The sequence below is a fragment of the Callorhinus ursinus genome, unplaced genomic scaffold (assembly GCF_003265705.2).
Source record: "Callorhinus ursinus isolate GAN/ISIS: 27379988/994484 unplaced genomic scaffold, GSC_fseal_2.0 scaffold23, whole genome shotgun sequence".
NCBI classification, from domain to species: domain Eukaryota; kingdom Metazoa; phylum Chordata; class Mammalia; order Carnivora; family Otariidae; genus Callorhinus; species Callorhinus ursinus.
In genome coordinates, this window is record NW_027397085.1 from 8,609,372 (window position 1) to 8,751,261 (window position 141,890).

At 39.2% G+C, this 141,890-nt stretch overlaps 1 long non-coding RNA gene across 2 annotated transcripts; it reads left to right on the forward strand.

The window, feature by feature from the left end:
• The first annotated feature begins 24,738 nt into the window (after positions 1–24,738).
• On the forward strand, positions 24,739–118,991 carry LOC141374921 (uncharacterized). Of its 2 annotated transcripts, XR_012382125.1 has the most exons (6): positions 24,739–24,901; positions 25,236–25,368; positions 86,847–86,894; positions 107,707–107,843; positions 116,000–116,399; positions 117,994–118,991. It is a non-coding gene; the product is annotated as an uncharacterized lncRNA (long non-coding RNA). The 2 variants fall into 2 exon arrangements; XR_012382126.1 differs by lacking the exon at positions 86,847–86,894.
• Positions 118,992–141,890: the final 22,899 nt, after the last annotated feature.

Here is a 141,890-nt window from a genome sequence, read left to right on the forward strand (position 1 = left end):
CGGACTTCTCCAGGGCACAGCGTGGGCCCTGTACCTTCCTGGAGGAGGGTGGGGCCTCTCAGTCCCCATGGACACCCTTCCTGCCACCTGCCCTAGTTGAGCTCCTCAGAAAGGAGAGTAGGACAGATTGCGGGGGAGGGGGAGAAAAGAAAGTAGGGTTCCTAGGCAACAAGGCACCTGGGAGAAGCCCTATGGCAGCTCCATGTAACTCCAGGGGAGGCGACTTTAGTAGGGGAAGATTTCCTCTCTGTAGTTCCACGTATGGTTCATGGTCATTCTTCCTAAGTCATCAAAGCCCTTCTGAGGCAGATCCTGCCTGAAATGTTATGTTCCTTCTCCCAAATATTGTTTGAAATTAAGAGCCTGAAACTATAAGCAATTTTCCTTCTAGCTTTCTCTTCCCAGAGTGGAAGGCTTTATACAGCTCCTTTGGTAGACATGTTCATGGAAATGTTGGGGCTCTTTCCAAACCAAGATGATAATAAAGACTTTAAAAATTTTTTTTTCTGGGGGTGCTGACTAGTGGCCAGAAACCTGGAAAGCAGTAATGCCAAAGGGGAGTGGGGCTGTTAGTGGACAGCCACCGAGCAGCCAGAATGCAGTGAGAGGAGGCAGCATGAAAGGCCAGGCCTATTCTGGGACATATACCTTGAGTCACAGTGTAACAGAGACCAGAGGTGACAGCTGGTCTCTCGGCTCCTTAGTGAGCAAGCATCTGGAATATCACTCTGATTTTGTAAAGCTCAGTTTAGGAACATAAAACCTTAGGGAATTTGGAAAAGGGCAAGGAGAAGGAGTAGCTGTAGGTGAGGAGGGCTCAGGGAATCTGATCAGAGGAAAGATTAAAGAAACTAAATGTGGGCAGCTAGTAGGGGCATGGTAATAGTCTACTAATTCCCGACACCCTAGAAAGCAATAATTATTTGTAAAAGGAGAGGGTATAATCAGAAGATAAGAGATGAGCATTGAAAGGCTGAATAGCACAAGAAAATGCTCTGGGCAATTGTATTAGCTTGCACAACAGGACCACCACTTCCCAAGGAAATCAAATTGTGTGTGTGTGTGTGTGTGTGTGTGTGCGCGTGTGCACGCGCACGCGCGCGCGCGCGCACCATTACTTGAGATATATGATAGTAGATTTTCAGTACAATGATACTGTAAGCTTCTCTGCCAGAGACCATGGTATCACAAAGTGACCTAATGGTCACCTGACCTCCAGACTTGGCAACAAGTGTCCTCATGCAACTTCTAGAACCTAGACACTTAGCAAATTAAACTCAAAATGCTCCTGTGAAATGCAGGCTGCTCGCAATAGATTTTGATTTGATTTTTACAGTCCATTCTGCAATAGGAAAAGGATTCTACCAAGATTGAGATATAGAGGGCTTAGATCTTACATGGAGGAGACATGGTCCTTCCATGGTGGATGCAGGGAGGCCCAGAGTGTAGTAAAGGGCAAGGGCCATGCCCTGGCAAAGAACCCATCAATAACTTTGATATGTGAATCCCAGAGGACACTGTGACATATCTGGTTCCTATTACAGGATTGGGGATCTGGTTCTGTTTAGAAATTCATGCAAAAAGTACAGTGTCTGTACAAGCAGAGGTTTTGATTCAGATGGAAATAAGCCTACGTTTTCTTAATTCCAGTTTCAGAAACAAAAGTGTGCTGCTAGGTTTGGAGGACAGCTGGGAAAAGCCTCTGGACTTGGATCCATGTAAGCCTTCTCAGACATGAGGGGCCTATGAGGGTCCAGATATTTTTGCTCTCTATTTTTATTTATAAATAAGTCCTACCTCCCAGGTGCTGGAAAGCTAATCCAGGCTGACAGATTTCCTTACTTGACTGCCTTGGCTTTCAATGGCCAGTGTCACTCCTATTAATAGTAAACTCTATATTCTTAAAGAGCTTTTCTGTCTGCTCTGTCAGTCCTGGAGCAGACATTGGTAAGAAAGATCAAGCTGGGGTTAGGCTGGAGGAAGACAGAAGCAATTAAGCAGAGGGGACAGAGAGGCACCAAAAGAAGGAAAGCCAGGAATTTCTTGAGCAAAATTAACCTTAAGCTGACTTTGAAACTTTCTTTGATACATTCTTCTAGCAATTGGTTTTAAGGTCGACATAATACAAGATTAAGGAGTTGAAGAGGACCCATGCGTAGATGGAAAGTGATTCTAATGAGCAGATTAGTTGGCTTCTTGGAGAAAGGGACTCAAAGGATGATCTTGTTGAATGAGCTTCTTTTCTGGCTCCCTTTTCCTTAAGCAAATATAAAAATAGTGTTTTTAAAACAGCAATATGTATCTTTTAGCTAGTCTCTTCCTTTGGTTTTCAAAGTGCATTGCATATTTTGAGACAAATTCCAGTCGATTTTGGTGCTTTTGTGTCCTGCTTATTTATCCTCCTGTGGTCCAAGGTCTCAAGCAAAGACAGCATAGTGCCCCCAAACACTTTAGAAGTAAAACCTTTATTAATGGAATTATGGGGAAATAGAATTTATGCTTAACTCTTAGTTAAACATAAAACCCCTTTTGCTTTAATCCTTGATGTTGAAATCCTTTTTAAGATGTTTACATTTGCTTTTATGTCTGTGCACAGTACATGGAAATGATCTAATCTTGCTCTCATGATTCAGCATCTTGTAGCCCCTCCATTCTAAATATGTTTTATTGTAGGGATAAGGGGTACAGAAGATCAGAATGAGTCTAAGCCTTGGCCCCAAAGACTCCTTTATCTAATTGTGTTTGAATCCTGGGACAGACTCGCATTCCTGGTTCAGTTCTAAGTACCTGCAGACTCCAGCCCCAAACACTGCCACTTCTTTAGCAGGTCCAGAATGAATTTTTGCTTCCATGTGATCTCCTCCGAGGAGGATTATGAAGCCCCAGGAATGAAGACTGGGGGAAGAGCTGTGTCTCCAAGTAAGACAGAATCATCACAGAACTGCTCTCCTCAGGCATGGCTCAGTGCCACATCACTTTTGGGCCTGAGGCCATGTGCTCCTGAGTTTCTGTCTTTTTTTTTTTTAAAGATTTTATTTATTTTTAATTGACAGAGAGAGAGACAGAGAGAGAGGGAACAGAAGCAGGGGGAGTGGGAGAGGGAGAAGCAGGCTTCCCGCCGAGCAGGGAGCCCGATGCAGGGCTCCATCCCAGGACCCTGGGATCATGACCTGAGCCGAAGGCAGTCGCTTAACCAACTGAGCCACCCAGGCGCCCCCTGAGTTTCTGTCTTGACATGCAGGAGACCTGGATGGGCCCTTGAAGCCCATGGAGACTCCTAGCTCCTTCCCTACACGAACAGCTGAGGAAGGTGTAAATGTATTCGTTTACGTGGGGTAGAGGAGTCACGCTGCTGGCTCTCCTGGTGCCCCCTTTGAGTTCAAGGAAAAATGCCAGGTGGGAAGACATAAATATCTCGCCCAAAGACAATTTTTGAAAATCTCCTCTTTCTCACCCTTTCCATCCTGGTTGCCAGAGTAGTGGGCGATGTGGATCACATGGGAAGGACGAGCAAATGGTAGTAGGTCAGGGCTGCTAATTGTCTTGGCCTCTTTTGCTTGTTGTGACAACGAGGGAAGAGCCAACTGATCAAAACTTCTGCGCATCCTCTTTTAGCTGCAGGATTTACCACATTTTTGAAGTAAATGGCCAAAGGAAGTAGAGCTGTGTCAAGGACAAGAGGATTTAGCCAAGGGAGCCCCGTGGTTTCTTGCTTGTCATGAATGATGTATAAAATGAGGTAATGCAACCAAAATTAAGTGAGAGCTGCAGAGTCACTTTCCACACAGCTGGGAGTGAAGCTTTTTGATGACTGTATGATTTTTTAAAATGTCCTGGAACATCAGAAGGCTTGAATTCCAAAATCACATTACTTTGCAACTTTATTTCACAGGTATATCTGGGCTTCAGGGAGGTGGTGCTGTCTCCAAGGGGGGAATGCCACCGATATTTTGACATTGGGAAGTTTGGAAAAGCCTTTCCTCCAGTTGTTCCTCCCTTCCCACTTGTGGTCTTAGTCTTCTGGCCTAGAGAATCAGCATAATTGCTATTGGAAACTTCGGGGAAGGGAAGAGAGCCTTAAGAAATGAAAATCTGAAATGGAGCAGTATGTCCAGGGGGAACTAATAGGCTAAAGCAGAGTTTACAGAAAGAGCCCCATCCATGATACTCTCAGGAACAGGACTGTTTCCTGCTTTGAGCTTTCCTTTACTTGAGGCTCTATTTCTGATGTTTACTATGGGCTCCACTTTTCTGACTCACGGACTTTCCTTCTGAGGAAAGGAGTCAGGGAGATATGGGTTAGCCACCTCTTCGGGCTATATAGCCTTGGCCCTGGTCTGCAAACTGAGAAGGAACATCTGCCACAAAAAGTGGTTTTGAGGGTTATTGTAATGTCGGTGGCCAACAAATATAAATTCTCTCCTTGCCTCTGTTTTCCCATTCTGTTTTTTCTTTTCCTGTTGACTTTCTTCATTAAACATGCTAGTAGATGTTTACCTTGAGGCAGATAAAGCTTTTGCTTGTAAAGTGGGCCGTGGGCCTGCTCTTTTTGGAAACTCTGCTTTAGTCAATTAGTTGTTTTGTGAGGAAAGTATTCTGAGGGTTAAGAGAGAGATGGAGAGAGAGAGAGAAACACTACTTAGGGAATCATTTTGGGTGCATGCAAGGATTAAGAAAGGGGTAAGAAAGAGGACATTTTATCCACCATGGGTAAAAATGGAACAAGGCTCGGATAGTACACTTTTTTCTAAAGGTGTCTTGAGCATTAGCAAGATGCTGCTTGAAAGAGAGGAAAAAAAATCTTCCATGGACCTGTGCCTGTTTGACCTTGAATTTTATTTTGCCTACATTATTTGGAAAACCCCAAGCTAAGAAATTTTTATAAAAAGAGCTATTGTCTGAGGTTCCTGGCAGAAACAAACATAAAACTGATATGGTAGGATGACCCCTTAATCTGGATCTCTCAGGATTCCCACATATAAATACCTGCTGAAGATGAGCTCCTGATACATAGTTGCAAAATACACAAGAAAGCAAACTACCGTGAGTGTGCATTACTAGACATAAAAAAAAAACATTAGAATTACACCGTTTCCAATAATTTAAAATAGTAGAGCCTTGAGTAGAAACTATGACAATGATGTTTTAAATGATTAAAGACATAAAGTAGGGAATGTAAAATAAAAGAAAATAACAAGTGGTTATAAAAAGTAATTGTAAAAAAAGGAAAGCAGATTTTGAAAGAACTTACTAAAAACTTCTGGAAGGGAATGTTACTGAATGCAACTGTAGTGAGAACTAGTAAATTGGAAAGTAGATCTCATAAAATTATCCAGAAACTAGCACTGAGAGATAAATTGACAGGAAATATATAAGACAGTTGAAAATACATGTAGAAATAGAATTAAAGGTTTCTATATGTCAATCATAGTTAATCGTAGAAAAAATAAAGGGAATACTTGAAGAGATAATGATTAAGAGTTTTCCAGAGTTAAAAGTAAACTCAAATCCTCATATTTGGGAAGCACAATAAATCTCAAGCAGATTAAGTACAAAAGACACTAGACTTACTGAAATAAAATCTCAGAACTCATAAGACAAAGAAAGAAGAAATCTTAGGAACAATAAAGAAGAAACAGTATATTATTTATAAGAACTACAACAGACTATTCAATAGCAAAAAGAAAAATAATATTTTCAAAGTGCCAAGATAAAATTTGTATTACACCCTCACCCTTGAATGATAATTTGGCTTACCATAGAATTTTTCATTGACATATTAAATGCAGAAATCAGGACTGAGTTGCAAGAAGGAATGATGAACACATGGGACAAATTTAACTTAGTATTTACTATAAAATAACAATGTCAGCAATGGCATGATTTAGAGGTAGAAAGACAAGGGAAAATAAAACCTGTACAAAATTAATATATAAGACAGAAAGACACTGATTAGATTTAAATTGTTATAAATACTTGTTTTGGAGGAAGATAGAGCTATTGATTAAATTTAGACTTCATTAAAATAAGTATGTATATTGAAACTTTAAGGGCAACCACTAAAAAAACAAATTAAATATATAACTTGTAAACCAGGAGAGAATGGCAAGCAATAAAGAAAATTCATTTAAGTCCAGTAAAAGCCAAAATAAGAGATAAATATACCTTAGGGTAAATAGGAAACACAACATAAGTGGTAGTAATAAACTCAAATATGTCAGTAATTAAAACAAATATAAATGGACTAAACTCTCCTGTTTAAAAAATCAAGAGTATCATGCTGGATTGAAAATAAAAACAAAACAAAAACCAGAGACATAGCTAAACCATAAAGACCCCCAGAGTTAAAGATAAAAAAGCGTGGCAACAGACATAACAGACAAATTTTAACCATGGGAAAGCTGATATAGCTAAAATAATATACAAAGTGGTATTTAACTAATAGAGATAAAGATGAGTCTTAAATAAGGATAAAAGAAACAGTATGCCAGAAAGATTCAAATTCCTTTCAAGGACTCATGGGCCATTTAAAAAAGAAAACAAATAATGTATCACTACATGGAAAGGCTTAGTAGAAATAGTAAATACCAAAAAAAGCGTATACACACTAAGTTCTCCAACTATAGTGGGGTTAAATGTGAGAAAACAGTAAGTAAAAATTCTTTTTAAAACATAATATTTCTGGAAATTAAAAGTAACTATTTCTAAGTAAATCATGGGTCAAATAATGAATAATAATGGAAATATATTTATAATTAAACAGTTAGGAAAATGTCATAAATAAGAGTAGTGTGATAAAGCTAGAATGTTATTTAGTGTGTAATTTGCAGCCTTAGCTGCTTTCATTAGAAGTGAAGAAAACCAGGGGGCCCCTGGGTGGCATAGTCTGTTAAGTGTCTGATTCTTGGTTTCGCCTCAGGTTGTGATCTCAGGGTCATGAGATGGAGCCACATGTTGGGCTTCCTGCTCAGCAGGGAGTATGCTTGAAACTCTCTCCCCCTTTCCCTCTGCCCCCCCACTCTGCGCCCTCTCTTTCTCTCTCTAAAATAAATAAATAATAAATCTTAAAAGAAAAAAGAAGAAGTGAAGAAAGTCAGGACTTAATTAAGAATCTAGTAAAAGAACAGAGTAATTCAAAAGAATTAAAAGAAAGGAAGATATGAGGTTGGGAGTATAAAGTAATAAAATAAAAAGCTAAAAATTAGGAAGTTTCAACAAAATTCGAAAACTGACTTGTGCTTCTTTATGCATTCTGCTCCTAGGAGGGTAGAATGGTTTACCTAATCAGTAAATTTGAGAGGAATACTGAGCTTACTCATATCAGCTCTGCTCTTCTTTCAGAGCAAACCTGTCTGGAGTCAGGGTAAGTTTTCCTCTGCTCCTTCATGCTCCTCCATGCCATAGATCTCAACCAGGCAGCCCTTTGGGGGGAATTCTGCTTCCTGAGTCAGGAAATCAGTCTAATTCTGGCTCTCATATTAAGCTACAATCTCCAGACCAGGCATTATAAGTAACAAAGGTACTTACTTCTTTGATTTCTCAATTTGTTCATAACCTGGGCAGGAAAGAGGGAAAATACAAAATCTTTTTAGGAATGAATAAAGAAACATTGGTAAGATATAGTAGATATTAAAAAATAAAGAGGATACTATGCTTATCCAAATGCCAACAAACTTAAACAGAAACTGTGTGTTTGTTTCATCCCACTAGTGAGTTTGTATATCCAGTTGCAGCAAGTACAGAAAAATGCAAGTTTACCAAAAACTGACTCAAGAAGAAACAGGTCAGTAGTTATAATCATTTAAAAAATTCAGTATTTCGTAAAAATCTACACATATGCATGTGCATGTATACACACACGCTCATTTCAAACTCTTAATTTACAGGCAAGTTCTAGCAAACATTCAGTCTTAAACAAATGTTTCAGATAATAAAAAGAGTGCTCTCCAACTCATTTTATGAGACTGGTGTAACTTTGATAGAAAAACAGATAAACTTGATATTAAAAACAGAAAAAGTCAATATGAAAAAAATTTGCAGACAAATATTCACAAATAAATGTAGGGTCAAAAATCATAAATAAAATATAAGCAAGTCAGAATCCAGCTATATCTTTATGGGTTTTATATATGTATACTTGTGTGCATGTGCACACATGTATGTGTGTATGTGTAAACCCAGTAGGGCTTCTTAAGTAACCTAAAGATGGTTTAACAACAGAACCGTTTGTAATGTAATTTAGCGTATTGACTGAAGAGGAAATATACAATCACTTAAATCAAAGCAGGAAAAACACTTAAAAAATTCAATATATTTTCATGATAAATTCTTAGTAAAATGGAAAGGTGGGGAATATTTGATAAAAGATGATCTACCAACATTTTAGAGCAAATATCCTCTTTGGTATTCTCTTCAAAGAGGATTAAGACAAGAATGCCTGTCATCACGGCATCTGTTTATCAATGTACTGCAGGTTCCAGTCAGTGATGCTAGACAAGAAAAAGAAATGAAGTGATATAAGCATTGGAAAAGAAGAAAACACTTTTACTTGTGTGTGTGTGTGTGTGTGTGTGTGTGTGTGTGTGTGTTTAGACAATGTATATATTTAAGAGAAACTGTCAAATAATTCAAATAATAAAGTTTTTGGAGAGAAGATTCTTGTAGGTTGGGCTCCAGGGAAGCTGACTCTGACCTGGCAGTCAGCACATAGTTCATTGGATTGTGTTCTTAATATCTGCACCCGTGGAAGGGATGAGTGAGAAGCAGGATTGTACAAAGGGAGAAGTTGAACTGTGATGCAGTCCTAAAGAAGGCCCCAGACAACCCCCTGGGAAGATCTGAAGCTGCTGACTCCCTTTAGAATTATTCCAGGTTAGGGTGGAGAGGCCAGGGCTTTATATTTCCAAGTTGACCAGTTACCCGGTGTACAATGCCCTGGGAAGTGATGTGGCTCTGGGTTTGGCAGCTCTTTTGGCCAATACCCTTCTTTAAGAGGGCTTGTGGTTGAGGTCTAACTGCTAGCATTACTTCCTGCACCAAAGGGGATAAGTTCTTTAGTCCTAAAGGGGGACCCAGGAGGCACGGGGATCTACCTCATTTATTTAAGTTTTGGAAGCCATTCCTTCAGGATCTCAGTGGGAGTCTTTACCTTGGGGGAGGGGGAAACTTACAGGAAGAAGATGAATACGACAGAGTATGGCTCCCATTGGAGCAGCTGGTCTTGGGGCCACCACTGATACTCATTGATTACAGCTTTACTATGCATTCTAGATGTCCGCTCCTCTTACATAGCACCTCTGCTAGTCTCAGTGGCAGACCTGCTGGGTGACCCAGATCCTCATTTCTGACAGGTCTGATACTCTGGCCATGTGTCCTTTTTTTAGGCCAGGGTTGCTGCAACTGTCCAATTACCATCACAATTGGGCAAGATATTACCAAGACGCACATCACTTAGAAGCCAAATATAGTCTTCCCTGCTGACATTATGTAATAGCAACTTACCTTCTCCTGATAATTAGCATTAACACCCCCCCCCCACCATTTCGGAACCTGCTATTCATTATGATAATTCCATCTCCTTGGCTTCTAACTGTTAAGTGCTGCCATCTGGCCTCTGTAATTTCGGAGTCCGGTTTCCCCACTGCTATCAGTGAGGCCAGTTCTGTAACGGCTTTCTGCTACTGTCATCCTGGCCTGCAGAGGGGAGCTACCACTAAACTTCAGGAGGCTAGTGGTCTTCTCACCAGTGCATTTTTTATTGCTCTGGGCCCTCGTATGGAGAATTTTCATCCTGTGGATTTTTCAGTCTTACATGGTAAGTCCACTCTTCTATGCCTACTTATCTAGGCCTTTTTACTATTTCTTTGACTTTCTGCCTTGGTAATTCAGGCATTTCTGCGTTCACTTAGTGTGGGCTAGAGTCAAACAAACGTTTTCTATAAAGGGCCAGAGAGTAAATATTTTAGGGTTTGTGAGCCACAAACAGCCTTGCTTGCCTATCTTTGTTTATTTTTTATAGCGCTTTAAAAACAGAAAAAACATTCTTAGCTTTCAGGCTGTACAAAAATAAGGCACTGGGATTGTAGTTTGCGAAGCCCTGGACCATAGCTTTTTCACGCATCTGGGAGCCTTCCTAGGAGGGTGTTTGCGTAATCTCTCAACATCTATAATGAGGACCCATGTTAAATTCCGTGTCCTGCCACAGTGCCCCTAAATTAATAAACTCTCCCTTCTTCCACTTTATATTCTGTCTCCACTGAACCAGCATCCTCAGAATCCAGTCTAGTGCGTCGTCCCCTGGCCCTTGTTGGGACAGGTTTTCTGGGTCCTGCACCTCCCTTTTGGCAATTTCTCCTTCTTTCTTTATCAGGCTCAACCCATCCGGGTTGGGTTAACCTTCATTATTGTCCTAATGACCAGGAGGGGTGGTGGAGGCTGATCCCAAGAGGGAGGAGTGTTGTCTTGCAGCAGAGAGGCTTCTTTGAGAAGAAAAGACTTCTTTCTGAGACACTTCTTCTCTGCATCTCTGTAGATGCAAGTAAGAGGGAAAGAATAGGTGTTAGGAGTGAGGGGTGGGCCACTTGTGCAAGCTCTGATGGTTCTGGGGGATGTAAGAAATTAAAGAGTTTCAGGTGCATCACCCCAGGTATCCTCATTCATTCTCTCCCAGTCAGGGCTCTGAACTTACATGGCTGCCCAACCGGTAGGCACTGAGAGATTCATCTTCTTTGGAATTCTGCTCCTCGTAAGGTTAAGTCCTTCTTTACATTTTCCTTAGGCTGCAAGATACGAGACTCACTTCACAAGATCCTTGGACTTTTACATTTAGTTTTTAATTAATAATTAATTTCCATTAGTCTTCCTATGTATTTTTCAAATGATTAATAAATCTTAGGTATAGTCACCCAGTTCCACTGTCCCTGTAGTTATTATTTGCCCCATGTTTTTCTTTTAAAGATTTGTTTATTTATTTTAGAGAGAAAGAGAGTGAGAGAACGTATGAGCAGGAGGGGCAGAGGCAGAGGGAGAGAGAACCTCAAGCAGACTCCACCCTGAGCACAGAGCCTGATGCAGGACTCCATCTTGCAGCTCTGAGATCACGACCTGAGCCAAAACCAAGAGTTGGATGCTTAACTGACTGCACCACCTAGGCCCCCCCCAGCCCCCTGTTTGTCAAATGCCTGATCAGTCACATTCTCCTGTGCATCCTCTTTGACCAGAATACCCTCTCAGTTTACCACAGATAAGTTTTAACAATTTCATCTCTACCTCGTGCCGGTGATGGGTCCTCATCACCAGTCAGGCCGAAGATGACCCAACTGCAAAATCTCATCTTAGCATCTGCTTTCATGGACGGTCTCAGGTTCTGTTCTCCAGGAAGCAGACTCTGAGGTAGAGGTGAATATGCAGAAAGCATGCTTTTGAGGTTGATACCTATAGACAGGCCAGGAAGGAAGCAGGACTGAATAGAGGAGGAGACGGGGTGGGATGTGGTCTCAATGAAGACCTTGGCAGGGAAACTCCAGAACTGGGATGGCCCTTCCGAGTTGTCCCAAGCTGGCGTGAGGAAGGTGAGTCTTTATTCTCTGTTAATCGGTCTTTGCTGATTAACGAGTTCCCTAGGAAAGGGGTGTGAGGTAAGGTAGACACTCCTAAAGAGGGCCAACTGCTGGAGAGAGTAGCATATCCCACTGCTTGGCAAAGAAGCCCTCTGACTTAGAGGGACAGCTGGGTGGTACGTCACAGCGTCTACTTCTAAGATCTTTACATATTGGCCCCAAAGGTAGAAAATGTCAAAGTTAGAAAACATAATTTAAGTAACAATACCTTTTCAAAAAGTAACAAAAACTTTTAAGGTGTCTGGGAATAAAGTTAACAAATATTCAAGCCACTTTAAGAAAAAATTGTAAGAATTTATTAAATTTTATCAGGGATGCCTGGGTGGCTCAGTCGGTTAAGTGGCTGACTCTTGGTTTCAGCTCGGGTCATGATCTCGGGGTCCTGGGACTGAGCCTTGCGTGGGACTCTGCACTCAGTGGGGAGTCTGCTTGAGGATTCTCTCTCTCTGTCCCTCTCTGTCTCCTCTCCCTCTGCTCATTCCCTCTCTCTCTCTCGCTCTCTCTTTAAAATAGATAAAATCTAAAAAAAGTAGACTTAAGTAAATAGTTATATTATGTATATGGATGGCAAGATTCAATATTTTAAAGACGTTAGTGCTCTGTAAGTTAACATAAAATTCAAAATCCCAACAGCTTTTGTTAATATTTGATCTTGTCCTAAGATTTATATGGAAAAACAAATGGCCAACAATAGTGTAAACAATTTTATTTAATTAATTAATTTATTTATTAAGATTTTATTTGCGAGAGAGAGAACGAGAGACAGAGAGCATGAGAGGGAGGAGGGTCAGAGGGAGAAGCAGACTCCCTGCTGAGCAGGGAGCCCGATGTGGGACTCAATCCCGGGACTCCAGGATCATGCCCTGAGCCAAAGGCAGTCGCTTAACCAACTGAGCCACCCAGGAGCCCAGTGCAAACAATTTTAAAAGTAGAACAAGGACAGGAAGACTTGCCCTACTGGCTAAAGTAATTAAGATAGATGGCAGTGCCATAGGAATATATAGATAGACCAGTGCAATCTAATAGAGATTTGACACTTGTTTGAATAATTACTGAATATATGATAGTTGTAGCACTGTAAATTAGTGGGAAAACAACAGACTTTTAAATAAATGGTACAATTGATTATTTCTATGGGAAAAGAAAACTGTGTATCTGTCTCATTCTATGTATACAAGTTTGATTCCAAGTAGATTGGGTATGTATAAATTATAAAGCTTTAAAACTTTTACAACAAAATACACAGGAATACTTTTATGACCTTGAGGTAGGGAAAGATTTCTTAAACAAAGCATGAAAACTACATGTTACAAGGGAAAATACTGATAACTTCGACTCCTTGAAAGGTTTTATAAATAGAGACAACATAACTAAATGTCAGATCATAATATTAGACGAGATATTTGCAATTATGTAACTGATAGAGGAATAATATCTGGAATATTTAAAGAGCTTCCAGAAAACAATAAGAAAAATATAAGTGAACATGTAAGTAGGCAAAAGATAAGAACAGGCAATTATGAGAAGCTAAACATGAATGGCTAATATATGTTTGAAAAATTTCTCACCCTTCCCAGAGATCCTGGAGAAGTTAATTAAAACCACAATGAAATAGTTTTTCATGCCCATTAGGTTTGTAAAAACTGTTAAGTCTGCAAATTCCAGTGTTGGGAAGGATTTGGGACAAGGCAATACGCATACTCTGCTAGTGGGTTTGTGAAGTGGGAGTGTACATTGGGATAGCCACTTTGGAAAGCAATTTGGTAACATCAAATAAAATTTCAAATGAACTTAATTTTCACCCAAGGAATTCTCTACCACCCTAGAGAAGTTTTTTCACATGTGGATATGAATGTTCAATTTAGTATCATTTGTAATGGATGGAAATTGGAAACAGCCTTAATTTCCATTCACTAGAGAATGGGTGAGTTGAAGTAGATTCATAGAAGGACATATTATACTGAAGTTAAAGTGATCTAGAGCCACATGTTTCAGTGTGGATGAACTTAAAAAGTAAAATATTAAACCAAAAATTAAAAACAAAAACAGCTGCAGAATATTTATGGTACACTGCAACATATTGTTTATGAATATATACATTTTGCATTTATGTATTTCATATATGTAATCTGATTACATATTGCATATATATTTAAATATACAAATTATATGTACTATATAATATATTATAAAATATCATGAAAATGTGAGTGAAAGTGAGAAACACCAAATTAAAGATAATAATCTTTCTGCAGAGAGGCGTGTAGGAAGAATAAAGGTATTGAGGAGGGGTCTGTCATCATATCTGTATTAATTTTTTTCCCTTTAGAGACCCTGAAGCTCTAAAGATAGAAAGCAAAATTTAAGCTTTGACAAAGCTGAGCAGTGCATACATGAATTTTTGTTGTGTTTTAAAATTTTCTATACTTTTTGGTATGTTTGAATTACATCAAGATTGAATTAGAAAATTAAGGAGTTTAAATGGACTGTCTAAGGAAAAAATCTATTATTGTCATTTGATGAAAATGAATGCTGCAAATCCTTGTTTCTGACCAGTGAAACCCCACTTTCACAGACCACGGTATCTAACTCGATAAGCTCCATCTCGGACTCAGCAGGGGCTCTGAAAGAGAATAGCTAGGTGAACATGAGTAAATCAAATGTGCAAAGAGTAATCAGATGGGATATCTTTGGTCTTTCTTTGCTGGGGACGCTGAGTTTGGGATTGGGGAAAGAATGTTGGTTCAGGAAGAAGCTCTGCTTAGGAACTTCTGAAGAGATCCAGCCTCTTGCACTATACCTCGTCTGAGACCTCTTAAGTTTCTGCCTTCAGGATCGGGCTTCCAGAGTTTCCTGTGATGCCCCCTGCTTCCTACGTCTCTTTGGGCTCATTAACTCACTGCTCTAGGCATCCTCGTCAAGAGCGGTGAAGCTGTGGTGTCTCAAGCTTTCCTGGTTAGGCAAAGCCTATGGAAGCAGCAAAACGGATCATATCCCCTGGTGGGTTCAGTGGAAACAGAAAGATTGGGCTGTGCTGGGAACATTGGTGATCAGAGCCATGTGTAGGGAGAACTTGGAGGGTTAGAGTTGGAAGAGACCTTAGAGACCATCTGGCTAAGCTTTTGTGTGTGTGTGTTCAGACTTTTTATTGTAATAGAGTAGATGAAACAAGTGGTCATGACACTGCTCTGGTTAAAGCTAATGGGAGGACCCCAATGACAAGTCATTGGTGCTCCTGCTTCTTGCTTTCTCCCCTGACAGCCCCTGCTAAGGCTCTAGGAAGCACATGGTGTAAAACCCTGTTCATGTCCAAAACCCTTCACTAGACAGATGAAGATGTTGATCTCCAGTTGGGATGCTATGATTGCTCAAGCTCATACTCATTTGGTGGAGGTAGAGACCCTCCACTCCTGACAGTATACTTCCTACTGCACCCTTCAAGCACTTTCTTGATTTTCTTAGAATGGAGTCAGTATAAGCAGACTATAGTGATTTTTTTCTCCCTTCATTTATTTATTTATTTTTTATATTCCAGATTTTTAAAAAAGATAGTTTTGAGTGTTGCATACCAAGACATGATACTATCATCCTGCTATGTTACAACTTACTTCATCATTTCACTGAGCTCCATGTGAAGAAATCAGAGTTAGTCCTTAAGTGTTATGGTGATGGAGGAGGGGAGAGGGATCCAGCCTAATTCCACGTGAGGGAGCTAGGAAATAAATATTAAGAGGGAGAATATCTCACTATGCCTGTTGTCCCCAAACAGCTGTCTCCTAAACTCCACTTGTTAAGGTAATAATTTGGTTTATCGAGCTGTACTTTTAAAATGCTAATAACATCTTCCCTCTAGGTCAAACCCATTGATCACTCGCACCATAAAGTGAATATTAATAAGATTTCTACACGCTACGCACTATGCTTAGTGTTTCACTTGCATTATCTTATATAACCCACATAATAATAGTGTGAGGTAAACACAACTGTTATCTTCACTTACCTAAGGATAAATGGAGGTTTATAGAGGTTAAATATTTCACCCCAAAGCACACAGCTAATGAATGTCAGAGTCAAGATCTGAGTCCCTGCTCTTAGTGGCTGTGCTATCCTGCAATGGACAGTCAGGTTTCATACCCAACTACCCAGTTAGAGAATGGGTGTTTCATTGGATGTATGGAAGAAGGGTTAATTAATTATAGAGTAGGTGGGCATGGTTGGTGGTGCTTTCCTCTCCATTTTACAACCCGGCTTAAGTTACTTCTGTATGGATTTAGATTAGAGATTCCCAATAATAAATAAAGTAAAAAAGAAATATAACCAAACTACAAGAACCAAAAACTGCACTTAAAGAGTTGCTGTAAAACATTTATATAAATGAGAGCATCATTTTTGGGGGAGCTATATGCTATCAGCCCAGATTTCCTATTGCATTTTCAGATTTTAAGTTCTTAAAATCAGCTTTTAGTGAGAAGGGACTGTGAAGGACATTTAAGTAATATAAAGTTAATTAATGATAACTATTTCAAAAAGAGGTAAACTGGATATTTGAAATAATTAGATACTTACAAAACCTCTTTTTGCAAATGGTGTCAGTCTTCACATCATTCAAATTCATTTGCAAGAAATAGAATACTAAATTCAAACTGGCTTAAACAATAGGGATATTAAGCCTTACAGTACTCAGTTCTGAAGTCGAGTGGGCTTTGTTTGATTCAGTGAGTCACAAAATATCATCGAAGGGCCAGATTCTCTCTGTCTCTTCATTCTGCTGTTTTAAGCTTTGGCTTCATTCTCAGGTTGGTTTTTCTTGTGCCACAAAATGGCTGCCATTTGGGGCAAGCCTCCTTATTCCCTTACAGTGAGGAAGAGAAAACTGGCTTCTTGTTGCTCTCTCTTCAGAACCAAGAAAAGCATTCCCAGAAACCTCTTCTCTTTTTCACCGGCCAGGATCAAAGGTCACATGACCGTTTCTTAGACAATCTCAGCAAAATAGGTTGAGATTACACATAATCAGCCAGGTCCAGCTCTTTAAATGAGGACATTCCCTCAGACACCAGTGCTTTTTCTGACACTCAGAAAAGTGCAATGTATGTTACAGAGGCAACCACAATCCCCAGTGTAGAATTTGCCTGTACCAGATGGGTGCCATGATTCATTTACATATTCAAGAGACATGTATTAAATATCTGCCATCTGCTCAGAACCAAGAGATTCTAAAGAAAAGTTATACATGAATCCATTTTTCTATTAGGTGACAAAAATGACAAACCGTGGCTCATGCCCCTGCTGCTTTTTCCTCCCTACCCTTTGGTGTAAGCACTCAGTAAAAACCTCAACCCAGCCAAAGATTGAACTAAAGATGAAGACTGAGGCTGAGCCCAAATTGATGGCTCCAAAACAAGGAAACTGACCAAATTCAGTCAACCATTTAGTTACTAACCAATTATTTTATTATATACAATCCTTTAAAATAATTAATCTTTTTTTTTACACAGACCAATTTCCCTTTATCAGGTGATAGATTACACTGACATACCCTTTAATTCTTGAGAGCACTGGGTATATATCTCCATCCCCCACAACTCATCAGTTTGATAGCTAGCAACTTTACTCTTCGGCTTACTATATTACATATTTAAATCTTTTGAAGGGGTAGGTTAAGGGCTCAAAAATTCTTATATGCAAAGCTCAGAGTGCTCTAGATTGGCCAAACAATTGCATTTGTAAATGTGAAATACCTTCAGGAGCACTTCCCTTGAAAGTGAATGAGATATGGGTGCTTGGAACAAGTTATGAGTTGTCTTATCTTGTGGTGTAGCAAATTTTGAAGTTGGTCAAATATGCAGTTTTTACTCTCCCCCCACTTTTTTTCTAACAGCCCAGTTAACTGTACCTGCCTCTTTATTAACCACAGAAAAGCAAAAACCTAGCAACATGAAATTACATTTTTCTGTGCTTTGGCACCAGTATGCCCACGGAGAATGCTAAAGACATGTGGAAGATTTAATGCTTAGGGAGAGCAAAAGATTACTTGCTTCTGCCCCAGCAACAGAGCTATTCTAAGAGCTCTGATTGCTTAAGAGAGGCAGGGCACAGGCATGGCCTCTTTTTCTGTCTCTTGCTTAGACTTTTAAATTCTTACTTGTTTATTTATTTGTTGAAGAGATTATAGCATAGTCTAGAGCAGTGGTTTTTCTGAGTTTGTTCTTCTGAGTAACTCCTAGACCGACCCCTAATAGTATTTGTATTTTTAAAGACAGAATAATCTATACTTTTGCTTTTGACATTATTTAATCATTTAACTGTTAGTTCATAAAACCCAAGAAGCATCCTGTTCTCATTTTGGAAAGCGTTTTGATGGTGGAAGTGAACAGAGAGAGCTGAGGAGTGGAGGGACAAGGGAGTAGGTGGCCTGAAGATTATTTTCCAACATGGGACTTGGACTTGCTGCAGTCCTACAGTCATATGTTTTTTAGAGCTCAGCCTTTCACCTTCAAATGACTCTACATCTTATGACTTTTCTTTCTCACAGGGATTAGACAGCAACTCTCCAAACTTTTCTACACTGCCCCACGTGGTTTTTAGCATGGAAACCTTTATCCCAGTCTAAGTGTGATCCCACCTATGTCAGAATGTTTCATCTACAGAGCTGGACACCTGCTACTCTGGAACCTTAAAAATACTCTGAATACTCTGAAAAATGAAATTAATGGCCAGTTGGGACAGGAAAATATGAGGCCTTCTGGTTCTGTCTACTTCCAACTTGTCTGCATGACTGATTTTTTTTTTTTAAACATCAAGGACTTGGTGAGTTGTTTTGGTAAGTTGTAGACATTTTCTCTCCATTGTTGTTCAGTTCAGGAAAAGGAGTATCATCCACCCTTTATTTAGATTAGATACATAGGAGCAATCCTTATTGTTTCCCTTTTTGTTATTCCTCGCATCTAATTCATTCTGAAATCCTGTGGATTTCCTTACAGAGCACACATAGAGTGTATCAACTTCATCTCTGAAGTAAGCATCCTAGCCCAGGCCATCACCATGTCAAATCCTCAAGAATTTTCAGTCTTGTCTCCTTGGCTCAACCTTGGCTCAACCTTTGCTTGTCTATGATGTATTCTTCACCTTGAGGCCAGAATTTTCTTTTAAAAATGCAAATTAGAGTATGCCAGTCCCCTTCATAAAACTGTCTCTGGTTTCTCAGTACTCTGAATAAAATCCACCTCCTAACTACCATCTCCTAAACCCCTTGTTGATCTAGCTTCTGTAAGCTCCTCCAACTTCTCTATTGCCTTCCAATGCTGTGCCTGCAATTGTTACCTTCATTTCTTTTCTATGCTTGGAGAGTTTCTCCTTCACTTCTTGCATGATCTTAGCTTAAATGTCACCTCCCCCAGAGGCATTCCCTGATTACCCTCCCAACCTGGTGTGAAAGTTACTACGGAATGGGTAGCTTAACATCCATTCAAACTCTCTTTCCCTATGCTGAGAATACAAAACTAAAATTTACATTTCCTAGGCCTTCTAGGAGCTTGGATCCTAGAAATGATATAGTTTCTGTGAACAAAATGCAGGACATCCATTTTGTGGCTCACAGGGTCTCCATTTGATGGCACCAAGCATCATTTTGCTGGCATGGATGGTGGCTGGAGTGTTGTGATTCTGGAGAAAGCAGTTCTAGCTATGACTGCAACATGAAGTAGCAAAAGGCAGCTTCCTGATTCAGGAACAACACTACTTTAATTGCATTGGGGGCTGGAATGTTTCTACAGTCAGCAGGGGCATAACACCTTCCTAATATACCAGCTTCTTCTAACGGGTTGTGCAGAGGTTGGGGATTGTTCTTGAGAGGTTAGTCTAGAGCCTGCTCCTCGAGCCCTTTTAACAATTTTATAAGTCACTGAGTTCCCTATATAGAATCCTTTTCTGCTTAAAGTAGCTAGAGTGGATTCTGTTGTTTGCAATAAAGTCTAGACCAATACAAGTGCCTAGGATAGGTTACTCTGTAGCTCATCTTTGATTTTTTTTTTATTCATCCCAATTCTAATTTAAATTATACTGTTCATGTAGTGTCTCTCTCCATTACAATATAAACTTTATGAGGATAGGACTTTGATTCACTGCTCTGTCCCCAGCACCTAGGACAGTTCTTGATGCATGGGAGGTGTTCCATAAATGTTTGTTGCATGAATGAATGAGCCCTAACTTTTGCAGAGGTTACTCCACACCATGCCCAGGCTATCTTAACAGCAGGGGGTTTGCTCCGCAGTTACAGCCTTTCATTTGACTCACCGTTTGTTTCTGGTCCAGCTCCAATTTAGATCTTTTGACTCAGCAATGGAAACATGCATTCCTGATGATGATGACAGAGTGAGTCCTTGAATTCTCTAAAAGCTCTGCATCAGGAAGCTTCTGCTAAATGGTGCCTCGCACTGCTATCGACGGAGCATGGCTCAGCCAGAGTTCACTATCAGTGTGTCAGGCAGTAGGGCAGAGAATGAACAAGGAGGGCTGGCCATTGCAGGCCCTTTTTGCTTGAAAGACTATTTCACAAACAGTGGCAAGTCTGGGCACTCTCCTTCTGAAAGACTGCCCAAGATCAGCCTACCCATTCTGGCTGTGGATCCTCTCTTTCCCATAACCCAACATGCTTTTCCTCTTTTGAAAAATGTTCACAAGTCTGCAGCATGCCCGTGCTAATTTAATACTCTATTTGTATTTGCTCTAAGAGCCCTTCCTTTCTCTTTGTCTGTTTCCAAATGAAGCCAATGTCCAGAAATGCTTGTAGTCTCTTTGCTTTGTTTTTAACACACTGAGAAGTTAGGTTCTCAGCATAAAATGTTAAATAATGAGAGTATTTGCCTAAAATAATCTATGCCTCATTCATTTTTTTATCATAGCGCTAGGTGCAGGGTCTGGTACATAATGGGTACTCAGTAAATGCTTGAAGAATGATTGAACACAGCATGTCCAATTTATCAAACAAACAAAACAAAGAATGATTGAATGAATGAATCATCTTAGTTTTGTGCTTTTTCAAAGCTGGCGAAAGGTTAACATATGCAGAGAAGACTTAGTATATGAGAAAAGAATCCCACATATGACTTCGATTCTATTCAAATGTGTTCCTGCTGTTAGGCAGGATTTCATTAACATGTTCTCCACATCATGCCTGCTGAATATCATTGCAGTATTTAGTTGACCAGTGCCATTCACAAGCCACATCCCTGAACCTGAGAGGGTACCCTGCCATGTGGGGCTTTCTCTTCTCGGTCCTGACACACGTCCGATGGCAAATGTCAAACGTTCTTTTTTTAGGAATCCTGTACAGAACGATGTGCTTCTTCAAGGTCAGGGCAGGCACCCACTCGACTTTGCATTCATGAGCAAGAATGCTGGTGACAGGTAACCTTCAGAGAGGGAGGCTGTCATGGGCAGAAGGGTGAAGGCTGGGGATTGAATCCTGAAAAAGTCACATCTGCTGGCTAGCAAGAGCCGGAGCTCACGTCAGAGCAGGTGGCGACTAGCTGGCACCGGAGGGCTCGTGGTTACTGATTAAGCTGGGCAAGGCATTTTAAAAGCGAAGAGCACTCCCTGAGTTGAGATTAGGCAGACTCTTGCAGGCTTTCACAGCGGGGAGAGGAGTGGTGGGGGGGTGGGGGGGGGAGGAAAAGGGTGAGGTCAGGAAAAGGACAGGGAGTGAGTGTGCCCTTGGCTTGGCAGGGGGGAGAAGTCTCGCCGGGGTGGGCAGGCCCTGCGTTCTGTCTCTGGAGCTGCCAGAGACAGGTACTATCTATCTCTGGGGCAGAAATTCCTGTCCTTGAGATTGAGACACTTCGCGGGTTTGCCAGTTGTCTCGAAGGGCATTGTGAAATTTTCAAACCCAAATGGTTTCTACAGCTCTTGACTCATAGGTATATTACACAGCTATCTTCGAGTCCCTTTTGAAGGCTATTTCCACTCTCAAAATGCCTGGCCATAGCTGCTGAAGTTGCTATTATTTTCACTTGCTTACTATAAAATAAGCCTTAAGTTATATGGTTTGCAGATACCATATAACTATTAAATTGCATCTTCACAAGCTGGTGAGATGGGTGTATTTATCCTCATTTTGTACATCGAGTGCCTGAGGCTCAGAGAGGCTGAACAACTTGTCCCATGTCACAGAGCTGCAAGGTGACAGAGGCGACTCCCCAAAATGAAATCACTTCTGCCCGTCTAGGGGAATGAGTCCCTAAATAATGGTGCTTTGCCAACTGCAGAAGATTTTAATAGATATTTGGCCCTAGGCATGCTATTTTTCTGTCCTTGGGAACTAACTTTACATTATTGCTCTTGTGTCCCTCAAACAGTTTATTAACTACAGAACAAACTACGTTTTTTTCCAGACGCAAATGAATGAAGCAAAACATGGATTGGGCATAGGATGGGTAGCAAACACAGGAGTGGGCAACTGGCTTGTGAAATATGAATGGAGGAGAGCCAAAAGCTGCTGTCTCCCTCTCTTCCCCTCTCCGATGCCAACCTACCCTGTGGCCTGAAGTTCCCCCAAACAGAACCACTCATTCAGAGGAATGTTCTGACAGTCTCTACAAAAAATGTTGGTTTGTTCCCTGTGAGGACTAATGCATTGATGATGGAGATATATATATATATATATATATATATATATTTTTTTTTTGATCATAGTATTCAAGCTTCACTTGTATATATTGGTTTCTCTTGTTGGATTATCTCAACCCACTGCAAGGCAAACATTTCCTCTCAGCATGGATTAGTTTATCAGAATAGACAGCCCCGAGCAAACCCCTCAGGGCATGGAGCACAGGATAGTTAAGTTTTGATGCTAAGAAAGATGATGAGGAGAAGTTGTCAGAAAAGGTCAGGAGCTTTAGACCATTTCCCTTGAGGGTGGATCCTGAAAGAAGCTAAAGCAGCCAGCCACAGCATGGTTTCATACCCCAGGACAGAAAGCTGAAACCATGGCCAGTTGTGAAGCTAAAATGTAAGGAGTATTTATATATAGAGTGTATCCCTCAGACAGCTTGGAATATTTAGATTTTTTTTTTAAGGTAAGATTTATCAATGTACCACCTGATAGTTATATTTTATCAGAGAAGTAAACCATATCTTTTAACTGTGTCACCTTAGCAGTCCTAGAAGGAGTTTAGAGGAGGTGTGGGGAGAGAGAATGAGACATGGGAAGAGGTGATATGACAGTGATGAACACATTTCTCCGACAGAGAACAGGATAGGGCCATCTCCCATCACCAGCTGTTCCTCCCATGATCTTTCCCTGGGAGATCAGAGATCCCAGGTGGGCTTGGAGAGGCACGCAGAGAGACTTGGCCACAGCGTGAGCTGCGCAGGCTCACCCACTACCCTGGGCGACGGGCCCGCGCATGGTCACCCAATGGGAAATCTGACCCATTCCCTTCCTCCCAACCTGGAAAACTTCTGGCCCTTTCCTACATGTTTCCCCTGATCTTTTCTGCTGCTAACATTCAAACCAATCTTTACAACTCTTTCAGAGCCTATTGTTCCCTTAGGAGTAGTGCCAGTGAGGGCAGGGTAGCAAAGCCGTTACCCTCCAACCAGTCACAGGACCCTTCCACTGATGTTTCCTCCTTATGTGCTGGTAAAGGCAATGCTGGCCCCTGGCAGATTTGTCAATTCGGCCAAGTCTTGTTTTCATATGCTCTGCTCCTCCTGCTCCATTTCAAGCCAGCCAAGCATCTAGTGCCCTCATTCCCTTCCTCCCATCCCGTCACTCCCACCTTTCATGTTTTCTGGTCCTAGACAACCCCTTCTCCTTTCCTTTTTAGCTTATTTCTCCAAAGTTACCTGACCTGGGTCTCGTTCTCTTTGTGGGTGATACTGGGTTGTCCAGATACGTGCATATTTATCAACATATTAGCCAACATCTAACGTCTAGAATGTCACTTCTTCCTGATCAGGACACCCTAAAACACTGCGGTATTATTGGTCTTTATCTATATAAGAAAGTCTTCTAAGGAGTAACTCTAAGGGGAAACTCAAGAACTAACACCAACCAAAAGGGGAGACATCTCAGTCCCTGGTCCCCTCCTCAGGGGTGTCAGCTGCTCCTTCTGTGTCTGTGTGGGATGCGCCCTGGGGTGGAGGTCTGGAAGTCTAGCTTGTGCTTGATTTAGGACTCTAAAACAGTCTTGGCAACTGGCTGTCAACCTCCCTAGAGTCTCGAGCGTCTCCCTCGACAAAGTCAGGGTTGATAGAGCGCGATCTCCTCTCTCTAGGTGGTGTCCTGAGAGAAGAGTGCGAAGTTGTTGCCAAGTTGCAACACAGAGCATGTGGGGGAAGGCTTACTGAAAGATTTGGATGAAATTCTTCGAGAAGTGGGTCGGAAGGTTGAGATGGGGTCCTTGGCTGAGTCCAGTGCTGAAGAGTGAACTTCTTGCGATGCGTTAGAAAAAAAAGGCCTAAGTGAAGTATTCATGGGCACTAGATGTTTTCCACCCTAACAAAATACCCACGTCTGGCAAGTTTGGGAGGTGATTGCTGCCAGCCATTGTCCATTTCTGTGATGCTGTCTTAAGGCATCTTATTGTGCTGTGCAGGTTTTCAGGCTGGGAGAGCATGGGGGCGAGACAGAGTTACAACTGTGTGGAGCATGCCTGTTTCCAGATGTTGGCCTGAATAAATCCTGACCACTAGCCTTGTTCCAGAAGCCACCTAGAATTGGATTTGGTAATATTTACAGGCAGGACAGAGTGTCCCAGGAGAAATTCAATGACACTAAATTGCTCATGAGGGCATCTTAACTTTTCTGTTTTCTCAGAGCCTGGGGGTATGAGTGCCTCACATTCTGGCTGCTACTTTGGTTTATTTGGAAATGTACCTTTTTGAAGACCTGAGATTTCATCTCTGCAGAGTCTTCACGTGGACCCCATAGCCCATTCCCTAAAGCCCAGAGTAAAATCAGGCCTCATTCTCAGCAACTAGGCTCGAAATCTTGACCAGGGCAGGTTTTGGATTGAGACATAAACTGTCAAGTGTGAAAAAAACCTGAAGTGTTTTGCTTGGTAAAAGATGAGCGTAATTCACTTCTTCTTCTTTTTTTTTTCAGGCTTCTATTGAGCTCTCCTGTCTGTATGCCATGACAAGACAGAGCGAGAAAGCATTGATAAATTGATGAAACCATTGTGTGTCCTCTCATTCGCTTGACTGTGTTACTCCGTGGGACCCCACTGTGGGTTCTGTGTCTGTACATCATGCACCACGAGCAGCAGAGGCAGGGCCAGCTGGTGAGGCTTCTACTGTCCAACTGCTTGTGGTCATGTTTTCTTAAGCAGCTGTTTGGGGGAAACTATTAATGCTAAGTTCCTTGCATGGAGATGGAAACGGAGAGGAATCAGCCCCATGCATCATCCCTGGGGTAGACTTTCTGTGCCAGGGAGGCAATCCCATACTGGGAAAATCTGCTTCCCTTTGTTCTCAACATTGATGATTCTGACAGTTACCTATTTTTATTTCCTTTACCATTTTTAGGGGGGTGCTCTTTTGGACCTACCGGTTTCCTTAGGGAGGGAATCTCTTTAGGATATTTACACATCTTTATTATCTGGTCTTTTTAATCAGGAGGAGGTAGCTTGCTGAAGGCAGTCTTGCTGTGAGAACAGGAGGAGCAGCTGTTGAAAGAAGAAGAGAGAGATTGAAACTGGAAGTTTTGGTGATAAAATTGGATTGAGAGAGAGGCCAGTGATGGATTAAGGTATGAGTGAATATTCAAAACCAGAATGTCTGGATCTGCAAATTAGGATTGTGCTCGTGAGTCTTTTTTTAGGTACGTACCACCCCAGTGCTGGTTACAACATGGGCCCTTGATAGTGGCTGATTCACTGGTAACATATGCGTTCTGCACCGAGCCAAGCCCCAAATTTCTGCTCCTGTTTTTTGTTTCTTTTCATTTTATTCATGTTCATGCTCAAAAAAGCTTAGAAGAATGGGAGATGAGACATCATCACTTTTGGAAGTCATGATTTTTCTAGCAGAGTCAAGGGTGTTAACCCCCATCTCTCTACTTCCAGAGCTTAATTGTATAATAATTAATGAAGACCTCTTGTTCTGGGCAGGGAAGAAGCTATGCAGGTTAAAGGAGTAGACATTCTAGTTTCTTTCATGGAGGGTGAATGGCACAGACATGCAGAGGGAGGTCTTTTTCCCATGGAGACCCATATTTACCAGCCTGATGAGAGCCAGGCACACTGGTCTGGGATGGATGGAAGAATAGTAGAGAGGCTTTAGCCAAAAAGTCACAGACTTACCTGCTTCCTTGGCAACACTTGGTCCCTCAGCTTCCCCTCTGCCCGTAGAGCAAAACAAGCTTACAATAAAAGCTTTGGCAGAAATAAGTGTTCAGCTTGGGGGGTGTCTATCTTAATGTGCAGGGTCTTGATCTTTCTCTTCTTTCTTTCTTTCTTTCTTTCTTTCTTTCTTTCTTTCTTTCTTTCTTTCTTTTTCTTTCTTTCTTTCTTTCTTTCTTTTTTTTTTCTTTCTTTCTTTTAATTGCAAAGGTATTTCAACACTGGCATTAATGAATATTTTGAAAGACTCGAAATATTATAGATAGTGCCTTCCTTTAGTGTTCTTTTTAGTGCTGTTGTATGTTTTCCAAAGTCTTTGTAACTGGTATGTATGCTTTAAAAAGATTGCAAAAATGAATCCTTATAAACCCTCAGGCTACTGCATCCATTTCCATTTTGAGGTATTTTCTCTTTCGGTGTTTGTTAATTTTGTGCCATTTTGGCATGCTTTCAGAAGTAATTTATTGAGATGAATTTGTATAACATAACATCAAGTGTTTTAAAGTGAACAGTCAGTAGCGTTTGGTACACTTACAGTGTTGGACATCTATCTAATTCTAAAACATTTCCATCTTAATTTAAATGAGATGGTAATCTGTATTAATGGGTAAAACTTCTTACCCATTCAACAGTTTTTCTACATTTCTCTGCATGTTGCCTTTCCCACAGTCCCTGTCAACAACTTGCCCACATTTTGTCTCTATGGATCTATCTATTCTGAATATTTCATATAAATGGAATTATGTTATGTGACTTTCTTTCACTTAGCGTGCTGTTTTTTTAGAGGTCCATTCATGCTTTAGTGCTTGTCAATACTTTTTCCTCTTTATGGCTGAATAATATTCCATTTTATGGATATACCAAACTACTTAATCTATTCATCTGTTGATGAGCATTTGGGTTATTTCGACATTTTGGCTTTTGTGAATATGTATGTGCATGTTCTTATTTGTCTGGTTTTAATTCTTCTGGGTGTATATCTAGTTTATACTGGTGTTAACATAATTGCTGGGTTATATGGTGAGTTTATGTTTTGCTTTTTGAGGAGCTGCCAGATGGTTCTGTACAGTGGCTAAAACATTGTGCCTTCCAGCCAACAGCATGCAAGGGGTTCAATTTCTCCATATCCTCTCCAGCCCAGCACTTTTCATTTCTCTTTGACATACTTTTAACCACTGTGAGCATGTCATTTTATGCAATTGGCTATTAAGTTTTAAAATTTATATTAACCTCTAGCACTTGTGTGTACTGGTGCATTTGACATTATCTGGGTCGCCAGTTCAGAAAAACTTTGTTTCGTTATCTCAGTTTTGTTCTCGGGTCATCTAATTCATCCCCGTGATTTTACCTCTGATAATATTTGAGCACAGTGTTTATTGTTGGAACAGATTTTCTTGCATCTTAGAGCAAACTCTGTCTTAGACATGTTGGCCCCTGGCCTATTTTTTGGTTACATGAGTTTTTGAAGCCTAATATTCAAAGCAGAGCTCTTTCCTGAAAGCCAAGTAGGGATGCTCGCATTTGGCTTCTGTGAAAGTTCTGTGGAACATAGGAATAATGTATGACACAGGAGACTGAACAAGACGGGAGATGCCTTGCATTGTGTACTTTTCTTCAGCTTCACCCACATTCCCACACTTCAGCCTCGCCCCTGGCATGAGGATGAGGAGCAGTGAGACTGTCCAGCTAGGCCAGCAGGGTTTGGGGAACAGAAAGAAGGGCAAGGATGGCCTTGTACCTATAGGACTGGACAGGACAAAAGGTAAGAATGATTTCCTTAAGCTGGATTTGCCTGCTCTAACTCAGCTGGTGAATTCAACAATCAGGGAAAAATGACAGAAGGTGAAGTGCAGGGTTTCTCAACCTTGGTACTGTTGACATTTTGTGCTGGGTAATTCTGGGTTATGGGAAGCAGTCTTGTGCAGTGTAGGATGTTCAGCAGCCTCCCTGGCCTCTACCCACCAGATGCCAGCAGGGCTCTCCACCACCCCCTGTCCTGTCTAGACATTGCCAACCGTCCCTGTGGGGCACAAAAACTCCCAGTTGAGAACTACTGGGCAAAGTGAATATTAAATTTTTCACTTATCAGTTAGCATTATTATTTAAAAGTTAGTATTTATTGAGGCCTAACACTGGGCCAGGTGCTATACTCAGCATTTCCTTCATTTATTCCTCAGCAAATATGTGAATGTTTATTCTGCTGGGAACTGAATCCATTATGTGGACTAAGCTCTGGTGAAGTCCCGCCCCCATGGAGCTTCCATTCCAGTGCAGAGATGAACATCACACAAACCTGGGATTGCAACCGTGACAAGTAATATGGAAGGACAGGCCTTCAGGGACTGTGATGAGAGCAGTTTTCGAGGGGCCCCTGTACACCAGGCTTTGTGCTGAGACCGTCCCATGTATGAAGTCATGTGGCCCTTACAACAGTGTAGGTTAGAGTCACTGGCACTCACACCCGTCTTGCAGGAGGAAACTGAGCCTTAGGTGGGCAAAGTCGGACAGACGGTAAGGGGTGGAGTTTGGGTTTTGAGCCTGCTGCGTTGTCTTCAGAGCCTGAGCTTCTAACCACCATTCGAGATAAGGTGAAGTGAGAGCTGTGGAATGGATAGACTGACGGAAGAGGGAAAGGCAGAGTGCTTCAAGGCAGAGGCACAGCCAAGGACAGAGAGCAGAGGACAGCAAAAAAGGCCCCGGGGGGGAGGGGCAAGCCGGAGTGGGGAGGAGGCTGTGGTGGTGTCAGTGGTGGGGGACAAGAGATTCATCGTCACCTAGAAAGCCATGGCGGGGTGGGTGGTGGGCTGAAGGGGCTCTCTAGGGGGAGGGGACACTCAGGTGTGCCCTCACTGCCGTGTTTAATATTTACAGCCACCCAATGAGGAAAGAGTGAAAGCCTTTCACTGACAAAATGGAACTCAGGGAGCCAAATGCTTGGTGAAGGTCATAAAATGAAAATGTGGCCGAGCTGGCCTTATACTCAGCTTGTCCCATTTGAAACCCATTCTCTTCACCAGCACACTGTGCAGCACTGTGCTGTCCTGGGGCAGTGGGGCACAGCCGGGTCACTGTGCACGCCTCCCTCATGATAGCCAGTGAGATGGCTCTGAGGTCTGGAAATGCTGTCCCCGTGCCTTTGGATCACTGTGTGTTAATGCAGACTCGGTTCCCTGCGTCTCCACAGTCGTTTTCTAACTTTGGAATTTTCTAGTTGCGGTTGATTGTCTTTCACGACAATTCACCCTTTCGCCCCGGCCACCCCTCGGTCCTGCCATTCTGCCCTGGGACACTGTACATGTGGCCTGTGATAAGAATCGCTCCATTCAGAGTAGCTGGCAGGTAGATGTCCTACTTGCTCAAACATGCGTGAAGGTCTCCACTCCCCGCGGCTCATGGCCATGGCGCCTGGAACTCTTTGGCTGGCCTTCTTCTGTTCTTTTGGAGATAGTATGGTACACTTCAAGCTAGTGTTCATTTAAATATTAATACGCAGTTGCCCAGTCTCTCCTGTGGTATTACCCCATTCTGTGGGGGGTTAGGCTGAGCTAGCCTCCCTGCTCCCTTGCATCACACATATTGGCAGCACCGACCCTTGCAGCTGAGCCGGATCCTTGCCTTTTCACCAACCCAAATGCTCTGCCGTGTGAACCCAAACGAAATGAGCCCCTTCATCTTGCACACGGATAATTAAACTTCAAACACTGTTTATCTCAGTCCCCAAATCCTCAGAATGCAGAAGCAAATTAATTTTAAATCTATATCTGCTTTAAATAGTAATTGTTTAATCAACAGGCTTGATGTTTAATTATATTCTTTGTTCATACTCCCTGCAGGCTTGAATAGACCACATAATTCCTGGGTTGCTTTCATTTCTGTAATTAGATCATGTGACAGATCCGTACTATATTACGGGTACTGTAGTCACTTCTCTCCCACCACCCTGTAAATGCTAAAATGGTTTCTCATGAATACTTAGATTAGAACAGCTCAGCTTAACATGGAGCTGTGAGCGTTTTGCTTAAATCCTTTACTCTTCTTTCACCTAATAGTTGGCTCGGGAGCAAGCGATTTTTACTGGTGCCTGCGATATTGTGCTGACTGTTTTCCGAGTTGAGCTCCTGTTTTCCTGAAAGAAAACCTTTCCTGACCACATAGAAACACACTGTATGGACACCTTGAAGTCGGTTTTATCCTTAGAGAAATGATATTTTAAGGTTCAAATGGAATAAAAAAATAGTCCACTGGGCTTTTCTTTTCTGACCATCTGGGGCTTCATGGAGAAAGTGGAAGTAATTTTCCACATTAGAAAGAGTCGTTTTGTCTCCAAGAATTTATTTTGCTTGTCTGGATTCATCCGCTAAAAATGAGAGCTGGACCTTAGATAATTAGGTCAACGTTGAAATCTATTCTCTAATTGGAATTTGTTTGTCCCACACAATATGCCTGATTTTCTATGGGTCTGTGCTAGAAATATGATTGTTCAGCCAATCTGGCTCTTTTTACTTCCTTTATCATTCATATCCTCCATCTCGTTATCATTTGGCTTTTATTTCTCAGAGTTCTTGCAGTTCTTAATTTTTTCTCGTTTTTGTTCATGAGGTACACAGAATTTGGTAAGGCATAGCGAGTGTGGCCTAATCGATGCCGTGTAAGTTGGGGGAAGTGCTTGCAAGTTGGAGAGAACATCATTTTTTGGTTGATTTAAAAAAACTATAGGGTGTCTATAGCTAAAGCTCAAAATAACTAGGCTCTTTTCCTCCATCCTATTTCAAAGTTACATCCAAGTTTGTACTGTCACATCCCTCAGTCTTCAGCTTTATTCATTTCTTATTTACTTTCCTACCCATGGAATAGCTGTGTTTTTGATTACTTTCCCTTACCTATATTTGTACATTTTTCAGGCAGTATCTCATTTTGTTATTTTGATCCAGCTATGCATTTTTATGAGTTTCACCACCATATCCTACCCGTATTTCTGTAACTGCCAGTATTTTTTTTTTTTTTTTTTTGGATGGTTTCACCATCCTTTTGGGTATTTGCAACACTTCCCAATTATATCTGTGGAATTAATTTCTGCATTTGTTATTCACCTTTCCAGATCATCCATGCAAATGCTAAATTAAATGTGACATGCTCATAGATACCACTACATTCACAGATTAGTAATTATCCTGTGTTAATGGATCTGGGATAGTTTTTGGTTGGAGAATTCTGACCCTGATTTCTCTCCTACTCTCACTTGGGAGATCAATCCTTATGTAGATTTTATTTGTATATTTTCCAAGATGTAGAAATCCATGTAATCATGTGGGATAATCTGAGATACATTTCGATTCAGATGTAATGTCAGTTAAGTTCTAGTTGGGAAATAGAAACACTTTTGGTCTTTCTGATAGAGAGAATATAGTACAGGGAACTGGTCTTGTCACTCAAAACAGAGAAGCCAAAGAGGATGGGGTATAGCAGCCCAGAGGCTGGCCGTGGCAGGAAGCTGCTCTCACCCTGAGCTGGGTGGACTGCAGAGGGAAGAGGTGTTACCAGAGCCCAGAGTTCGAGCTGCTGGTTGGAGCTGGGAGCTCAGAGGGTAGGATGGCCTGTTGGAGCTGGTGGCTCCCAGGAGAAATAGCATCGCCTAAGATGCCACCCTGGGTGGGGAGAGGAAAGGATAAACCTCTCAGTTTCCTTCTTCCTTTTAGCCTCCCATTGGCTGATCCTATCTGGAAGCCAGTCCCCAAATACACAGGTTAGAGCAAGGGGAAGTGCAGAAATGGATCTGAGAGCAGAGTCAAACGACCAACGCAGATGTGGTCAGATGTGCTGTGAAATCTGGTATGTGTATTACAGTGAGCTTGCCACTTCATCACTCACCATCACCTGCCTCTCTCATCCATTCTGGACACACCCTCAGCCTGGTCTTCCTAAAATACCATTTCTGCCTTTGCACGAGGATTCTTACTTCCTGCCACACCAAGCCTGAACTTGTCAGGACTTTCTGAATCTTCTGGTTCTGCTAACTCAGACCCAGATTTAGCTCACCTTCAGCCTGGCCCAATTCTTTGCTGGAGGGAAGGAAGGTGAAAAGGTAAAGCAATATTGGTTCATCGCCTATTAGGTGACAGACACTAACCTGGGAAGTTGGTATACCTTCTCTTATGACATAATTCTCAGAGCTGTCTCTCCATTTCAGGTGGTTTAGTGAGGCTCAGCAAGGGAAGGTAATTGCTCCAAGGTGATGTAGTCTGGCTGAAATTGGAGCTGGGTCCATCTGACAGCAAGTTTTGTTTCCACTAGGCCACATCATCTTCCTGGTTTGATTAATGTTCAGAGAACATAAGTGATTTACTGAAGTTCCCATGGTTGCTAAGTGCTACCTGGCAACTCAATACATCTGTTTTGCATTTAGAGTTCCCTCTCAGTCATGTTTTAGCAAGATCTTACCACTCATCCTTAGTTCAAGTCCTACTTTCTCCATGTTATTTCCCCCTGTCTGGGAAGCAAGCTCTCCTTTCTTTGGACTTTTACCACATTTACACCACTTAAATAATATAAAGTCTTGAGTCTCTAAGTGCTTCATATAAGGAACATAAATTCTGGAGTCAAGATATAAATAGTAGCTACAATAATTTCTTATTTATTTCCTCTATCTATAGAATACCATTCTAGTGACATAGTTAACAATGATCACTACCAAACTGCGTTCGGAAATTTAGACAGAATTTAGACAATTTAGAGAATTCTGTATTTATTAGTGGGGATTTTAAAGCTTACATGTGCATAAGAATCACATGGGGATAGTGTTAAAATGCACATTTTGACTCAGTAGGCCGGATGGGAGGCTTGGGGTTCTGATGATGTTGCTAGTCCAAGAACCACACTTTGGGTATTGAGTCTAGAACACAGATTTACACATCAGAGTCAGGGACAACCTACTGAGGGCCTTCATCGCAATGGACATGATGAACTGACAGCTACATATGCTCATATCTAGGGAAATGGGACAAATGGCTGGTCAAATTTAAGGGTCATAATGTTGGAAGATGAGAAGCCAAGAATAAATATATATTAGTGAGCATAAATTCAGTGGGGACAGGGCTGGCACAATGTGTCATATGGGTAAAGATTTGCTTTCCTTGAAAACATTATGGTCTATTGCTGTTTTAACATTTTATTTGAGGGAGGGTGGCTGCAAGAAATGCAAGGAATGATGGCCTCTGGTGTGTTCCTGAAAGGGATGAAGAGAAGGCTGTTCTCAGGCTCAGCTCTGATTTTGTGATCTCCAAAGAGGAGTGGGAAGGTGTTCTTCTGGATCTTGGTTTAGGGATGTAGTGGGAGAGGACTTTGATTTGCTATGATGGCCTGAGTTTTTGATTTCTTTTGCCAAGTTCTAGCTAGATGGTAGAGCAGACGATATCACTCCTAAGAGAGGAAGGAGGGTAACTGGTGATGTATATGTACATACGGTATACACATACACCCCTGCCATGTGCTTTTCTGGTGCAGGAAACTGATGGATGGGATTTAGAAGAGGCTCCCCACTCAGCTGCCTCTCCTGACTTTGTGTTTGAGTCTTGAGTCAGTTGGAAATTTCACTGGGGGCAGATGTGCTGGTCCTCCAGGGTCATGGGGTGAAACTGCCCTGAGGACATTGTTGATTGGTTCTTGGGAATTCCTGGAGAAGAATGGGAAGATGGACTCTTCTTCATTCTCTACCACCTCTTTCTTGGGTCTTAGGAAAGAGTGCTGAGGTGCCTTCTTGGTGGCTAGAATCAAACTGAATATTTTAATAGTGATCGAAGAAGTTTACCTGAGGTATTGGCCAATATCAATCTTCCTTCCATTTTCAAAAATCAATACCGTATTTCCTATAATTCAATCTTCTCATCTCTCTCCCAAATCCCTGTTACTGATAAAAAAAAAATCATTGCTGTCTTTGTCAAACATTTATCTATGATCCATACCATCTGCTATAGATTTTTCAGTTTTATTTTAGGATTTTAATGAAGTTTTTATTTGTTCATTTCATATCTCTTATACTAACCATTACTTCTAGGACTTAGCTCAGATTTCCTCAAACCATCTGGAAGAGGATTGGACCAATCTCATGTACATTGCTGATTTTGGAAGTGGATCAGGAAATTTTTTTTGAAGATTTATACAATTTTCCCTCATTGGTCATGCTCCAGAATGTGTTTGCCCATTGCTATAATTTTATTTGCGATGTGGTCTTCCTTAGCTACCAAATACTAGCAATTTTTATTGGCCCCGATATTTTTGAGTGGTCATGTTTGAAAAACACTGGGGTGAAGGAGTGGGTCAGAAAGAGATATTCATGTAGAAATAAATATTAATTATAAAATATTACCGCTCTCTTCTCCTATTTCCTGTTAACTTTTAGGAATTTCTGATTTGAATTTAGCAAAATACAAAGTGCTTCTTTACTCTCTTTTAGAAAAGGCTGTAAGCTCCACTAGTGTCAAGATAATATATTTTCATCTATGTATTTAGCACTTGGCACTTTAAGTGCTCACTAAATACTGATAAATGAATCAATAAATGACTTTATCTGATTAGCCTATATTGTCCAGGGATAGAAGCTTTGAATTCTGCAAAGGACTGACTAGGGGGTGTAGGCTAATCTTTTCCTTCATTGAATAATGGTCATTTTCCCTAAAGTTAATATTTTTGAAACATATATAGAAACACAGACCTGATATATAATTTCTGTTTCAAGTGAAATATCTCACCTCGGAAGGTGGTTGGAACTGAAGAGGGAGACACATGGGATGGCAGAAATGATGCAGGCTTCGCAGGTAGACAGAAGTGGGTTTGAGTGCTGGCCTTACACTTTCCAGTGATGGGACCCTGAGCATGTTACTAGTGCTCTGAGTCTATAAAGTGCAGATATTAATAAAGTACAAATGAGGTAACATATAGGGTCTGAATAAGGCCTTCAAGGCCTTGCCTGACTTGGCCTTTATGTGCCCTACCATTCTTCCCCTGCTCTCTGAATTTCATCTTAATTGCCTTCTTGAACTTTTTCAAAAACTCTAAGTTCCTACCCACTCACCTCAAGGCCTTTGCACATGTGGTTCCCTTCGCAGTCCCTACTTTCTTTCTAATTAGTTCTTATTCATGCTTCAGAGGTCAGCCAGAGCATCATTTTCTTAAGGAAGCCCTCCCTGAGATCCCCAGGAAGGTGCCCGCCTGAACTTTGTCTTACCATGATTGTTGTTACATAATAATTGTGTAATTAGTTGTTCAATTACCCCTACCCTTTCTACCTGTGAGAACGTAAGTCCCGTGAGGGCAGACACCATGACTATCTTATTCATCTTGGTATCTGCAGTGTTTAGCAGAGTGCCTGGCACAAAGTAGCTTAATAAATATTGTTGGATGAATGGGTAAGTGAATGACAAGTAGTTAATAAAAGCAGAACACTAACTAGGTGCACAATAATTTCCGTTTCCATCTCAGCCTCCCAAATGCCTTCTTTTAGGAGGCTTTGTGTGGGAGAGTAAAAAAATAAAAGGGTTCATGTTGGGAATCATGACCTCCTTCAGCTGTCTGAAAATTTGTCCCATGGCCATTCCTCTAAGTCCGTGATTCTCAAGCCTCACCTTGTACCAGGATTATCTGGGAAGCTTTTTAAAACTGCAGGTAACTAGTCATGTATTATATGCTGGCTAACAAAACCTAATAAAAATGAATAAAAAATTAAAAAAAACCCTGCAGGTAAAATTTCAGTCATTGTAGGGGAGGTCCCGCACATCAGCATTTTAGAGTGCTTTCTAAGTGATTGCCATGTGTAGCCAGGGGTGAAAAGCACTGTGTTAGGTAAGGAATTATTTTGTAAAATCTTATTAAAATTCAAGAATGGTTTTGTCTGTATCAGTCGTTGTCTGTCTGTTGCAGTGGGTCACACACCTTAGCATCTACCAGCACTTGTGTACTGACTGAGCAGGTTGGCTTTCAGGGAACGGGAGGTGGGACAGAGTGATCATCAGACTGGTAAGTCATCAGGTATCAGTAAATGTCCTGAATGTGTACCAGTCCACGATGGGCATAATCAGGTGGAAATCTGCAAAGGCAAACTTCATCTTCTCAATGTTGCCACTATCCAGGCTTTGTGCTATTACCCCAGACTTCGTGTTATTTCTGTGGAGTTGAGTCGCACTGGGCTAGTTCTGGATGTGCCTCTTCCTAGATGAGACAGTGCTGGAAGGGGTTTCCAGTGTGGGAACAGCTTCAAGCACATGTCTCCTGGAAGGTGCTATAGAGGAGAGTGGTCGAAGTGTGCTATGTGACAGGATTTTGGAAGCCACTTGGCAAAAATGATGGGAAGACCAAATAAACTTTGGCTTCAAAGAATGAGTTTGTAGTCTTATTAAATAATGAAAAAAAGGAAAATATAAAAAATGGAATAATAATTTGGAACGGAAAAAGCTCCCTGCTATAGCAGAAATGCTAAATCTCTATTAAAACAGGGGTTGGCAGACTGTGGCCAGTAGTCCACATCCTGCCTGTTGTCTGTGTTTGTATGACTTATGAGCTAAGAATGGTTTTATATTTTCAAATGGTTGAAAAATAATCAAAAAAAGAATAATGTTTCATCACCCATGAAAATCACATGAAATTCAAATATCAGTGTTCATAAATAAAATGGCACTGGGACATAGCCATGCTCATTCTTTTATGCATCGCCTCTGGCTACTTTGTTCTCTAACGGCAGGGTTGAGCAGTGGTGACAGAGGCGGTGTAGCCCACGAAGCCTAAATTACTGACTCTCTGGACCTCTGCAGAGAAAGTTTGCTGACTCCTCTGCTAAAGGATCAGAAGAGGAACTAGCTAGAAGGCTTCACCATGGCTGTATGGAGGCGTGAGAAACGAGAGAGGAGGATGCAGATATCTTTGTAATGATTGTTTGCTAAGTGCCAGGCACATTTAATCCTCTCAGCACCCCATAAGGTAGAGTCATGGTCCCAGCAAAGCACACATGCCCACTCAAATTAAGATAATTGGAAGAGAGTTTAATAAATACACTATTTCCAAAGTGAAGGCAGGTGTAGGGATCCGTGAGCGATAGTGTGTTAACTCCAGGCTATTAACAAAGGAGATGTTACCACCTCTGGGCCTGGAGGGTTGAGGGGAAGGGGGGGGGAGTTTCCAGAATCCAGAAGGACAGACTTATGTGTCTAGGGCTACCTGGACAGCAGCCGTGACCTTCAGTTGAAGGACACAGCCAGTCAGATAGGATCCCAAAGGAAGTGAGCCCGTGGCATCAACACCTTACCTTCATCCTTCTCCCTTCCTGCAGCCTCCTGCAGCAGAGTTTTCAGGTGGTCCTTTGGCTGCCACTTGAATATGGGGACCAACCACAGTCTTGTGGTCATTTTCCTTTCCACTGAGAGATCTCTCTTGTGACTAGAAAGTTCTCCTTTAGATTGGACCAAACCAGGAGGTCACATATACTAATTAAAAAAAACAAAGATAGATAGATAGATGGAGAGGCAGACATCTGAAGCCTTGAGTGTTCTTTACCCACTGTATGTCTTTCTTTTGAGTTACTAGGAAGATTTCTCCGTATCTGTTTTCCTTTCTGTGCCCACTTGGAGTCCTTTTCTGCATTCAGGTATATGACAGTTACTTCTCATAGCCTCCTTCGTCATTCAAAGTCACAGCCTTTCACAGAAGGAACTCAGGGTACAAGTTTGGGTTCATTTTTCTTCTTGTTAAAGATTGGACTCTTAAAAGGCCTGGAAGGGGTATTACTGCGTCTTTAGGCGGCTGCTCAGTGCCATGTGAATCAGTGAAGTGGGTTGTCATCAATGAGGTGCTGTCTGTGTCTTGGCAGGCTTTGGACCGTGTCTCACACACATTCTAAGAAGAAGGCTCACCTTGTGAATGGCCGCATCAGTCATCAGATCTGCCTTTGCATGCCATGGTGGGAAGCCATGCCAGTCACTCTTCTATGCTGGGTGTGGTGACAAGATGCCAAACTTGCTGGTGCTTATGAGTTCTTGTTTTGTACCATGGAGCATAGGATGTGGTTTCTTTTTCAGAATAAATCCAGAACTTGATGACCCTCTGTGCACCCTGATGATGACAACAGTGATGATAACAAAACTGTGTTAAGGGCTTAATCCTCGGTACGCTAGGAATAGTTCTCAACATTTGCCATTTGTCTCCAATGAACCCTTTCTTTGTTTTTATATTTTTAAATCATTTTATGAGTAATTTGCAGAAATAAAATCAGAAATATTATAAAAAAAACTTTATTAGCAATTTTAATGAAAACTTAAACATAGAAAATGCCAATTTTTAATTCCACGTTTTCCTGGTTTAGAAGGTATGTGTAACTAAAATGGGCAACTTCCTCTGATTGTCATTAACTGGTCATCAACTGTCACGTTTGATTCTGGAACATATCCATCTTGTAAATATGGATTCCAGATTTCAAATGCATCTCTAAAAGGGTTAGTTTATCATGACTTCTGATTTTATCTTCTTAAAGTCACATCATCAAAATATAGTACTAAAAAAAAAAAGATTTATTTATTTATTTTAGAGAGAGGACGTGAAAGCAGCGAGGGGCAGAGGGAGAGAGAGAGAGAGACAAGCAGACTCCACGCTGAGTGCAGAGCCCAAGCAGGGCTTGATGTCAGGACCCTGAGATCATGACCTGAGCCAAAATCAAGAGTCAGATGTTCAACCGACGGAGCTGCCCAGGTGCCCCAAAATATAGTACGTTTGAAAACTTCGATGGCTCATAATTTTGTTTGAGAGGACAGCCATCTTTGCTCCATAATTGCAAAACCTTTCGGATTTATAAACACCAGTGAGAGTGAACACTCAGTAGAATTTTGTTTTTTACATTATGTATTTTCTTTCATCCACCTTTTTATATATACCTGCCTTTTCCTTCTATGACCCATATTAAACAAATTTTGGTGTACAATCATCATAAAAGATAAAACAACATTGTCACACATCTTTTTAGCAAAATAGGATGGCCCAGGTTCTGATCACAAAACACTGCATGATAAAGTTCTTATTGAGCGACTAACTCATTGGGAACACAATATTTCCTTTTTGTCCCTTAGAAATAAGTGTCTACTCATTGATTCTAGAGTTTGAGGAAATTCATCTAGGAAATCATCATCTGAAGACTCAGAATCTGAGATTTTAGTTATATGAAATTTCTTTGCATTAAGCTTCTGATTTGTTTAGTAATTGTGAAACATTATCCTCTGTAAACTTCCTTATTTCTACTATTATGGGTAGAAAAGAAAAATTATGAATTCTCATCTATGTTCACTGAATGATTAAAAAAACTACACGGCGGGGGGGTGTATCTCCTGTCTTTCTTAATCCTCGAAAGACACTGCAATACTTGAGGTACAAGAGCAGGAAGGCTGAGGGGTGCTGTAATCATGATGGTTTCATTATGGTATCACTTTTTAGGCAATTCCATTTTTTTTTAATTTCACATAATTTTAGCATTTTTAAAGGAAAGTTGAGAATAATTGGTGAGTAATCTCTGATAATGCCTAAGGTGATGAACTACAAAATATTTTAAGATATAGGAAAAATGAAATTGCTAAGATTCTATTATATATTTTAAAATTTATAAAAATTCAAGATAGAATGATTTTTAATTCTATTTTTTTAAAAGCAGAATTTCTCCTTATTCTTTGAAAGAGTTCTGAGAAAGGGAAAAAGCAATGAAATATTAATCCCTCCAAATAGAACTGCTCAAAAATGAAATTCAGAGTTGAAATGGAGCCCCATGATCCCTGATGTTATTCCTACAGTTAACATGTGTTGGATACCATGCCAAGAAATTTATGAACAGGACCAAAACCAGCTAATGGATCAAAAAAATAAGAGTTTCAGTTTGGGATAATGACAAAGTTCTGAAGATGGGTGCTGGTGATGGTTGCACAACAATGGGAATGTACTTAACACCCCTGAATTGTACACTTAAAAATGGTGAAAATGGTAGATTTTATAGTATGTATATTTTACCACAATAAAAATAACAGTAGTATTTACTTAAAAGTCTTTGAATAGTATACATGAGAATTCTCTTTCCATCACCCATCTCGCAGAAAACAAGTCCTTAGTCAGTCATCACAATTACATGAGTTAAAACGATCCCTCTTCAAGGCGATGGGAGAGACTAAGTAACTCACCGAAGATCACAACTGGTAAGTGGCAGAGTGAGAGTGCAAGTCCAGTGGAAAGACCCTGGAGCCTCACACTTAGCCACTACACTTTCTACTGCTCTTGTGAGAGGTGGCATGTCAGGGTCTTGCCATGGTCCAGTGGTGCTGAGGCTTCATTCGCCTCTCTCTGCATGTACTCCACTTCCTCTTTCCCATTTCTTTGTACAGTCTGGGATTCCCTATCTACCTCTTGAGAATCTCCTATGATTTTTTCGAGACTCTTAAAAAAAAATCTTTACATGTAAAACCACATGCATTTTTGGCCAAAATAGCTCCTGACACTCTCAGAAGAGAAGATAAGGATGCTCATGCCTGGAAGGACAAAGGAAAACAGCCCCTCATCTCCAGCCATTCTGTGCTTTGACTGGACTTGGCTCTGTTGCCTCCTTCATACTCTGCTTAGAATGGCTCCCAGACTTTCCACCCTTTCTATTTGCCACTCATCTGCCAGGTGGTAGAAATTCTGCTTTGCAACAACTCCATAGATGTCAAGCCCAATTTGATTTTATTATGTTTTTGAGGAAGGTAATATGTGATTAGCTGGAGGTTAGTAGAATTGTTTCCTGCAAATTGGGTGCTGAATTCTAAATATATATACCATCTAAATACCTTTACAAATGAAATACACAGTTAAGCATTATTATTCTATTACAATAAAAATCACATTGATGTGAATAAACAGAGAGTATGTGCAGGCAGCAGAATAATGTCCATTACTTGAGTGGAAAATATTATTATTCATAGTTCAAAGGTAAATTTATTTTAGGGTAAGAATTTAATTGGGGTAAAGAACTCAGTGTGTCTTGGAGCTGTAGTTCCTACCATGACCAGCTGAGGGCAGTATTTCTGGTGAGAATGACTGCCTAGATTCCATTCATGATGTGTGGTGAAGGGTCATTTTGAGTAATTAGGAGAAAGAATATCTCTAGCACTCAGAGGGCCCAGTTTGGGTGCAGGGTGACAGAAAGCATCCGCATAGTCTACTTATTGTGTTTCGTAAAGTGGTCTTAGGACCACCTTTCCAAGTATAGGCTGGAGACACAGATTCCAGGGCCCCATCCATGGCTTGCTGAGTCAGAAATTCCTCGGGTGGTTCTTTTTATGTAAAGCCTGAAAATCATTGTTCTATTAGTATCTCTTCAAATGGAATGGAGGAGTGGAAGGCGGTAGAAAGAACCAGACCAGGATTAAATATCAGGATTTATGGGCTTATTATAGTGCCATGTAGGGTCCGATGTGGGATCCAAGAAATAGGAGTGCATGAAGAGCATTCAAATGAAGAAACCTCTCAAGAGACTGTTAATTTGCTAGCCTGGTTGGGAATACAAAAAAGTGAAGTAGGGTTGAGGCAGATAGGAGCCATGAGTTTGCAGGATTGGGAACTTGAGAGGCCTGAGGCAGGAAAGGCACTTGGTGGGGGACAGTGGACCTCACCATCAGGAGGGTTCAGGGATGCATCAGAGGGCAGGACTCTATAAGCTGGGGCTAAGTGCTCTATTGTCATCACAATGAGCCTTTGTCTATCTGTCCTTGGCTTGAAGGTTAAACTGGCAAATCCCATTTCCCATCACACCTCTTTCTTGTGTTAGGTAAGTAGTTGTAGTCTCAGAAGGTCTGTTACAAACCCAACACCCAAGTTTCAGACATGGGAAGCCTTGCGGTATCAGAGGCCTCGTCAGGGCTCATAGAACAGACTTGCTTCATGGGGCTGATCAAGGTGAAACCCAACCACCTGACATCCTGGCTCACGTGGGGAAGATCATTTCAAGTAGCTGGATCAGTGTGCGCAAAGCAAATAACAAGGTGAGAAAAGAACCAAGCTGTTGAAAATCACTAGCGTGTGTGTGTGCGTGTGTGCGTGTGCGTGCGCACTTGCGTGAGCCTGCAAATTACAGAGAAGGCAGCCTACTGAAGACTGTGAGTTTGGGGATTATTTTGAAGGCAGTGGGGAAGCATGGGAGCGTTTTCAGCTGGAGAGTAATATGATCAGATTTGTTTTTAGCCTAAGAAGTACTGTAGCTTAGCAGGTTATTTTGATCATACCAGTGACAAGAGAATCAGTAGTGGGGCAAGTACTTGCTCTCTCATTTGCTGCTCAGATTAAAAAAATACACATTTTGAGGAATTTGATGGTGCTTAGCCCCCTAAGTCACGTGCCTGGGTTTGGCCTCCCTCATTCTTCTTGTTCCCTACTATTCACCTTTTCTGATGTCTTTTGTAAAGGAAAGAAAGATACTTCCTCTAATTCCAAGTAGGAAACGGGAAGCAATGTTCTTGGAATGGATTTACGTTTTAGAATTTTCTCACGTAGTCTTTCAAAATTTGAAAACAGTTATTATGAAAGGGATGCAAATGTTAATGGCTGTTTTTAAATTTAAAGATTGTATTTATTTATTTACTTGAGAGAGAGAGAGTGTGTGCAAGTGGCAGGGGCTCGTTCTGAAGGGGGCTCGGATCCAATGCAGGCTTGATCCGACCAGGGGCTCCATCCCACAACCCTGAGATCATGACCTGAGTGGAAATCAAGAGTCAGTCGCTCAAGCAACTGAGCCACCCAGGGCCCCTGTTAATGGCTTTAAACACGTTTGTTGAGGGGCGCCTGGGTGGCTCAGTTGGTTAAGCATCTGCCTTCGGCTCAGGTCATGATCCCAGTGTCCTGGGATCGAGTCCCACATTGGGCTCCCTGCTCAGTGGGGAACCTGCTTCTCCCTCTCCCTCTGCCCCTCCCCATCTTGTACTCTCTGGCTCTGTCAAATAAATACATAAAATCTTAAAAAAGAATAAACACCTTTGTTGAAACTGCTTATTTTTACAAAAAGAAACACAAGAAAAGCCAGAAACTAATGAAATTAGTTATCTACAGGGGTGAATGGAACCAAATGCAAGAGGTAGTAGGGACCTCTCTTGAGTATACCTCTTGATTTGGTTTTGACTTATAAGCTGTTAATGGTTTACATGTCTAAAAAATAAAATTAAATAAAAATAAAAGATGGAAAAAAGATAGATATTAAATTCAACCAGAAAAAGAATGTAACTTTATATCAAATAAATGAAAATCACACATTAGAAAAAATATTCAAGTGACATCTAAGCATAGTATTCTGACTGTGTATTCCCAGCATGATATTTCCTAAGAACAAAAATTGCAAAGAAATCGTGAACTTTACTTAAGCTGTTGGTAATGGCAATGATGTAGCAGTATTGAAAATGTGTGCATTGCAGGACTGAACAAACAGGTAAAAGTACTGGGTTTGCTGGGAACTTGGGTTCTCAGTACGGGAGAGAGATTTAAATATGGACTGGAGGTGATGGTTCTTGCCTGAATTATTACTATGATGGTTATAAAATGGTAATTCACTAATTTCCTTCCTCACTTATTATTCTTCTGTAATGAAGAGCTTCCCTGTTTCCTTCTTGTCACTTTTATTCTTTTCGTATTCTTTTCCCCCGCAATGTCTTATACAGCCATGTCTCTCATTAGCCATTTTGATGTTCAAATTATATCCATTTTCCTAGTGGGAATTCCTTCAAGCTAGATCTGATGTCCTCTTGACATATCTCCATTATATTAATACATTTTTTTTTGAAAATAATGAGTCTATACTGATACTGTGAAGATCAAGTCAGTCCCACAAAACCAAACCAAAACAGAGCAAAAAGGAGACCAAAGTAAAGAGACATGTCAACTAAATGCAATGCGAGAACCTTGATTAAATCCCGGAGATACAGCTATATCAGTATCTGTATTTTATATTTTATATATAATTTAGATTATATTAAATACAACTTAAGTATATATATATACACATACACATTTAAATCAGCTACATAAGACTTTACAGGGACAACTGGAGAGCTAAGTGAAGGACTGTATATTAGATAATAGCGTTGCATCAATGTTAAATTTCTTTTTTTTTTTTAAAAGATTTTATTTAATTGAGAGGGAGAGCACAAGCGCAGAGTGGGGGGGAAGTGGGGAGGGGTAGAGACAAGCAGACTCCCCGCTGAGCAGGGAGCCCAATGTGGGGTTTGATACCCAGATGGAATCATGACCTGAGCTCACTTAACCAACTGAGCCACCCAGGCGCCCTTCAGTGTTAAATTTCTTGAATAAGGTAACTGTACTGTGGAAATGAAGAGAATCTTTTAGTTCTTTTGAGATACACGTGTGCAGGGATGGAAGTGTCATGAAGTCGCATAGGTAAAGCACCTCATTCTCAAATGGTTAAATGATAATATGTATATATATGTTACAGAAAGGTAAAGCAAATTCGAGACAGTGGGAACCAGTGGTAGAATCTAGGTAAAGCAGTGTTTGTTTTACTTTTCTTATAATTTTTCTTAAGTTAGAAATGTTTCCAAATAAAGAGTTGCAGAGGAGGGAAAACATGTTGGGTTGAATGAGAAAGGCCATGGAAAGTAGGACTAGGGTTGAGCTGACAACTTTCAACATCTTCAGGGCATCCTGGAGGGGTTCCAGAAGGCAGAACTGTGTGGGAAGGTGGTTAGAAGCAAATGGCGGAAAACAACATCTGGGGCAGCATTGATTTAGGATGTGCAAGCTGTGGTATTTTAATGGTGCCGCTATTGGCTTTAAACACACATATAACATCATTTCATTTCACATCCATATTTCACACACAAAAACGGCGGTCATATTCCAACTCTGTCCTGGTCCCACTCACTTAGTGGGAGGTGCATTAATGGGCTTGTCTGATACATGGGTTTTATTCTAAAGCCCCCCTCATGAGTGATTTCAATTCTTGCTTGTTAATCTTGCCATGGAATCACAATTAAATGATTGTGGGAGAGCACATTTAAGATATCCAATGATCAGCAATGTGGCTTATTTTCTGTCAAGTGTGACTTTGTTGTTTTTATCTGATGCCTACCACACAGCTTCACACAAAATGGGTTTGCTTCACTGCCTCCCCTCCCCCTCCCCAGCTCCTGATACAGATTTGTATTCCTGGAATCCTGCTCTTATTTGATGAGTTTTAGGAGGCCTCAATTCTTGTTTTGTCCCCAGGAGTAAAGCAGTGACTGCTTTAAACTGATAATGACACGATTTTGCTGCCCTATAGACAGTCATTTAAACTCTGATATGTGGCCACTGCCTTGAAATTCAAGCAATGGAAATGACATCATTATCAGCCGACCCTTTATGATGAAAAATGACCCACATTAGGAAACAATCTGAACCCAAGGAAACTTCGGTGATCAATCATCACAATTATAATGTGCTGGTCTTTTATGTAAATCCAACCCACAGTGAAGCTGGGTTTGGGTGGAGGAGTTGGGGGAGGAGAAATCCTGTGGAAAAGAACATTAGTACAATACAATTAAGCAAAAGGGAAAGCTTCAGATAATATATGTTTCTCAGGGGACCATTTCATGCCTTAGGGACCTTGACAGATCTAGGCGGAGAGGGTTGCATCATCATCATTAAAAGCATTTGTTAAATGCCCAGAGCTACACAGAAATGGGCTGGGCTTTGTGCTGCATGAAGTTAGTTGGAACAAGCTAAGGTCCTCCCTCCAGGAACTGGAGCCCTGGATGGGCTACTTGGTTGATGGGCAGGGGGCAGAGGCTCCCCTTGCTGCAGGGAGGCCATTAAGATTGCAAGAGGATAATGTTCCATCTGGTGGGGGCCGGGGTGCCTGGATTCCCTCAGTCTACTTCACTCCCTTCTGACTAGTCCTTTTCAGCACTGTATGGCCAGTGACAGGCTTATGGTGATCTGAGTATGAGGTAGAAAGGAAGCGGATTGTCACTGTCCACCTGCAAGATGGCAGACTGCAGAGAGCACAAGCTGTGAGCCTTTGGTGATGCATCTTGCCTCTATCTGTGGGCACATATGATTGCTCCTGGCCAGCATCACCTGGCCACTCATGGTCTCTAGCATTTGTGTGTTGTCTAGTTCCTTTTTCTGAAATCTAGTAAAGGTGGGAGTATGTGTGATTGTCTGAGGAGATGTAAGGGAGGTGAAGAGGGACAGAGAGATAATTGATGTGGCTGTGCTGGTCCCAGGAAATTGAAGAGAACAGACTTATCAAGGTGTCTCTAAGTTGCCTGTGCCCTTGGATACATGAAAAGCACAAGGAAGTAAAAGTTTAGCTTCAATATCCTTCACCAAAGACTCCAGAGCCCGTAGGCCTGTGGGCCCCTGGCCTGGTGGCCGGGTAACCCTGGGCTGGTGAGTGCCGCCAGCAGTATCGCCACATCTTGGCCCCAATCTGTGAATATCGGGTCCCTGTCAACCCTACTTTTTCTGGAAAGAACTTCGTGGTATCATCTCTTCCATACTTCCTGACTCGACCTGCAAAACCTGTCACATGTGCTCTTCTTATCCTAAAATCAACGTGAAGTTATGAGGCCCTGGTCTACTTCCTCCTCTATTCTTTACTACTCTCCTGCACATTATAAAAAACCTTTTCTACCTGCAGACCAAGAATTTCTGAGATTCCCTCCTAGGAATCTGTTCCTTGTAGCTAAAGTTTTGCCATCCTATGGAATAAAAATGCTCCTGTTGGACAGTGCATTAAATCCTTGGGTAGATTTGTGGATGGTGGACCCTTTTCCACATGGCAGCTGAGGGCAGTTTTCACTAGGGTGAAGGGAGGAGCAACCCAGAGCAGAGACACTGCCCCAGCAGGGCAGGCAGGTTGGAGCCTCCGGGAGAGGGGAAGAAGGTGGGCCCAGTGCCTGGGAAGGCAGAAATCAAATCCGAGAGGATTCTACATTTACTCAGACTCAGGTGCTGTTCTAAGCCGTTACACCAATTGTGCCATTTAACCCCACAGCAACCTCACATGGACAGAGTTGGGATTTAAACCTTAGCAGCCCAACTTGTAACCCCTGCCATTCACCATCACACTGCACCAGAAAGAGGAGCACCTGTGGGGAAGAAGCCTACTAAACCTCCTGGGAAAGCGCTTCAGATGGCAGTCATCCCATCCTGCCTCTAAGTCCAAGGTACCTTAGTTGTCTGTGGTTGTAGGAGAGACATGTGTCGTGGTGACGGCAGGAGGCCGCACCCTGTGTGGAAGAACCAGTGGCTTGCCGGCAGAGGCCTCCCTCTGTGCTGGTGGGGTCAACTCCAGAGCAGCCATGGGAATCTTACTGTTTGCAGAAGCCAGGAACCCTCCCTGGGTGGCCCTTGGACTTGTAGCAACTTCCTAATCTGAGCCGCCATGGCAAGTTAAATACCAGCCACTGCCCAGCTGATTTGTGTATGGACATTAATGGGATCAAATCTTGGGATCTTGGACGTCACTGGGCATGCTCCAGTTGGCCTCAGTTGGAGTCCAGGGGCTGCTTACAGAGAGCTCCATCAGTTAAGTTAGCTCAGGGAGGGCGTTGTGTTGAGTATTCTCTCACCATGGGGAGGGCAGGGCTGTATTTTCTGCATGGGAAAGAACCTCTTTTATTCTGGGCTAAAAATGAGGAAAAAAACCCACTTTGGAACATACCCTGAAAAAGATAGTCTCCCTGTGCTCCCTACAGTGACAGAGTCAAGGAGCTGGGCTTCTTTGGAAACTCTGTGTGGAGGCTCTGGCTCACCCTGAATGTCCCCGTCTACCTCCACAGACTCAGGTCTGGTTGGGACAGGGCTCTGTGGGACATTTTGAAATAACTATTTCATAGCTCTGGTTTAAATCATGCTTTCTCTGAGAAATAGTCCATACGTAGTTACCAAGAGTCATTAGTCGCCGTTAGTCTTCATTTTCCAATGGTGGGAAAGGGGAGAGGGAGCAAACATCACTGGATCCATTTTGTCTGTCTTTGTAGCACTGCTCTTTGGACCAGCTCAGGTCTTTCTTCCCCACTTAGCCTAGGGGCAGCAAGACATGGGGATTCAGCAAGTATTGTGTTTGAAAGGGTAGAAATAATTTATTGTGGCTGGTAGAACAGCAGCTAATCTACCTTTGTAAAATCCCCATTCATTTCTACCTTTGGTGAGATTTATTTTATGTCTGAGGTCTATGGGACATGCTATCGTTAAAATTACCACGGTATGTACATTTACCTGGCTCACAAAGTAAATCACTCCTCATCTCAGTCTGCTTCCTAAAGCTCACCAGTGAGGGCCCTCCAGAAATTCTTGGACTCTGTTTCTTTCCACAGAGTCCTTTCGCCTCTGGCACAGATTCATGACTAGATTTTAAAAACCAGAGACTTTTCACACTCCATTTAACTTGTGCCCTTCTTCAGAGCTTGTGCGTTGGGCATGTTTCTAACTAGTGCCAGGTGGTGATTGTGGTAGGGGTTGGGGTGCGGAGAACAAACTGAGTGGGTGTAGTGCTAGAGACACTGGTGTCAGAAGACCTGGGATCAAGAAAGAACTCAGCCAGGTTATTAGCTGAGCGACTTTACTTACACTCGGGAGTATCAGCTTCTTACTGTGGAGATAACGATCTCCACCTTTGGGAAGGCTCAGGTTAAGATAAGGTTTGGGGAAGTGCATTGGGAACTAGAAAATCTTATACACAGGCGAAGGGTGGCTCCTGGACTTAAGTTGGATCAAATAGTTCTTGAAAGAAGACAGTCTAAGTCTGGAGCTTTGTTGAACAGATATTCCTTATTGATTTTTCTCCTAACAGGATTTAATCTATACTCTGTTGTGTCTACTTTTTAAAAAGAAGCATGTTGAAGAGACTTTTGCTTTAAACTCTTTTGGGCAGGGGCCTGCACCTTGCTGTGGCCGATGTAGAAACTGGCCCTAGCCACAGAATCCCCTGTGTAGTCCAAGGAATAGCTGTGTGTCCTTGGAAGGGGGTTCCTGCCTGACGGCCATGGTGCACCCCTTTCTTTACCCCCCAAATCCCACCTCTGCCAGGCCTTTGAGCTACCTCATCAGTGGGCCAAAATCTGTAGGGGCTGAGGGCTGTGGTTACATCTGTGCTTAGAGTCTGCGGGCCTTTCAGAAAGAGAGGTGGTTTGACATTTGGAGAATTATAATTTCTACCACTTACTGTTTACTGCATGCCAGGTGCTGAACTAAGCACTTTACATGCATTAACCCATTAAATCTTCACAATAGCCCTGTGAAGCAGGAACTTAGCATCCTCATTTTAGAGATAAGGAAACGGAGCTTAGAGAGTTTTTGGTCAATTGTCCTAAGTCAACAGTTAATTTAGTGCAGATCAGGAGTCCCACGTGGGTCTGTCTGACTCCAAAGGCTGCTCTTAAGTGGAATGCTTCTCCAGTGCCTAGCTGGCCTGAGACTGGACGCAGCAGTTAGAGCCTCAGATCACACAGCAAGATCAAACTCAGCCCTGGGGAGTGTCCTCCTCTTGCTAAAGGAAAGAAGGGCATGTGACTTCCATTTGTGGCCCTGATGTACCAAACCTGACATCAGTCCCAATCTGAAAATGCTCACAGGTCAACTTAGCAGGTGTGTGGCTGAACCTTTTCTTCAAAGTCATTTATTTATTAAACACGGCCATTTAAAACATTTCTTTTTCAAATAGCTTCCCCCACATTTTTTGGGCAGTTTAAAGGGGTAGGGTGAGCTACACAGATCACTACAACTCTTCCTTTGACTTCTTTGATTCTGACTTCTCACTGTTTATAATTTGTAAGTTAATGTCTAAAGAAGGAAAGGAAGAAAGAAAGAGAGAAAGAAAGGTAGGCAGAAAGAAAGAATGAATGAACAAATGAACAAAAGAAAAGAAGGGAAAAGGTTTATTCAAGAAAGGTAAGTAACAGGAGAGAAGGAGTAGGAAAGCTGAATCCAAAGTAGCATGAAACCAAAGACTTTTATGTCTTCTCCACCCACCCAATGCCGTCCCATAAATCTTTACATTATATTCCGCTAAATGTGTCAGAAATGCAACTGTGCTTGCAAATAATTGTGGCCATTGAATGAATCTCCCCTGGCATATCCACTGGAGCTCAAAATAACCCATGTAACCAAAGAGTAAATCAGTGACTGGACATCCAGTGCCAAGCATAATCTCAAGCAACATTTAACTAGGTTCAATATTTATTTCCCAGCCTTGAGTCACTTTGAAATGATCTGGACTCAGTTCAGACAGGACCAGCCCTAATTTTATAGTGCTCTTGGAACCCTTCCAGCAGCATGAGGGCTCAGATGTCAGGGAGTTCCAGAAAAACGAGATCCCTCACAGATTTCACATTTAAGGCACCCTCCTTCCAATATTTTGTAACGTGTGAGCCTTTTGACTGAAGATACAAACTTTTGAGAGGGCTTTGAGCCCCTCTCAGAAGCATGCCTCATCCGTACCCCATCTCCCACATCATCCATAAGGATGAGGCAGGTAAAGTTAACCTGGTTAACAGCTTGCATAAATAAAATCTCTGAATATCCACATGTGGGAAAAGAGTAGGCCTTAATTTATTACCCTTTTCCCAAACAAATGACATTTTCCACATGACTAAGAAGGACAGATTTGGGAAGCTTCAAGACGCGTTAAAACAGCAGATAACACTGCTCCAAGTTTAACAGATATAGGGACACATCAAATAAATAACGGCTAATTCTCAAGCTTTTGCATCTCAAATGCTCAATCAATAGAAAACCAAGCAATTTTAGTGTACATCAGAGATAAATCTCAAGATGGCAGGATTGACTTTTAGCTCCCTGTTAAAGGGTATCGAACTGACATTGAGTGACCTTCCACTTAGCCAAAACATTTATTATAAAAGTCTGACACGGTTAAGTGAAATGATTGATACCAGCCCATTTTGCTCTGAAATGCAGCCTTTCACCTTTCTTAGTTGGGAAAAGAGTAAAGGACCTCACCCATAAAATTAAACATTTTCCTTTTCTTTATTTCTCCTTAATCTATAGATGATTAATGTCTTGCTTCAGAATAACCATGTGCATTCTGGAGTCTGAGATAGCTAGGTTCATATCCTAGGAAAATCATTACCAGCTTTTGAGCCAATTTTTAAGCTCTAAAGAGCAGTTTCCTTATCTATAGAATTGGGAGGGTTGGAATTAGATACTGTACTTAAAGCAATTAGTAAAGTGCCCAGGCTCATATTCAAATTCTAGTTTTATTATTGTTGTAATATTATTATTGTTATTATTTACGTTGACTCCTGACTTCATGATTCCATAGGTTATTATGCTATTAGCAGAGGTAACAACTATAGTAATAATTATTGATACATTTGTTGATACCTCCTAGGTACCAGGCACTGTCCTTAATGCTTTTAATTCATTTTCTCATTTAAATCTTGAAAATAGGTAGGTGCTATTATTATCTCTGAGATTCAGGGAAATGAGCGACATTGCTTAAGATCAGACGAGTTGGTCAGAATCCAAACACACTACGTTAACCTGGCCTCCCTGCCTAAGTCACATAGATTATTGCTTTTTGTGCTGTTATACTCTTAGAGGAACAGAAAAATTTAATAATCTGGGGGAAGTCACTTTCTCCGGACCTTAGGTCTTCCGTCTGTCAAATGAAAAACATTGGTAATGGATTGTATCAGATATTTTAGGATTCCAGGATTCTAATAGTATCAGCTGTTGTCAAGGGAAACAGCTGATAAAATGTGTAAATGGGTTTTATAAATGTTGGAAAAGGAGGCTATGTACATGTATGGCAAGTTCTGCATGGTCACTCCTTCCAGTCAAGCTGGAAGGAGGAACGGTTTTATATTTTCCGTAATGACTTAATTCCCTCTCCTTTGGCTATCCTTTCAGACTCTGCGATGGAGTAAGCTGTCCGCTCACCCAGACGTGCCCATCCACAGTGTACATGGTCAGTCTAGCAGAACCTAGTACAATCCTTCATTCCGCTGAATCTCAGCCTTGATTCCTCTGAGACACTTCACAACGACCCCTTCTTCCCAAATCCTAAAATATATTCTCCTGCCATTCTGGGAATAATGTTGTGATTAAAAATGTATTTATATTTGGTCCTCACACTTCACTGTGGACATAAAATAAAACCACTGATCGCTGTTGTTGCAGGGTTAGAGTGTTTAAAATATTTCACATCCTGGCCACAAGCTAAGCAGTTTCCAGATATAGCTTGTTTTGAGGCTTGGTCTTCCAGGGTGGGGAAGGTGGGCAAATGTAGGAAGAAGTGGATGGAGGACGGAAGGGTCTGGAGGTGATGGAGGGAAGTCTGAGCCTCAACTTCGACTGGACCCAAGTCCTGGGCATTTCATTTCCTGACGACCTGCTGCTGGGGTCTAGTGCTGTGACAGAGACACAGTGTCCTAGCTCTGAGCCCGCATTCACCTCTTCAACACAGCAGTCTTCTTGTCCTGGCCTCCCAAACCACCGTTTCTTCTGGCCGTGTGAAGGCCATGCAGAGATACTGTACATGCTGAAGTGGCTTTTCAGAAGGAGCCAGGACGCCACATTTTGGCCTTCCACTCTTTTGGGTTCACACTAAGGAAATGGTGAGAGAGAGAAAAAAATCTGCCTTTAGTTCCTATGCTTGTCTTTTTATGAGGTGTTTATGTACCCTACCCTGTCAGGAAGTTCATTTGATTTCCCCAGTAACTTTGATCAAACCAGAGATCATTGCAGGGAAATTAGCAATAGTTAAATAACTAATTGACTCTAAGGAGATGAATCGGTTAAGTGGCTAAATTAGAAAAAAAGTTTTTTAAATGTGTTTGCTTTAATTGACCTTAATGTATAGACACAGATCAAGTTAGGACTCAGGCAGATGCACGAAGAGGGACTCCAGTTGGCCATTGCCTTCTGCCAATGTGAGGAATATAAACAGAAAATCTCAATTGGGCGAAACTGTTTAGGAATGAGAGAAGAGGACATGAATTTATGGTGTGTTTTATGAAGTATTCTTTCAACATCACATATCAGAAACTAAGAAAACTTTTAATTTGAAAGTATCTAGCTTGATGGTTTACACCTACCCATTAAAGGTCAGTCGAAAGTCACTCATGGTTGGCATTTTCCATGAGAGGATTGGAGTTTGGTTGTTAAGTGTGATTTGCTGTCCTTTAAATATTATTTACCGAAAAAGTAACCCAGTTTATCAGGGAAAATGTACAAAGGAAATCCAAATCTTGATTTTCTTCTGAGGTCTCCCTAACTGCAGTTCAAGTCTTGTTGGAGATTTTACCAAACCTGTTTTTCAGGGATTTGAAATCTCTCATAAAAATTAACTGCAGCTTTTATGCAAGTTAAAAACAGAATTCATGCGGTTCTTTTTAAATCTTGCAAGTCTTTAAAAGAAGGACTAATAAAAATATACCTTCCAAATGGCTTTTCCTGTGGCTGTGCAGCCTGTTTAAGGACCCATTACAGTTCAGCAGCTCATCTTACCCCTGTCTCCCCCCTCCCCCACAAAGCAGCACAAAGTATTTCCGGTTTTACTCAGAGCCCTCAAAGGAAAATGCCAGCCATTATTTATTTATTTTTTTTCCTTACTGAAGATTGAATTAAGAGCTCAGGAAAAGGTATATGGTAACTTCACAGTGTAGAGCTTGAATTCCTGGGTGGATCACCACAGGACTGAGGTCTCACCTACCCTGTGCTCAAGACCAGCTCATGTTGTCCTTGGAGCCTAGAGCCTAGAACATCAATCTCATCCTTCCAGGCTTTGCAGACCAGGCTACTACACAGCCCAACCCTGTTTCTTTTGTGCCCCAGTAACAAAAGGAGGATATGGTTCCAAGGCCATATATCATATACCTGTCCAGGGTCTGTCTGGCCTAATGGGAAGATGAGAAAATACCCATATGGTTGCAAGCTACTTTATTCTCAAGGAAGGGAAGGAGAAACCTCCGTGACTCTCTGCGGACAATAGCCTCTTTGGACTCTGCTTAGTACAACCTCTGTGCTTTTGTCTTGTCTTAGAGTGATGTCAACAGGCCCCACCCTCTGCAGCATTATGGGAATGCACCAAGATTAGTTCTTTGGTAGAAGGAGAGATTATATTATAGAAAATGCAAAGATTCTTTCATTCACTTATTTATTCATTTAAACATACAGTAAACATGTACCATGCCCAGTGTACCATTCTAGTTAGTGAAGTTAGGAGCCAAAAGATTTAAGCCTTGTTCTCATGGAGCTGAACCTCCAGATGGGGTGAAGCACACAATTATAGCACAGAGTATACAGTAAGTAAGTCAGTGCTAGGACAGGGTGTTGGGTGCAGAGGAGCAGCATCTAACCCAAGGTGGGGAGAACTTTATGGAAGGCTTCCTGGAGGGTGTAACTCATGGGTGAGGTTTGAGGAACAGATACAATGGACAGTCCTAGCGTAATAATTATAACGAACAATTCATTTCCAGAGAAATGAGATTTTGATAACTCTAATTTAGTCTCAAAGGACTAAAAGCCTTTTTGGATGTAGCTTGGTGGCTCTCCTTTCTAGCTGTGTCCTTGAGGAAGGAGCCATTTTATTCCCTAGTACCCACTGTGGTCTCTATAGGGCTTTATCTTGCTGATGATCAAAACCCAAAATATTAGATTACAACTTTGCCAAGCTTGGATTCCTGTCTCCACCCCCTATTATTTCTAGATATAGGACTAACCTGGTCACTGCTTCTTGGCAAGGCCACAGTCTGGCGTAATGAAGGATTTCATTGGAGATGCCTCTCCGGAGGGCGACTCTCTTCATGACCTGTTTTGAGCATCGTGCTTTAACTGTGCCATGACTGTATTTTCCACAGAATAAGAATGAAGTAGTATATGGTATCAGGAGGGTCCCTTCTTTCAAAGCCAAGACAGAAACCTCAATGATGTTGCCTTCTAGATAGGGCAAAGCTTCTTTAGTCCGAAAGAGAGGAATCGGACAGCCTCACCTCTCTGTGACTCAGCTGAGAGGCTAGTAACTAGCAAGTGACACAAGCCCACATCGTTTCCTCCAAAGGGTGGCCCAGGTCCCCTTGAGTCCTGATACTTTCTTCCTAATTTTTTTTTTTTTAAGATTTTATTTATTTATTTGACAGAGAGAGACACAGCAAGAGAGGGAACACAAGCAGGGGGAGTGGGAGAGGGAGAGAAGCAGGCTTCCCACGGAGCAGGGAGCCCGACGCAGGGCTCGATAACGACTGAGCCACCCAGACGCCCGTCTTCCTGATTTTCAAGGCTTGGTTGTCTTGTTTCCTGGCCCCTGGAATGTTAGAGAATCAAGCAGAGAAAGGAGAGGGGATGAAAGTATTGGCTTCTAGGGTGGCCTGAAGAGGCTGCAGCCAGTGTGCTGACAGTAATATACTGGGAAAAGGAGACCCATGGGAAGTGGAGATATGAGAATTTACAAAGTAAGGAAGTTTTGGCCAAGTTGGCTGGGGTGAAAATTTGGTGTGAACTATGGCTTTTTCTCTCTTCAGTGAGTCTTGTATTCTTCTTTGCTGACATTTTGTCCACTTAAAAAAATGCATTTAGTATATTCTTAATTTATAACTGACATGAAAATTGTGGTAATTTGTGATAGTAAAGGATTTTCTCCAGTCACTTTGTAAGTCATTACAAAGGTATTGCTCTCCTTGATGAGAAACGAGGTGGAACCCTTTTCTTTTAAGTACTCGTAAAGGAGAGCAGTGTGGCTCAGTGGATGAGCAGCAGATTGTGTATCAGGAACCTATACTGTTTCTGGCTTTGTTTCCTGTAACTCAGAAAATAATTCTCTCCTCCCATTCTTTTTGCTTTAAAATGTGGCTAGTTGCCCTCTCAGAAACACCTGAATGAAACACATTTGTAATGGAGGTATGTGTGCGGGGAGGTTTTTAGGAACTTACTCTATATTTACCTGACACTTGGGAAAGGAAGCTCGGGCCATCAGTGAATCTCAGGTGACCTCCAGAAGGTAACTGGAGAGTGAGGGAGGTGTGGAGGCTGAGGTACAGCAAGGCCAAGTAACCCGGCTGACGAACGTGTACGCCATTCACATTTGTTGGCCCGCCCTTAATTTTTATGCATACTCTTAATTTTATTTATTACATGTTAAAATTTTTCTCTTGACATTGCATTTGAAATTATTTTATGGCTAAGGCTTTGAAGGTTTATAATGCAGTAGCCTCCTAATGGCAGGGCAATCAGAAAGACTTTCATTTGGCACTGGTTCCCAATGATCTAAGTAAGCCATTTAAAACTTTGCATGGGAGCCCAGAAAAATGCTTAAGTTCTGTCCTGGAGCTGATTGGCTGAAGTGACCTTGGCCCCTCAGGGAAATGTTAGGAACAATGACTGCCACATCCAACTCTGCTTTTGTGGCAGAGAGGGTACCTGCTGGGCATTTCTCTGGCACTGCGTCTGTGCCAGGTTTCACACTGCCTCACTTATTACTGAGGGGTTGAGAGAACCGCAGTGAACCCAAGCATGATGATTTACTGACTATCTGGGGGCTCTTTCCACACCTCGCCACCACCTGTCCTCCCCACTCCATGCCCCGTAATCTAACAAGATCATTCTTTTTTGTTTTTTTTTAAAGATTTTATTTATTTATTTAACAGAGAGAGACACAGCGAGAGAGGGAACACAAGCTGGGGGGTGGGTGGGAGAGGGAGAAGCAGGCTTCCCGCAGAGCAGGGAGCCCGATGTGGGGCTCCGTCCCAGGACCCTGGGACCATGACCTGAGCCGAAGGCAGACGCTTAATGACTGAGCCACACAGGTGCCCCTAACAAGATCATTCTTATAAAGCCCTTTGAGAACTTTGAAAAAATATGCAAATCCATTTGTTCTATATCCATTCTATATCCATTCACAAATATTGGGCACCTACTAAGAGCCAAGCCCCATGCCAGACAAAATGGCGAGTATACACACATGTAACACATGATCCCTACTCACCAAAGGAGTAAATGCCGTCATGTAGATGAAGCATAAGCACAGAGAATAAGATATAAAATAAGAGAGAAAGTGTTCAATGCAAGTATATTGTGAGATAGCTCAGAGAATGGAGTATGGACTATGGGGAAGAAGATGGATGTTACTGATGACAGAAGTGGGTTAAACTCTCATCCCTGCTACTTACTAGCTCTATAACCACAGTGTCCTCAAATGTAAAATAGATGAGGATAGCTGCGAAAATTAAATAGTATGTATGAACTGCGTTGCCTAGGCCCTAGTATGTAGTGAATACTCAATGCATATCTACATATCTACATAAATACTACTCTTAGAGAAGTCTCCCCTTACCTGTAGGGGTTATAGTCCCAGACCCTTGGTGGATAGTACCAAAGCCTATATGTATGATTTTTTCTTATAGATACATACGTGTGATAAAGTTTAATTCGTGAATTAGGCACAGTAAGAGATTGACAACAATAATTAATAACAGAATAGGACAATTATAAAAATATACCGTAATAAAAGTTATGTGAATGTGATCTCTCTCTCAGTGTCTTACTGCGCTGTGAGGTGAATGTGCTGTAGGCATTCTGACATAGCATTAGGCTACTACTGACGTTCTGATGATATGTCAGGAGGAGGATCATCTCCTTCAGGACCCTGGTGGACCACAGGTAACTGAAACTGTGGAAAGCAAAATCGTGAATAAGGGGAGACTGCTGTATTATTATTGTTGTTGTTGTTATTATTTAGATTATAAGAGCTATAAATTTCAGAGAAGGAGGAGCTCACCGCAGGCTGCGATGAAAGGAAAGGGCCTATAAACCAGGAAGAAGTGGGTCCTTGAAGAATGAGTTCAAATTAGACTAGGACAGAGTGAGGAGATAGCACCCAGGCAGGAGAGCAAGGGTCTGGAGGCAGCAACAAATGGGCTTTCTGGGAGAATTCCCTGGAAGGGCCTGTGAGGGGGGCCATGGGAGATGAGGCGCAGGCAGATTTTGGCACGTGGAAAGCCTCCCTTTCCTCAACCAGATGGCCCCCACTGGCCTTGGTCTGCTTTCCCCCACCCAACCAACGTCCAGCAGGGGGAGAACTGGGCTGTGGGCTTTTGGAACGTTCTTCACACAGTCATTGCTGGCCACACCTTAGCAGGTGAGGACCTCCTACTCCATTGTAGGTAACCCCGTGACTAATAATTGAGAATCTTGTTGTTGCTTTCATTGTTGTTGTGGGAAGTGGAGACACCAGATATGTTAACCGAGAAGAAAGAGTCGGCGGGTAAAAAAAAAAAGCCCCGGAAATAAAACAGCATCTGTGATTTTCTTATGGATTTTCCCCTCTCCTTCCACAGGCCCCTGTAAAGTCCTGCTTACTTATGACTTTGGAAGTCTTAACATTAGAAAACCATCTCCTCTGGGGCACCTGGGTGGCTCAGTAGGTTAAGCGTCCAACTCTTGGTTTTGGTTCGTGATCTTAGCGTCTTGGGATCAAGCCCCATGTCAGGCTCCATGCTTAGTGGGCTCTGCTCGAGATTCTCTTCCTCTCCCTACCCCTCTACCCTTCTCCCTGCTTACACACTCTCTCTCTCTCTCTCACAAATAAATAAATAAAATCTTAAAAAAAAAAAAAAAGAAAATCATCTCCTTCCCACAAAGGGTCTCAGCAATGTTGTTGATACATGTTTGTTAGGGTATTTTCAGTTTGGCATCCATTACAGTTGTCTTTTTTTGCTTACTAATTACATATAGTGGTGAATTTCCCCTAGCCCCAGAAAGCCCAAAAGACATTAGGTGTCTCCATTACCATTCACAGACCTGCTTAGCTGAATGTGAAGAAGGCTGCTACAGCCAACCTGCTATTTTGAAAGAATGATTATGTGTCCCTTGGGAATTTTCTGAAGTGTGTTTCTTGATAGCTTCATGGAGAAGAGAAGCAATAGTACATTTCCCATCCAAATAGGTATGCAAAGCTCATTGCAATGAGTTTCTGAAGTTAGGAGTCAATAATAGTTGGTACCTGGGCCATCTGTCTAGTGCTTTTCTTGAAATAGGGTAATGGAAATAACTCAGTTCCTAATGTGCATGCTTAGCAGCCCCTCCCTCATTTATTTTATTTAATTTTTTAAATTTTTATTTTTTAAATTTTATTTTATTATGTTATGTTAATCACCATACATTACATCATTAGTTTTTGATGTAGTGTTCCATGATTCATTGTTTGCGTATAACACCCAGTGCTCCATGCAATATGTGCCCTCTTTAATACCCATCACCAGGCTAACCCATCCCCCCACCCCCTCCCTCGTTTATTTTAAAAAGGAATTAGTGTAGCCTTTGGTAGTGTCACTGTGACTCCTTAGGTCACAGAGAATCAGCCTGCAAATCCATGGATTGCAAACTCATTGTATATTAGCGACAAACTGGAGAGACCAAGCTATTTGGTGCAAGAATGTTATTGTATTCCCTCCTACCCCCACGATTCATGTTGTGCAAACAGAGAAAATAGGATGTCATTTACCTGCTGATCTCTTGGGACGAGGAAGCGCTGTCCAAGAAGAACATGTAGGGGATTGTTTCAATTTTAAATTTGTAAGTTGGTATTATTTAATTTATGTCTTCTATTTTTAAAATAATTGTTTCCTTTGTAACATTGGCTTTAGGCACAATGACAAAGAATGAACATTTTCTAATGAATAAGATGTTAAATAGCAGCAGTGATTCAGCTAATTGTTTTAAATACAGAAACATGGTGTTCTTGGTCTTTCCCAGGGAGGGGGGTAACGAAAATGAATGGCCCCCAAACTTGATGTCCATTTGAGAGGTGTGGGGATTCTGTATCATTATTAAAAAGACCAGTGCCATAACCTGAATAGACTTCTTAGGGACTCAGAGTAAACCAACCCCAAACGAGTCAGCAAAGCTGTGATTAGGAATGAGGCAGCCTTCTCTATTAGGAATGTGTTAATATTTATTGTGCTATGGGGGTTGGGTTTTTTGCAGGGACTCTACTTGTAGCAAAAATGATAGGAACTCTGTCTCTCTCTGTCAAATAAATAAAATCTTAAAAAAAAAACGATAGGAAAACCTTTAGGCAGAGGCTTGGGAAGAAGACTACAGTCCTACTTTACCAGCACTGTCCAAGAAATGAAAAGAAGGTATTACTCTCTCACGTGTGATTTAGAGCAACATCTGTCACAGCAGACCAGCATCCTGTTTGCCAAAGGATTTGTGGTGAAAGAAGTCCCAAGGAGAGACCCACCTTGGTCTGTTTCTCTAATTTGTCAGATCCTGGTGTTGAATTTATAATCTCCTTGGGTCCCCACTTTTTTCCCCTCTTTCTGATTATTTTTTCTCTTGGGGTTTATTTTCTGTTTCCATGTTATAGCAAGCCTCACGTTGTTTCTCCTGTTATTTCTGTGGCTTCTGTCAGTTTCTGATCAAACACATCAACCTAAGACTAAAACTTAAGTCCCACATCTACAAGTTAGTGTGTCTATACACAAAATATAAAGATAACATTGTGCTGTAAGTAGGAAAGGGGCCCTGGATCCCAGTTACAAAAAGAAAATGGGTCCCCTGCTACAAAGACAGTGATCTATTAAAAACCCATCACCAGTAATAATTGGTGCAACTCTTTTGGAAAACAATTAGATGATGTCTGTCACATTGGAAACTGCACATAACTTTTGACTCAACAATTCCACTGTTAGGAATTTATCTTATTGGTATAGGCTTGCAATACATAAAGACATACACAGGAATTTGATCGAACATTGTTTGAATAAAAATAAAAATGAAAACAACCTAAATATCTTAGAAAATAGGACTGGATAAATAAAATATGAAACATTTTTACAGTATTATTTAGTAGTTAAAATGAAATAGAGCTATTTAGGCCTGATATGGAAAAATAGTGTGGATTAGGTGAATCTGAAAGTTTCAGAACTTTTCACATAAAATGATTTCATGTATGTTAAAAAGAACAGTGTAGTATTACACTGTAATTTAAAGTATGAAATAAATATTTATGAGGCCATATGATATAAAGAATTAAAAGAGACATTAATGAAAAAACTAGTGAAATCTGAATATGGTCTATAGTTCAGTTTATGGTAATAGTAATATATCATTGTTAATTTGTTAGTTTTGACAAATGTACTGCGCCTATGGAAAATATTAACAATTCCTGGTTGGAATTCTCTGTAAGTTTTCTGTAAATTTAAAATTATTTTGTTTAAAAGTTTATCTTAAAAAGGCAAGGGAGGGGTTTGAGAACATATAATAAACATATAAACACATAAATAGAAATTTTTGGAATGGTATCCAAGTAACTCTTAAAACCATTTGCCATTGGGAAGTAGGATTGGGGCATGGGGGTGGGGCATGGGAAATGACCGAGAGAGAGGGAGAGGAGGGTGAAAGTAGGAATTTTACCTTTTCATTTTTATCCCTCTTCAGTATTTGATTTTTTCCCTCCTGTTTGACATTTATAAGCCCACCATGTTTATCAAACGACTTTTATCCCTCAGCTTACTCTCAGCTTATCTTTCTGAAACAAAAGAGGAGACACTTCATCTAACTCTTGTGCTGGGGAACGTCTTAGGGCCTATAGCTCTGTGCAATTGTATTAGCTTAATTCAGTGTTTATGCCTGCCATATGATGAATCTTCTACCATACATCTTACATTCTAAGGTTTGAGTGTCTCTTCAGATTGTAACTTGTCATAACATTAGTCATAGGGGACCAGTTCTTTAAATCAACAGTCCTTCTTGCTTGAGATCTATTTTAGTCAAAAACACTTATGTGATATCCCTAGTCCCTTTTTTTAAAAAAAAAAATGCATTTTGCATTTACGTTGCCATACCCAACTCAGTGTAGTAATAACAGAAAAGTTTTCATTCCACACTGACATCATCTTGAGATCATGGATTGGTTCAGCAGAGAACTTCCCAGAGAGAATCACTTCCATTTAATTGTGTAGGCTGAGGAGAGAATGATTATGTCAATTAGAGAAGATTGAACCTTCAGCTATACAGAAAACAGTAAAATAGATCATGAAAGTGAAAGCCAGTTGATATAATTTAGTTTGTAAATAGAAGTCAATCTGAGACAACCTTTCCTACCTCCTTTCAAGAGGCAATTAAGATTATGATGTTCAAAATGTATGTGTTGGGGTCAAGAATTTTTGAGGATGTGTAATGAGGAAACAGGTGCATAGACCTTGCCTAGTGATTGGGCTTGGAGGGGGGTAAAGAGGAGTACGTTTGCTTAAAGAGGACTTAGAAGGAAGGGAATAAGATATGTCCCACTTCTATGAGGAGTAATTATATGTTAATGGAGATAGTTTGAATGTAGAAGAGTATCTTTGTGTCTGGCTAAAATCAGTGAATTGTGTACTATGTTCTGAAGGAAAAAGTTTAAAAAGTTCACAGAAGCTATTTTCTTAAACAGCCTTGTGGAGATTTGTCAAGTTTTCTTCGTAAATCCATTGTTTTGTTTTGATTTTTCATTTAGACTAAACATTTTTGTTTCTTGGTTTCTTTATATTTAAAGTACATCTCTTTTCCCCTAAGGTCAGGAACATGGCAGGGATGTCCACTATCACCACTGCTATTCAACATAGTACTAGAAGTCCTAGCCTTAGCAATCAGACAACAAAAAGAAATCAAAGGCATCTGAATCAGCAAAGAAGAAGTCAAATTCTCATTTTTTGCAGATGATATGACACTTTATATGGAAAACCCAAAAGGCTCCACCCCAAAACTGCTAGAACTCATACAGGAATTCAGTAAAGTGGCAGGATATAAAATCAATGCCCAGAAATCAGTGGCATTTCTTTTTTTTTTTTTTTTTTATACACCAACAGGACAGAAGAAAGAGAAATTAAGGAGTCGATCCCATTTACAATTACACCCAAAACGATCAGATACCTAGGAATAAATCTAACCAAAGAGGCAAAGGATCTGTACTCGGAAAAGTATAGAATACTCATGAAAGAAACTGAGGAAGACACAAAGAAATGGAAAAACATTCCATGCTCATGGTTTGAAGAACAAATATTGTGAAGATGTCAATGCTGCCTAGAGCAATCTACACATTTAATGCAAACCCTATCAAAATACCATCAACTTTTTTGCAAAGAAATGGAACAAATTATCCTAAAATTTGTATGGAACCAGAAAAGACCCCAAATAACCAGAGGAATGTTGAAAAAGAAAAAGCTGGCAGCATCACAATTCCGGACTTCAAGCTCTGTTACAAAGCTGTCATCTTCAAGACAGTATGGTACTGGCACAAAAACAGACACATCGATCCATGGAACAGAATCGAGAGCCCAGAAATGGACCCTCAACTCTATGGTTAACTAATCTTCGACAAAGCAAGAAAGAATGTCCAATAGAAAAAAGTCTCTTCAACAAATCGTGTTGGGAAAATTGGACAGCCACACGCAGAAGAATGAAACTGGACCATTTCCTTACACCACACACAAAAATAGACTCAAAATGGATGAAAGACCTAAATGTGAGACAGGAATCCATCAAAATCCTAGAGGAGAACACAGGCAGCAACTTCTTCGACCTCAGCCGCAGCAACTTTTTCCTAGAAACATTGCCAAAGGCAAGGGAAGCAAGGGCAAAAATGAACTTTTGGGACTTCATCAAGATAAAAAGCTTGTGCACAGCAAAGGAAATAGTTAACAAAACCAAAAGACAACTGACAGAATGGCAGAAGATATTTGCAAATGACATATCAGATAAAGGGCTAGTATCCAAAATCTGTAAAGAACTTATCAAACTCAACACCCAAAGGACAAATAATCCAATCAAGAAATGGGCAGAAGACATGAACAGACATTTTTCCAAAGAAGACATCCAAATGGCCCACAGACACATGAAAAAGTGCTCAACATCGCTCGGCATCAGGGAAATCCAAATCAAAACCTCCATGAGATACCACCTCACACCAGTCAGAATGGCTAAAATGAACAAGTCAGGAAATGACAGATGTTGGCGGGGATGCGGAGAAAGGGGAACCCTCCTACACTGTTGGTGGGAATGCAAGCTGGTGCAACCACTCTGGAAAACAGTATGGAGGTTCCTCAAAAAGTTGAAAATAGAGCTACCCTACGACCCAGCAATTACACTACTGGGTATTTACCACAAAGATACAAATGTAGGGATCCAAAGGGGTACGTGCACCCCAATGTTTATAGCAGCAATGTCCACGATAACCAAACTATGGAAAGAGCCAAGATGTCCATCAACAGAGGAATGGATAAAGAAGATGTGGTGTGTATATATATACACACAATGGAATATTATGGAGCCATCAAAGAAAACGTCCGAAATCTTGCCATTTGCAGTGATGTGGTGGAACTAGAGGGTATTATGCTAAATGAAATAAGTCAATCAGAGAAAGACAAGTATCATATGATCTCACTGATATGAGGAATTCTTAATCTCAGGAAACAAACTGAGGGTTGCTGGGGTGGTGGGAGGTGGGAGTGATGGGGTGGCTGGGTTATAGACATTGGGGAGGGTATGTGCTATGGTGAGTGCTGTGAATTGTGTAAGACTGATGAATCACCTGTACCTCTGAAACAAATAATACATTATATGTTAAAAAAAAAAGTAGGAAGGGAAAAATGAAGGGGGGGAATCAGAGGGGGAGACGAACCATGAGAGACTGTGGACTCTGAGAAGCAAACTGAGGGTTCTAGAGGGGAGGGGGGCGGGGGGATGTGTTAGCCTGGTGATGGGTATTAAGGAGGGCATGTATTGAATGGAGCACTGAGTGTTATATGCAAACAATGAATCATGGAACACTACATCAAAAACTAATGATGTAATGTATAGTGACTAACATAACATAATAAAATAAAATTAAAAAAAATAAAGTACATCTCTAGTAACTGTGTCTTTTTAAAAATACCTATTCGGACAATCTCTCTTTAGTCCATAAGCAATTAATAAAATTATTGCTATGGTTGGATGTAGGTCTACCATTTTATTATTTTTGTGTTGTCTTTCTGTTCTCTTTTTCTCTTCTTTTGAAATATTTGAATTGTTTTTAAAAATGTGCTTATAATTACCTGTTGTATTTTCAGATGTACCTCTTCACATTGTTTTTAGTGTCATTCTAAAGTTTATGATACACATACTTAACTTTTCACATTCTACTACATAGAGTTAATATTGTACAACTTCATGTAAAATGTGAAAATTTTACAACTATGTGGGAGAAGATATTTGCAAATGACATATCAGATAAAAGGTTAGTGTCCAAAATCTATAAAGAACTTATCAAACTCAACACCCAAAGGACAAATAATCCAATCAAGAAATGGGCAGAAGACATGAACAGACATTTCTGCAAAGAAGACATCCAAATGACCAACAGACACATGAAAAAGTGCTCAACATCACTCTGCCTCAGGGAAATACAAATCAAAACCACTATGAGATACCAGCTCACACCAGTCAGAAGGGCTAAAATTAACAAGTCAGGAAATGACAGCTGTTGTCGAGGATGTGGAGAAAGGGGAACCCTCCTACACAGTTGGTGGGAATGCAAGCTGGTGCAGCCACTCTGGAAAACAGTTTGGAGGTTCCTCAAAAAGTTGAAAATAGAGCTACCCTACGACCCAGCAATTGTACTACTGGGTATTTTCCCCAAAGATACAAATGTAGTGATCCGAAGGGGCACATGCACCCCAATGTTTATAGCAGCAGTGTCCACAATAGCCAAACTATGGAAAGAGCCAAGATGCCTATCGACAGATGAATGGATAAAGAAGATGTGGTATATATATACAGTGGAATATTACTCAGGCAACAAAAAAAAATGAAATCTTTCCATTTGCAACGATGTGGATGGAACTAGAGGGTATTATGGTAAGTGAAATAAGTCAATCAGAGAAAGATAAGTATCATATGATCTCACTGATATGAGGAATTTGAGAAGGCAGAGGATCATAGGAGAAGAGAGGAAAAAATGAAACAAGATGAAACCAAAGAGGGAGACAAACTATAAGAGCCTCTTAATCTCAGGAAACAAACTGAGGGTTGCTGGAGTGGGGGGGGGTGGGAGGGATGGAGTGGCTGGGTGATGGACACTGGGGAGGGTATATGTTGTGGTGAGTGCTGTGAATTGTGTAAGACTGATGAATCACAGACCTGTACCCCTGAAACAAATAATACATTATATGTTAATAATAAAAACATAAAAAATGGAAAAAAAAACAACTATGTGAGTCCATTCTACCACCCTATCCTTTGTGCTATAATTATCACATGTATTATATCAATATAACTTATGACCCCTAATAGACAATATTATATTTTTTGGTAAGCACTTATGAATTTGAAATGAAGGGGGAAAGTTTATATTTACTCAGCTATTTACCATTTTTGATGTTTTACAATTCTTAATGTACACTTGAGTTTTCATTTGGTATCATTTCCTTTCAGCCTGTGGTTTCCTTTACCTTTTCAGCATATCGACTGACAATAAATTCTTAGTTTTATTTTATATGAAAATGTCTTTCTCTTCATCCTTGAAAAATATTTTCACTGGATACTGAATTCAGGATTAATAGTTTTTTCACTGTCCCACCCCCACCTGTCCTTGAAAAAAAGGCCCACTCTCTTCCAGCTGCCATAATTTCTAATGAGAAGTCATTCAATTTGAATCATCGTTCCCATGTGTTGTATGTTTTTATCTTACTGTCTTCAGGATTTTTTCTTTATCTTTGGTTTTCAGCAATTTGACTATAATAGTACTGAGCATAGTTTTCCTGTTTGGAGCTCACTGAGCTTCTTGGATCTGTGAATTTAAGTCTTAACAGCAAATTTGTAGTATTTTCAGCCATTATAGCTTTAAATATTTTTAATGCACATTTTGTCTCTCCTCATGGAATTCCAATTACACACATATTAGGCCTTTTTAAAAAATTATTCTATGGGTCCATGGGCTTATGAGGATCTGTTTCATTTTTTTCCAGTCTTATTTCCCTCCGTCTTTTAGTTGGATTTTTTTTCTATTTTCTTCAAGCTTACTGACTTTTCTGTATTTTCCATTGTATTATTAGGCACTTTCAGTGAATTTTTAATTTTAGATAAAGTGTTTTTCAGTTTTAGTGTTTCTTTATAGTTTTAAAAAGTTTCTGTTTATCAGAAGATATTTACTGCCTTTTCATTTATTTTGAGGATATTTTGAGGGTAGTTTATTTGGTCAGAAATTTTGAATCATGCCCTGAACATTATGAATGATTGGGAGTAGATATTCCTAATTCTGTTATAGTTTTTGTTTTGTTTCAGCAGGCAAATAAATTGGTGACTCAAGCTACAAATGCTGTCTCTTTTGTGGTGGCTCAACCTTCAGTTTAGTGTTGTTTTTTTTTTTTTTGCTGAACTGTTTGGAGTCTTCCATATGCATGTGTGATTCATGGGTCATTCAGATACGTGGAAAGAGTGTATCTAAAAAACTGGAGGCCCTCCCTCTTTGGATCACTCCTTTCTGGAATTTCCTTCTCATTTTCTTGTAGCTGTGGTTGCCCCCACTTCTGTCTTTTTGTCCTTTTTCCCCCTAAAATGTGACTTTTCTATTAGAGAGATATAGTCACCCTGTGTGACACTGACTTCAGTGTGACTTCAAGTAGAAAGCATGGAAATTGTTAACTCACCCAGAATCAATCCCTTTTCTCAAATCTCAGCTTTTACCCAGAATTTACCTGCTTGAGTTCACTTGGGAACCTTTGGATATTTGATTTGTGTTTGTATAATTTATCCATGCTTTATAGTTATCTGTTTGTTGCTACAGTCTGGTCTGAGATTTCTTGGTCATACTGAAAGTGGAAATAGTTTAAAATAAAGCCATTTTTTCCTCTAATAAAGTGGAAAAGTGTAATCTGCTCATTACCCATGGGAGTTCAAAATTTGGGGCTAAGAGTATAGTGGGACTAAGATAGAAACTCACTAAGTTCCACTGTGGTTTCCACTTTTAAAAAATCACCACAAAACTATGTAAACAGGCTAAACATAAATAAAAAAAATTTTAAAAATGCTCCAGACATAATTCTTCAACTCATTAGCAATATTGGAGGGGCTTCATCTGAAGTCTGCGATGTGACATTCAAGAATAGGAGATGTGTTTAAAGGTTCTGAAAAGTAGGTACCGGTCCACTGATGTTCTCTAAGACTTTAAGTGGGTCTTCCAGAAATTTGAAACCCTCAAAGCTCTTCTCAGATGAAGTTATCTAAACTCTATAGAGTAGACAAAGTCATACTAATGTATGTAAATTCAATAATGGCAGTGGGAAATGATTATCTGTGGAGGTATGTCAGATGCCCCAATAAGTGTTTGTAGAAAGAATACAAGAACCACTGGTTTAAATTTTTATATGAAGAGAAAGTATGAACAGAAAAGTTATTATATATAGTTGAAAAGTTCTATGTGGAGTTAATTCTGCTTGCACAACGTCTGAATCAGAAGGAGGAGGAACATTTAAAAAAAAATGAAAGCTGCATTTCTTGATCTTTTCTGAAATGTAGAATCTTCAGGATCCATTTTCTGTCTCTACCTGTTTTTATTGCTGGCTGTCCAGTGAAAGGACAAGAATCTGAGAGGCTGAAAGAGAGGGAAGCTGCACAGGGATGGGGGTCATTTCCAGACTCTGGCCCACAGCTCACAAGCAATTCATTAAGCTTTGACAAGTATGAAATTTAGTTGCTGGTGATGTGTGAAACTAAATTATTGAAGCTTGAATGTCTTTATAGCCAATGAGCTTGGAGGAGGAAAATTAGACCGGGGTGTGTTCATGAGCTGAACCAAGCTGGTTTACTGGTTTACGCATCTCTGCTGATGGTGTACTTGCTGTTGGTGAGGACGTGGCAATCTGTGAAAAGGTCTTTGAAAAGCTCCAGGGAAGCTCTGTGTTTTGTTCCTAGAGGAAGTCCCCAAGCAAACAAACTTGGAGGGTCTGGAGTTTTATTGGGAACCAGGGATTTGCCATGGCTCAAAGAAGCTTTTGGAATTGCTCATTATGGAGGCTCCCCTTGAAAGGTCTCCATATTTTTATTCAGCTTGATGTTTTAGTTGGCCTGGGGTCACTTTGGCTAGAGTATTTCTGCCTTTTCTTTAGGTTGTTTCTGGAGGACAAAGTCACTCTTTGAGTTCCCTTTACAGAGGACTCAGGTAGCCTCCAGGCTATATTGGGCCGTCAAACCTCCCAATACTTTCCTTCCTTTTGGAGGGGAGATAGTCAGAATGGCCAAAGATTAGTTTACTGCTCTTGAGAAGGTATTTACCTGAACCAGTGAGTGATTTGCTGCTTACATTAAAACGATTTTGTAGAAATTTCCTGAGGAGGGCACCTTCTCAATTATTTGCCTCTCACCTTTTTATAATTTCTGATCCTCTAGACTTTACCCATCATCCAACACTATGTTACCATATGATTTTGTGACCGCTAGGTTTCAGGTCTCTGTAGCAATGTGGTTACTGATTGAGACATTGGGGTTACTCTGGCAGAGATGGAGACATCACTGGTCATAGCTAGATACCAAAGACATCCAAGCACTCTCTTTTAATGGCTATTATACTTTTCTCTTTAATCTCTTCCAGCCTGAACTGTTGGATTTCTACCACTTCTCTAGACTCTAACCTTGGGATTTTGGAATTTTACCCTGGAATTTCAAATTTCCCATTTCTGCCTACTGCTATGTTTACCTTGTACCAGAACCTATCCTGTATGTTCCTCATTCCAGACTTCAGCACTGATTTCTAATTTTGGTCTTCCCAGAGAGAGGGTTTCAACAGGAAATCCTTCTTTCTCCATACCAATGAGCTTTGATGAAATAAATTGTTCACAGCTATTCTGGGAAGACAGTTATCTTAAATGGAAAGAAAGGAAACATGGCAATTTGTTCTAGAACATTATGGGTTAAAAAAACTATAAGAAGTTTCTTGCAGTTGGAGTGCAGTAAAAACAATGACAAACACTGCTATGGGAATGTGGATTGGTACAAGTTTTCTGAAGGGCAATATGGAAAAATATTTGAGGAACCTTAAAAATCTACATATTCTCCTTCTAGAAATTTTATCCAAATAAAATAAGATGCACTAAATATTTGTTTAAACTGATTCCATTATGAGTAATTAACATAACACAAGGGCTCCAAATGGGAATTAGATAAATACAGTTAACCCTTGAACAACACGGTTTGAACTATGCAGGTCCACTCATATGCAAATTTTCTTCATATCAATACAGTACTATAAATGTATTTTCCTTATGATTTTCTTAACATTTTCTTTTCTCTAGCTTACTTTTTTTTTTTATAAGAATACAGTATATAATGTGTAACACATACAAAACGTGTTAGTCAACTGTGTTATCATTGAGGCTTCTGGTCAATAACAGGCTATCGGTAGTTAAGTTTTTGGGGAATTGGAATTATACAGGGATTTTTGATTGTACAGGGGGTCAAAGCCCCTAACCCCCATGTTGTTCAAGGGTAACCTGTACTAAGTTGAAACATACGAAATTACTGATAGTTGATAAATATTGACCTACAAAACACCTTTTTGTATGGTTCATGCTAATTGTGGATGTTCACATGACAGACTTCTATGCAGGTACTGAAAAATCATATTTTTAAAAAATATTTAATGCTCATAAAGAATATTATATATCACAGTAGGATATAAAAATAAGTATATAGTATGATCTCCATTTTATTTTATTAGAATACATGTTTATATGTATATACGTACATACATGATTAGAAAAATGACTAGAGGAAAACATTCATGTTAATATCATTTCTCTGGATGATTGGATTTTTCATTTTTTGTCTTACTGTTTTATACTTTCCTGTCTTCCCCAAATATGTGTGGTTATAATAATACTAGTATTCTGTAGTTCCTCCAGAAGTCATATAACAAGCATTTATAGTAAGCGTGTTATGGCATACTCTTCAAAATGATTTGAATGAATTCACAGTAATATCTTCAATAGAATTCCATCAATTATTTAAATATCCCTCAATGGAAAGTTTTAGGTTGATCTTTTCTTCCTCCCTCCCTCCCTTCTTTTTTATGTAAATAACTCAAGACTCCCTTTCCCATATTTTGGGGTATTTCCTTAACATATATTCCCAGAAGTAAAATCTCTGTTAGTCATGGAAGGGGGCAGGGAGAGAATGAACTGGAAGCTGAATGTTACCCGTATACTTTTTGAGAACCCCACCTCTGAACCCCATCAGCCTTTTGAAGTGCTGGAAAGACACTGGTCTAACATTGTTTCTTGTTGTTAATGGAAACATTATCATTTTCCACAGTTCTGATTCCAAGGCAGCACCATTTAAAAAGCTCAGTTCAGGTGGAACAGCTTAGTGTTTACATTCCTGCTTAACCTAGGAGAGAAACCTCACAAAATCAGATAAAAATGGTGCCAATCTGTCGGCAGCATAACTTCCCAGTTTTCATTATTTCTCTTTGCTCAGGTGACGTTTGTATACCTTTGGCTGCCCAGTGCTTGCCTGGCATAAACTCACCTGGCGGCCCATGGCTAAGGGGGTCAGAGGAAGACCGTGTAAGTGCTGGGCTACCCGGAGCCCTTTGATGTGTGAGCAGCACCTCACGGTGCTGAGGATCAGTGTGAGGAAAGAGGATTTGTATTCTCCACCCACGAGTAAATCATGCATTGGAGGAATACTGTTTCTTCCTTCAGAAAGCTTTGGTGCCTGGACACATGACTTTAAACTGGTATCTTCTCTTGTTTTTATTTGAACACAGAAGGGTATAAGGCAGTCAGAGGACACAGAAGGGCAACATCCCATAGCCTTCATGATATCCATCCCTCCGACCTGGATGCCCTCATATGAATGCGTATCTGCTAAGGGCCTGACACAGCTGGGGGGTTAGGCCAAGCCAGCTGCAGGAGAACTTGGGGGTGTGGGAGCCTTCTTCCGGGGACAGTAACAACTGTATTGCAAAGCCCAGGAGAAATCAGCTACTGTCTGCTGGTTTGTTCACAAGCTTTTGTTGAGCTTTTGCTATGTATCAGATGATGTTAGGCCTGAAAGTAGCAGATGAATAAAACATGCTTCCTATTTTGCAGCTCACATGATTGGATAAGACATGCAAGTAAATGGATCATTGATAACCCGAGAGATGGGAACACAAGATGAGTAAAGAGAGTGGTGTAGGGGACACAGAAGGGATGTGCCAGAATTGGGGATGTTTCCAGGGGAGGTGAGATTTGAGTCAGGTGTTAAAGGATGAGTGGTAGCTGCTGCCAGGTGGTTGAAGAAGGGGAAGAACATACGCTTTACGGAGCGGCAGCAGAAACTGCAATGCCAGTGTTGGAGAGGCTCCTTGTTGAGCTCTGGACAAACACACATTTGCTGACTCCTGTATTATGCCAACTGCCTTTGCAGCGGTTGACAGTGGGCCGTGGCTGCCTTGCTGGTAACCTCTGGATAGAGGAGAACTACCTGCAAGAAATAACACTGCACGCGTCCAAGTCCAGTGGCCAGCTGTGTGCTTCTTCTCTCTTTTGGGTCTTTTCTTTGTTTTTGGAGTTTTTAGATGACAGTAACATGATTAGCTGCTTCTAATTGTGAAACTGACTCATACTTATCATTAAAATTTCAAACAGTACATGAAAATGTAAGAAAGAAAGAAAGCATTACCTCAAATCCTTCAGTGTGGGATTGTTGGTGTTAACATTTGGCAAGCATCCTTCCACACACCCTTCTATATACCCTCACTGAAACACTGCTGTAGAAATGTCATGCAACTCACTTTAGCAGACATCTCCTGTGCTGGGGCTGTGCAAGAAATTTGGCGTACGGCCATGAACACAACTATGATAGGGGGCCTGCCTAGAAGAGTTCCCCTTCAGTTTTAACTTAGGGTGGACTCTGGAAAGAACTGATTACAAAATCTCATGTGGACCAGAAGGCTTTCCCGTTATAGGGCCTTTGCACAAGCTTGTTTCTGTACTTCCCCTATCCTAGGGACAGATAACTGTGTCAATGGACATAATTGTACAATATATTTAATGGAAGTATTTTTTCTCTTGAATGGAAAAATCATTGATCCATTTTTATTTTTAACTAATATTAATAGATTTTGATTATTTGAAAGTGTTTTTTCTATTATGAACAGTTATGTAACAAACATTCTTTATATACATCTTGACCATTTATCTTAGGATAAATTCCTAAAAATAGAATTACTAGATCAAATGATATGCATATTAAACTTTTGATAGGTGTTGCAAAATACACACTGCCATTCTGTGAGGTTCCATCAGCACTTTGTAAAGTACCATTTTCCTGTATCCTACCAACACTAGAAATCCTCAGTTTATAAAACCTTTGACCATCTGATGAAATTTCAGGTTTTTTTTTAACTTCTTCACATTTCAGTTTAATTTACTTTTATTTGTTACTAGTTCATTTTTCATCCATTTATTCATTGTCTTCTTTTCTGAACATTGTATTCATATCTTATGCCAGTTTTTTTTTTTTAACCCCCATTACAGTCCTAGTCTTTCTCATACTAATGATTTACAAGTGGTCCTCATATATCAAGGGCACTAACACTTTGACGGCTGTACTTATTGCCGATACTTTTTCCACATATCATTTGACATTTTATTTCTCATGTCGTGTTTTTGTCATAGAGAGGTGAAACAACAACACAATAATGTAGTCAATATCGAATCACCTTTTCTTCTGCGGTTTTGTATTTTTATGAAATTCCTTTCATCCATTTCTGACCATACTGACTCATTGTTTGTGCCTGACTGAATTTGAGGCTTGAACGAAAGCCAGATGGCTAAGAATTCATTCTAGTAAGACAGAGGCTGTGTTGGTAAAAATGCGAAAACATCAAGAAAACGTGTCTGAGATCATTTCTGCCCTCTTTCCCCGCTGATTGTGGGTCCCCACGCTGTGGTTCCTGAACAATCTGAGAGCAGACTTGGGTAAGATGGCCTTTCCACAAACACACGAAATGAAGAAAACCATCCCTTCTCTGTGAAGAATGTCCTCTCCCAGTCCCAGTGTGGACTGGGCAGTACCAAGGGCTGAACCGAGCCTAAGTAACAGAGACAATGGAAGCAAATGGATGTAGAAGATAAAATCCATGCTGAAGAGCTGATATGAAATAGCCATCGTTTGTTAAGTGCCTACTCTGTGTCCTCCAGTGTCTCACAGGATACGTAATTTGTCCTCATTTTACATATCTTAAAAACTAACCGACAAATAAGGCTTACAGAGGTGAAATGTTTGATCCAAGGGCATATAGCTAATAAATAGAAGAACTGGGATTTGAACTCTGTTCTGAGCTGATTCAAAAGCTAGTGTTATTAAGTATTCATTAGGCATTGTGCTAAGTGCTTTAGATACACTAGCTCTTTTCATGTGGCAGCGATCGTTTGAGGTAAGCATTTCTATTTTAAAGATGAGAACAATGAAGCCTAGAGCAGCTAAGTAGCATACCCATGATCATACAGCTAAGAGGTTGCAGAATCAGGGACTGAACCAAAACATGTTGTCTTTTCTTTCATTTTACATTTTATTTTTAATTTTTTATTGTTATGTTAATCACCATACATTATATCATTAGTTTTTGATGTAGTGTTCCATGATTCATTGTATGTGCATAACACCGAGTGCTCCACGCAGAATGTGCCCTCTTTAATACCCATCACCAGGCTAACCCATCCTCCCACCCCCTCCCCTCTAGAACCCTCAGTTTGTTTTTCAGAGTCCATCATCTCTCATGGTTCGTCTCCCCCTCTGACTTACTCCCTTTCATTCTTCCCCTCCTGCTATCTTCTTTTTCTTTTTTCTTAACATATGTTGCATTATTTGTTTCAGAGGTACAGGTCTGTGATTCAACAGTCTTGCACAATTCACAGCGCTCACCATAGCACATATCCTCCCCAATGCCTCCCACCCCCCACCACTCCAGCAACCCTCAGTTTGTGTCCTGAGATTAAGAATTCCTCATATCAGTGAGGTCATATGATACATGTCTTTCTCTGATTGACTTATTTCACTCAGGACAACACCCTCCAGTTCCATCCACGTCATTGCAAAAGGCAAGATCTCATTCCTTTTGATGGCTGCATAATATTCCATTGTGTATATATACCACCTCTTCTTGATCCATTCATCTGTCGATGGACATCTTGGCTCTTTCCACAGTTTGGCTATTGTGGACATTGCTGCTATAAACACTGGGGTGCACGTACCCCTTCAGATCCCTACATTTGTATCTTTGTGGTAAATACCCAATAGTGCAATTGCCGGATCGTATGGTAGCTCTATTTTCAACATTTTGAGGAACCTCCATACTGTTTTCCAGAGTGGTTGCACCAGCTTGCATTCCCACCAACAGTGTAGGAGGGTTCCCCTTTCTCCGCATCCCCGCCAACATCTGTCGTTTCCTGACTTGTTCATTTTAGCCATTCTGACTGGTGTGAGGTGGTATCTCATGGAGGTTTTGATTTGGATTTCCCTGATGCCGAGCGATGTTGAGCACTTTTTCATGTGTCTGTTGGCCATTTGGATGTCTTCTTTGGAAAAATGTCTGTTCATGTCTTCTGCCCATTTCTTGACTGGATTATTTGTTCTTTGGGTGTTGAGTTTGATAAGTTCTTTATAGATTTTGGATACTAGCCCTTTATCTGATATGTCATTTGCAAATATCTTCTGGCATTCTGTCGGCTGTCTTTTGGTTTTGTGGACTGTTTCTTTTGCTGTGCAAAAGCTTTTTATCTTGATGAAATCCCAATAGTTCATTTTTGCCCTTGCTTCCCTTGCCTTTGGCGATGTTTCTAGGAAGAAGTTGCTGAGGCTGAGGTCGAAGAGGTTGCTACCTGTGTTCTCCTTTAGGATTTTGATGGACTCCTGTCTCACGTTTAGGTCTTTCATCCATTTGGAGTCTATTTTTGTGTGTGGTGTAAGGAAATGGTCCAGTTTCATTCTTCTGCATGTGGCTGTCCAATTTTCCCAACACCATTTGTGGAAGAGACTGTCTTTTTGCCATTGGACATTCTTTCCTGCTTTGTCAAAGATGAGTTGACCATAGAGTTGAGGGTCCATTTCTGGGCTCTCGATTCTGTTCCATTGATCGATGTGTCTGTTTTTGTGCCAGTACCATACTGTCTTGATGATGACAGCTTTGTAATAGAGCTGGAAGTCCGGAATTGTGATGCCGCCAGCTTTGCTTTTCTTTTTCAACATTCCTCTGGCTATTCGGGGTCTCTTCTGGTTCCATACAAATTTTAGGATTATTTGTTCCATTTCTTTGAAAAAAGTGGATGATATTTTGATGGGGATTGCATTGAATGTGTAGATTGCTCTAGGTAGCATTGACATCTTCACAATGTTGGTTCTCCCAATCCATGAGCATGGAACGTTTTTCCATTTCTTTGTGTCTTCTTCAATTTCTTTCATGAGTATTTTATAGTTTTCTGAGTACAGATCCTTTGCCTCTTTGGTTAAATTTATTCCTAGGTATCTTATGGTTTTGGGTGCAATTGTAAATGGGATTGACTCCTGGATTTGTCTCTCTTCTGTCTTGTTGTTGGTGTATAGGAATGCCACTGATTTCTGGGCATTGATTTTATATCCTGCTACTTGACTGAATTCCTGTATGAGTTCTAGCAGTTTTGGGGTGGAGTCTTTGGGGTTTTCCACATACAGTATCATATCATCTGCAAAGAGTGAGAGTTTGACTTCCTCTTTGCCGATTGGGATGCCTTTGATTTCTTTTTGTTGTCTGATTGCTGTGGCTAGGACTTCTAATACTATGTTGAATAGCAGTGGTGAGAGTGGACATCCCTGCTGCGTTCCTGACCTTAGGGGAAAAGCTCTCAGCTTTTCCCCATTGAGAATGATATTCGCTGTAGGTTTTTCATAGATGGCTTTTATGATATCGAGGTAGGTACCCTCCATCCCTATACTCTGAAGAGTTTTGATCAAGAAAGGATGCTGTACTTTGTCAAATGCTTTTTCTGCATCTATTGAGAGGATCATATGATTCTTGTTCTTTCTTTTGTTAATGTATTGTATCACGTTGATTGATTTGCGGATGTTGAACCAACCTTGCAGCCCAGGGATAAATCCCACTTGGTCATGGTGAATAATCCTTTTAAGGTACTGTTGGATCCTATTGGCTAGTATTTTGGTGAGGATTTTTGCATCCATGTTCATCAAGGATATTGGTCTGTAATTCTCCTTTTTGATGGGGTCTCTGTCTGGTTTGGGGATCAAGGTAATGGTGGCTTCATAAAATGAGTTTGTAAGTTTTCCTTCCATTTCTATTTTTTGGAACAGTTTCAGGAGAATAGGTAATAATTCTTCTTTAAATGTCTGATAGAATTCCCCTGGGAAGCCATCTGGCCCTGGGCTTTTGTTTGTTGGGAGATTTTTGATGACTGCTTCAATTTCCTTAGTGGTTATAGGTCTGTTCAGGTGTTCTATTTCTTCCTGGTTCAATTTTGGTAGTTGATACATCTCTAGGAATGCACCCATTTCTTCCAGGTTATCGAATTTGCTGGCACAGAGTTGCTCATAATATGTTCTTATAATTGTTTGTATTTCTTTGGTGTTGGTTGTGATTTCTCCTCTTTCATTCATGATTTTGTTGATTTGGGTCATTTCTCTTTTCTTTTTGATAAGTGTGGCCAGGGGTTTATCAATCTTGTTAATTCTTTCCAAGAACCAGCTCCTAGTTTCGTTGATCTGTTCTACTGTTCTTTTGGTTTCTATTTCATTGATTTCTGCTCTGATCTTTATTATTTCTCTTCTCCTGCTGGGTTTAGGCTTTATTTGCTGTTCTTTCTCCAGCTCCTTTAGGTTTAGGGTTAGGTTGTGTATTTGAGACCTTTCTTGTTTCTTGAGAAAGGCTTGTATTGCTATATGCTTTCCTCTCAGGACTGCCTTTGCTGTATCCCAAAGATTTTGAACAGTTGTGTTTTCCTTTTCATTGGTTTCCATGAATTTTTTTAATTCTTCTTTTATTTCCTGGGTGACCCATTCATTCTTTAGTAGGATGCTCTTTAGCCTCCATGTATTTGAGTTCTTTCCGACTTTCCTCTTGTGATTGAGTTCTAGTTTCAAAGCACTGTGGTCTGAAAATATGCAGGGAATAATCCCAATCTTTTGGTACCGGTTGAGACCTGATTTGTGACCTAGGATGTGATCAATTCTGGAGGATGTTCCATGGGCACTAGAGAAGAATGTGTATTCCGTTGCTTTGGGATGGAATGTTCTGAATACGTCTGTGAAGTCCATTTGGTCCAGTGTGTCATTTAAAGTCTTTATTTCCTTGTTGATCTTTTGCTTAGATGATCTGTCCATTTCAGTGAGGGACGTGTTAAAGTCCCCCACTATTACTGTATTGTTGTCAATGTGTTTCTTTGCTTTTGTTATTAATTGCCTTATATAATTGGCTGCTCCCATGTTAGGGGCATAGATATTTACAATTGTTAGATCTTCTTGTTGGCTAGACCCTTTAAGTAGGATATAGTGTCCTTCTTCATATCTTATTACAGTCTTTGATTTAAAATCTAATTTTTCTGATATAAGGATTGCCACCCCAGCTTTCTTTTGGTGTCCATTAGCATGGTAAATTGTTTTCCACCCCCTCACTTTCAATCTGGGGGTGTCTTTGGGTCTAAAATGAGTCTCCTGCAGACAGCATATTGATGGGTCTTGTTTTTTAATCCAATCTGATAGCCTGTGTCTTTTGACTGGGGCATTGAGCCCATTTACATTCAGGGTAACTATTGAAAGATATGCATTTAGTGCTATTATCTTGCCTGTAAGGTGACTGTGACTGTATATTGTCTGTGTTCCTTTCTGATCTATGCTGCTTTTAGGCTCTCTCTTTGCTTAGAGGACCCCTTTCAATATTTCTTGTAGGGCTGGTTATGTGTTTGCAAATTCCTTTAGTTTTTATTTGTCCTGGAAGCTTTTTATCTCTCCTTCTATTTTCAATGACAGCCTAGCTGGATATAGTATTCTTGGCTGCATATTTTTCTCGTTTAGTGCTCTGAAGATCTCATGCCAGTCCTTTCTGGACTGCCAGGTCTCTGTGGATAGGTCTGTTGCCAATCTAATGTTTCTACCATTGTAAGTTACATATCTCTTCTCCTGAGTTGCTTTCAGGATTTTTTCTCTTTGTCTTGAGACTCGTAAGTTTTACTATTAGATATCGGGGTGTTGACCTATTTTTATTGATTTTGAGAGGGATTCTCTGTGCCTCCTGGATTTTGATGCCTGTTTCCTTCCCCACATTAGGGACGTTCTCTGCTATAATTTGCTCCAATATACCTTCTGCCCCTCTCTCTCTTTCTTCTTCTTCTGGGATCCCAATTATTCTAATGTTTCGTCTTATCGTATCGCTTATCTCTCGAATTCTGCCCTCATGATCCTTTAGTTGTTTCTCTCTCTTTTTCTCAGCTTCTTTATTTTCATCATTGGGTCTTCTATATCGCTGATTCTCTCTTCTGCCTCATGTATCCTAGCAGTTAGTGCCCCCATTTTTGATTGCACCTCATTAATAGCTTTTTTGATTTCGACTTGGTTAGATTTTAGTTCTTTTATTTCTCCAGAAAGGGTTTCTCTAATAACTTCCATGCTTTTCTCAAGCCCAGCTAGTATATTTAAAGTTATGATTCTGAACTCTAGGTCTGACATCGAACTAATGTCCGTATTGAGTAGGTCCCTGGCTGATGGTACTACCTCTTGTTCTTTTTGCTGAGGTGATTTTTTTCGTCTTGTCATTTTGTCCAGAGGAGAACAGATGAATGAAAGAACAAAATGCTTATAGGTTAACAACGTCCGCAGGAAATATACTCTATACAAATCAGAAAAGACCTGAAACCAGGGGAAAAGAAAGGGAAAGAAAGAAAAAAGAAAGAGAAAAAAAACCCAAAAACAAAAACAGAGAAATACAAAAAAAAAAAAACAGAATATGATCAAATATGATCAGGCTAGTGCATAGATCAGTGCCACACACTAGATTTTGGGCATATTTTGGTCTCTTAGAAAAAAGTGCCTCCTAAAATTTTAAAGGAAGAAAGACTTATATATGTACAAAATAAGGGTTGATACAATGAAGGGATGGAAATGACTGTAAAGATGAAAATTATAAAAGATTTTATAAAAGGAATTGATAAGATAAGTTGTTTGAAAAAAGAAAGAAGAAGATTTTAAAAGAAAGAGAAAAAAAAAGGAAGAGAATGTGATCAGGCAGAAGACTAGAACAAAGCCATACACTAGTTATTTAGGGTATATTTTGATCTGTTAGAAGAAACTGTATCTCAAAATTTTAAAGAGAGAACAACTTATATATATGCCAAAAATAAGGGTAACTACTATGAAGGGATAAAATATGACTCTAAAAATGAAAAATAAAAAATGTTTTTTTAAAAAGGGATTGATAAGATGTTGGTTGAAAAAGGGAAAAAGAAAAATAAAAAATAAAAAGTTAAAAAAAATTAACTTTGAAAAACTAATGAATTATGGTAAAAAAAAGCCATGAATTCTATGTGCGGTATTCCCCTAGCGCTGGAGTTCTCCCGTTCTCCTTGGTGGGTAAACTTGGTCTTGGCTTGCTGGCTGTTCCTGCTGATCTTGTGGGGGAGGGGCCTGTTGCCGTGGTTCCCAAATGTCTTTGCCGGAGGCGGAATTGCCCTGCCCTTGTTGGTCCGGGCTAAGCAAGCTGCTCGGGTGTGCTCTCAGGAGCTTTTGTTCCGTGTAAGCTCTGGTACAGCTTTGGAGGACCAGGGTGAAAATGGTGGCCTCCCAATCTCCACCCGGAGGAGCTGAGAACTTGGGGCCCCACTCCTCAGTGAGCCCCCAGAGAAAAGCAGTCACTCCCGTCTCCCCGGTCTCCGGCCGCACTCCGTGCTCACCCCGCCTGTGACCCGAGCGTTTCTATCTCTGGCACCCGACCCTGTGTGGAGTCTCCAAACCCAGCAGATCCCTGCGGTGCGCTCCCGCGCCGCTCCTCCCCGGGGGAGGAAGGAAGTCTCCCCGGATCTGCCGCTTTTTGGGTCCCTGCTGGAGGAGAAGTGGCCCGACTGTCACCGATCACAGTTTATGGCAACCCCAAGCTGAGAGCCCGCGCCTTGGCTCTGTCTCTGCCACTGGCTTCCCTGCTCTGATACCTGGGAGCTCTGCCACACGCAGGCACCCCTGGTCTTTCTGTGACCCCGAGGTTCCTGAGACCACACTGTCCCACGAGGGTTCCACCCCCCGCTTAGCCACTGCAGCAACGTCCCTCAGCGGAGCTCACTTCTAAAAGTTCTGATTTTGTGCTCCGCGTCTCTATCACTTGCCAGAAGTGGCCGCCGGAGGCCCCCTCCCCCGCCGTCTATCCTCCCGAATATCGCCTCGGATTCACTTCTCCGCACGTCCTACCTTCCAGAAAGTGGTCGCTTCTCTGTTCAGAGAGTTGTTGCTACTCTCTTCTTCGATCTCCTGTTGAGTTTGTAGGTGTTCAGATTGGTTTGATCCCTATTCAGCTGAATTCCTGAGACCAGACGAAATCCAGGTCTCCTACTCCTCCGCCATCTTGCTCCCAGTACATTTTATTTTTGAAAGACAACTTTATTATTTATATTTATGAAATTCTTATGCTTATTAAAATTTCAAGTAATACATGAAACAAATCCTTGTCGTTTCCATTACTCCATTCTGCTTGCTCCCAATATGTGTTCTGAATTAAGCAGTCATCCTTGGGATAACTTAGCACCCTATTCCCACCCCTATGCTTTGAAGGTTGTGTCCCTGTCTGTTATCTTCATGAAAATATATTTTTTTGGTAACTACTAAATGGGGAAAGGGAATAATTTATATAATTACCAGGCAATATTGGTGTTTTCAAGTGTGACCACAGTATCTGGAAAAAGTTAATAAGTGAGTGATTGTTTAATTACTTAAGTACTAATGATTTTCCAGGAATTGAACCATTTGGTTTTGCACCTGAACATTTTCTATTAAGTCAGTTGGAAATAACCGGTGAGACATCAGAGTGGTGAGCTCCGGAGGTCATTGCATTGGGGTCGTCATTATTGATTCCACCATGGGGTTCCACTAAAACATCTATTGAGATATTGACCAATTATTTTAATGCATCCTCTCTTTTATTAGGCATGAGTAACACACTAGGTTATCAACATAAAATGTGCTTTCCAAATCTTGCTCCCCAAGGTGGAACTTTTTCTCTGATATGCTTATATTTCCTTTCCTTTTGACCTTACTGGAAAATATTTCCCCCAAACTAGGTGATTAAATTTGAGTATATAAATGAGGAACATTAGATTTCAGAAAACCTTTTGATGCATAGAGATCATTTGTATTTGGACATTTTCCCACTCCTTTTCCCCAACACGCACACAAAGAGACAATCCAAACCACCCCCACAATTTCTCCCTCTCCTCAGCTAATTGGTTTTGGGATATACAGCAAGCACCGAGACATGAATAATTCAATGAGAGTTATTAGAAACAAAGGTGAGATCATTTTTTTTTTTCCTGGATACAAAGAAAATGTTTCTTACCCTCAGAATTAGGCCTTTTAGCAGGTGTCAGAATCACCTGGAGGGCTTGTTAAAACACAGGTTCCTGGATCTCATCCCCATATCCTCTGATTCAGGGATTTGCATTTCTTACAAGTTCCCTGTGCTGCTGATTGCACAGGTTTTAAAACATGGCCACAGATTCTTCTACACTTCTCCTTCCCTTTGAGCTTTCCTCTAGCTCTTCTCCTCTATCAACTCCATATTCAGTTAGCCAATAAAACCTGTAGATTTTACCCTTTAAATGTTTCTCACACTTGATGATTTCTGTGCACTGACTACCACAGGCCTACCCTCTTCATCTCCCAACTGACCTATTGTGATCATCTCTTTATTCTTCTCCACGTCTCTAATATTGCCCCTGCCTTAAATCCATCTACCACTCTGTGTAGACAGTGTAATTGTCTAATACTAAAATCAATTTCTTCTTGTCTTTCTTTCCTATAAAGTTCTCCTTTGTCTTTTAAAACTCACTTCAGAAGTTATCTCCTCAAGGAAGCCTTCCTTGAAACCCCTCCTGGGCTCAGTGGTTCTCTTCTGTCTCACATATTCCTCGGTGTATACTTTTAACTTAGTTTATTTTCCATTTATCGAAATTGTGTGTGGTGGTTTCTTCTATTAGAACGTAAGTTGCTTCAGGCAGAAATTCTAGCTTACTCATCCTACCACAACCACCCAAGATAGGAACATAATAGTTGCTTAATACATGGGAGACTGTCTAAGCAGTAACACTAGATTGGGCAGTGATGACATACTGAGCCAAATGCCACTCATTTGTGCAACAAATAGTACTGAGCACTGTTATAGGCTGAATTGTATGCCTTCCACCCCATTCAAATGTTGAAGTCCTAACTCCCAGTATTTCAGAATGTGATTGTATTTGGAGATAGAGTCTTTAAAGAGGTAATTAATTGAAAAGGAGGCCTATAGAGTGGGCCCTAATCCAGTAGGACTAGTGTCCTTATAAGAAGAAGAGATTAAGACACAGACACAAGTAGAGAAGGCTATCTACAAACTAAGGATAGAGGTCTCAAAAGAGACCAACCCTGCCAATGCCTTGATCTCAGACTTCTAGCTTTCAGAATGGTAGAAAATAAATCTGTTAAGTCACCCAAACTTTACTACTTGGTTATGGCAGCCCTAGCAGATACAAGTACTTATTATGAATTAGGTGTTATTCCAGGTCCTGGGGAGATTTAGATGAATCCCAAACACAGGGTCCCTGCCCCCATGGAGCTTGCAATCTACTGGGTGTTTCTTAGATGCAAATGATTGTTCAATTCAACAGAATAAATGGGCTCTGCATGCACAAGCATGGATGTGCAATGATGACACAACCAAATACTGATCTCCGGGAATTTATGACATAACTGCAGAGACAATGCTTAACATGCATAGTCAAGTGAAGAGACAGTTCAAGACTACTTAAGACTGAGGACAAAAAATGCCCTTAGGAGTGCCAAACTGGGGAGGGATTATTTAGGATAAAGTATTTGGGGAGATCACCTAAACAGACCTCCAGGAAGTAGAATTTCAGAAGGCAGGGCTTAGACTGAGAGAAATGGAGCCTATATTCAGGGAAAAGGGCAACATGAGCAAAGATACAGAAGTGGTTAGCCTGATGCTTTCAGTGGTAGAGTGTATGCTTAGCAAATCATCTGTCGGAGAATAAGGAGAGTTACTAATAATTGCCACTGTATCTCTGTATTTTCTCTTTGCCAAACACTGTTCTAAATGCTTTATAAATATTGCCTCATTTAATCTTTTAGGCAAAGCTATAAGTAGATAGTATTATTTTCATTTTATAAGTTAAAGCCCAAGACCAGTGCAGTAAAATAATTATCTATGGCTATTACAGGTCATTTGTTAAAAGAATAAATGAAAGAGATGACACCTAACAGTAATTGGTAAGGAAAGAATGTGGTATCTTTTCGAAGAATCACTAAAATGAAAATAATTGAAAGCTTACTCTGGTGGCCATTTGTAGAGTGATGTGGGTCAGTAGTTCTCAAACTGGGCCGTATGTTAGAATCATCTGGAGAATTTTAAAAATTCCCACTGCCCACACTGTAACCGAGTACACAAGATCTTTATCAGAAATCTGTTCCCCCAAATCCTTCCTCCCTGTCTACTCCTCTCCCCCGATCCACACACACTCCAAATCTATTCCCTCCATCTTTTCAATTTTTTTTGCAGTTATTTTTGTTTTATTTTGCTTATTTCTCCATATCAGACTAACTGTCTTAAAAATGTGGTGCCCAATAGGAGCTTTCCTCTTGTAGCAAATCTATGGAGTACTGCCTATCTCTTCATTAGTAGGACCAGATTAAGAAGAAGCAAGTCATAAACTTTCTTTAACTTTTCCCTGAGACTTTTTCTTTCTTTTCTTTTTTTTTTCTTTTCTTCTCTCCTTTCCCTTTCCTTTTCTTTCCTTTCTTCCATCTATCCATCCATTTAACTTTGGCACTTGTAGGACAGGGTAACTCTGGTATATATTGTAAATATTTAATCCTCTTCTTAGTTTATTTATGTGTTTGCATAGTTATTCCATCTCCTATATCTATTGTAACCTTCCTTTTGTTTGTCTGCTTGTTTTTGCTCCTTTTACCTACCAAATCCCCCAAGTGGTAAGAAGCACACCTGTTTTATTTACCCTGAACACCAAGTAGCACAAAGCAGCTCCACAGGTAGTAGTAAATATTTTTTCAAGAAAGATGTCAATAGTCCTTTCTACCAAAAGAAAGGTTAAGGACCCGTGTAGCCCAGCTAAGCATATTAGCTCTAGCTTCAGTGTAAATTTTAAATTATGATGGGAAACACAGCTGGCAGGGTGCAGGCTGTATGTTTTCTTCTGCCCACCAAGACTGGACACGATGAGCTGTTCTGTAGTCACAGGAGGGGCATGGGTACACAGGTAGGCTTAGAGAGCGCCTTGGTCTGGCTTGCAACACAGTGACTCTGCCTGAATGACTCCCCTTCACTCCATTTCTGTTTTCCCACAGGCGACGCCATCAAACCTCTTAAACAGCAGTTCTCAGATTCATTACCTCAGGAGCTCATGTAGCCTGAAAATATAAATAGGGCCAAGAAAACTTTAGATAAATTAATGGAAGGCAGGTCTGTTGATTGGTGGTTTTGAAGGGAAAGGGAAGTTAGGGATGTGAATTATCACTACCTCTAATATCCCCCAGAGTAGCCCTCCCTTACCAAATGTCTGCTTGGTCCTGTCCTCAGAGATGGCCAGACTGCATTTCTTTTGTGCTTCAGGGGTACAGAAATACACTGAAGTCACCAATTCTACATGTTTCTGGGACATAATTTCAGACTAAGACATATGGGAGCAAATGATGCTGCCCTACATGTCATCACCAAATCCCTAACAAGGAGTGGAGATTTCAGAAAATCCCATAGGTGTCTCTTGTTCTGATAGTCCTTAAGTTTTATTGTGTTTTGTTGGCTTACAACAGCAGAAATTTATTTTCTCCTAGTTCTGGAAGCCAGAAGTCTGGAATCAGTCTCCTTGGAAAGAAATTAAAGTGTGAGCAGGGCTGCATTCCTTCAGGAGGCATGAGGGTGGAATCAGTGCCCTGTCTCTGCGTTTCTGGTGGCTGCCAGCATTCTTTAGCTTGTGGCCACATCACTGTGATCTTTGCTCCTATTCTCAATTTTCTTCTCCTCTGTGTGTCTGATCTCCCTCTGCCTTTCTCTTATAAACTCTTGGGATGGTACTTAGCATCCACCAAGATAATCCAGAGTAATCTTGTCATCTCAAAACCTTTAATTTAAGCACACCTGTGGAAACTTTGTCACTCAAGGTAACTCACAGGTTCCAGAGATTAGGGCCAGGGATTAAGACAACTTAATCTAGAGGTTATGGTAAAAATTTATTTCTCTCATAAAAGAATCCTGGAGATAGGCAACCCAGGGTTGGTAAGGCAGTTGTACAATGTCAGCAGAGTGATAGTTCTGAAGTAATTGGCCAAATATATTATGAAGTAAATTTCTAATCGGAGCTGTACAAAGGCCTAATAAAGTGTTGAGCAAGGATTCTGTGGTTGATTCTATTAAATTCAATAAGAAAAGCACCAGGAGAACCCCAGGGGGCATTTTGAAGGAAATGCCTCTATTTCTGTGGCTAAGATGCCCATCCAAAGGGACTCTTTATTTAAGAAGGGTGGAGACACAGCTTGCTATCATGTCACTTCACTACTACCTTTCTGGGAAAGTGGAGAGGGCAGTTTAGAATTTCTTTTACAATGTGTTGACTTTAGGTCTCTTTATTTTACTTTTCAGAAATGTTCCAGACATTGTAAATAACGTATGCAGGATGAAAGATGACAGGTCAGTTTTCTGCCAAATCAAGAATGAGAAACTGGGGGACGTTTGTGCGGGAAAATTCCACTTAGCCCAAGCAGCCAGGGTCTAGGGGAAGCTGACATTTCAGAGAAGTTGAATACAAACAGCGTTTTCCTGGTGCTGTTAATCACGTGGACACAGAAAGAGCAGGCTAAAGAAACTCAACAAAAAACAGACAATAGCAACTTCCTGTCACTTTGAAAAATAACAAAGACCACAACCAACTATGGGATGAAACTCCGGCAGTAACAACAGACAAAAGAGAGGAAGTACGCCTTTGAGACTTGAGATTCCAAATGGCAGTAACCACTTGTCAAGAATTATTGTGTGACCACTGACCACAAACTATTTCCTTGCCCATCTAACAGTGAAAGCCAAAGAGCATGAGGGCACCAGGGATTCTTCCTGTGTGAAAGGTGGGGTTGCAATGCTCAAATGCTCCTGAGGCCTGAACTCCATCACTAAAGTCGAAAAGCATTATTTTCTTAGCAACTGACTTTCCAGTGGGTGGAGGGCCACAGGCTGCTTTGTTGGGAGCAAACATCTATAACTCTGTCTTTAGTTAAGTGGAGAACAGTTTTGTTTTAGAAAAACAAAATGCTCATACTTTAAGGAAATCAGCTCCAAATCAGAAATGGCAAATATCATTAGGGTATTCAATTTAATATATTGGCTGTGAATGCTAATATGATTGAACAAATGTGGGATGGGCTCTAAAATATACATTTTGCTCTAAATTTTCATGATCTGGTTCACTGTTTTATTTGAGTGAGTCAGGGGACTCTATGAGTTTCATGCATCCTAAGCACCCCTAAAGCAGGGGTGTGCCCCCTGGCAGGCAACGCCTGCTGAGGCATTAAAATAAGTTACTGGCTCTTCTTGCTGCCAAATATGAGATGATTTTTCCCTAGATGTGGGATAAGCAGTGATAAAACTGCCCAATTTGAGCTTTTAATTCTGAATAAAAAGTGAAAACTACTTAATCGTGAGGTAACACAGCATCTTAATAGTGGATCTGGACAATTTTATAAAAAAGACCCTATGGCATAATGGAAAAGAGAGAACTTGATGCCATTGTTGGTAATTATGGGCCAGAGGGAGAAGTAGTGAATAGGCTGAAGGATGCTAAATGTCAAGGTTAGGGATGATAGTTATTGTTTTGAATTATATTTATCTTTAAGGTTTTTCTCTTTATAATTTCTTTTGAAGCTGGTAACATCAATTTAAACTCATATACAAGCAAAATTTTATGAAATCCAGCTCTGATAACATCCCCTATATTTATTTTTATGCATGCTAGGAAGGGATAAGGTGGGGGATGGAAGTTGCTTATGCTTAGATTCCAAGTTCAGCAAGACAATCTAGTTAAGGTCGACTGAAATTGTACAAGTTCACATGGATTTCCCTGATTTATTTTTATGTATAACTGCTTTGTCAAGGTTGACGTAGAACTGCACATATTTAAAAGTGTGCAATTTTGATACATTCTGACATATATACTCATGAAACTATCAGTTATAATCATGATAGTGAACATGGCCATCACCCCCAGAAATTTGGGTCTCTTTATAATTCCTCCCTCTTTCCCTTCCACCCCCTATCTCCAGATAATGACTGTTTTGTCATTATGGATTAGTTTGCATTTTCTAGAATCTTATATAAATGGAATCATATAATATGAATTCTGTTTTGCCTGGCTTTTTTCCCTCAGCATAACAGTTTTAAAATTCACCCATACTGTTGTATGCATTTTTAAAAATTAATTAATTCCTTTCTATTCCAGGCAGTATGACATTGTGTGAATACACCGAAATTTGTTTATCCCTTTTTATTGCAGATAGTATTCCACTGTATGGATATACCAAAATTTATCTGTCCACCTGTTAATAGACATTTGGGTTGTTTCCAGTTTTTAGCAATTACAAATAAAGATTTTAAGGGCATTCATGTAAAAATCATTGCATGGACATAGTTTCCTTTTTCTTTTTTCTTTTCTCATGGGTATTTGTATTTACCTGAATGGAATAGCTGGGTTGTATGGTAGGTACATGTTTAATTTTTAAATTTTGATGTTATGGTTCCCTTTCATTGAATTCAGAATATTTTAAAATTTCTCTTGAGAATTCTTTGGCTCATGGGTTATTTAGAGGTATGATGTTTGATTTCCAAATATTTGTGAATTTTCCAGATACCATTCTGGTTTTGATTTCTAGCTTAATTTTACTAAGTTCAGAAAATATGTGGTATAATTTCTATTCTTTTGAATTTGTTAAGGCTTGTTTTATGGCACAGAATATGGTCTATCTTGATGAATATTTATGTGCACTTGATAAGAGTGTGTATTTTGCTGTTGTTGGATGGAGGATCTATAAATGTCAGGTTAAGTGTTTTGGTTGTGTTGGTAGGCTCTTCTATATCTCTACTTATTTTCTGTCCATTTTTCCTATCAGGGATTGAAAGACAGTGTTGAAACTTCAGATATAATTGTAGATTTGTGTATTTATCCTTTATTTAAATTCCTGTTCTTAAGTAGATACACATTTAGGATTGTTACATCTTAGTGGTGAATTGGCCCCTTTATCGTTATTTATTGTCCCACTTTATCCACTGCACTATTTCTCATTCTTTTTTTTTTTTAAAGATTTTATTTATTTATTTGACAGAGAGAGACCCAGTGAGAGAGGGAACACAAGCAGGGGGAGTGGGAGAGGGAGAAGCAGGCTTCCCGCGGAGCAGGGAGCCTGATGCGGGGCTTGATCCCAGGTTCCTGGGATCACGACCTGAGCCAAAGGCAGACACTTAATGACTGAGCCACCCAGGTGCCCCAATATTTCTTATTCTTAAGTCTTTTTCTTCTTGATATCAATATAGCTTTTCTGGCTTTCTTTTTAGTAGTGTTTGCATGCTATATCTATTTCCATTTTTTTTTTACTTTTTATAAAAAAGTTAATAAAGTTGATAAATTGTAGTTTATTGACAAGTTAATTTAGAGATGATTTTTTTCTAGATAGCATATAGTTGGGTCTTATTTTTATTTTTATCTAATTGGATAATCTCTGTCTTTTCACTGATGTGTTTAGATAGTATATATTTAATGTAACCGAGCACAGTCTACCTTCAAGTAACGATATACTGCCTCACATATAAGATTAGAACTTTACAATAATATATTTCTAATTTTCACCTTGTGGCCTGCATGCTGTAGTTGTCAAACCTTTTACTTCTGTGTGTATTATAAATCCCACACTGCATCATTATTATTTTTGCTTTAAATCAGGGATTGGCAAACTAAGGTCCAGTAGCCAAACCAGCCTGCCACCTGTTTTGGTAAATGAAGTTTTACTGTATCATAGCCATACCAATTCATTTACATACTTCTTAATGGGTGCTTTCATGATGGAACTGCAGAGCTGAGTAGTGCCACAAAGACTCTATGGCCCACAATGCCTAAAATATGTACTCTCTGACCCTTTCCAGAAAAAGTTCGCCATTCCCTGTTTTGAATGGCTAATTATCTTTTATTTTTATTTTTATTTTTTTTAAAGATTTTATTTATTTGAGAGAGAGAGAGAATGAGAGATAGAAAGCACTAGAGGGAAGAGGGTCAGAGGGAGAGGCAGACTCCCTGCTGAGCAGGAAGCCCGATGTGGGACTCGATCCAGGGACTCCAGGATCATGACCTGAGCCGAAGGCAGTCGCTTAACCAACTGAGCCACCCAGGCACCCGAATGGCTAATTATCTTTTAAAGTTAGTCCTACAACAAATAAATGATAAGGGATGCCTGGGTGGCTCAGTCGGTTAAGTGTCTGCCTTCAGCTCAGGTCATGATCCCAGGATCCTGGGATCGAGTCCCATATCAGGCTCCCCGATGCTTCTCCCTCTTCTCCCTCTGCCTGCCGCTCTCCCTGCTTGTGCACGCTCTTTCTCTCTGACAAATAAAATCTTAAAGAAAAATAAATTTAAAAAAATAAGTGATAAATATTTACCCTGTAGTTACCATTTGTGATGTTATTTTTTCTTTTATATTGATACATATTTCTATCTGGTATCATTTTCCCTGTAATCGAAAGGTTTCTTTTAACATTCCTTTTTGTGCAGATTTGATGGTGATGGTATCTTTCAACTGTTGTATATCTAAAAAAATCTTTATTTAACCTTCATTTAAAATAGATATTTTTGTCAGGTGGAGAATTCTATGTTGATAATAATTTTTTATTACTTTAAAGGTGTTGCTCCACTGTTTTCTTATTTGTGTTGTGTTTGATGAGAAATATGCTTTCATGCTTTGTTCTTCTGTACATGTTATGATCATTTTTTTGTGGCTGCTTTTAAGATTTTCTTTTTATCACTGTATTTGGGAAATTTGATTATGATTATGAAATCTGAATTATGTTATGAAATTTGCAAGATAGTTTTCCTCATATTTCTTATGCTTGGGGGTTGGTTGAGCTTCTTGGATCTGCGGATTTATAGTTTTAAACAAATTTGGAAGTTTCTCAGCCATTATTTCTTACATTGGTTCTGTTCTTCTTTGAGGATTCCAATTATATATATGTTGGGCACTTGAAGTTGCCCACATCTCATGAATGTTTTGTTTGTTTATTTTTATATTTTTTCCTCTGTGTGTTTTGTTTTGGATAGTGTCTATTACTGTCTTCCAGTTCACTAATATTTTCTTCTGCAATATCTAATATGACATCAATTCCACATAGTGTATTTTTCATCTCTAAAAGATCATTGTGTGTCTTTTAAAAATAATATATATATTCCACATTTCTACTTATCATGGTCAGTTTTCCCTGTAGCATTTTTGTCATATGGAATATAGATGTGATAACTATGGTAAGATCTTTGTCCATAATTCTGTCATTTCTGTCAGTTCTGAGTTTGTGTTGATGGTTTAATTTATCTTTTCATTATAGGTCAGACATTCCTGCTGATTTGCATGCTTGGTAATTTTTTTTATTAGATACCAGACATTGTGATTTTTACCTTTTTGGCTGATATATATATATATATATATCTATTTTTTTTTTTTTTTTTTTTTTTTCCTGGTGTTCTATAGTTATTCTAGAGTTTTGTTTTGGGATGTAGTTAAATAACCTGAAAATAGTTTGGTGTTTTTAGGTCTTGCTTGTAAACTTTGTTAATCTGGATCCCTTCTGAGTACTTCTGTTTGGCAGAATCCTGATGGCTTCCATGTTTTTGACCTCTGGTGTTACTCCCTTTATGATGTTACAATACATGGGAAAAGAGATTTTGCAGATATAATTGTTACTAATAAGTTGAATTTACGATAGAGAGTTGATCCAGACCTACCTTAAATGAGATTTTTAAAAGCAGATACTTGTTTCTGAATGGTTGCAGAAGAATAGGTCAAATATTCTAAGCACAAGGGTGATTTGATGTGTCATATGTGTCATTACTGGCTTGAAAATGTAAGGGGGTCATGTGGAAAGGATCTGTGAGTGGACTCTAAGAACTGAGAGCAATCCCTGGCCAACAGCCAGAAGGAAAATGGGGACCTCAGTCTTACAACTGCAAGTAACAAAATTCTGCCAATAACCAGAATGAACTTGGAAACAGATTGTTCCCCAGAGCCTCCAGGTAAGAGCCTAGCCCAACTATGTCTTGATTTTGGCTTTATGATACTCTAAGCAGAGAACCCAGTCAAGCCTGCCTGGGCTTTTGATCTATGTAACTAAAATAATAAATGGGTGTTTTCAAGCTTCTCAATTTGTGGTTAATTATTACACAGTAATAGAAAACTAATATAGTAGCCTCTCCAATATCCTGCAAATTATGAGGTTTTCCATTTCTGGCCAGTGGAAACAGGCACTATTCCCTGCTCCATGTATGCTCTAAGTTTTGTTCCCTCTAATCAGTCTCCTATGGTTCTTTCCCTGCCATCTGATAGTTACCTTACAGTCCTGTGCTGATCAGTGCTCAGGTGAATCCTCCAGGGGGTCCTTCTGCAGATCTCATATTCTCTTTCTGAACATCTGTTTCCTTGCTGGCACTCTGCCCTGCAAACTTTTGGCTCCCTACACTCCCAGCTCTGTCAACTCGGGGAGAATGTCAGGCTCTACCTTGGTACCTTCTCCTGGTGCTGCAGCCTGGAAACTCTGCCCAGGAACTAAGTCAGTGATTAGGGCTTACTGAATTTGTTTAACGTTTCTCAGGGGTCATTGTCATTGGTTGCCTCGTGTCCTATGTCTTGAAAGCCATTGTTTCATATATTTTTGTCTAGGTTTTGACTGCTTCAGGAGTGCAGGTAAATTCATTTTCTAGTACTTGATCTTGATCAGAAGCAAAGGTCCTCAGTTAAATACACTTAGGGTCAGGCTGTTTAAATCCAAGTTTGGGGGCTAAAAGTCTCAAAAATGCCCACTCTGCAGATGGTGGGGTATCAGCCTCCTCTATGTTTATAGATCGAAGATATCATGTTAATTATAGCAATCTACCAATACTTTTTATGTAGATGGAGATAAAAATATCAAAACAGAAAGTCTAGAACAGTCAACTGAGTTCTGAAAGAGTACGATAGATTATCTGAAATTGTTGTTTTCTTGACAGTTTGATTTGCCTATCCCACTTTAGGAATCAGGTTGATTTGATTTCCAATTTCAAGAGCAGGGATCCGCAGTGATCTGATCTCCCTCTATGTTGAGTGAATCCTTTCTCCTTAGAGTGATATCAACTCTTAGTGTAGAAAGGGATTCCTCAGTCTTGGCATCACCAGCCACCCTTCAGATTCTTTAGAAGGCACTTCCTTGGATGGTCTATATCATTCTCTTCTTTACTCACAAGTTTCTGCAGCCAGGTGACACAGGGTCTGGAGGTGAGTATGAGAAAGTGAAATGGTTGCTGTGAAACTGTCCTGATGGTTGAAACATATGAGCAGCTTTAGGGGCCTTATTTTCTATCAGGGTAATGAGCAGCTTCCTCCCTTGTACCAGGGAGAGGCTTCGAGTCCTTGCTCTACCTGGGCTGCTGCTTTCTTCGGCTCACCTGCAGTGCAGCCTGCTAAAGCCAGGTCTGTATATGTGCTTGGGGCAGGAGAGATTCTTGTGTATTTGCTTTGAAGCAAAAACAAAACAAAACAAAACAAAAACAAACTACTAATGTTTTCCTTAAGTAACACTGCTCTTCTCACATAGAAACAAATGCTTTCAAAAGGAAAAGCTTTTATGAAACTGGACAAATCATATAACTTTACACTTAGGATGGAGTTACAGAGGCCAGAGCCATAGCATTCAAATGTATAAAGGGTAAGAGAACCATGTAGATTGTGAAATAAGTTTGTTAAATCTAAATATGTACTTTAAAGTGTGGTTATCAAACTTTCATGTGCATGTAAATCACGTGGGAAACTTATTAAAATGCAGATTCTGATTCCATAGGTCTGGTGTGAGGCCTGAGAGTCTCCATTTCTCACAAGGTTCCAAGTGATGCCTATGCTGCTAGTTTGGGGACCACACATTGAGTAGCAAGGTTCTGAAAGCATATATTCAGGAAAAATATATGAGAAATAACAGTTATAATCGGTTTTCATTTATTTATTCAGCACCTAAAGGCCTATCATGTATAATAAACTATACTCAGTGATTTGGGAAAAAGGGAGAATCAGAATAAAGCCTCCTTGGTGCACCTGGGTGGCTCAGTCAGTTAAATGTCTGCCTTCAGCTCAGGTCATGATCCCAGGTTCCTAGGATCAAGCCCCATGTCAGGCTCCATGCTCAGCGGGGAGTCTGCTTCTTCCTCTCCCTCTGCCCTCCTCTCCTCCCTGCTTGTACTCTCTCGTGCTTTCTCTCTCCCAAATTAATAAATAAGATCTTTAAAAAGGAAGAATAAAGCCTCCTCTTATAGAAGGAGTTTGAAATGTATATAAAACATTAGCCTGTAAGTAGTATAGTACAGTACCTAGTGGTTAAAAATTCCTGGGCTTGAATCCTAGTCTGTGAAAAAAATTTTTTTTAAAGCTTTTATGTATTTGTTTGAGAGAGAGTATGTGTGTGTGAGAGAGAGAGAGATCACAAGCAGGGGGAAGGGTAGAGGGAGAAGCAGACTGCCCGCGGAGCAGGGAACCTGACATGGGACTTGATCCCAAAACCCTGGGATCATGACCTGAGCTGAAGGCAGATGCTTAACCGACTGAGCCACCCAGGCACCCAGTCTGTGAAAAATTAATCAAATTACTTAACCATTATACAGTTCAATTCTCTCATTTGTGAGATGAAAAAAATAGAAGTAGTGATAGCACCTACAGCTTAGGCATGTTTGAGGGTTAAATGAGTTGATGCATATAAGGATACTTAGAATAGTGACTGGCACATTGAAAGGACCAAAAAGCACCTTTATAGTATAAGCTGAAAGGTGAGAAAAGTCATAAAAGGGATTTAGATAAAGTATGAATTTCAGTCCCAGGCAATGGTCAGTGACCATTTTTTTCCAATCCCACATCTGGAAATCGAGGTTTTTTGTTCTGCCAAATGCCAGGCAGATGTAAAGGAAATCGGTTTTCCCTGCTGTATAAGGAGAAGATGGGGAAGGAATATGAGAGAAAAGATGTGAAAAAGTTACCATCAATGTTGCTTTGTATTTCTGATTTTTCCTTCTTTTCTTCCATAAACCTGGAAGAATTAGATTTGAACTTTGGCTCTGCTGCTTATTACCTGAAATAAGGATACATTTCTTAATCTGCTATGCCTCAGTGGCCTTATTTGTAGAATGGGGACAACAGTGTCTGTGTGATGGTGTAGTTGTGAAAATTAAAAGCAAAAATGTGGTAGGTTGAATAATGGCCCCCCAAAGATATCTAAATCCTCATCCCTGGAAAGGGTGCATGCTATCTTAGATGGCAAGAGACTTTGCAGATGTGATTACGAATTTTGAGATAGAGGGGCATCTGGGTGGCTCAGTCGATAGAGCATCCAACTCTTGGTTTTGGCTCAGGTCATGATCCTTATGGGTCGTGAGATCAAGCCCTGAGTTGGGCTCCACGCTCAGCTTGAAGGTTCTCTCCCTCTGCCCTTCCCCCCCCACCCTCTTTCTCTTTCTCTCTAAAATAAATAAATCTTTTGCAAAAAAGAATTTAAGAGATAGAGAAATTATTTTGGATTATCTGGGTGGACCCAATGCAATTATAAGTACCCTTATAAAAGGGAGGCAGAACAAGATTTGACACAGAAAAAGGCAGCATGACCACTGAATCCAAGATGCCGCGTGGCTGGCTTTGATGATGGTAGAAGGGGTCATGAGCCAAGGAATACAGCAGTACAGCTCTAGAAGATAGAAAAGTCAATAAAACAGATTCTCCTCTAGAGCCAACTGAGGTACAGGGGGAGTAAGGCTGACACCTTGGTTTTGCCGCAGTGAAACTGATTTCAGACTTCTGACCTCCAAAACTGTAAGAGAGTAAATGTGCATTGTTTGAAGCCACAAGCGTTGTGGTGATTTGTTACAGCTGTCACAGGAAACAAATACAAAAATTATGAAAAGCAGCCATGGAGCACTTCCCAAATGTTATTTTTCATCCCTTCTCTAATTAGAGAGCCATCACCAGCTTAAAAAATCTTTAAGGCCCCAGTGACAATCTTAGTTTTCCCTGAAGAAGTCTAAAGCCATAAAATATACCCTCTTAGTCTGTTAAGATTACATTGTAAATGAAGCAGTCCTCATGGTTCTCCAAAAGGATATTAAGAAATCTGGGGACTCTACTGCTCTGGGAAAGAAGTCAGAAGACTAGGTGACCAGATGTACCAAGTGAAAACACTTGTGGCTTTCACTTTGCCCCAGCAGGGTATTTGTCTTGTGGTCTGAATCAAGTCATCTGGATCCTGCCAGAAACTTTAGAAGCTTCAGAACACAAAGATCTAGTTATTTCGGAAGAGAACTTCAGAAGGGAGGAAAAAGGAAGGGATAATGATCTGTGAAGTGATTGAAAAGCATTGCTTATGTGTCCTTTCAAGTTTCAATTTGAAGTCTAAAACACATTTTGTAGTTCCATTTCTCTAAGTTGATGTTGACAAACTTTTTGTGTTTGAATCAAAGATAAAGGTTTGTGAAAAAGTTAATTTTTAAAATTCTTGATATAAACCAATCACTAGTTCAGTCATACAATGTTAAACTCATGGTCCCTTAAATCTCCAAGAAAAATGTTCAAAAATCTTAGTTATTCCATTAATTATAAAATAAAAGGATCTTTTCTTCCCTCCCTGCACACTCCTTCCCCATCCTTAGGTGCAGGAACACACCCAGACCAGTGTGACCCTTAAGGAGAACAAATAGAGGCAAGTCAGGAGTCAACACCAGTCTTCATGTGTTCTCACACTACCTATTCCCTTTGATCTTCCATACTCCTCTAGCTGATTTTCTTAAAGAGATGATCTGAGTTCCTAGCACAAAGGTTTGTGATTATTCATTCATTTAAGTATTTTTGAGACTCTACCATGTTGCCATGTTAGCCTTAGGTAACACCTAATTAGACACATTAGTTTTGTCAAGATTTAATAGAGAGTTCAAAGCCTCCATAAAAACATGGCATATGATAACCATTTTAGTTAGCCTGGCAAGTAGCCTGAGCACCCTTTGAAAACTCTATCCTTTAATTTGCAGGGCCAGAAGTTGATCCTTAAATGAGATATTTATGGCAGCATTTAGGAAAATGTAACGTGCTATGTTAGATAATTGTTATGATAATTGCAACAACTACATCCCACGAGAAAATAATCTGTACAGTGGAGGTTCATGTAATCAAGTAAGGCTTCTCTCTAAAAGGATTCTTCCTGTATCCAAAAAAGGATTCAGACTGTTCCCGACTTCTGGCCTCCATGTGGAAAAGAAGAATCTTACTTGTGTTGACTCTGCACTGAGTGCTCCCTCCTTAGTGCATCCTTGCATACCTTACAGTAAGTTCGAGTCAGGACTCCCATATGCAGTATCACATAAACCAGGTGATACAAATGGCACGTTTTACCGTTCTTCCTTCTCTCTTGTACGTTTTTCTCTTTTATTCTCTCCAGCCAGCCCTTTTGTTCCCAGGTCACCAATCCCCCAGTTCTAATCCCTCATTTTAAGGGTCACAACTTATACTACTCAACACTGCCATGAATCAGGAAGGGGAAAAATGCTGTTTTGAGTATTGTACAGGGTGTCATGAAGTTCATGCATAAAAGCACATCCCTACGTTACAGTTTAGAGAGGGAAACTAGGGCAAAATCGAGGAGGCCCTTGTGTGCTAAGTGAAGGCATTTCAACTTCATCCTGAAATTAGAAGTTGTTTTTTGAAGAGATTTCAAATAGATGATTGTGCAACTAGATATGCATTCGAGATAGATTATTCTAAGCATAGTGCAGAAGACAGATGAACCTTCTACAAAATTGTAGGTTGGGTGGGGTGAGGTGGTCAGTATGATGAGGGCAGGCTTGGGGGCAGACAGGTTCATGAGGAAGGTATTGCAGTGGTGTAGGCAAACAGTGATCAGACTCTGAATTAAAATAATTACAAGGGGGAATGGAGTGAAAGGAATTGGACGATAATTGATGGCATTAACATGACAACATCTATAGGAAATACATGAAAAGTACATGAAAGTGGGAGTCCAGGAATCAAACAGAAGAATCAGACAGAAGATGAGAGAGCTGGGTCAAAAAAACCTTCCACATTTCTCCAGATGGAAATAATAGTTCTTCTAGACTAAGTTGTTATTGTCTATACTTCATTATGGCCCTTATAATATTCTACTTTACGTCTTGTTTTTTATTAATGTACCCTACTCTGCTACTGAGTGGTGAATTTCTAGGGCACAGTGACTGTTGTTTGTTTTGGGGTTACACTCCTGAAATGTCTAATTCTGTGCCCTAGGATAAATAAGCACTAAGTGTGGTGAAAGAATGGATTAAATTTTATAGTACACTATAGTTTGTGAAGCACTTTTAAGTGTATAAATCATTAGATACTTGCAACATCTTTGGGAAAGGAAGGTATGGCAGTTATTATTCCCATTTTTCAGATGAGAAAACCTATGGTCAGAAATATTAATATAATATAGCTAGTAATTGGCAGAGCTAGGTTCATACATCTGGTCCAGCATCTACTATTCACCTACACTGGTTTTCATAAATGTCTCAGTGTCTTCACTCACAGCTGTTTATTCTTAATAAATAAGGTAGCAGATTTTCTGGCCATTACCATATTAACTACCACAAAAATAAAAGATGGAAAGGAATGGAATGGGCTGTGGAAGACAAACCCACTGAATGATAGGGTGCTCAGCAACATTCGACATCATTTTCTTCCTTCCAGACTCTCTCCCATGTGTAGGCACTGGAAGTCTGGAAGCTCTATTTCCTTTTACTAGAAGGGTTTAGGTTTTGATTTTACTAATGAGAGGCACTCGCACAAAATGTAGAATGTGAAAAGGGAGAGGCCATTTTCTAGACACAGTTTGGGAGGGCGTATGATTTTCCCAAGGATTTCTAGATAACCCCTGAGAGTCATCTGCCCTTGTACTATAGTTAGCTCAGGTCATGGGTAACAGTCTCCTATGAAGTCTTCATTTCCTGAGTTATTAAATGCTAGCAGTGGTATCCCTGATCTTTATACCACCTAGCATTTCCAATGCTTGCATAAGCTGATAAATCCTTATATTAAATTCCTTTGTGCTTTAAATATCTACCGTGGTTCTGTTTTCCTGACTCATGCACCATACAAAGAAAATACAAGTATTTAAAAAAGTGTTACAGGGCACCCGGGTGGCTCAGTCGGTTAAGCGTATGCCTTTGGCTTAGATCATGATCCCAGGGTCCTGGGATCTAGCCCCACATCAGGCTCCCTGCTCAGGGGGGAGTCTGCTTTTCCTTCTCCTCCCTGCGCATGCTCTCTCTCACTATCTCTGTCACTCTGTCTCTCTCTCAAATAAATAAATAAAATCTTAAAAAAAAAAAGTGTTGCAAGCTGAGATCATGTAGTTGAGTGGCAAATAGCCCTGCTGGCCTCATCCACCTTTATAGCATTCTTGCAATAGTCACTTATGTGAGAATACAGAGGAGTGGGTCATAGATTGACAAACACTTCTACTCAGAGTGGTTTTAACACAGACTTCCAGTGGCTTGATGCTGGGGCTTGATACTTAGGACATTTAGTTTCCCAGAAAACTTGGCTCTTTGGGTGAGCCCATTCCCCTAAAACACTGGCAAGAACCTGACGTTTTACCATGGGTAGAATGGAATTTCATAATGGCCATGTGCAAGAATGAAAGATTGCTAAACTTGAGATTTCATGTATAGTCATGTTCAGATGGGTTGCTGATAGATGGATTAAAAAAAAGATTTTTCCAGTAACCCATGGATTGATGGAAAGATATTCAAATAGACTGGCATTAGAGTACTAAAAATTTCCATGCATTCCTTTGGGATTTCTTTTTTAAATAAGTAAAATGAAGTTCTTAATGCCTAGGAAAAATATCCAACAATATGGCCTTACCTTACATCAATACTGTTATTGTCATTTGCTTTTCGGAATTCTTCTGGTCAATGCAGATAATAAAAGCCCCTTGTCAGCCATCCAGCTATGGTGATGACCTTTCTCTCAAATGATCATTTCCTATTCATTTGCTGCTTTGTGCTAATTTTCTAGGCTAGACAGCATAGTTGCAAACACAGAATATACTGGCTTTGGTTCAGTTCTTAATATCTTGGTGAGGGAGGAGGGGAGAAGCTCACCTTTTTCTCAGGTCACTGGATTGCTGCCTTTTATGGTGTTGGACAGGCTGAGTTAATCAGTAACTATTGGGCATTTCCACTGCTCTCCTAAGGCACGTAGGCAATTTTGGTGTTGCAGAAACTTATTTCCCGACAAATATATTTGACACTGAATCAAACCTTGATGAGCCAAATTTCGTTTTTCCAAACTCTAGGGATGGGTAAACCTAGCTTTGTGTTCAAAACTATTTTTCAAATGTCCTGGGTTTGGCCAAAACCAAATATACTTTGCCAAACATTTTACTTAATTTAATAATAAAAAAACCCCATCTGTATTATAATGAAAATTTAATCCATATGTTTGATTCACTTTTTGCACTCAATCCATCAAAATATTTTGTAAGAGTTATCTGAAGTCCAAGAGGCCTTCTATGCCATAAAAAAAAAAAAAAATGAAGCCAGTGTAAGCCTTTCTACCCCCACCCCAATTTTGTGTTTTTCCCTGCTATTATGGAAGTTCTGTTTTTCCAGTCTCTGTCTGACTCAAGCCTCATCTGTACTCTTTCTCTGACTCCCATTCCACACCATTTCCACCCTGGTCTGATCACTAGTTGAAGTGGCTCATAAAGACCTTATCCATTTTGCTTTCCGTTGTTTCCTGAAGAAGGAAATAAGTGAAAGAGGGGGAAAGACAAAGAAAAAAAACCCTAGCTTTTCCCTTGAGGAGGAACCTAGTTACATAAACTTAAGCTATAATGACATGTATCTTCTTTGACCCTGGCGTTGAATGACAAACCATGCACCACATTGATGTGGGTGCATTCAGTGTTGAAGAGGGACAAGAGAGATGATCAAATTTCCCCTATGATCGGTAGGGGTAGCCCCAACAGAGAATTTTTTGGGGAAAAAGACCAAACACTTGAAAGCTGGCTAGTTTCTAGTCATTTAAATCTTAAGATGGATCTGAACAGGAAGATACTTAGTTGGTGGATTGGAAAAGAGACTGTAGGTTTGATATATGAAAATACTTTGCAGACTAGCAATGCTTCCCCGGGCAACTGGCAATCCAGTGGTGGCTGAGGATGTGGAGGGCAGGCACAGTGAGGGAGGGTCAGAAAGGGAGGTTGGTAGTCATGGCTGCTCTTTTCAATGAGGTAATCCGTCCTCGGCACTGCACCGCTGCCCCTGTGCTTACTGCCAGGAGCCAAAGAGCTCCAGATGCAGTTGATCTCATAGATCAGAACAGAACTGGCTTGGACAGCCTGTTCTTTACCAGTGATTAGGACATAGCATATTTTTCTTCCCCCCTCCCCTTCAGCCCTATCTTAGTCTCTTGGCTGAAGGTTCTTTTGTCTTTGGATTAATCTAGGGTTAATCTAAGTTTACTCACTTGCTGCAAGCCATGAGCTGGCAAGGTAGAGACAGTCTTCAAATAGCTCGGGAACCGTGTCGTCATCGTCCATGGGTTCCCTGACTGGTTTAACCGCTGTCCATACTGGACTCCAAGTAACCGGAAGAAACTGGGCACAGGGCTTAGTAGGATTAAGTCGGAGATTAGTTGTGCTTTTTATCTAAGGTGAAATTCTCATTTCGATCTCAACCTGCTAGGAGGCCTCTTGACACTTTACTTTTATCATAGAGAGCATCTAACAGAAGAATCATGGGACACGAAAGGAATTTCAGAAGCCTGCTCTTCTATGCCTCTGCCTCCAGTAAAGACTGCACTCAAAATATCCCCTCAACAGAGAGCGCCTTCTTCTTTAAACCCTCTCTAGAGACACCCACAAACTCTGCCAATGTGTTCTGTAGCTCTCTAATGTAAGGCAATTCCCTAATGAAGCTGATTATGAGATTTGGGGAGTGGAAGTGGGTACACAGTGGGATACTTCTGTCTCCCAAAGAAACTAAGAAGTAAACAGCAAGAGCTGAAAACGATGCTGTGGTCTGCAAGTCAGGAGAACCATGTCCTTACTGGACCTAGAAACAAATTCTGGTTTGACTCTGAGTTAGTGACATAACCCATTTTGGCCTTAGTTTCCTCATCGGCATAATGAAGAAGATCCCTCAAGCTGTAAGATCCTTTACAGCTCGGGTACCTGGGTGGCTCAGTTGGTTGAGCAATGGCCTTCGGCTCAGGTCATGATCCTGGAGTCCTGGGATCGAGTCCCGCATCTGGCTCCCTCCCAGCGCTAAGATCTTTCTAGCTTGTGATTTAATTCTCTTGGGAAATAATTCGCAAGGCTCAGAAGGAAAATTTAATTAGTTCCCACTGGTTATTTAACCTCCGCTTCAGAATTCCTTACTCACACACACGCAGCAATAGACCCACCAAGCCAGGACATACACTTTTCTTTTTTTGCTACATCCCAGTTTCATGCTTAGAATTACTAATAGAGGTTCCTAAACTTGCTACCACCAAAGACAAACATTGGTGCTTTGGAAACCAGGGTAAAGAGCCTGAGAATCTGAGTGTCCTCATGTGGAGCAATTGTATGATATGTGAGTCTGTGGCAAGCCTTTATCCACAGACTTCCAGCTTGCTCATAATGGGCCCTCATTATCAAGGGGGTTAGGCACTCCATGTTCTTTCTCACTATATTCCCCATCCCTTCTATTTTGTTTCTCTATAACTAAGGAACTTCTAATAGACTCTAGATTCCAAGGGAAAAGATAATAAACAGAAAAGACATGGTTTTTAAGTAAGGAAAATCCCCAGCGTTTTAGGATTATTGATTTTAATGTTTTAGTGATATTACTACGGCTTGGCAGCCTTTACTCAGGAAAAGAGAGAGTTCCCACCTGGGCCTGGGTAATGCTGAGCAAGCCACTTACAAAGCAGTTTTGAAGTTATGAACGGAAAGTATAGGTATGGTGTAATTTGATGCTGAGAAATAAGAACTGAAGACTTGAAACTTGGGCCACACTAACAATTTAGATTCTCCATTTTAAGTGGAATGACATAAACACGAACGACATACATCCATGAACTTCTAAGAAAATCCCCTTGCTCTTCTCAAAGACTGAGAGGGAGACGAACAGCACAGGGAGGAGATCAAATGAGAGAGGATTACAAAGCAGAGGTGCACAGGTGCTTGTTTGTGTTATTTCAATGTGCTCACGCCATCTTCACGTTTGTTACCTCCAAGTGGACCGAACCAGGCCTGACTGGGCAAACAGTGACCCGTGTCGAGGCCACACATTGCCAGGAAGCCTTCATTGCAAGAAGCTGCTTTGTGTCTTTCAGACGAGACACATTCGAAGATGGTGCTTTTTTAAAGCATGCTGCCATTATTTAGCAAATTACTGAGACCCCTTAAAAAAAATCCCAGTTGATAGGTTTCAAAAAGAAAATATATTCCTTGCTTTCTCGTCTCTTCTTGCTGCTGACATTAAACTGTGCTACCTCGTTGTATCACCACCTGATTTAAGACTGATTTTCAAAAGCCCTTCAACACTGCAAAAAAATCCTACATCCTCTAGGAGCTGTGACAATTGTCATTATACTACTAATAATCCTAACAGCATTTAGTGAACGCTTGCTGGGTGCCAGGCCCTGTGCTGAGTACTTTTTGCAGGTTTTCTCATTTAACCTTCACAAAAGTCCAGTGAAAACTATTACATCGCCATGTGGCTGTGAGGAAACGTAGGCTCAAAGATGTTAGGTAACTTGCGCAAAGTGAATTAGCACCTTTGAGGTTGTTCAAAAGAAAATGTCTCAGACTCTGAAGGAAATTCCAAAAGTATTTTCCAGTCAACTTTAGACAATGGAATCATTGTGGGGATGTTTATAGCTTTGTGGGTGTCTTCTGTAAAGGAAGCAATAGTTGTTTGGATACATAAATATTGGAACTTTTGTTGAAACTCAGGATCATGAGATTATATAGTCTCACTCCTTAAATTTCTTCCCTTTTGATGTTTTCCCCCCAGAACCTAGCATATTATTTTAAAGAGAGTGGAGTTGGTGTTTCTTGTCCAATAATATGCAAGCCAAGTCTTTAAGGATTAAGTTTTAGTGACAGTTGTGGCAGCATGAATGGTCATCTTTCTCTCAAATTACAATTTACAATAATAAAAATAAATATCTTAGAGGAAACATTTCTTGGTCCAGTGGGTGAAGAGAAAGGTGCCTTCAGTTCCTGACAGAGTGGGGTTGGTAGAGGTCAGTAGCAGGAAGGAGCAGAGCTTGCCGGCCAAGCCTGCATCCTGCTGAATGATTATTTCCCCCACCGGTTCTTCCCAGACCAGCTTTCTTGGTCTGCTGCTGGGCTGGGCCTCCTCTGCCTAGTGCAATGTCTTGCACACGTATACACTAGGTATTTACTCGATGATACAGTGATTCATCTGTTTGTTTTTTTTTTTAAAGGCCATGTAAATGCCCAAACTTTAAGTTAATTTGAAGTAGACTTGAAAATCATTTCAGTGACTGCTGTGTTCCAGACTATTCTGGACTTAATACCTTTGAAGGCTCATCCTCCCAGGTCATACACAATCCCCAACTATCAAACTCCAGCCTCCTAAAAAACCTATAAACTCATCTATTTTGTTGGTTGCTTTATGAAATGACTGGAAACAAACTAATACCCATTGCTTCTCTTTTTATTCTTTATTTAATAGAAAAACTTTGTATTTTTAATTTTGCTAAGACCCCCTCAATCTATTATTCCAAGCCTGGGGAATACAGACCCTAGGGATTTGAAATTCAAAAATGGAAATTGCTACCTATTTGCAATATTCCAAACAGAAAGAAAATCTTACATTTACTAAGACTATACAGGGTAACATTGTTTTTGGCCCGAAAGTTAAATAAATTTTTTTTAATTTTTTTTCTTTAATTTTTTATTGTTATGTTAATCACCATACATTACATCATTAGTTTTTGATGCAGTGTTCCATGATTCATTGTTCATAACACCCAGTGCTCCATGCAGAACGTGCCCTCCTCAATACCCATCACCAGGCTAACCCATCCCCCCACCCCCCTACCCTCTAGAACCCTCAGTTTGTTTTCCAGAGTCCATCATCTCTCATGGTTCGTCTCCCCCTCCGACTTACTCCCCTTCATTCTTCCTCTCCTGTTATCTTCTTCTTTTTCTTTTTTCTTAAAATATGTTGCGTTATTTGTTTCAGAAGTACAGATCTGTGATTCAACAGTCTTGCACAATTCACAGCGCTCACCGTAGCACATACCCTCCCCAATGTCTATCACCCAGCCACCCCATCCCTCCCACCCCCAACCACTCCAGTAACACTCAGTTTGTTTCCTGAGATTAAGAATTCCTCATATCAGTGAGGTCATATGATACATGTCTTTCTCTGATTGACTTATTTCACTCAGCATAACACCCTCCAGTTCCATCCACGTCGTTGCAAATGGCAAGATCTCATTCCTTTTGATGGCTGCATAATATTCCATTGTGTATATATACCACATCTTCTTTATCCACTCATCTGTCGATGGACATCTTGGCTCTTTCCACAGTTTGGCTATTGTGGACATTGCTGCTATAAACATTGGGGTGCATGTACCCCTTCGGGTCGAAAGTTAAATAAATTTTGATTGGATATTACATGTCTTGATTATTAAAAATGAACTAATTAGCTATTACTTAAAAATGTCAGTTTTTTTTTTATTAAAGACTTGAATGTGAGGCCTGAAATCATAAAAATCATAGAAGAGAACATAAGCAGTAATCTCTCTGACATTGGCTGTAGCAACATTTTTCTAGATAGGTCTCCTCTGGCAAGTGAAACAAAAGCAAAAATAAACTATTGGGACCATATCAAAATAAAAGGCTTTTGCATAGTGAAGGAAACCATCAATAAAACAAAAAGGCAACCTACTGCATGGGAGAACATATTTGCAAATGATATGTTTGATAACAGGTTACTATCCAAAATACGTAAGGAACTTACACTACTCAACACCAAAAAACAATCTGATTAAAAAATGGGCAGAGGACCTGAATAGACATTTTCCCAAAGAAGGTATACAGATGGCCAACAGACACATGAAAAGATGCTCAACATCACTAGTCATTAGGGAAATGCAAATCACAACCACAATGAGATATCATTTAACACCTGTCAGAGTGGCTACAATCAAAAAGATAACAATGAACAAGTGTTGGCAAGGATGTGAAAAACCTGGAACCCTCGTGCGCTGTTGGTGGGAATGTAAATTGGTGCAACCACTGTGGAAAACAGTATGCAGGTTCCTCAAAAAAATTAAAAGTAGAACTACCATATGATCCAGTAGCTCCACAATTGGGTATATACCCCCCAAAATGAAAATACTAACTCAAAAAGATATATGTACCTTTATGTTTATTGCAACATTATTTGCAAGAGCCGAGATATAGAAACAACCTAAGCATCCCTCAGTAGACAAATGGGTAAGGAGGTTGTGGTGTATATATATGATGGACTATTACACAGCCATTAAAAAAGGATGAGCTCATGCCATTTGGAACAACATGGATGGTTCTAGAGGTTATTATGCTAAGTGAAATAAGTCAGATTGACAAATCCTAATACCATAGATTTCACTTATATGTGGAATCTAAAAAAAACCCAAACAAATGGATAAACAAATAAAAAGCTGAATCAGACCTATTGGTTCAGAGACCAAACTGGTGGTTGCCAGAGGGGAGGAGAGAGTGAGAGGATGGGTGAAGTGGGTGAAAGGGAGAGGGAGATACAGGCTTCCAGTTATGGAATGAAAAATCATGGAAATAAAAGGCACAGCAAAAGGAATACAGTCAATGATATTGTAATAGTGTCGTATGGTGAGATATTGTAGCTCCCCTTGTGGTGAGCAGAGCATAGTGTATAAACTTGTCAGATCTCTATGTTGTACACTTGAAACCAATCTAACATTGTCTGTCAACTATACTCAGATTATTTTTTTTAATTTCAAATTTTTTGTAATATAGGATTCCTGGGGGACAATACAATTGGTCCATGGAGTTTAAAATGTTGCTTGGCACATAGTAGTGACTTGATAAAATTATATCAAGTGAAGAAATAAGCTTTGCTTTTAAATCAGTATTCTTGACCTTTTAAAATGCAATGGAATTTTTTTTTTTCAAACAGCATCTTAGTTTGAACACAAATTCTGCAACGGAGAAAAGTGGACTGGCTTTCATTAAAGTTGGGTGTGTGTGAAGGTGACAGAGCTCCAGAGTTCTGCTGTCTGTCCCTCTTTGACCTCATGGAACATACATTTTCAGGTAACTATATGGAATCTAAGGCTTCATATAATGTAGTTTTTAAAAAATTTTTATTTTAATTCAATTAATTAACATATAATATGTTATTGGTTTCAGAGGTACAGGTCTGTGATTCATCAGTCTTATATAATACCCAGTGCTCATTACATCACATGCCCTCCTTAATGTCCATCACCCAGTTACCCCATCCCTCCCACCCCCCTTCCCTCTAGCAACCCACAGTTAGTTTCCTATGATTAAGAGTCTCCTATGGTTTGTCTCCCTCTCTGGTTTCATCTTGTTTTATTTTTTCATCTCTTCCCCTATGATCCTCTGTTTTGTTTCTTAAATTCCACATATGAGTGAGATCATATGATAATTGTCCTTCTCTGATTGACTTATTTCACTTAACATAATACCCTCTAGTTCCATCCACGTCATTGCAAATGACAAGATTTCATTTTTTGATGGCTGCATAATATTCCATTATATATATATAACCACGTCTTTTTTATCCATTCATCTGTTGATGGGCATCTGGGCTCTTTCCATAGTCTGGCTGTTGTGGACATTGCTGCTATAAAGATTGCAATACAAGTGCCATTAATTATACTTTTAAAATGAGTGCTCTAAACCATCCCATCCCGTCACAAATCTCTACTCTTCACCTGACTCCTACATCCATTTCAATCTCAGCTATTTGGTTTGAGCAAAATTAATTTTTGTTATGTAGATAGACAATGGTAACAGTAAAAAGAAAAAGTCTTGTACTAGTTTGCTTGGGCTCCCATAACAAAGTACCACAAACTAGAAGTCAAAGATGAAGCTGTTGGCAGTGTTAGTTCATTGTGAGACATGAGAGAGAGAAGTGTTCCCCTGTCTGTCCTAGCTTTCGGTGGTCAGCTGGCAGTCTTTGGTGTTCCTTGGCTTGCAGAAGCACTGCTCCATCTCTGTCTTCATCTTCACATAGCATCCTCTGTGTGTGTCTCCAAATTTCCCCTTTATATAAGGGGACATAGTCATATTAGATTTGGGTATACTCTAATGAGCTTGTTTGACCTTTTTACCTCGGTAAAAATCCAACCTCCAAATAAGCTCACATTCTGAGATACTGGGGGGTTAGGACCTCAACATACGAATTTTTGGATGACATGATTCAACCCATAACAGATATTTTAGACAATGTGCAGGAGTCAGAGGATATAAGTGAGATTCATGGTTTTCTTCACTGGTCACGGATTAGAACTCAGAGAAGCCTAATAAATGAGTATCAAAATGAACTAAGTAGTAGGAATTACAAGAAGCAATTGTAAATACGGTTAAGAATACAGGCTGTGAGGCCAGACTGCCTGGATTCTATTTCTGACTCGCTAGCTGGGTGATCTTGGGTAAGTCATCTCATTTCCTTGTACTTCAGTTTTCCCATCTCTGAAATGAGGATGATAACAGCACGTGCCTTATAGGGCTGTTGTGAATATTCAATGAGTTAATACATGTTAAGCACTTAGGGCCAGGCTCAAGGTAAACACTTTATTAAGCTTAAATTATTTGTTCTAGTTCATTTAAAAATGATTGTATAGCAATAGAACTATACCACAGCCATGCTACCTAGAGTGTACTTATACTTAGGGAAGGCCAGGGATGGTCTACCTTGCTTTGTTTAGTCTTTTTTTTTTTTTTTTTAATGTGGATCAAATCCTCTTTTGTTTTTTTAAAGATTTTATTTATTTATTTGAGAGAGAGAGAATGAGAGAGAGCACGAGAGGGAAGAGGGTCAGAGGGAGAAGCAGACTCCCTGCTGAGCAGGGAGCCCGATGCGGGACTCCATCCCAGGACTCCGGGATCATGACCTGAGCCGCAGGCAGTCGCTCAACCAACTGCACCACCCAGGCGCCCGCCTTGTTTAGTCTTTATACAATGTTGTAATTGACAAATTAGGCGGAGTGTCACAAATGCATTCCTAATATGGAGGGCAATGTGGGGAGCAGACATCCACCTTCTTTCCTCTGTGAAAGAGGTGTCATGAGAAGCTCATCATGGTGGTGGGAGACTCTTAAATTCCTTTCATTTCCTAAACTAATTGCCTCTCTACCACCTCGCTGAGGCCAGATGAGGATCCCAGTTTGACAGGACAAGACTAGCTCTAAGTTTCTTCACATGGAGCCAAAGACCAGAATGAAGAGACTGGCTCGTATGGCAGTGGAGGGGGAAGGTATTCAATGAACAGGGTGGGTTGGGCTTTACAATAACCCAAGAGTGACATAATGACACGTAACTGAAGTTCTCTCCATGTCTTCACTAAGAAAGGAATTGACTCTTTGGATGTTTAAGGTGGGAAACTGTCATGAGCAAAGAATTTTCTCATGGCAGGGCAGGGTGGGGGAGATTTAAAAACACTGTAATTTTACCTTTTGTATGACAACTCTTGTTAATTGGGTATCTTAGTGTGCATGATATTTTAAATATTTTAATTATAGAATAAGCATTTTCCTATTTAGTTTTTTCACTGTATTTTTCGTGACCACATAGAATCCTTCAAATGATGCATTGTAATTTAGTTAACTGTTCCCTTATTAGAAATTTGGATTGTTTTTATTTTTTTCATAATTACAAATAATGCTGTGATGAACATCTTGGTAAGTAAACCTTTTTCTGTATTTTGGATCGTTTCCATAGGACAGGTTCCCAGAAGTGAAATTACTGGATCAAAAAGTAACTTCATTTCTCTGCTTCTTCATACATATTGCCAAATTGCTTTCCTAAAGGGCTGCATCAATAATAATCATAGCAGCTATAGATGAAAGTGCAATTATTACTATATGTCTCCAGCAGTGGATTTTGTATCATTTTTATTTTGATATTTTTCCAGTAAAGTGGTAAATTAATTTATTTTTAATTTGGATTCTATTGCCAGTGAGATTGACCATCTTTCTAAATTTTTTCTAGTTTTTTCCTATCATGAACGGTCCTTCCTTTGTCCATTGAGGAATATTGCTGTCTCTCTTAATAATTTAAGTTCTTTTTTATGTTAAAGATATTAACCTTGTGTACATTAAATATGTTACAAATAATTTCTTTAGTCTGTGACTTCTTTTAACATACTTGTTTGTTTTTTATTTATGTGTGGTCATTTAGGATTTAGTAGTAAGCCTGTTGAACTTTCCCTTTTGAAACATCTTTATTGTGTCTAAGCTTGCAAAGCCATCCTCTCTTCAGATGTTTGTGGGCTATCTGATTCTACTTTTTTTCTATGACTATTTACTCTTTAATCCATCTGGAATTTATTTTGGTTATGCTATAAGAAAGGGTTTTTTTTCCTCACTGATTTGAAGTGATTCTTAATTTAATTCTAATTCTTAATTAGAATTCTCTTTTGGAGAAAGTAACTTTAAGGTGAAGAACTTAATTTAAGAGTACCTAGTAGGAAGTCACTAGGAACAGTGAGATGAGATCTTAGCTGGTTGGAAGAAGTGAAGTAGGGATTTGAGGCAGTAAAGAAATTGGGGTGGGGGCAGGGCTGTGAAACTAACGGATGAATTTTGGTTGAAAGTAGGAAAGTGAACAAAGAAATTACTTTGAGCTATATTTATCTGCAGAATGCCAATATGCCTAGAAAGTTTAGTGAAGATGTTCTATAAGATCAAAGAGTCAACAGCATTATCATTCTTCAGCGATATATATATTTTTTTACTGTGAATTAATAGCAAGTTCTAAAATAATAATGGAGAAAATTAGGAGAATATTCATCTATTCTTTCACTCATATAATATTTATTGAACACGTGCATGTGCCAAGGCTAACTGCAGAGGTTATAATGTGAGCAAAACCAATGAGATTGACTAGGGCTATACCTCTACATATGAAATCTCTCAGCAAAAGACTTCATACTCAAAACATTGAAGATCCTGCCAGTGTGGCCCCAGCTTGTTCCAGTTACATTGCCCATTCTTCTCCTAAGTATATCATATATTTTAATCACACGAGACTCAGTTATTTTCTGAGCACTTCTAGTATTTTGGCCTCTGACCTTTTATTTACAGTGCTCCCTTCTCTTTAAATACTCTGTACCCCATATTTCCAGGTAGGAGGTCTTGAGTGCCACTCCTGAAACAGATCTGATCTCTTCTTCCAGCTTTTGCCTTTTTATGGAACTTTGCCCCTCTGGATGGTACATACTTGGATTTTAGCTGATTATCTTTCTTTCCCCTCGTTTCTTCCTTATTAAACTCTGAGTTCCCAAGAGTGAAATAAGAGCTTCTTCCATTTTTCTAATTCTTATAGTTCCAAAGATGGTACTATGTGACAAGTTTTGGCCCATGGGACATGAATGGAAGTGATAGGTATCCCTAGAAGAATGTGTGTTCCAGATGGTACATCTGCAGAATGAGTGTCCATCAATGTGGGTCCCTGAGTGGATATTGGAACACATGCCCTTGCTGACATATGTTGGAATGGTAGTTTAAGCAAGAAAAAAACTTTCATTATTTTAAGCAAGTAATATTTTAGAATTGTTACTGAAGCATACTTTAGCACTGGAGAAGGAAATATTTTTTCTGTAAAGAATTAGATAGTAAATATTTTCCATGAAGGAAGGCATCCATGGACAGTTCATAAGCAAATGAATGTAGCTCTGTCCCAATAAAACTTAATTTATAAAAATAGGCAGTAATCTGGATTTGGCCCATGGATGTAATTTGTCAATACTTGGTCTATCATATCCTGAACATACATCTCCACACATCTTTTTCTTTGCCCTAAAAGCTCACTAAAATGCTTGGTGGGAGGGGGATGCATGAGAAACATTTGCCATTAAATTCATGAACAAAATAAGGAAGTTCACACACCATACTGTAATTTAATGCCCACTGTTCCAGAAGTCTGAACTGATGCAACTGAACAGGAGAAAAAAATCCAAAAAGTCCAACTGTAAAATTATTATAAAAAATAACAAATTCAGAAAGATGTTTGCACATAAAGTTAACATAACAAAGTCAACAGTCTTTCCTATAGACTGAATGTTTATGTCCCTCCAAAATTAGTACATTGAAACCTAATTACCAATGTGACAGAATTTTGAGGTGGGATTTTTGGGGAGGTGCTTAGGTCATGAGGGTGGAGTCCTCATGAATGGAATTAGTACCCTTGTAAAAGAGACCCCAGAGAGCTCCCTCACCCCTTGCGCCTTGTGAGGATACAGAAAAGACATCTGTCCATGAATCAGGAAGCTCTCACCAGACACTGAATCTGCTGGTGCTTTGATCTTGGACTTACCAGCCTCCAGAACTGTGAGAAATGTTTCTGCAGTTTATAACCCACCCAATCTATAGTAACAGTCCAAACAGATTAAGACATTCTCTATATGCAAATAGTAATCTCTTAGAAGTTATAATGAGAAAAGTATAATTTATAACAAAACCAAAAATAGTAAAATATTTAGCAGGAAGTGCACTTAGAAATGTTTAAGATTGATGGAAAGAAAATTTTGAAAATCTAGAGACTGATAAGAAGGAAAGCTTGAATAGAATGGAAAAAGATACCTTGTTTATGCATAGGAAGGCTCATTAGGGTAAAGATAACAATTTTTACCTAAATTAATCTATTAATTCTATTCATACCAATAAAAAGAGAAAGGATATGTAAATTTGATCTTTTGAGTTGGCAATAAATTCATTTAGTTGCTAACACAAATCTAAAAGTTAATAATTATTCTTCTCATTCTGTGCCTAACTCCTATAGCCCCCCCATACCAACATAACCTCTATTTTTCATTTTTAATGTATCTTCCACCATTTTTTGTAAAATATAAGCAAATATGAATATGTATTCATATTCAGCTCTTCTAATCCCAAAGTTATCATGCTTATACTGTTTTGTACCTTATTCTTTTTACTTACTATATCCTGGAAATACTTTAATATCAATATATAGCTCCTAAATACACACACATATATATACACATGTATATATACACATATATATGTATATATATATATACATGGCTTCTAAATTTTTTTTAAGCTTCGTAATGTTTTTTTTTTTTAAGATTTTATTTATTTATTTGTCAGGGAGAGAGTGAGCACAAGCATGGGGAGTGGCAGGCAGAGAGAGAAGCAGGCTCCCAGCTGAGCAGGGAGCCCCATGCGGGACTCGATCCCAGGACCCTGGGATCATGACCTGAGCCGAAGGCAGACACTTAACCAACTGAGCCACTCAGGCATCCTCCTTCATAGTGTTCTTTTAATGGATGTGCTATTACTTATTTAACCAGTCATCCTTACACCTGGGTAGTTTTTTCTATTACAGTGTCATAAAAATAATACTGAATACAACATTTTCACACATATAGATATATGTGTAGGATAATTCTCCTATGCCAGATTGCTGGGTCAAGGTGTATATACATTTATATACTTTTGTACTTTTTGATGTTGCCAAAACAAAGTCTTTTTAAACATTTTGATTTTTTTGTCAATCTGCTATGTGAAAAAACTGCGTCTCAGTGTAGTTATAATTCCTCTTACTTATATTGGAAATCTTCTCATGTTAAGTGTTGTTTGTATTTCATATTCTGTGAACTTCTATTCATATAATTTGCCCATTTTTTTCTATTTTATTGTTGGTTATTTTCTCATCAGTTTCTAAGAGCTCTTTAAACAGAAAAATTGGCCCTTTGTGATAGAAATTGTAAATATTGGGGCGCCTGGGTGGCTCAGTTCGTTAAGCGACTGCCTTCGGCTCAGGTCATGATCCTGGAGTCCCGGGATCGAGTCCCACGTCGGGCTCCCTGCTCAGCGGGGAGTCTGCTTCTCCCTCTGTGACCCTCTTCCCTCTCGTGCTATCTCTCATTCTCTCTCTCTCAAATAAATAATAAAAATAAATAAAATCTTTAAAAAAAAGAAATTGTAAATATTTTTTCCTAGTTCATTTTTTAACCCTGTTCATGATAATTTTGCCATTCAAAAGTTCTTTTAAATATAGTTACCTTTACATGTCCTTTTTTAAAAAAAAGATTTATTTATTTATTTTAGAGAGAGACCGTGCAAGGAGGCAGGCAGAAGGAAAGGGAGAGAGAGAATCCCAAGCAGAATCCCCACTGAGCATGGGGCCCCATGTTGGGGCTCCATCTCACCACTCTGAGATCACAACTTCAGCTGAAACCAAAAGTCAGCTGCTTAACCCATTGTGCCACCCAGGCACCCCACTTGTCCTTTTTAAATGGCTTTTAGAATATGTCATAAGCTCGAAGGCCATTCCCATTTTAAAATTCAAAAGAAATTCACATGCTTTTTTCTAGGATTTTTATGGTTTAATTTTGCATTTAAGTCTTTGATCCATTCAGAATATAGTCTATTAAATTGTGACTACTTGATGTAACATTTTTTTAACACAGCTACTCTGTTCTCCTAACACCATTAATTTGAAATGTCATTTTTATCATATACTAAATTTCCATATTGATTTAGGCTATTTCTCTTTCTATTCTGTTCCATTGGTCTATATATTCATTGCTGGTATCATGCAATATGAATTACCGTAGCACCATGCCAGTTTGAATTATTGTAGCTTTATAATGTATCTTAATATTCATTTGGGCTTGTTACCCCTTTATTGCTCCTCCTACCCAGAGTTTTATGGTATATTTCTATTATTTTTTCACAAGAGATTTAAAATCTATCTAGTTTCAAATGAGAAAGTGTTTGCCTGTTATAATAAAAATATGTTGTTATGTTATAAATTAATGTTTTAGCATTGTTATAAAATAACATGACATTCTAATTATCTTTTTATCTCAGAAAACAGTGTGCCTTTTTATTAGTTCAAATCTTCCTATGTGCCTCTCAGGAGTTTTAAATTTTTCTTCTTTTTTTTCCCATGAATTTTTGAAAATTTTTGTTTTATTTTCTATTTTGTTGTGATAATTATTATTGCAAATGTTTTGTTGTATTTGTTTTTTTTCCAATATGTCTTCTAACTGATTTGTGTACACATCTGTATGGTGACTAACATAACATAATAAAATAAAATTAAATTAAAAAAATTAATTTATATATTTTAATGTAATGAATTTTCTAATTGTTTAAAGTAGTTTTTGATTCATTTGATTCTCTTAGGGTTTCCAAGTACATAATTTTACCTCCTTGTGTACAATTTTTATACCACTTTTTCTTTTCTCTTAGATTATTGCCCTAGTGGTTACAATGGACAAGAGTGTATTATTTCTGATCGTAATGGAAATGCATCTACTGTTTTCCTACTGAACATGCCATGGCTTTGGAACTGAAATACATATTCTATAGTGTTTAGGCAGTCTTCACCAATTGTTACTTTAGAGGAATTTTGTTTGAAATTGTATACTTAGAAACTCATGGGAATTACTGAATAAGAGAGCAGTTAGGGTTCCAAAATTAATAAACAGACTCATGGAGCAAGATGGCGGAGGAGAAGGAGACGTAAATTTCGTCTGGTCCCAGGAATTCAGCTAGATAGTACCATTCAGAACACCTACAAACTCAACAGGAGATCAAAGAAAAGAATAACAGCAACTCTCTGAACAGAAAAGCGACTACTTTCTGGAAGGTAGGACTTGCGGAGAAGTGAATCCGAGGTGATATTTGGGAAGATCGACTGTGGGGGGAGGGAGCCTTCGTCAGCCAGCTACTGGCACATAATAGAGCAGCGGAGCACAAAATTGGAACTTTTAAGAAGTCAGCTCTGCTGAAGGATGTCACTCCAGTGGTTAAGCGGGGGGTGGCACCCTCGCTGGGACAGTGTGCTCTCAGGACCCTCGGGGTCACAGAAAGACCAGGGGTCCCTGAGGGAGGCAGAACTCCCAGGTATCGGAGTGGGGAAGTCAGCTGCAGAGATGGAACCGAGGAGCGGGTTCTCAGCTCGGGGTTGCCATAAAACATGATCTGCAGCATAGTTGGGCCACTGCTCTTCCAGCAGCTCTTCCGCAGCAGATCTGGGGAGATTCCTCTGCCTCCCCCAGGAGGAACAGCGCGGTGCACACTGCAGGACTCTGCTGGGTTTGGAGACTCCAAACAGGGTTGGGTGCCAGAGATAGAAATGCTTGGTCACAGGCCAGGTGAGCATGGAGTGCGGCTGGAAACCAGGGAGACAGGAGTGATTGACTGCTTTTCTCTGGGGGCACACTGAGGAGTGGGGCTCCGAGCTCTCGGCTCCTCTGGGGTGGAGATTGGGAGGCTGCCATTTTCACTCTTGTCCTCCAAAGCTGTATAGAAAGCTTGCAGGGAACAAAAGCTCCTGAGAGCAAACCTGAGCAGATTACTTAGCCTGGCCCTGGCAAGGGTGGTGTAATTCTGCCTCTGACAAAGACATTTGAGAACCACTGCAACAGGGCCCTCCCCCAGAAGATCAGCAAGAACAGCCAGCCAAAACCAAGTTTACCGATCAATGAGAATGGCAGAACTCCAGCACTAGGGGAATACTGCACATAGAATTCATGGCTTTTCCCCCATGATGCTTTAGTTTTTCAAAGTTAATTTTTTTTAGTTTTCTTTATTTTTCTGTTTTTTAGTTGAATTTTTCTTCCTTTTTTAACCAACATCTTTTCAATTCCTTTTTAAAAATCTTTTTTAATTTTTCATTTTTACAGTCATAGCTCTTCATTGTATTTAACCTTATTTTTTGTATATATATGTTTTTCTTTCTTTAAATTTTTGGGATATGGTTTCTTCTAACAGACCAAAATATACCCTAAATCTAGTGTATGACGTTGTCCTGGTCTCCCATCTGATCACATTCTCTTTTTTAAAATTTTTTTTCATTCTTTTTTCAACCAACTTCTATCTTATCAATTCCTTTTTTAAAGTCTTCTTTACTTTTCATCTTTACAGTCATATTCCATCCCTTCATTGTATTTACCCTGTATTTACCCTTATTTTTGTATATATATTTAAGTTTTTCTTTCTTTAAAATTTTGGGAGACAGTTTCTTCTAACAGACCAAAATACACCCAAAATCTAGTGTGTGGCTCTGTTATATTCACCAGCCTGATCATATTCTTTTTTGTTTTTCTCCCTTTCTTCCTCCCCACTTGCCCCGGTTTTGGGTTTTTTCTGATTTGTTTAGTGTATATTTTTCTGTGGTTGTTGTTACCTTTTTAGCATATTTTTAGCATTTTGTTCTCTCATTCATCTGTTCTCCTCAGGACAAAATGACAAGATGGAAAAACTCACTTCAAAAAAAAGAACAAGAGGCAGTACCGACTGCCAGGGACCTAATCAATACAGACATTAGTAAGATGTCAGAACTAGAGTTCAGAATGATGATTATAAAGATACTAGCTGGGCTTGAAAAAAGCATAGAAGATACTAGAGAATCCCTTTCTGGAGAACTAAAAGAACTAAAATCTAAACAAGTTGAAATCAAAAAGGCTATTAATGAGGTGCAATAAAAAAATGGAGGCTCTAACTGCTAAGGATAAATGAGGCAGAGGAGAGAATTAGTGATATAGAAGACCAAATGATGGAGAATAAAGAAGCTGGAAAAAGAGAGATAAACAACTACTGGATCACGAGGGGAGAATTCCAGAGATAAGTGATACCATAAAGCGAAACATTAGATTAATTGGGATCCCAGAAGAAGAAAGAGAGAGAAGGGCAGAAGGTATATTGGAGCAAATTATAGCAGAGAACTTCCCTAATTTGGGGAAGAAACCGGCATCAAAATCCAGGAGGCACAGAGAACCTACCTCAAAATCAATAAAAATAGGTCAACACCCCGATATCTAATAGTAAAACTCACAAGTCTCAGAGACAAAGAGAAAATCCTGAAAGCAGCTCGGGACAAGAGGTCTATAACCTACAATGGTAGAAACATTAGACTGGCAGCAGACCTATCCACAGAGACCTGGCAGGCCAGAAAGGACTGGCATGATATATTCAGAGCACTAAACGAGAAAAATATGCAGCCAAGAATACTATATCCAGCTAGGCTGTCACTGAAAATAGAAGGAGAGATAAAAAGCTTCCAGGACAAACAAAAACTAAAAGAATTTGCAAACACCAAACCAGCCCTACAAGAAATATTGAAAGGGGTCCTCTAAGCAAAGAGAGAGCCTAAAAGTAACAGACCAGAAAGGAACAGAGACAATATACAGTAACAGTCACCTTACAGGCAATTCGATGGCACTAAATTCATATCTTTCAATAGTTTCCCTGAACATAAATGGGCTAAATGCCCCAATCAAAAGACACAGGGTATCAGATTGGATAAAAAAACAAGACCCATCAATATGCTTTCTGTAAGAGACTCATTTTAGACGCAAAGACACCTCCAGATTTAAAGTGAGGGGGTGGAAAACAATTTACCATGCTAATGGACATCAAAAGAAAGCTGGGGTGGCAATCCTTATATCAGACAAATTAGATTTTAAACCAACGACTATAATAAGAGATGAGGAAGGACACTACATCATACTTAAAGGGTCTGTCCAACAATAAGATCTAACAGTTGTAAATATCTATGCCCCTAACATGGGAGCAGCCAGTTATATAATCCAGTTATAACAAAATCAAAGAAATACATTGACAACAATGTAATAATTGTAGGAGACTTTAACACGTCCCTCACTGAAATGGACAGATCATCTAAGCAAAAGATCAACAAGGAAATAAAGGCTTTAAATGACACACTGGACCAGATGGACTTCACAGATATATTCAGAACATTCCATCCCAGAGCAACAGAATACACGTTCTTCTCTAGTGCACATGGAACATTCTACAGAATAGATCACATCCTGGGTCACAGATCAGGTCTCAATCAGTGCCAAAAGATTGGGATCATTGCCTGCATATTTTCGGACCACAATGCTTGAAACTAGAACTCAATCACAAGAGGAAAGTTGGAAAGAACTCAAATACATGGAGACTAAAAAGTGTCCTACTAAACAATGAATGGGTCAACCAGGAAATTTAAGAAGAATTAAAAAAATTCATGGAAACAAATGAAAATGAAAACACAACTGTTCAAAATCTTTGGGATGCAGCAAAGGTGGTCCTAAGAAGAAAGTATATAGCAATACAAGCTGTTCTCAAGAAACGAGAAAGGTCTCAAATACACAACCTAACCCTACACCTAAAGGAGCTGGAGAAAGAAAAGCAAATAAAGCCTAAACCCAGCAGGGGAAGAGAAATAATAAAGATCAGAGCAGAAATCAATGAAATAGAAACCAAAAGAACAGTAGAACAGATCAACGAAACTAGGAGCTGGTTCTTGGAAAGAATTAACAAGATTGATAAACCCCTGGCCAGACTTACTAAAAAGAAAAGAGAAAGGACGCAGATAAATAAAATCATGAATGAAAGAGGAGAGCTCACAACCAACACCAAGAAATACAAACAATTATAAGAACATATTATGAGCAACTATATGTCAGCAAATTAGATAATCTTTAAGAAATGGATGCATTCCTAGAGATGTATAAACTACCAAAACTGAACCAGGAGGAAATAGAAAACCTGAACTGACCTATAACCACTCAGGAAATTGAAGCAGTAATCAAAAATCTCCGAACAAACAAGAGCCCAGGGCCAGATGGCTTCCCAGGGGAATTCTACCAAATATTTAAAGAAGAATTAATACCTATTCTTCTGAAGCTGTTTCAAAGAATAGAAATGGAAGGAAGACTTCCAAACTCATTTTATGAGGCCAGCATTACCTTGATCCCAAAACCAGACAAAGACTCCATCAAAAAGGAGAACTACAGACCAATATCCCTGATGAACATGGATGCAAAAATTCTCACCAAAATACTAGCCAGTAGGATCCAACAGTACATTACAAGTGGGATTTATTCCTGGGCTGCAAGTTTGGTTCAACATCTGCAAATCAATCAGTGTGATCCAATACATTAATAAAAGAAAGAACAAGAACCATATGATCCTCTCAATTGATGCAGAAAAAGCATTTGGCAAAGTATAGCATCCTTTCTTGATTAAAACTCTTCACAATGTAGGGATAGAGGGTACATAGGGTACATACCTCAATATCATAAAAGCCATCTATGAAAAACCCACAGTGAATATCATACTCAAAGACGAAAAACAGAGCTTTTCCCCTAAGGTCAGGATCACTGTAGGGATGTCCACTTTCACACTGCTGTTCAACATAGTACTAGATATGTTCAACATAACTAGCCTCAGCAATCAGACAATAAAAAGAAATAAAAGGCATCCAAATTGACAAAGAAGAAGTGAAATTCTCACTTTTTGCAGATATGATACTTTATGTGGAAAACCTGAAAGACTCCACCCCAAAACTGCTAGAACTCATACAGGAATTCAGTAAAGTGGCAGGATATAAAATCAATGCACAGAAATCATTTGCATTTCTATACACCAACAAATCAGAAGAAAGACAAATTAAGGAGTCAGTCCCATTTACAATTGCACCCAAAATCCAAAATACCTAGGAATAAATCTAACCAAAGAAACAAATAATCTGTACTCAGAAAACTATAGAATACTCATGAAAGAAATTGAGGAAGACACAAAGAAATGGAAAAACGTTCCATGCTCATGGATTGGAAAAACAAATATGTGAAAATGTCTATGCTACCTAGAGCAATCTACACATTTAATGCAATCCCTATCAAAATATCATCAACTTTTTTCAAAGAAATGGAACAAATAATCCTAAAATGTGTATCAGGGGAGACAAACCATAAGAACAAATAATCGTAAAATGTGTATGCAAGGAGACAAACCATAAGGAAACAAACTGAGGGTTGCTGGAATGGAGGGGGTGGGAGGGATGGGGTGGCTGGGTGATGGACATTGGGGAGGGTATGTGCTATGGTGAGCGCTGTGAATTGTGTAAGACTGATGAATTACAGACCCGTACCCTTGAAACAAATAATACATTATATGTAAATAAAAAAATTAAAAAAAATTAATAAACAGATATCAGCAGGTCACATAATAAAACACACTTTAAAAAAGCATAAGAGGGGCGCCTAGGTGACTCAGTCATTAAGCGTCTGCCTTCGGCTCAGGTCATGATCCGGTGGTCCTGGGATCGAGCCCCGCATCGGACTCTCTGCTCCACGGGAAGCCTGCTTCTCCCTCTCCCACTCCCTCTCGTTGTGTCTCTCTCTGTCAAATAAATAAAAGCGAAAACCAAAAATAAAATAATGACAGCACTAAAGCTAAGCATATCTAACATATTAATAAATATAAGTTGAATTTGATGTGTCTGTTTAGCAAACAAAGAAAATCCAACTTTTCAAGTTGAATTACATAGGAAAACCCAATCTGATGTTGTATACAGGAGAAACACCTAAAATAAAGCTGTAAGATGTTTGAAAATAGAAGGGTAAACAAAAAGATACCATAGTAGAGCAAACTAAAGACAAATAAAATGCTTGGCCCTGATATCAATTTCCAGTAAGGTAAAATATAGGGACCCAAATAATTTCAAAGAATGCTATTGAATGTTGAGGAATGCAATTCATAAGGAAGATATTAGCTACAAATACCTATCTCTAATTAGCGCACCAGCAACATTAAGGAAGCAGAAGTAATAGGAAATACAGGCAAAAGGGACCAAAACAAGAGGAAAAAAATGTCAGTATAAAAAAGACCAATATAACATACATTGGTATAGAAAAGACTTACATGAAGAAACTCGTTTTTGGAAATACACCATCTTTTGGGTGATGGGTGTTAGGGTGGGCACTTGTCAAGTTGAGCACTGGGTGTCTTATGTAAGTGATGAATCACTGAATTCTACTCCTGAAACTAATATTGTGCTGTATGCTAATTAACTAGAATTTAAATAAAAAATTGAAGGAAAAAAAGGAACTATACCGTCTTTTTAAATGCCTATGAAAATCCATGAAAATTGACAAATACTAATCTCAGATTAACCAGATATTAATCTCAATAAATTCCCCAAGTTAGAAATATTATGGTCAATACTTTCTGATCACAACTCAATAAAACTGGAAATTAATATCTAAAAACATACTTACCTGTCTATTGATGTTTTTTAATAGAGTTGGGGCCTACAAGGTTTGTTTAGTGTGGTGAAATCCTTGTTTTCTATGAAGTCTATTTATAATTCTATCTACATCTTACTTCAACAGTTCCTGTGTTTAAAGAATTTCATCAAAGTGGTTTTGTGTGTGTGTGCTTAGTCAGTATTTGATGTGTGACAGAACTGCAAAGAACATTCTCTCTGATAAAATTGAAATGAGTATAGAATGATACTGTTATTATGAATGGAAAGAAATTACTGGGGACTTAATTTAGTTATTTCCTAGGGACGCTGAGCCTGCTTCCCCTATCTGATACTTTTGTGAATACCATCAAGTGCTTGCTCTTTAGTGGATGATGGAAAGTATGGAATGTGTGAGAAGGACACCAAGATAGACACATGTATTATGCTTATCTGTTTGTGATTTTATAGCCAGCTTAGAAGGCTATTAGATGTAGCAAAAACTTTGTTGGGGTTTCAAGAGTCTGCATTTTAAATTAAATACTTCCCAAATGAATGGAGGGTGTGATTTAATGTTATCAGATATGTATCAGATATATACATGGGTATATATAGAGATATTTACATATACATATATAAACATATGCATACATATGTGTGTATATTATATATATATATAATATATATATGTATATATATATATACATACACATAACATATATAATATATACCTATAACAAAATCATTACTTCCTTTTTATTTTCTTGGAATCATCCAAAACAACAAAGATAATGAAAAACAGAGACAAAAGCTTTATTGTCATTGAAACAAGAAGGCATGTGAAACCCTAAATCATAAATAAGAGAAAGCACTGCCTCAAACAGTGAAAATCAAACAGAAGTGCAGGAAGACAGAGGATACTATGAACTATACATCTTACAAAAAGCTAGCAAACACACATCTTTAAAATAAGTAGTATGGGCTGAGGTATAAAATCAACACTCTTTTATTTGTATCAATGGAGATGGAATGAGCAGGTTGGCAGATGAAGTTCCCTGATTCCATGTGGAAAGAGGTTTTGAGAAGCTGAGAAGGAAGAATTGAAAGGAATTAAATAGACAAGCCATATTTACCAGAAGTGAAGGAGTATATTGGTGAGACTGGAGAGGAGCCACTCCCAAGTTACAAGGGGAGCAATGCAGTGTGATTTTTGTTATCTGGGAAGAAGTAAAGATTACACAGTCTCACTCATGTACACAGCCCTGTGCTGTGAGAATTATTTTATCTTGAAACAAAGTTGTAGACCATTTCCTAAAACAGACTTCAAGTAGCTGAATTACTCATTAAAAGGTGAACTACAACATCAATAATAAAGGAACCACCACAGGATCTATATAGAAATACTACAAGAAAAAAATGTGGAAACAAAAACCAAGGAAAATTATCAGGTAGGAAAAATATTTGTCACTAAAAGGGCATGGCATAGGTAAAAATTGTGATCCAGCATATTGCTGTCAAGTAGAGGAGAAATTATAGACTGGAAGACAAACAAAGGAGAGCCCAAATATTGGATATTAAAGGCATAATTGGTGCCTCTAAAGTGGAAGACCAAAACCAAATATAATTCAAGAAAACTTTCAGGAGTAGAACCCAGAAATTTTAAGGACATGTCATGTCTCAGGGAGAAGTTGGCATAGAACAATAACACCAAAATGTCCTTATAAAGTTAGTAGGCCTAAAGCTAAAGGATATTGCGAGAACGAGGGAAAAGACGAAGTCACCTATAAGACAGAGAATGATCCTGGCCTCAGACTTCTTCACAGCAACATTCAGTTATGGAGTAATGTCTTTCAAGTACTGAAGGAAAGAATGTATTAGTCAAGGATATTATAATCAGACTAATTATCATTTACATAGAAACAACAAGAACAGCAACAACAAAATATTGCTTAACATGAAAAAGATGATGAAATTTTTTTCATATGAGCCCTTTCTGAAGATACTGGCAGAAGAAGACTTTTAGGCAACCAGTACATAGGTGAATGAAGAAACAGAGATAAAAAGAAATGGAGATGATCAATAGAATATAAATATTATAAACCCTAGAAATGTAGAATTAATGTATATAAAAATTGATGGGGAAGGGGATTAAAAGCTACAGATAGTGAAGTCATGCATGACTTTCTAAAACTAGGATCATTAATAACCTGACAAATAATAGAGATAGAATTATAAAGGTATAAAGGCAAACATTAAAAAAAATAAGAAAAATTATTCATATCATTTAGTGGGAAAGAGGAACTTAATTATTTATAAGAGATCAAGTGGACAATAATAAGGAAAGAAGACCCAATTCTTGAATTAGATTATATTGATATATAAAATCTCTGTATTGTGAAGATTGAAGATAAACTCACTCTTTTCTATTCATGGAACATTTATAAAAATTGACCAAATTTCAAGCTATAAGGCAGAATTGAATACATTTCAAATGGTTGAAATAGTAAATGAAAAGTGGATACAACAGATATATAAACAGGTATAACAAAATACTAGAACAGATATAACAGCTGGTTCTATGGGGGAAAATTTTTTTAAAGACATATTAGTTGACCTAAATGAGAGAAAAAGGAAGAAGGCACAAGTACAAAATAAGAAGTGACACTAGTGAAACAGCCATATATACAGAAGAAAATTAAGGAATTACAAGGCTGTCTGTTTATTTATATTTATAAAACTAAATTTGAGAATCCAGATGCACTGTGTAATTTTCTAGAAAAGTATAAATTGCCAGAACTGATGAAAAGGAGATAAAAATGTCATCCCACCATTACCATAATAAAAATAGAGAAAACTCTTCAAGATAGCACCCCTCCTAAGAAACAGGGGGCTTGATGAATTCAGAGGAACATTCTACCAAACCTTTAAAGGATAGAGAACTACAATGCCATTTAAACTCTTCTTGACCACAGAATAAGAAGGTAAGCTTCCAAATCATTTTATAACAAGTATAGCTTTGATTTTTAGGATCCCACACTTACTGTGGTGAACATTTCATAATGTATATAATTGTCAAATCACTATGTTGTACTCCTGAAATTAATATTGTATATCAACTATATTTCAATAAAAAATTTATTCCCCAATTTACAATATTAATAGGTAAAATAAAACATAATATTACAACCTCCATAGAGGTTTAAAAAGCATTTAATAAAGTTCATTTCTTATTCCTGAACTTAAAAATCTTGCAAGAGGTAGAAAGAAGCCTATGTTTGCGTGTATATATATTTTGCTCAACCAGTATGATTCTAACTAGGAAAATATTAGAAACACTAAAACATTAAAATATTAGACACATTAAAATTAAGAATAAGACAAAGATGCCCTCTATTATCCGTATTATTTCATAAGTTCTAAGAAGTTCTAGCCCATGCAATTAGATAAAAGAAATATACGAGATTTATAAAGAAGAAAATTGAAATGCTAGGACAAGACTTAAAGACTAGTAAAATAAAAAGACTTGCATAAATGAAAAGGCATGCTGTAATCTGTTTTGGATAGGAAGCATCAAAATCAGAAAGATGTCAATTTCCTGTAACCTATAAATTTTATATGATTCCAATAAAAACTATCAAAAGGATTTTTCTTGTGGAACAGTAAAGCTGTTGTTAAAGTTCAAATGGAAAATAAGCAAGGATAGCTAGGAAAAATTCTGATAAGGAAGATAAAAGGAAAGAGAAGCTAGCCTAATAGCTATTAGCTCTTGTTATAAAGCTATGATAAGTAGAACAATCTGTTACCATGACATGAATCGGCAGATCAGTAATAAAAAATAGAAAGTGTAGAAATAGATCCAAGTCCTTATGGTTATGTAGTACATGATAAAGATGATACTTCAAATCAATGGAGAAAAGATGCATTACTCAATAAATGGTATTGGAACAATTGAGTGCCATCTGGAAAAAAATTGAGAACTTTGCATTTTACACTAGAGTATATTTCCTAATGATTGCAGGTTTGGACACAAAATATGAAACCATGAAAGTACCTAAGAAAACTCTGGTGAATTATTTTTAATGGGAAAGACCTAAATTTAACACAGAACCCAGAAGTCATGAAAGAGCAATAAATTAGACTGTATTAAAAATATTTTTGTAAAACGCATAATCCAAGTCAAAAGGTAAAGAGCACACTGGAAGAAATATTTGCATCTCACAACACATGTAAAGGATAATTTGCTTATATAGAAAGTGCTTCTACAAATAAATAAGTACATGTCTAAGACTATAATAGAAAAATAAGAAAAATAGACAAAGGTTACAAAAGTGGTTTACAGTAAAGGAAATGCAAATGATTCTGACAACTATGAGCCGACACAAAATCTTCCTCAAAACTATAGAAATATAAATTCAAGTAAATTAGATAATATTTTTACTTACATTCTCAAAGATCCACAAAATCAATAACTGTTCAAAATATTTTAAGTGAAAAAACCACGGTGTATAGTATGCTACCATTTGTTTTAGGAACGGAAAATAATGTATATAAGAATGTACCTACATATGCATAAATACATCTAAGAAAATATATAAGAAGTTGGTAATGTTAATCGCATCTGGGATTGGGAAATGAGCGTCACAGCTAGAAGGGAGACTTTTCAGTGTGCATTCTTTGTAAAAGCAGCCTGAATGATTTCCATACAGTAAACTGCATTTGTTGAAAGTGTACAACTCAGTAAATTTTCAGTTGCAAACACCCATGAAACTTCTGACACAATGAAAATAAAAAACATTTTAATCACCGCCAAAGATTTCTCGTGCTCATTTGCTATCCACTTTTGGCCTCAGGTAACAACTGGTCTGCTTAAATTTTGTAAATAATAGCTTTACTGAGATAAATCTAACTACCATATAATTTACTCATTTAAAGCATACGATTCAACAGTTCTGAGTATATTCAGAAAGTTGTGCAACCATTACCACAATCAATTTGGAGACTTTTCATTACCCCCAAAAGAAAACCTATACCCATTAGCAGTCACTCTCCATTTTGGCCCAACCTTGCAGCGATAGGAAACCACTACTTTCTGTCTCTATGGATTTGCTTATTCTGGACATTTCATATTAAGGAAATCATATGGTATGTGGTATGTTTTCAGGGTTCATATGTTGTAGAATGTATCAATACTTCATTTCCTTTTATTGTTGAATAATATTCTGTTGTATTGATAACCAAACTTTCTTTATCCATTTATCAGTTAATAGATAGTCGGGTTGTTTTCAGTTTGGGGCTATTACGAATAATACTGCTATTTTATGAATATTCATATACAAGTTTTTTGTGTGGACATATATTTTATTTCTTTTGGGCATATAACTGGGAGTGGAATCACTGATCTGTTTTGTCACTACAGATTGCATTTTCTAGACTTTTGTATAAATGGAACCCTTTATATATTCTTTTTTGTCTCATTTCTTTCATGCAGCAAAATGATTTTGAGACTTATCTATTGTGTTAACATGTATTAGTAGTCTGTTCCTTTTTATTGAGTGGTGTTTAGTTATGGAGATACGACACATTATATTTATTCATTCACCTATTGATGGTCATTTGAATTGATCCAACTTTTGGCTTTTCTTAATAAAACTGCTATAAACCAGGACACCTGGGTGACTCAGTCGGTTAAGCATCTGCCTTTGGCTCAGGTCATGATCCTAGGGTCATAGGACTGAGTCCCGCGTTGGGCTCCTTGCTCACAGGGAGCCTGCTTCTCCCTCTGCCTGCCACTGCCCCTGCTTGTGCTCTCTCTCTCTCTCTGGCAAATAAATAAAATCTTAAAAAAAAAAACCTGCTGTAAACCTTTATATGTAAGTCTTATGGACATATGTTTTAATTTCTCTGTGCAAATAGTAGTCCAAGGGTGATATGGTAAATACTTAATGTTTAACTTCTAAAGAATTGTCCAACAGTTTTCTAAAGTGATTGTACCATTTTTCATGAGAACTCCACAACATCACCACATTTGGTATTACCAGCCTTTTAAATTTTATCCATTCTAATATGTGTGAAGGTATTTCACAATTCCCTGATGACTAATGATGAGACTTTTTCATGTGCTAACTGGCCATATACTGTCTTTTGTAAAATGTTTGTTGAAACCCTTTGCCCATTTTTAATATGGTTGTTTGCCTTTTTATTATTGAGTTTTGAGTTCTTTATTCTGGGTACAAGTACTTTGCCATTTATGTATTACAATTATTTTCCCCATATTGTCTTTACTTTTTGATTCCTTAATGGTGATTGTTGAAGAGCTATAGTTTTAAATTCTGACAATAACTAATTTGTCAGTTTGCCTTTATAGTTTGTGGTTTTGTGTGCTATGCTAAGAAATCTTTGCCTGCCTCAAGAACACAAAGACTTTCTCCTGGGAACTTTATATTTCAGGGTATATATTTAGTTCTATGACCATTTTTGGCTAATTTTTGGATATGGTGTGAGATAAAAGTTGATGTTCATTTTTTTCCACCAAAGGATATCCAGTAATTTCGATATCATATGTTAAAACATCTTCCTTTCCCCCTGAAATGTCTTAGCACTCTTGCTAAACCCAATTGAATCTGTATGTGTAGCCTAGTTCTGGACTCTGTATTCTGTCTCATTAACCTATATGTCTATTTTTATGCTGATAACACATTGTCTTGAATCCTATAGCTGTATAATAATTCAGAAATAAGATAATTTAAGGCCTCCCTCCAACTTTATTGTTCTTATTTCAAGATTTATTTAGCTATTCTGGATTATTTACATTTCCATATTAATTTTAGCATTAGCTTGTCAATTCCTATGAAAATACTGCTGGATTCTGATTGAGGTCACAGCTGAATCTCTATGTTAATTTAGGGAGAACTGATATTTTAACAATACTGTGTCTTCCAATCCATGAACATGGCAGATAGCTCTATTTATTTAGATCTTTAATTTCTTTTAGCAATGCTTTGTAAATTTAGTGAAAGGTTTTCCCTTATTTTGTTGTATTTATCCCCAAGTATTTCATGGGGGTTTTGATGCAATTATAAGCTTTTTTTTTTTTTGAATTTAATTTCCAATTTTATTTTACTCTCAAGTAGAAACACAATTAATTATTGCTGTGTAAAATATTATCTACAAAATCAAGTGGCTATAAACAATAATTAACATTTCTTATATCTCACTGTTTCTGTGGGTCAGAAATTCAGGTGTAGTTCACCTGGATGGTTCTGCTGTGACCTCTCATACATTTCACTCAAGATGTTGGTTGGGGCTGCAGTCATCTGAGGGCTTGACTGGAGCTGAAGGATCTGCTTCCAAAATGGCTTGCTTATGTGACTGGCAAGTTGGTGCTTTTCTTGGGTGGGACACCTCAATTTCTTTTTATATGAGCCTCTGCAGAGCAAGTGATTCAAAAGAGAGCTGGGAAGAAGTTGAAGTGTCTCTTATGATCTAGACTCATAAATCACATGCTGTTACCTCCACAATATCCAATTGGTTACACAGGTCAGCACTATTTTGTATGGGAGGGAAATACATAAAAGTATAAATACCAGCAGATGAGGATCATTGGGAGGCATCTTGGGTGTTAGTCATCACATTTGGTGTTTGTGATAAGACTTTAAAGACTTAAAGTTTTTGGAGAAATTTTAGATTCACAGAAAAATTTAGAGGGATGTACAGAGATTCCTATATATCTCTGCTCCCATACATGCATAGCTTCCCTCTCATCAACATCCTACACCAGAGTGGTATATTTGTTACAAATGATGAACCTACATTGACACATCATAATCACCTAAAGTTCATAGTTTACATTAAGGTTCACTCTTGGTGCTGTACATTCTATGGATTTGGACAAATATATAATGACATGTATCCATCATTATACTATCATATATTTTCATTACCTTAAAAATCCTCTGTGCTCCACCTATTCATCCCTTTTCTACCTGTCTCCCCACCCAAGGCTGAGCAACCATTGATCTTTTTACTGTCTCTGTAGTTTTGCATTTTCCAATATGTCATATAGTTGAAATCATACATATGTAGCCCTTTCAGATTGGCTTATTTCATGTAGTAATATACATTTAAAGTTCTTTTGTGTCTTTTCATGGCTTGATAGCTTATTTCTTTTTGTACTAACTAGTATTCCACTGTCTGGATGCACCATAGTTTATCCATTAACCTATTGAAGGATATCTTGGTTGTTTCTGAGTTTTGGTAATTATGAATAAAGCTTCTTTAAACATCTGTATGCAGATTTTGTGTGCACATAAGTTTTCAAACTTATTTTGAAGTTTGCTGGATCATATGGTAAGAGCATGTTTAGTTTTCTTTTATATAATTTTTTAAAAGATTTTCTCATTTATTTGAGAGAAAGATAGAACATGAGCCGGGGGGGGGGGCAAAGGGAGAGGGAGAGAAACAGATTCCCTGCTGAGCAGGGAGCCCGATGTGGGACTCGATCCCAGGACTCTGGGATCATGACCTGAACTGAAGGGAGATGCTTAGCTGACTGAGCGACCCAGGTGTCCTGAGCAGGTTTAGTTTTGTGAGAGACCACAAAATTGTCTTCCAGAGTGGCTGTACCATTTTGCACTCTGACCAGCAGTGAATGAGAGTTCCTCTTGTTTGACATCTTCAGCAGCATTTGGTGTTGTGTTCCATATTTTGGCCATTCTAATAGACATGTGGTAGTATCTTGTTGTTTTAACTTTCATTTCCTGATGACATATAATGTGGAACATCTTTTTATATGCTTATTTGCCATAAGTGTATTTTCTTTGGTGAAGTGTTGGTTAAGGTGTTTGGCCCGTTTTTTAACTGGGTAGTTTTTTTTTAATTTTTTTTTAAAGATTTTATTTATTTATTTCAGAGAGAGAATGAGAGATAGAAAGCACGAGAGGGAAGAGGGTCAGAGGAAGAAGCAGACTCCCTGATGAGCAGGAAGCCCAATGCAGGCCTCGATCCCGGGACTCCAGGATCATTCTTTGTACATTGTTGGTTAATAGTCTTTTTATCAGATATGTCTTTTGTAGATATTTCCTCCCAGTCTGTGACTTGTCTTCTCATTCTTTTGACAGTCTTTCTCAGACCAGAAGTTTTTCATTTTAATGAAGTTCAGTTTATCAGTTATTTCCTTCATGATCATGCCTTTGGTGCTGTGTATGAAAAGTCATTGCCATACCCAAGCTCATCTAGATTTTTCCCTATGTTATCGTCTAAGTTTTATAGTTTTGTGTTTTACAATTAGCTATTGATCCATTTTATGTTGATTTTTGTGAAGGATGTAAGGTCCGTGTCTGGATTCATTTGCAATTTATTTTGCACATGGTTGTCCAGTTATTCAGGCACCAAATGTTAATACTATTTTGCTACATTGTATTGTCTTCACTCCTTTGTCAACAACGTGTTGACATATTTGTGTGGGTCTATTTATGGGTTCCCTATTTTATTCCATTGATCTCTTTGTCTGTTCTTTGACCAATACCACACTGTCTTGATTACTGTGGCTTTATAATAAGTCTTGAAATCAGGTAGTGTTGGTCTTCCAATTTTGTTTTTCTATTTTGATATTGTGTTGGCTATACTGTGACTTTTGCCTCTTCAAACAAACTTTACCATCAGTTTGTCAATATCCACAACATAACGTGCTGGGATTTTTATTGGGTTTGCAACGAATCTATAGATCAAGTTGGGAAGAACTGACATCTTGACCATTTTGAGTCTTCTATCTATCAACATGGACTACCTCTCCACATTTATTTTGCTCATCAGAATTTTGTAGTTTTCCTCAAATAGATCTCATACATACTTTTAAAATTTGTACACGACTATTTCATTTTGGGGGTTACTAATTTAAATGTATTGTGTTTTTAATGTCAAATTCCACTTGTTCTTTGCTGGTATATAGGAAAGTGACTGACTTCTGTATATTAATTTTGTATTTTGTAACCTTGCTATAGTTGCTTATTAGTTCTAGAAACTTTTGTGTTGATTTTTTTGGTTCTACATAAATGACTGTATCATCTGTGAACAAAGATAGTTTTATTCATTCCTTCCCAGTCTGTATACATTTCCTTTCCTTTCCTTGTCTTATTGCATTAGCTAGGACTTCCAGTATGATATTGAAAGGGAGTGATGAGAGGAAACATTTCTGTCTTGTTTCTGACCTTGGTGGGAAAGCTTCAAGTTTCTCACCATTAAGTATAGCTTTAGCAGATATTCTTTATCAGGTTGAGGAAGTTTCCCTCTATTCCTAGTTTACTGAGAGTTTTTTTTTTTTTTATCATGAATGGTGCTGGATTTTGTCAAATGTTTTTTCTGCATCTATTGATATGATCAGATGATTATTCTTTTTAGCTTATTGATGTGATGGATTACATTAATTGATTTTTGAATGTTAAACCAGCCTTTTATACCTGAAATAAATCCTATTTGGTTATGGCATATAACTATTTTTATACATTATTGGATTTGATTTGCTAATATTTTCTTGAGGATTTTTGCATGTATGTTCATGAGAGATAATGGTCTGTAGTTTTCTTGTAATGTCTTTTTCCAGTTTTGGTGTTAAGGTAATGTTGACCTCATAGAATGAGTTAGGAAGTATTCCTTCTATTAATTTCATCTGAAAAAGATTGCAAAAATTGGTATAATATCTTCTTCAAATGTTTGGTAGAATTCACCAGTAAACCCATCTGGATCTGGTGCTTTCTCTTTTAGAAAGTTATTAATTATTAATTCAATTTCTTTACTAGACATAGGTATAGTTATATTGTCTGTTTTTTCTTGTATGAGTTTTGGCAGATGGTATCTTTTAAGGAATAAGTCCATTTCATCTAAATTATCAAATTTGTGCTCATAGAGTTGTTTGCAGTGTTCCTTTATTATCATTTTAATTCCCATGGGATCTGTGGTGATGTCCCTTCTTTCATTTCTGATATTAGTAATTTGTGTCTTCTCTCTTGTTTTTTTTAGTTAGTCTGGATACAGGCTTATTAATTTTACTGATGCTTCCAAAGAACAAGCTTTTGTTTTTATTGATTTTCCCTACTAATTTCCTGTTTTCAATTTCATTGATTTCTGCTCTGATTTTTATTATTTCTTTTCTTCTGCTTACTTTGGATTTAATTTGCTCTTTTTCTAGTTTCCTAAGGTGGAAACTTAGATCATTGATTTTATTTTATTTTACTAAAGTTTTTTTTTTTAAGATTTTATTTATTTATTTGACAGAGAGAGAGTACCAGCAGGGGGAGTAGCAGTAACAGAGGGAGAAGTAGGCTCCTGCTGAACAGAGAGCCTGATGTGGGACTGGATCCCAGGACCCTGGGATCATGACCTGAGGGGAAGGCAGACACTTAACCAACAGCCACCCAGGTGCCCCAGATTATTGATTTTATATCTTTTTTCTTTTCTAATATATGTGTTAAGAGCTATAAATTTCCCTCTAAGCACTGCTTTTGATGCATCCCACAAACATTGATAAGTTGTGTTTTCATTTTTATTTAGTACAAGATATTTTAAATTTTCTCTTGAAATTTCTTCTTTGACCTGTGTATTGTTTAATCTCCACATATTTTGGAATTTTTCTAGTTATCTTTCTGTTACTATTTTTTAGTTTAATTCCACTGTGGTCTGAGAACAAACATGTATGATTTCTATTCTTATTAAGATGTGTTTTATGGCCCTGAATATGGTCTATCTTCATGGATGTAGTATTTTTTGTATTTATCTTGTTTGGGATTTTTCATGCTTCTTGAATGTGTAGGTATATAATTTTTAAGTTCAATTTTGGGATATGTTCAGCTATTATTTCTTTAAATATTTTTTTCTGCCTCTTTCTTTCTCATTTCTTGATCTGGATCTCCAGTTATACACGTTACACTGCTTGATATTGTCCCACATGTTACTGAAGTCCCATTCATTTTTTTGGCCCAGCCTCTCTATTTTCTGAGCTTGATTTTGGATAGTTTCTATTATTATGTCTTCAAATTCAGTGATCCTTTCTTTTGCAATATCTAATCAACTCTTAAGTCCATTAAGTGAATTTTTTCATTTCAGATATTGTGTCTTGGGCCTCTAGAGTATTTATGTGGCCTCTTTTTATATTTTCAACTGCTTCTTTATATCTTTTTTTTTCTTTTAAATTGTTGAGCTTTCATAATAGTTCCTTTAAAGTCCTTGTTTGCTAGTTCCACATCTCTGCCACTTCTAGGTCAGTTTCCATTGACTGATTTCTTTCCATTAGGGGTCAAATTTGCCACTTCTTAACATATCTAGTAATTTTGGGGGGAAGTTGGATATTAAGAATGTAACATTATTGAGTGTATTTTGTTGTCTTCTTTTAAAGAGTGTTGACATTTATTTTGGCAGGCAGTTATGTTGCTTGTATCCTGTTTGATCCTTTTGAGGATTGTTGTTAAGCTTTCTTAGGGCAGGTCTAGGGTAGCCTTATTATACAACTAGTTTATTGCTACTACTAAGGCTTGGCTGTTCTTAGAGAGAGTCTTTGTTGTTGTTGTTGTTTTTGCCTGGTTTGTAGCATTCATTTATACATGTGCAGTCTTGGATCTGGCATGAGACTCATTGAGACTCCTAGGCATATTTTTGAAGCATTTGCTTTGTGTAGCTCCTTCCACTCAGGAATGCTTCTCTGCAATTTCCAGCTGCCTCTACCTTTCCAAGCTCCTGTCTTTTTCTCCTTTATTCAGAGATGGGCTCTTCCTCCCTGCACTGAGGTTGGGAAATTGGCTCTAGGTGGCAAGTCATGCTCTCAGGAATTATAGGTCTGTACTCCCCGTTATCTAATACCTGAAAAGAGGCAGTCTATGTATTTTGTCTAATTCTGTAATTTATTGGTTATGGGGGAAGGGGTGCAAACACCATATAGTTCCTATTCCTTCATGGATGGAAGCAAAATTCTTCCCCTTGTGATTTTAAAAGTAAAGTAAATGGAAAAAATTATTAAAAGGAAGAGAAAACTCCAGATAGTAAAAATAGTAACAGTTAATACTACTAGAGTGTATGGAAGCAGGCCACATTAAAAAAACTATTAGTTGGTGTTTGAATCTGAACAATCTCTCAGAATGGCATTTTGGCAAAATGAAAAAGAACTTAAACATTTTGTTTTTGAACTAGCAATTATTCTTCTAGGGATTTATCCAGAGGAAATAATCAGACATATAAAAGTATTCATTACAGAATTAATTATAATAAATAAAAATTTTAACCTATAATAAGGAAAAAATTTAACCTATATGCCCAGCAGGATAGAATTGGTGAAATAAATTTGTTGGCGCATCCACATAATGACTTGCTACTTAACTACAAAAAATAATTTTGTGTAAATATAACTTAATGATATGGGAAAGTATTTTAACAACTTCATTAAGATGAAAAAATCAGATTACAAAAAGTTTTCTCAGCTTAATCACAATGATATTAATATATAATAAGTATGATATAGAGAATATAAAAATATTATCAGTAGCCATCCCTGGTGATGTGATTATAGAAATGTTTCCTGCTTTGTGTTTTTTTGGGTTTACCAAATTTTCTACAACAAACACAGACTTATTTAAATGCTTCATTAGATTGATCCACAGTTACATGATAATTGGAAGCAGGATAAAAATGGCCCTAAAGGATCCAATATGGTGTAGTGTGAAAGGGGACAAGCCATGAAATGTGGCTTTGAATTCCATTCCACAATTTTTTAGGTGAAATGCTCTTGAACAAGTTTTATAACTTCTTGGAACGTATATTGCCTTATCTGCAAAATGGGGATATAGATACCTCTTAGGGTTCCTATAAGTATTAAATGATCCAATCTAAAAAAACCTTCAGCCTGGTGAGGTTCTATGGATGGCAGTTAATGCATTATATTATGACTATTATTTCTAATACAACTAGACTACTAACTAGTACTACTACTATTAATGACCTTATGAGGATATGGGACTATTATAGGCTTAAGAGAATACTGAAAAGGGAGAAAGGACAAGAACCAGAGAAGAACTTTATGAATTTCTCTCTAGTTTTTCTTATTTTATGGTTTTTCTTATGACCAGCACTGTTAAAAAAAAAAACTCAAATGGGGAATTATTTTCAAGATAATTAAGACACTTATCTTTTCAAGATCCTTAAGATGGATAGAAATCGCATCCCTGCTTAGTTTATGAAGAGTATCAGGGTTTTTGGTTTTTTTTTTTTTTAATACAGAGAATAACACTTTAAGAAAATGTATTATAGGACTTTCTTTCAGGTATAATACTGAGAAGATATTTGATTACTACATGGCTCAGGTTTTTTGTTTGTTTTGTTTTTACCTAGCAATGAGTTTAACATTTTTGGTAGGGTTTTAAATGAAATATAAAAATGGATACCTTAAAAACATGTGAAGATCTGAACACCTTTCTCCACCTCATTGCTATCGCCATGGGCCAAGCCACCATCAATTCTGGTTTCCCTGCTTCTGCCTTTGCCCCACTGAAACCTATTCTCTATATAGTACCAGAACTGATACTTTTAAAACATTAGTGAATTTGAATCAGTAGGAGACAATTCTAGGCCAAGAGAGCCACATGTACAAAAACAAGGAGGTACAGAACTATAAGGTATAGTTGGGAAGCTCTGAGTTCGGCATTACTAGAGCTTCATGAAAAATTTGGGGACCAAGAAAAGGAGAGAAGAGGCAGAAGTCAAGAGGTATCATATCCTGAAATTTCATACATGGTCGAGCAAGATTTATGTTTTAGGTGATAAAAATCCTAAAATATAAAATAGGTTGTACCAAGATCAGTTTTTTCCAAGGGGAACTGAGCCGGGCAAAGGCAAAGAAAGTTCTTGGGGTGCTTTGAGCTATTTATACTCATTTCCATAATTATCATGTATTTTTTTATCAGAAACACAGAGGACACTTTCTAATGTGGAATTAACATTTGTGGTTCTGCCTAGATAAAGTGACAAATGACTATGTTCTTCCAACAATTAGCATACTGCTCAGAACAGAATTTTTCATTTACCTTAATAATGCTACTTTGTATTTGTAATGGCAATATTTTATGAGATTCTGTCTTACCTTAGTTGTTGTGGTCCAGTTCCATAATTCCCATCTCATTTTACAGATGGGAAAAGAGAAGCAGAAAGTTTAACTCATCTATGAAGATGTGCACAGAATATAAGACATTTAAGCTATTCATTTCTTACCCATGGCATTTCAGATGCTTTCTGCCTCTTGGTTGCCCCTTGCTTTGCTTAGGTGGAAAAGCTAAATTTGCTAAGGCATTCTGAGCTTATTTGCTATGGACAGAGTTCTGTCTTGAATTTCTTTTTTTTTTAAATTTTTTATTGTTATGTTAATCACCACACATTACATCATTAGTTTTTGATGTAGTGTTCCATGATTCATTGTTTGTGCATAACACCCAGTGCTTCACGCAGAATGTGCCCTCTTTAATACCCATCACCAGGCTAACCCGTCCCCCAACCCTCCTCCCCTCTAGAACCCTCAGTTTGTTTTTCAGAGTCCATCATCTCTCATGGTTCGTCTCCCCCTCTGACTTACTCCCCTTCATTCTTCCCCTCCTGCTATCTTCTTTTTCTTTTTTCTTAACATATGTTGCATTATTTGTTTCAGAAGTACAGGTCTGTGATTCAACAGACTTACACAATTCACAGCGCTCACCATAGCACATACCCTCCCCAATGTCTATCACCCAGCCACCCCATCCCAGCCCCCACCACTCCAGCAACACTCAGTTTGTTTCCTGAGATTAAGAATTCCTCATATCAGTGAAGTCATATGATACATGTCTTTCTCTGATTGACTTATTTCACTCAGCATAATACCCTCCAGTTCCATCCAGGTCGTTGCAAATGGCAAGATCTCATTCCTTTTGATAGCTGCATAATATTCCATTGTGTATATATACCACCTCTTCTTTATCCATTCATCTGTCGATGGACATCTTGGCTCTTTCCACAGTTTGGCTATTGTGGACATTGCTGCTATAAACATTGGGGTGCACATACCCCTTCGGATCCCTACATTTGTATCTTTGGGGTAAATACCCAGTAGTGCAATTGCTGGATCGTATAGTAGCTCTATTTTCAACTGTTTGAGGAACCTCCATACTGTTTTCCAGAGTGGTTGCACCAGCTTGCATTCCCACCAACAGTGTAGGAGGGTTCCCCTTTCTCCACATCCCCGCCAACATCTGTCGTTTCCTGACTTGTTCATTTTAGCCATTCTGACTGGTGTGAGGTGGTATCTCATTGAGGTTTTGATTTGGATTTCCCTGATGCCGAGCGATGTTGAGCACTTTTTCATGTGTCTGTTGGCCATTTGGATGTCTTCTTTGGAAAAATGTCTGTTCATGTCTTCTGCCCATTTCTTGATTGGATTATTTGTTCTTTGGGTGTTGAGTTTGATAAGTTCTTTATAGATTTTGGATACTAGCCCTTTATCTGATATGTCATTTGCAAATATTTTCTCCCATTCTGTCGGTTGTCTTTGGTTTTGTGGACTGTTTCTTTTGCTGTGCAAAAGCTTTTTATCTTGATGAAATCCCAATAGTTCATTTTTGCCCTTACTTCCCTTGCCTTTGGCGATGTTTCTAGGAAGAAGTTGCTGCCTGTGTTCTCCTCTAGGATTTTGATGGACTCCTTTAGGTCTTTCATCCATTTGGAGTCTATTTTTGTGTGTGGTGTAAGGAAATGGTCCAGTTTCATTCTTCTGCATGTGGCTGTCCAATTTTCCCAACACCATTTGTGGAAGAGACTGTCTTTTTGCCATTGGACATTCTTTCCTGCTTTGTCAAAGATGAGTTGACCATAGAGTTGAGGGTCCATTTCTGGGCTCTCGATTCTGTTCCATTGATCGATGTGTCTGTTTTTGTGCCAGTACCATACTGTCTTGATGATGACAGCTTTGTAATAGAGCTGGAAGTCCGGAATTGTGATGCCGCCAGCTTTGCTTTTCTTTTTCAACATTCCTCTGGCTATTCGGGGTCTCTTCTGGTTCCATACACATTTTAGGATTATTTGTTCCATTTCTTTGAAAAAAGTGGATGATATTTTGATGGGGATTGCATTGAATGTGTAGATTGCTCTAGGTAGCATTGACATCTTCACAATGTTGGTTCTCCCAATCCATGAGCATGGAACGTTTTTCCATTTCTTTGTGTCTTCTTCAATTTCTTTCATGAGTATTTTATAGTTTTCTGAGTACAGATCCTTTGCCTCTTTGGTTAAATTTATTCCTAGGTATCTTATGGTTTTGGGTGCAATTGTAAATGGGATTGACTCCTTGATTTGTCTCTCTTCTGTCTTGTTGTTGGTGTATAGGAATGCCACTGATTTCTGGGCATTGATTTTATATCCTGCTACTTGACTGAATTCCTGTATGAGTTCTAGCAGTTTTGGGGTGGAGTCTTTGGGGTTTTCCACATACAGTATCATATCATCTGCAAAGAGTGAGAGTTTGACTTCCTCTTTGCCGATTGGGATGCCTTTGATTTCTTTTTGTTGTCTGATTGCTGTGGCTAGGACTTCTAATACTATGTTGAATAGCAGTGGTGAGAGTGGACATCCCTGCCGCGTTCCTGACCTTAGGGGAAAAGCTCTCAGCTTTTCCCCATTGAGAATGATATTCGCTGTAGGTTTTTCATAGATGGCTTTTATGATATTGAGGTAGGTACCCTCTATCCCTATACTCTGAAGAGTTTTGATCAAGAAAGGATGCTGTACTTTGTCAAATGCTTTTTCTGCATCTATTGAGAGGATCATATGATTCTTGTTCTTTCTTTTGTTAATGTATTGTATCACGTTGATTGATTGTCCTGGAAGCTTTTTATCTCTCCTCCTATTTTCAATGACAGCCTAGCTGGATATAGTAATCTTGGCTGCATATTTTTCTCGCCTAGTGCTCTGAAGATCTCATGCCAGTCCTTTCTAGCCTGCCAGGTCTCTGTGGATAGGTCTGTTGCCAATCTATTATTTCTACCATTATAGGTTATATATCTCTTCTCCCGAGCTGCTTTCAGGATTTTCTCTTTGTCTCTGAGACTTGTAAGTTTTACTATTAGATGTCAGGGTGTTGACCTATTTTTATTGATTTTGAGAGGGGTTCTCTGTGCCTCCTGGATTTTGATGCCTGTTTCCTTCCTCACATTAGGGAAATTCTCTGTTATAATTTGCTCCAATATACCTTCTGCCCCTCTCTCTCTTCTTCTGGGATCCCAATTATTCTAATGTTGTTTCATCTTATCGTATCGCTTATCTCTCGAATTCTGCTCTCATGATCCTGTAGTTGTTTCTCTCTCTTTTTCTCAGCCTCTTTATTTTCATCATTGGGTCTTCTATATCGCTGATTCTCTCTTCTGCCTCATGTATCCTAGCAGTTAGTGCCCCCATTTTTGATTGCACCTCATTTATAGCCTTTTTTATTTTGACTTGGTTAGATTTTAGTTCTTTTATTTCTCCAGGAAGGGTTTCTCTAATAACTTCCACGCTTTTTTCAAGCCCAGCTAGTATCTTTAAAGTCATGATTCTGAACTCTAGGTCCGACATCGTACTAATGTCCGTATTGAGTAAGTCCCTGGCTGATGGTACTACCTCTTGTTCTTCTTGCTGAGGTGATTTTTTTGTCTTGTCATTTTGTCCAGAGGAGAATAGATGAATGAGAGAACAAAATGCTAAAAGGTTAACCATGTCCCCAGCAAATATACTCTATACAAATCAGAAAAGACCTGAAACCAGGGGAAAAGAAAGGGAAAGAAAGAAAAAAGAATGAGAAAGAAAAACAAAAACAAAAACAGAACAATACAAAAAAAAAGACAGAATGTGATCAAATATGATCAGGCTAGTGCATAGATCAGTGCCACACACTAGATTTTGGGCATATTTTGGTCTGTTAGAAAAAAGTGCCTCCTAAAATTTTAAAGGAAGAAGACTTATATATGTACAAAACAAGGTTTGATACAATGAAGGGATGGAAGATGACTGTAAAGATGAAAATTATAAAGGTTTTATAAAAGGAATTGATAAGAAGTTGTTTGAAAAAAGAAA